Source organism: Podarcis tiliguerta (assembly GCF_965153285.1).
Source record: "Podarcis tiliguerta genome assembly, chromosome: 7".
In the NCBI taxonomy this organism is placed as follows: domain Eukaryota; kingdom Metazoa; phylum Chordata; class Lepidosauria; order Squamata; family Lacertidae; genus Podarcis; species Podarcis tiliguerta.
The window spans coordinates 63823863-63968041 of NC_139540.1; the positions used below are offsets into that span (position 1 = coordinate 63823863).

Consider the following 144179-nt stretch of genomic DNA (forward strand, 5'->3'; position numbering starts at 1 on the left):
AAAGTCAAACCAATAAGAACAGTGAGGATAACAGCAGCATTTTTTAAAAAATTTAAAAACCCACTTCTGTAACGAAACTGATGTTTATCTATACCTTGCCATCAACAGCTTGTCACTTTGTTTTAGAAGGCAAAGATGAGAACTTAAAATAACTTAATTATAGCGGCTATCACCATGTGGAAGGCATTATTCCTTAAGTGTTTTCCCATTTCCAGTGTAAACTCTCAGGAACCAGGTTTAAATTCCTCCTCCTCCTTGCATCAGTTTATGTTTCTCCTTTTCATGCTTTGTTGAGAACTTGATCATGGGTCACAATTCCCCCCACCCACTGAAAGTCCTGTGGATTTGAAAGAAACCTAAAAATCACAGTATGCAGTATGTCTAACTGTAACACAGATTATACAAGTGTGGGAACAGAAGTGAAATTATGATGATAGGATCCAGTTCTACCGGGGTGTGTGTGCAAAATAATTTGTAAGCAGTTCCTACAGAGCTGCTAGGAATGTGGGTGGCACTGTGGTCTAAACCAAAGCCTCTTGGGCTTGCCAATCAGAAGGTTGGCGGTTTGAATCCTGTGACGGGGTGAGCTTCTGTTGTTCGGTCCCAGCTCCTGCCAACCTAGCAGTTCAAAAGCACGTCAAAGTGCAAGTAGATAAATAGGTAATGCTCCAGCAGGAAGGTAAACTGCGTTTCCGTGCGCTGCTCTGTTTCGCCTGAAGCAGCTGGCCACATGACCCGTAAGCTGTACGCCAGCTCCCTTGGCCTATAGAGCGAGATGAGCACCGCAACCCCAGAGTCATCCATGACTGGACCTAATGGTCAGGGGCACCTTTACCTTTACAGAGCTGCTAAATAATTTGCAGAGTGAATGGAATAGTTGCCTTGATCTTCCTTTGAGCTCACAATGAAGGCAGTTCGCCCAATCCAAAGCATAACGTATGCTCTTTTATCAACTAGAGAGAAAGTCTTACTGGTTTGGCTTTCACAAGTTTCAACAAGAGGAAGGCTGAAAGATCATATCCCCGATTCCCCACCCACAAACATGGGCATCTACAGAGGGTTTTTCCCCAAGGGAGGAGGCAAAGCAGATACTCCAGACGAACAAACAAACATAACACCAGAGAGAGAGATTCCTGATAGGTCCAATGACCTAAGCATTTTCTTAAAAACACCAACCACAAAACAAACAGTGTTAGTTTCTTTCCTAAAAAAATAGGTGCCAGTACTCACCATGAAGTTGTTACAGTAAATGCCACACTTTTTAACAGCAACAAAAAGATGTGCCGGTACTATGCACCCTTGCGTACCCCCTGGGAAAAAGCACTGCATATGTAGACTAAGGGGGCATTCCTATGGCAAGATCTGCTGGTTTGAGCAGTTTAGGATTCCTGGCTCAATCCCAGCTCAGCTGAAGACACTCTGGTGTAACTTGCTCATTCCATACTTCACCCTTACCAGACAGTCCCAAGCAGGATTATAGCAATAATAACATACAGCATTAAAAACAATTGATAACAAATGAGAAACACAGCTGGCGCGCATATATATATATATATATATATATATATATATATATATATATATATATATAATTAGTGTCAAAGGCCAGGTAAAGAAGTGAATCTTCAGCACATGAGGAAAGCTTACATATAATTAAGGTGCCAGACACATTTTAATCATGTTGAGGTGCATTTTCTGTGGATTTCTTATTTTCACATCAAAACCTCCATAGATAGTTTGTCTTTTAAAGCAGAAGTGGGGGGGGGTTACAGTCAAGGAAAACCCTCTTGTCAGTTCATTTTCATTTGGTGGCACCTTTCCCCTCGGATAGCTTTTGCTGTCTCTCAGATATAATGTTTCTGTTGCAATCAAGTCTTTTTCTTCCCTCTGCAAACGAAACTTCCATCGATACCCAAGCATCGAGATTAAGGCATCAAGACGAAATGAAAATGAAAACAAACGAAGAGAGTGACATTTGAGTGACAGGAGTGGCCTTGTCCTGTCTCTCTGCCTGAGAGGGTTGGCCAGTGGCTTCTGGTAAGATCCTGCAAGAGCCCCACAACAACGTCTTGTGGACACGCCCAGAGGCTTCGCACGAGCTTCCTGAGACCCCAGTGAGCGAGGTAGAACGCCTCACTTACCGGGGCCTTGGGAAGGACGTGAGAGGCCTCTAAGAGATCTCTCAGGGCTCTTGGGGAACCCAGAAGCAACCGCCACTACTTCCCTTGGATTCTGTTTCCCGGGGAGTGGTGTAGCATGGGTTGCTGGCTTCCGGGACGGAGCAAGTGTTGCTCCCCTCTGGTGGACTGGGCAGTGGTCAGTCCTTTCACGGGCCCACATCTAATCAAGGGAGTCTCTCCTTGAAAACTAGCCCTGACCTGGAAGCAGAGATAAGCCAGAGAAATGTGAAGCCAGGTGTGCCACAGTGTCGCCTTGCCCTCCTGTCCTTCCGGCAAGGTGCTTCAGGCAATGCACATAGCTCCGGCAGTGTTTTTCCACCTTCTTCCTCCTTCCTCCATCCTTGGTGGGTGCTGCTGCTGCCCTCCCACTCCCTTCCTCTCAGTGTGCAGGCTTCCCTTCACTGGCCATGAGGAGAAGGAAGTGCCACTGCTGCCCCAGTCCCTAAGGCCTGGGCCAGATACAGCTTGCCTCCCTGCAGCTCCAGCTTCAGTGTGGGAGCCTATCCTGGGAGTGCCTAGTTACACTCTCTTGGAAATTTGCGCCCAGGATCATGCCTCCCTGGCCCTCCACACTATGCCTCTGCTCCTGAGGCGGCTGCCTCAGTCCGCTTCATGTACAGAATGGCCCCGTTGAGAAATTACCCCACCCCATGCATCAAAATAACTTGTGAGGCCCCCTTTAAGTGTTTATTTATCGGTATTAGCCCCAATCCACAGGCAAGGGAAACATGCATTGGAGAAGAAGCATCTGTCAGGAAGAATAGCCATCCCTATGTACAAGGTATGGAAGCCAAGTTACTACATTGTTTGCAAGTACTCCTAACTACTTAGCCTTTCGGATGCCATTTTGAATTTTGAGAATATTAGAAATGCCTCTCCATTTCGGTAGTTGCGGCTGCCCTGTGGAACACCCTCCCATCAGGTTTCCAGGAAATAAACAACTATCTGAGTTTTAGAAGACATCTGAAGGCAACCCTACTTAGGGAAGTTTTTAATGTTTGATGTTTTATTGTATTTTTAATATTTTGTTGGAAGCCGCCCAGGGTAGCTGGGGAAACGTGGCCAGATGGGCGGGGTATAAATATCATTATCATTATTATCATTATTACCTGAAGGCATCCCTTTTTTGGGAAGTTTTTAATGTTTGGTGTTTTTAAGATTCTGTTGGGAGTCGCCCAAAGGGGCTGGGGCAACCCAGTCAGATGGCCGGCACAAAAATAATAAATTATTATTATTTTAGCAGATTATTTTATTTTTGCTCACCAGATGTACTTAAACTATTGAACTCAGTGCTTTGGCAGTGATGTCACCAGGATTCTCTGTAATAAATGAGCAAATGAATTACGTCACTTCCAGAGAACCTATACATGTCTAATGCGACATAAAATGATACGAAAGTCTGATAGCATCTTATCTCTGAATAGTATTATTCATGCTATTATAAAGAAAGCGAGGACCAGAGATGTCATGTTCTTTATTAGCTACCCTCCACTCTGTCTTTTTCTCTGTTACTCCTAATCTCTTACTCCTATTCAGTTCAATGGAGCTTAAAGGTAAAGGTAAAGGGACCCCGGACCGTTAGGTCCAGTCATGACCGACTCTGGGGTTGCGGCGCTCATCTCGCTTTATTGGCTGAGGGAGCCGGCGTACAGCTTCCGGGTCATGGGGCCAGCATGACGTAGCCGCTTCTGGCGAACCAGAGCAGTGAACGGAAACGCCGTTTACCTTCCCACTGGAGCGGTACCTATTTATCTACTTGCAATTTGATATGCTTTCAAACTGCTAGGTGGGCAGGAGCAGGGACCTCACCCCATCGCAGGGATTCAAACTGCCAACCTTGTGATCAGCAAGCCCTAGGCTTTGTGGTTTAACCCACAGCACCACCCGCGTCCCTCAATGGAGCTTACTCCCATGTAAATGGGTACAGGATTTCAACCTCAATATATGAATAGATATTTGTTTGTGGAATAGATTGCCAGCTATGGTGATTTTGGTGACAGACTTTGCAGTGGTGTTTCTCACAGCGAAAGCCCTGGTGGCTTCTGGGGGGTATTCCCACGATAATTTTGCTGCAGACAACATTTCATGGCATGCAAAAGGAAGTCAAAAGCAAAAAGAAAAAGGGGGGAGGAAAAGAGGGGGCAAATGTCAGGATAATGTTCTCTTACAAGGTAATTAGATAGCACAGACTACATTCTCTCTACAGGAACCTGCCCATTATGCTCCCCTGCTTTTTTTAAGGTCAGGTGGGTAACTACTGGAGAGAGGACTGTTTCTGTGGTGGAATCTGAATTATTGACTTCTTAAATAAAAGCATTAATAAACCACTTCATATATTTTAAAAATTCCTAAGCAATTTATGGGGCTCTCTATTCAGTCATAGGGACGTGGGTGGCACTGTGGTCTAAACCACAGAGCCTCTTGGGCTTGCTGATCGGAAGGTCGTCAGTTCGAATCCCCATGATGGGGTGAGCTCCTGTTGCTCTGTCCCAGCTCCTGCCAACCTAGCAGTTTGAAAGCATGCCAGTGCAAGTAGATAAATAGGTACTGCTGAGGCAGGAAGGTAAACGGCGTTTCGGTGCGCTGCTCTGGTTTCCTTCACAGTTGTGCCAGAAGTGGTTTAGTCATGCTGGCCACAAGACCCAGAAACCTGTCTGTGGACAAACGCCAGCTCCCTCAGCCTGACAGTGAGATGAGTGCTGCAACCCCATAGTTGCCTTTGACTGGACTTAACTGCCCAGGGATCCTTTACCCTTTTTTATATATATAAAAAACCAGTCATATTTGCTTGCTGCCATCTTTGTTACCTTTGGGGTGGTAGGTGACACCTTTCCTGTCATCCCCCCCTTGCAATTTTTTAGATCCTTCTGATGTAGCTTCAGTTTTGTCATTTAAGCTGTTTTGGCTGTTTTTGTTTTTAATCTGGCTGGTGGTTGTTTACAATTGCCTTTTATTATTGTAAAATGCCTCGAGGGCAAGAGATGGGATGCAATTTCTATCAACAGCTAAATTAATTGCTGATGAAGAATCTAGAGTACCTGTAAGAGTACAATTAATTCTCAGTGAACTGAGTAGCAAAGCTCAGACCACAGGCCTGCCTAGTCCACCATCCAGTCATCTTGGGAAGCCTGCAATGAGGACACAAGGCCAAAAGCAGTCTCCTGCTGTTGGCCAGCAACTGGCATCCTCCGGCATGCTGCCTCTGTTTCTCGGGCAAGCATATAGTCAACAAGATTATCATAGAGTTAAAAATCACAGAATTGTAGAGTAGGAAGGGATCATGAGTCCAACTCCCTGCAATTCAGGAATCTTTTGCCCAAAATGGGGCTCAAACCCACAACTCTGCAATGAAGGGTCTCTTGCTCCACCCACCGCAGTATCCCAGGTCCATCCCAGTAGCCACTGAGAGCTTTATCCTCCATGAATTTGGCTAAGCCTCATTGTTGTTTTATTTATTTCATTTATATCCCACACACCTGATTTCCCCCCTTTTATTCTCCCGGCAAACCTGTGAGGTAGAATAGGCTGAGAGACAGTGAGTGGCCCCAGCTAACTCAGGGAGCTTCATGGTTGGGTGGGGACTAGATCCTCCCAGATCTTAGCCCAACTCTCATCTTTTGAAAATTCAGTCCTGCAAAAGGATCAAAAAACATGAACCCATTTCAGGGCTTTAAAAGAAAATAAATTCCCAAGCTGTGTCTCTTTCTTTCTCAGTTTGATCCTTTTACATGGTTTTGTGTGTATTTTGGTATTTTATGCATTGTGACTTGCAGTCATTCTTATTGATCATAGTTTAGTAGATATTGACTGTAAGTGTTAAGAGTGAGTTTAATTATTTCTTGCTGATGTTTTGAGTGTTAATTTCATTGTGTACTATTATATACCAATAGATTATTGAATATTACTTTGTTGGATATAAGTCATTCATTCTAAAGTTACATTTTGTGTGTGGGTCCTTTGTTGTGTATTTTGTTGCTGTAAACTGACTTGTGTAAAGCAATATAGAAAGGCGGTACACAAATCACAAGTGAAATGAATGAAATACTTTTGCTCAGTGCCTATTTTTATTTCTTCTTGCTCCAGAGTATGGCTTGGCTCTCTTGCTTTAGTCATCTGCTGCACAGGAATCTCCTACAAAAACTTGCTCTCTGTCTGTGGTCTGAATTGTCTGTGTAGGCAGCCACTATGTGGATAGTCCTGGCCTTTCCCCCAGAGAGCTGTACTACCTGGTCATTAGGATGCCACGAAACTACAGGGAAAGGGGTGACATTTCAAAATGTGACATTTTAGGTGAGCATGTAACAAAGGTTGACTCCCCTCGCAAGTCTAGCTGAGCTCACCATGTTCTCTACACCCAGTTTCATAGGCTAATAGAGAGGAAAGACTGCAGGAGATGATTTCTTCTCACAGTCTTAGGACATGGGAGTTTGCCCGTCTAGGACTGAACTGATGCTCTCAGTTTCTAGACTCAGGGAAAAGCAAGCATCATGATACGACTGATAAATGAAACCAACGTATTGTCTCCTGGAAATCGGCGCCAACAGGAGGTGAAATAAAATATCAAATGCAGCTTGCAAGTCACCGGCTGAAGCAGCAGCTTAAACCAACAATGTATTAGATGACACAGGTCTGACTACCCCATTACTCAAGTTCTGTGGTCCTTGCCTGAGGATGTTAATTCTTCCACTGTAGATAAAAGGTCATTCATTTGCTAGGTTTGTCTGAGTTTCGTTATTCCTCATGTCTCTGTACCCAGACACCCAACTTTGCACAGATTGTCACAACAGATTCTTGAGTCCAGGCCCACCTGAACTCCCCACCTAAATGCGGAAACTCCTGGGAGATCCTCCAGGAAGCACCCTAAACTGGGCTGTATTGGTCCTGTGGTGTTATAGCTGCCAATGTGGGGCTCAAACCCACAACCTTGAGTTGCTCTACTGACTGATGACAACAAGGAATTGAGCCTTTAGTGTCACTGGCCAAGTCCTGTGGAATACTCTGCTAACAGATCCAGCAGGTGCCTTCTGTTTTGACTTTTTTAATGCCCGCTGAATATGTTTTGTTTTGTTTTTTTAATGCAGGCAATTAAGAATACATCTTTCCACAATAGTTAATTGATGTCAGTTTTTAACTTGTTTTTACAGTATGGTTTTATGTATTTCTGTTGTTTTTAATGAAATAGTTGTCAATAAATTAAAATAAATAAATAAATAAATAAAGTACCTGCAGTCAGAAATTATATAGTCTAGGGCAGGTATTACTACTGCCTTCTGCTGATTGCACAAGCTAGCTATAAACCAACCATGCAATAGAGGGAGAATCTGTTGACGTACAATGGTTATTTGCACCCAAATTATGCAACGATACCATTACTGCTACAAGAACAGCATCTGTTCACTGGTCAAAATTAAGAGACTTGGTTCATGAAAACAGTACATTCATGGGAGAAGGGTTTCCCTTTTATAAGAGAGCAGAGATCAAAAGTTAATCATCCACCAAACCACTGAAATATCTCTTCTCACCAAATCCTCTTCTCTTCCCCCTTGGGAGAACCCACAGCCACTTTCCCTTCCCTTATTTCAGCAACAGGTTTTTAAGTCTCAAAACTAGTTTTATTTTTCTCCAGGAGGTACTCAAGGATATGCCGTACTGGCACCTCTTTTTTTCAGTTGCTAAAAAGTGTGGCACTTCCTGTAATAACTTTATGGTGAGTACCAGCACCTATTTTTCTAGGAAAAAAGCACTGCTCAAAACCAAGATCCAGATTTCCTCAAAGCTTTGGTACACAATTGTAGTGAAGACTTTATAGTAGCAAACCTGAGTGATAAGCAGCAAGCAGCTTAGTTAGATAGACCATACTGCCATGTTACTGTGAGTCTGCAGTGGGAAGTCTGGTTATCAGAGGAAGACTGTGGTCTTTCAAGAAGCCAAAGAAAACTAGACTTCTGCAAGAATCTTCGTTATGTGTATACCTTGGGATATGGGGCTTAGAACAAGGTTAGCCCTCACAGTGCAACACACCAGGAATGAGGAACCTCCAGTCTAGGGGCAAATGTGGCATTTGAAGCCTTTCTACCTGGCCTCCAGGCCTCTCCTTAAGCCACACCCCTCAGTGGGGCTTCTCCATACCCTCCTTGAGTGCTTTTGCCTGACTGGCTTGCATCCTTGAACTCTGAAGAAGCCTGTTGGTTGCCTGGATGTAGGTCAGACGAATGTGTGGGAGTCAGGAGTGGGCCTGCAATAAATCACACTGAGTAAATAAAGTTAACTCTTTATTAGAAGAAACAAGGTCTGCTCAGGGGTGCAGGCCCAAGGAGCCAACATCTTTTCTTGGTAAGTCTTGCCCCTATGAGGCAGTTGTGGAGACTAAAGGCCCCCGCCTTCCCACGGCTGCCTAAGCCTCCTCTCCTGGATCCTTCCCAAGCAACCAGAGACTGTGCTGATGCACTTGTCTCTGCTCCTCCCTCTTCATACCTCTTCAGGTCTTGGGAGATCAGGCAGGAGGGGAGCTTGTCGCAGTAGGAGGGGAGACACCCTGGCTTCTTCACCAACTGTGCTGGTCTCGGGGGGTTACCGAGTGGTGTGGTCCGAGTCCAGTCCAAGGTCAGGGGTGTGGCATGGAGGCTGTCTATCAAGGCTGAAGTGGGGTCCAAGGCAAGGAGCCAGGTGAGGTCAGGAACTCTGGCAGAAGAGCAGAACATGGTGCCAGCATGAACAGGTTACCAACAATGTTGCTCCCGCAACCTGGGACTGGGCTGGCTGGCCTTTATCTGCCCCGAGGCATAGGGTGGGCCCTGGTCCACAGGTGACTCGCCTCTCCTGGCCTGGAGGCGAGCTCTCCTCCTGCGGGAACTTAGTTCCCTCCGCCTCTCTGCCCTGAGCCTCTGCAGCTCAGGAGAGGCTGGAGGGTTACCGGACCCAGAGGCAACCTCCTCTTCCCCTGACGGGGCTGACAGTGGAGCACCTGCAGGCAATGGGTCCTTGATCACCTCCGGAGCCAGAGCCGATTCAGCTGGTGTCTGCTCCTGAGGATCCGGCACAGGTGAGGGCCCTTCAGCTTCACGCCCCAGCCCCGGCTCAGCTGGTCCTGGAGGCGGGGACTCCTGCGCAGGCTGGGATTCCTCAGGTTCAGCCTCTGAATCCAATTCCCAGGCCATCACACCAGCCTGATTCATCTCTGCCTCCCCTCCTGCTTCTGGACATCTGCCACAGACTCTCCCTACTCACTAAATCCTGTTACCTCCTCAGCTTCCGACACCTCCTCCTCCCAGGCTTCTCCCTCTGACCATTCATCCCACCACCAATACCTGGGTTCAGAGCTTTCTTCCCTTAGGTGTTCCCCAACTGGTTGCTCCCACCATTCCTCTGCGTCCAACCAGTCCATGACAGTGGCATGTAGAAACCACTGGCTTTTGTGAACCTGAAATGTACTCTATCATACGACTGGAGACACATCTGCCATGAGTCTGTTGGAAGTTCCCCCATGAGGTGGTGTGGCCCTCAGAGCTGTAAAATGTTCCCCACCCATCATACTTCACATGTGTAGAGTCTACTTGCTTTATGTGATTTGCCGCCTAGATCTCTTGGCCATCAAGTGCTGGAAAAGGGGCACGTAGCTTTTGGGTTTCCTTCACGTGTGAAGGGCTCGGCTGATGGACATGTCAATCATCAGGCACACCAGTTAACAAGGAAATAACATTCACTCTCAGTGTTTCAGCACTGTGCGGCTTCAATCATCTTGTCAAATGGGACATGAACTTTCCTTCTTTAAATATGTCTGTCAAATGTACTGGAAGTGTGTGTGACTTTAAAAATAAATTTAAAAACCCAGTTTCCTGGAATGACTCCTTTTAATTCTGATCTAGGTTTCATAGAAATGCTCTGAGAATGCTTCTTATCTGCAAACTCTTGAGGGACAATCCACTTAATCATCTAATGGCTAAAGGTTACAAGAGTTTACAAATCACACAGCAAGGATCTTTCACGCAGTTGAGGAGCATTTTATTAGGTTTTGGACTCCATAACCTTTCTCGCATTACATATTGATACTGCAACGCACAGAAACTGATGCAAAGTCTCACCATCAATATTGCTCCAGATGTGCCTGAAGAAGACACTTCCTGCTATGTTATTAATTTTTTTTAACCCCATGTGCTCTTGCATAGATTGCCAGATCAAGAATGACATTTTTCTAAATATCCCCTTATGCAATGTGTCACGTGGTTTGCTTTAATGTAAAAGCCCACACTGAAAACACACAGCAAAATATGATTATTATTCCTATAAACCAGCTGTTTGAGAGCCAGAGAAATACAGAGTTCATGTCTCTAGCTGCCTACAATCCAGCCTCTTTGTGGTCACTCCCCGTTATTATTGGCCTAAACTAGGATTCTTTTGTTCACAATTGGCTGCTGAACAACACACCTTCCCCACAAAGGGGAAGAACACTAAGGAGTCATTCTGCAACTCTTGCTCGTTTTTGTAGGAGTTCAGGTAAAAGGCAAGTGACCTCCTTGACCTTTTTAAAAATATGCTTCAGGTAAACTCCAAAAGGGTTCTAAACTTAGTTTATGATCAAGGACTAGGCCACGTTATCACAAATATTCCAGTTTAGAAAAAGTGCTGAGGTACCAGAAAATGATAATTCCCAGAATTCAATGCAGTAGAAATAGAAGATGAAAATAGAATGGAAGATGAAAATTAGAGGGCTATTCAAACCAGCACTGTGTTTTCTATAGTGGCCAACCAGATGCCTAACAAGCAAAAATTATAAAGACCACAAATCCTCTCCCATTTTATTACGCAGTAACTAGAAGTAGAATATAGTCATCAGAACCAGTAGGCATTGATAGCCACATCTCCTATGAATCAAATTTCTCGGCCTGCCTAAGAACTACCATGATGGATCAGTCCAAAGGCCACAAGACCAAAGGTGTACCATGATAGCTAAAGCAGGATAATTACAGAGAACAGATGTTCGTATGCTCACAAAAAATTGATGTTTATTATGAAACTGGATCTGTTATAGGACTCCCTTCTTGTTGAACAAAGTATACTGTATTTTTCGCTCCATAAGACACACTTTTCCCCTCCTAAAAAGTAAGGGGAAATGTGTGTGCGTCTTATGGAGTGAATGCAGGGGGGAGGCAGGCGGGAAAAGCCCCCAAGAGCCGCACACACACTCCACGCGGCTCGTGAAAGGGAGCGCTGAGCAGAGCCTGGGATGCATACAGGCTCTGCTCAGCGCTCCCTTTAAAGAATATTTTTTTTCTTGAATTCCCCCTCTAAAAACTAGGTGCTCCTTATGGTCAGGTGCGCCTTATGGAGCAAAAATATACGGTAATTAAAGAACTGACTACATTCTTGCTGATAAGTGTACTGCATGTATTTTGTGAATTAATTACATTCTTCTGAACCAATTAAAATGTTTGTAGTATTTTATTATTTGTGTTGGTGCACATCTTGACATATACCAGGGATGGGGAACCTGTGGCCCTCCAGATGTTGTTGAACTCCAGCTCCTATCAGCCTCAACCAGCATGGTCAATGGTCAAGAATTATAGGAGCTGTTAGGCCAACATCTGGAGGGCTACAGGTTCCCCACCCTTGACCAGCGCATGGAATGACTGAGTTCAGTTTAACAAGGTTCACAGGATCCATTGAAAAACTTCAAAACTCCCCCTGAAAGTAGGTTCCACAATTGCCAGGTGAACAGAACTTGAATTAAAATCACTTGGGGGCAGAACGATTTCTAATTCATCTTCAACTTCATTCTCCTACGGGTGTTTGTTATGCTTTTGACTTGTATTTGGGCCTTGAAGCTAAAATATAACAATTGTGAGGAAAAATAAACTCACCTTTCCTTGTGTGTTTTGGTGTTTTCTTTGTCTCAAGTATATTTTATACTCCTACAAGACTGCTTGTTGTATTTGGGACGCTGAAAATCTTTTGCCAAAAGGTTGACCTTGAACTGAACAAACTTGTTTGTTTTGTAAATGGACAAAAATGAACTGGAACTAGTTCTTCTTTGGATGCACTGAACTTGAACAAGTTCCTTTTAAAAATGAACTTTTCAAGCTCTGCCCTGACATACAAGTTTGTCAGCAACAAATCCATTATTAGCCCTTTTTAAAAAAATGGCAGACTCTAAAGTACTCCAGAAACTAACACACACACTCTCTCATAACTTGCTTTTGAAATTTGGGAATAGAGGAGGAATTAGATAGCTACATTTTAGGACTGGGATAAGAAAAGACTAATAGAGGCAGCTCTATTTCTGGCCTTACTGTTAAAAGCACGTAAAAGGAATGTGTGAACTATTTATAGTTTTGTTCGCAGGACACGAACAAATCCACAGAAAAGGATTGAATGATTCTGTCACTTTTTAGTACTTAACATTCAGGACTTCACTTACAGTATGAATCTGACCTAACATGTGTTTAATCATCTCTAACGTTAATAAAACTAGGAGAAAATCCATGTTGTGAGACGGCAGGATGAGAGCAATCATGCTTAATACAGGAGTTGTGTGTGCAGGATCCTGTTTTAGGGCAGAAGATGGACTTAAAGATCTCAAGGACCTTTTCCAGGACTGTGAATCATAGCATTCAAAAAGATGAGTAAAATTAGAGCTCTTTTCAGTCTTTCGGGTGCACTGTTATGTTATTTCCCATCAACAAGGCTGCCAGTAACCGACAGGCTTTTGTTGTTGTGAATCTGCATGTAGGGCACCCTTATCCTACAATATAACTGTTGCCATCAGACTATCATTGTGGGGAAGAGGTGTTGGGGATTTTCTTGGCTTCAAGCTATGAGCCTCCCCAACCCAGGCAGCCAGCGGAAGCACTTCAGGAAGTAGTGCAAGTGCTGCTGTTCTTATGCCAGAGAGGGAGCTCTGCTTGTGGGATGACACTTACCTTTCTGGAGAGGACTGTTGGCGTAGATGTTCTGGGGCCGGGGAGGGGAGGACTGGATGTGTTAGGGACACGATCCGCCAGATCCAAAGCCCTTTGTTCCCCTCTCACACCTGCAGAACTCTATGCCAGGGGTGGTGTAGGTAATGAGAGGAAGCAGCTGCCTTCTCCATTTCTCATTCTGGATGGTGGGCAGAAATGCAAGGTACAGTCATGGGGAAAAGAAAGTACACCTGTGATGGTAACATAGGAGAGTGCTGGAGGTGAAATAGTTAAACAGGTTACCCAATCAGAACTCAGGGGGTGGAGTCAGAGGGACTATAAAACCAGCTCTGGGCAGGGCGAAGGGAGGAGTTCGTTGGGAGTTGGGTGGTTGGTTGGAGTTGGAGTGAATTGGGATAGAGTCTGTGGGTAGGTTGAGTTCGTGTAGCGAAATAAGGTGAGTCAGGAACAGTTAAGGGCTAGGAAGACAAGTAAATATCTGAGAGGTGGTTGAGTGAGTGAGAGCAGGTAGCAGAAGTTATAGGTCTGGATAGGCACCCCGTGATTGTAATTGACAGATACCGTTTATGAAACCACACACTTGTTAAACTGCAAGAAATAAATGGAAGTTTATGTTCCAATTTAACCCTGACTGGGCTCAGTATTGTACCAGGGCCTGGGTGGTGGCAGCGAGAAATAAAGTGGTGGCACAGGGATCAATAGACGGTGAAACGTCCGGGGACCCTGTGTGATTGCCACAATTTCATGAAATTCTTTGAATCTCATGATTTTACATACCGTATTGGCCTGAAAATAAGCTGTACTCCCCTATCCATTCCTACTGTGAAAAGTTAAAGTGCAGCTTATATGTGTGACCTTAAAACATGAGGGCCGTTGGGTTTATGGGACAATGGCGCCCGACCTGACTGCGGTTCACAAACCTCCGAGCCACTGGCTTATTTGCGGGTGCGGCTTCTATTCGGGCCAATACGGTAATAATCACCTACTGCTTAGAATCAGGCATAGGCAAACTCAGTCCTCCAGCTGTTTTGAGACTACAATTCCCATCATCCCTGACCACTGGTCCTGTTAGCTAGGGATGATGGGAGTTGTAGTCCCAAAATATCTGGAGGGCCAAGTTTGCCTATGCCTGGCTTAGAAGGTCTTGAAATTCGGTAAATACAATCTCAGATGAACAGCAACACGACATATTACACTGTGTTGTGGCTTATTTAACAAAAAAGTGAGAGCCAAAAATGGAGAAGCCATGTGTGAAAAACTAGGTACACCCTTACTGCTTGGCTCTCCTATCCAGTTACAGCTCCACAGTCTCCTCTGCCTGGTGAGCCTGACTCATGCAAAATGGTGCCTAACTCTCCAGAATGGGTTTAGTAACTGAATGGGGAAACCAAGCAAAGGCCCAGCGCCCTAACCCATTATAGAGCCACCACTGCTCATGAATTAAGTGTGAGGGAGAGGCTAGCAGCTGCCCCAACCCGGTGGGTTCTGGCAAATGGTTCGGTATCATCCAGGCCTGAAAGCAACGCTGTAGTTTGTGGAAGATGTGTAACCTCCATACTGAGCCTCTGGAGTTTCGTCCATATTTTTAACTTCGGAAAAATAAGTGTCTATGCGAGTGTGCGTGTGTTTTACTCCCACCATCTAACTTTAACACACATTCAGTCACGAGTACACGCTTATATTTATTAGACAGTAACATTTCAGTACATTCTTGGTCCTCCAACTCCTGGGTAATAAAGCCGTTTGATCATTTGCTGACATAAAAGTCGCAGCATGTTCTCTGGTTGAAACAGATCATTACAAAGCTGGCAAATGGGGTAAGTAAAACCGAGAGGACTGTTGGTGAATACAGATGACAACCACAATCTGCATGTCGTCACCTGGTAAGTCAATAAACTGGAGAATTTTACCACATTTCTGTAGTTAATTAGAAACACGGGGAAGCTGGAAAATTCTCATTGTTTGATAGGATAATTGGCTGGCCAAACACATGTGCTGTGGTAAATTACCATATAGAAAATTGCAATTGGCATATTTTCAAGACAAACCCCCAACTACAAAAGCTTCTGTTAGACATTCTTTCTGGCAATGAAAGGCTGGCAAATCTTTTTAACCTCTGGAGTTCGGATTCAAGAGACACAAATGGACCAACATAGTTACTTGTCGGCAACTAAAATACAGTAGCACATAGAGAAGAAAAAGCAGTTATCGGGACTGATACTGTTTCCTTTTCCTAACGCGATTACATTTCAGAGTCGCCTTATGTCTTCACCATTGTGGAAGAAGAAGCTTGAAAGCAGGTGAGCTGCAGCTGCATGCTACTCTTGAATATATTCAGTAGCTCTTCTAGCAACCTGTTCAAAAGGAAAATGCGCTTAAGGTTTTAACTGGCTTGCACAGTATTTTGGTCATGAACAGAACCAACAAACTTCATACACAGGGGGAATTAAGGCAGAAACAGAAATACATTGTGCCACAAATTGCTGCCCATGGGCTCCTTTGGAGTATGAGGTATAAATTTAATAGGAAAGAACGCATACATTGCATACACACATATAAGATTATGTCTACTCTGCCATGTATGCTTACTAGGAGTGCTAGTTTAGTTTCATGGGACACACACACAGTTTTCTGGGTGGGAGAAGACGCATAGCAAGGTTCAATGACCTGTTTTCTGATGTGTTCACAATAAAATGGAACCCCCTGCCCCATAGCACAGTATAACCATAGTATAACCCATGGTTTGAAACTTGGGCAAAATGGCCGCTTCTTCCGGGTTCTTAAATAGTGTCCTTGATTCTTACACTAAAGTGAATCACAATGAGTGGTGCAGACCCTGTGTCCTCCAGATATTGATGGACTCCAACTCCTATCAGCCCTAAGCTGATAGGTCAGGGATGATGGGAACTGTGGTCCATTTGGAATGCCACATATTCCCCATAGAATATATGTCTTGTTTTGCAGGATCACAGATCTTTTTAGCATGTGTGTGTGTTTGAAGTTGCAACAGCTTGAGGAAATTCAGACAGACAATGGGATTAGCCTGCATAACCTCACTGTGTGGCACAACCAGAAACTGAAACCCTGTTGTTTGGGCTCCTTTCTCTTTGATTGCAATGTTTACTCATTAGTTAAATCAAAGATTCAATAAACATTCTCAGATTGCCAGATACCTATGATAAAGCCAAGCCTTTAGGTGGTAAGCATAATTTGTGTGTGTGTGTGTGTGTGTGTGTGCATTTTTTAAAGGATCAGTAAAACCCTCAAAACTCTAGGAAAGAAAAGGGAAGAAACCACATAATTTTGTATTTAAAAAAAGGTTGAGCTGGTCGTTAGGCAGCCACCACCAATTTCCTTTTGAAAAAAACGCAGCATTTAATAGCGGCAGTAAATTCCACAGCTGTATAATCTGTGCCAGGGCCAGCAAGGAAAAGACATAAACATGTCAGTATCTACTTCCTCAATAACACCCTGCAGGAAAAGGTACTAGCAGGGCAGCCACACACAGGCTAATACTTAATAAGTCAATATTAAATATAATATGTCACTGGCAACACGAACAGGTCTAAATCATTCCATAAATGTGAATTCATTACAAGAAGTGTACAGCGAGCTTGCAGATGCAACAGCAGTGTATGAGGGCAAATAATAAGGAAGAGGGAATATAACCCTTAAGTTTGCCAGCTGCGTTCTGGAAGAAACTCAAGCAATTTTGTATGCCAATTGCTGCTCGAAGTTCAGCACTGAAGCTGCTGGAGGCAAACCAAATCCCAAAGTTACATCTGGAAATGTAAGTGTGTTGACCTCCCAGCATCTAAAAGGAAACTTCCCTCTTGGCATCACTTAGGAGCAACGGGAAAATTAAAAAAGATACGGGCTTTTTGGTGGCAGTTTGGTTAAGTGGACGGGGTGTCGTGTTTGGATGTGGGAAGGACAAGATCATATTCCTGAAACTGCTTGTGTGGTGCTGAACTAAATTAGCAGGTCAGGAGTGGCGGATGTTAAGCCTGAGGCCCAAATGTAGCTCTCCAGGCCTCCAGTTTTCCCACTCTGCCTTCGACTAAGTTGCCCCACAGAGTGCATTCAAAGACGAACGGCATCACGATGATATTGAACGTGTGTGCAGAAAAGGGTCGTAAGAGAGACATCACCACTTTAACCACCAGAAAGGGGGTTACTTCTTGGACTAACCTTATGAAATATCAATTATCATCATGGAACATTTTAACCATCCTACTGCTCATAGAACACATTTTCTAACTGATGAACTTACTTTTTATCTCCACCACTTGACAGCTGTGGCAAGGCTTCCAAAGCTTGCTTAAAGCTTGAGCTGTAACATTAAAAGACACACTGATTGTATCTCAGATCTACAATGACCTTTTTATTCCCAACCTATATCCATGCTTTAAGCATAGACTCGTGTTTTCGATTATGCAGGTTGTATAGTTATGCATTTCTAAAATACAAGCATTTACACTCTAAAATTAACATCACAATAAAATGCCTCAATTTACAACACTTTCCAGCATGTAGATAGCATTCAGTGCACATGTACATATGCAGATGTGTGCATGCATGAGACTGCATTTCGCTTAAAACTTTAGCCCTTTCCCGCTCCCTGTTTCATTTGTTATTTTGATTATGAAGCCTTTTCTCTATTTGCTTTGAAAACTAGCTGCTCTCTATTGAATTCCTCCACATCTAATCCTTTTAATAAATGAGATTATTATTATTTTAATAACATGAAGGTCCTTCACAGAAAAAACCAGGAAGGCGCTATGTTAAGGCTCCCGCTTTCATGGGAGAGAAGAGTTCATAACAGTTGCACCCAAGTGGTCAAAACAAATGAACGCACAGGCTCTCTCGTTCCTGTTCTTGATGGATGTGTGGGAAAGGGAGCCTAATAGGAACCATACTGCCGACTGTTTCAGCTAATGCCAAGTAATTTTTAATCTCTGCTAGACATTTGTAGAGCAGGGTAAAAGGTAACACACTTTCAGAATTATACAAAACTCAGCTACGAACAGTCTATGTGCGTTGCTTGAAACTATAGCCCTTAGCACAGTGTAATTTGTGGTTCTGCTGCAGAAGAGGAGCAGCTGCCTGGAGAAGAAACTTCAATTCCAAGAACTCTACCTAACCAACAAGACCTCACAATTGGTTCAAAATTGCAGTTCCCATTGCTTTGCTAATGTGTGGTAGCAATCAACGAAAAAGAAAAGGAATGATAGAGCCCAGCTAGAGCCTAACTCCTCTACCGAGAGCATCTGTGTAATCTCTAAATGAAGCGGATGACTGATTGGGGATCCCTTGGTTGGGAGTTCTCAAAAATCTTGCCTAGTGAGAGTGGCTCATGTGGCCAGGGGGAACCTCTTCCCAAGGGTGATGTCATTGCTTCAAGAAGCCTGTCTGCTACCCAGGAAGAGGCTCAACCCTTGTTGTTAGTGTGTAGTGTGGTGTAGTGGTTAAGAGCAGTAGACTTGTAATCTGGTGAACTGGGTTCGCGTCTCTGCTCCTCCACGTGCAGCTGCTGGGTGACCTTGAGCTAGTCACACTTCTTTGAAGTCTCTCAGCCTCACTCACCTCACAGAGTGTTTGTTGTGAGGGAGGAAGGGAAAGGAGAATGTTAGCTGCTTTGAGACTCCTTAAGGTAAAGGGTAAAGGGACCCCTGACCATTAGGTCCAGTTGTGACCGACTCTGGGGTTGCGGCGCTCATCTCGCTTTATTGGCCGAGGGAGCCGGTGTGCATCTGCCAGCATGACTAAGTCACTTCTGGCGAACCAGAGCAGCACACAGAAACGCTGTTTACCTTTCCGCCAGTAGTGATAAAGCGGGATACAGTGGTGCCTCGCAAGATGAAAAGAATCCGTTCCGTGAGTCTTTTCGTCTTGCGAAGCAAGCCCATTAGCGGATTAGCGCTATTAGTGCTATTGACAGTTTAAGGGCTATTAACGGCTATTAAAGGCTTAAGGGATTAGCGGTTTAGCTGCTAAAAGGCTTTTAGCACCTTAGCGCTTCAGAAAAAGGGGTTGGGGAGCGGAAAAAAACCTCAAAAATTTTCGTCAATTTTCGTCTTGCGAAGCAAGCCCATAGGGAAATTCGTCTTGCGAAGCGCCTCTGAAAACGGAAAACCCTTTCGTCTTGAGGGTTTTCCGTCTTGCGAGGCATTCGTCTTGCGGGGCACCACTGTATCAAATCCAAACTCTTCTTCTATGCTACTCCGGAGGTGAGAATACAACAGCATAGGCTCCTGTTACCTTTGCGCACATTTGCTGAACCTCCAACTTTTGCACTTACTTGCTTTCAGATGTGAGGAACACAGCCACTGCATCTCTCAGGGCACAGATTTCAAGCCGGGCCTAAAGGACATAAATGTTCAAACGTAAAGCCAGTGTATTTATAGCTTCAGAATCTGATTTCACAAGGTTTGGCTGCATAAGCAAAACAATGTTGTTGCTGGTGCAGCAGGAGGAGGCAAAAAGTTAAGAGCACTTCACCAAAAATTCGTTTCCTGTGCTGGAAACATCAGTCCCGAGACAGCTGTAAAGCCAATAGGAGATCTGGGATGTTCTGGAAACGAATTAAACCAAATCTGACTATCAGGGAAAGTTCGCAAATATCGTTTCTTAAAGTCCCCCACCCCCACCCTGTAAATGTAAAGTAAAAGTCCTGGAAAGTGCTAGCATTTATTCTTACCAGGGAGGTTCTGGTCTCTTAATATACAGTGCCACCAAAGAGGAAGGAAGTGCAAAAGGGTGAAGTCTGTCAATATGCATCTTGTTCTCTCCCTCCCCCCCTACTTTCTGGCTGCTGAACAGTAGCAACAACAAAAGGCTCCCCTCCACCCCTTCATGTGCTTTACATTCAGTGGTTTTAAGAAGTTCATTTATGTCAGCCTTCTTCACCCTCTATATGTTTTTGGACTACAACTCCCATCATCCCTGACCATCACTGGCTGGGACTAATGAATGTTGTAGTCCAGCATATCAGAAGAGCACTAGCTTGGGGAAGGATGAAGGGATAAATGGCCTTATATACCTATAGTAGGTACATGCCAGTGGTGGGCGGGGCCAGAGTCAAAAGTGGGTGGGATCTTGCATGGTCCTCTTTCATATCCAAACCATGTGTAATGTAATTACAAAAGGTGACAAACTGTGGTGCGCTTAAGTGCTTACTGTTAAACTAAAAGTATCAGCAAATACCTCACTGCTATATTCTTCCAGCTAGATATTCTAGTTCTATTGGAGCCCATGAAGTGAGGAGGAGGTTGGCTTCTCTATTTCCTCCGCAACTTGTGATACGCTATTAAAAATATGTAAATTCCTAACTTCCTTGGGATGTGAGCGAATCAAGAAAACTGAGTAAACTGAGCTCTGGCTAAATGAATCCAAATTGTTTTTCTCTCTCTAATTTTTTAAATTGATTTTCAACATTTATCACAAAAGTAACATAACAAAGCACACAACGAAGAAAAACACACCACACTACAACAAACTAAATACACACAAAAAAGAATATCTCTTCAAATATCCAACTCTCATCACATTGATAACTGACTTCCTCGAGTCCCTGTAACTGAATTTCATTATATCTCCTGTATAACAGGAGTTCATATTTCTTCACGTTCATATTTTTAATAAAATTACCGTATTTTTCGCTCTATAACACGCACCAGACCATAACACGCACATAGTTTTTAGAGGAGGAAAACAAGAAAAAAAAAATTCTAAACGAAATAGTGGATATATGATTTTTGTGGTTCATGCTGTGGCCACAGACATGTGATCTGACAGTGAGTTTGGAGTAGCCCAATGCAAAAATCCTGAGGATCCATGCTTTGTAACCACGGAGGAGGGAAGGAAGGGGAACCATGGATCCTCTGCTCACGACTGCAGCAGATCCCCCCGCCACCCGCAGGCATTCGCTCCATAACACGCACAGACATTTCCCCTTACTTTCTAGGAGGAAAAAAGTGAGTGTTATGGTGCAAAAAATACAGTAACTCCTTTCATTTACTAACCTCTTCTCCTTTATTGATAGTCTAATCCTTAATATTTACTATCACATATTCTTATTCTACCCCTAGGCCTATTTGTTACTTCCAAGAATTTTCTATTTATATCACAATATTTAGCTAAATATTCTTTGAATTTCACAAATGAATCCAAATTGTTAGAGAGCAAAATTTGATCATAGAAAGAGTTCAATCTCCCCAGGCAGTCTGACATGGTTTGGTACACTTAGAAAAACAATAATTTGCACGTCACAATGCAGTAACTGTGTGTGGGTGTCAGACACACCAATACTTCTTCAGAAATGAATCTACAGCACCCTTCCATCCTGGAGACTACACTTGATCATTTTTGCATTGATGTGCTCGTTGCAGGCTTCTAAGACATGTCTATTTACATGTACTGCAAATGTGCATTCATTTCATAGCAGTTTAACTGTCATGGCTACCCCGAAATATTTTTTGGAATTCCCAACTGGAGGGGAAGTGAAGATGTCTAGGTAAGATCCCTGTATCTGTGCAGGGGTTGGAGGCTGCCCACACCTCCTCAAACTTTTGACCTTTCCACGTAGCAAGAAAAGGTCTTAAAGGAGTGGTGTGTGTTCAGCTGCACAGTTAGCCTGTGGTTAATCTGTGGTTGCAAATCAAGCAGGGTTTCAGATTGTGAAAAGGACTGTAACCATGTTCAGCTAAACGCACTTATAATAGGGTTGCCGTATTTCAAGAAGTAAAAATCCGAACACAAAAATCCTGACATTTTGCCAATTTCCCGAAATTCCCCCAGACGCTAATTCCTTCACTGGAATCCCAGACATGTCCGGGAAAATCTGGACGTAGGGCAACCCCAACTTACAACCTCCTTCTGAACTTCTTGCTCAATGCAGGTTGGTTGGGGGTAGAGGGAGTGCCCCCTCCATGGATACAATATACAAACATCTGAACAGGACTTAACTGTGTTAAAAAAGCTACATTTGCCCGCCACTCATAGAATTCAGTTACCTGCAAAGCACCATTTCTGCTGAAGGATGAAACACATTGCATTAGCCTGCTGAGTTCTTCAGCGACTGCTTCGACAATCCTTGACAGCACTCTGGGTACGAGCTCTTTAGAGATGGCAAATACCTGCAGATTTTAAATTAAAATAATACAACCGAAAGCTCAAAAGCTGGGATTGCTTTTTCCCTCTGAAAGCCTTGTCATCATTAAGACCTTTTCTCCTGTCTAGAGGTGTTTGGATGGGACTCAATCGCCTAGCGGCAAATTTGTGTTGCATGATTATAGCTGCTTGGGAGGTCTTTTGCAACAAATCAACTTCCCCAAAAGACTTTTTTTTTTGCTGTAAGGAAAGTGATGGAGAAATGCCCTGGAAAGTGTGGGATTAACCCTTGCTTTGACACGGCACCATCCAACCTCCGCACAATAAGAAGGAATGCTTGTTAAATTGTCATCGGCATCTGGTCTCCCTGCAAACAAGTTGGGATAAACACTCAATGAACAGGTCGTGTAGAAGCAGCCTAATACCTGCCGACCATAAGTGATCCAAAATAGGTATTTAAAAAAGGAAAGTGAGCACTTGCAATGTCCAGTGTCATGCCAGTCTCAAAAAGGAGTGCTCCTATTCTATCCAATCAGGTCTTCTTCTTCTGCCTCTCTCTAAAATATGGTTGAAGTGCTATTGTCAAAGTCCACCAAAGGCCAGGGCCTGCTCACAAGTCACAAACTGAATACCAACAGAGCAAAGTCCAGGCTAATATTTATTTGGAATGATTTTCTGGCACTGAAAAAGGCCTGCTTTTCTTGAACTTCTAATTCCACTGATATGTTTTGGTTTAAACACATCGACATTCATCATAGATAGTCTGAAAGAGCCTTACCTCGGCATGCACAGCAATGATGTGAACTAAGGCTTCCTTCAGATAGTTCCTGACACCTGTAATTAAAAAAATATATACAACAAAATAGTTGGTGATTTTCATTCTGTTATGCTGAAATATCACTTGACATGCCATGCAGGCCTTTTTATCCTGTAACAGGTACAACGTTGACTACAATACCAGCATACAGAAAATGAAAACTTCTCCCAACCACACCACTAAAATCTATTTCCTTTTTGAAAGTGAAATGGAGAAAGGCACATTTCCTTACACAAAAGGTTAAAGAAGCCAGAAGTTCCTAGTCTCGTCTGACATCCCTTGTTCCCCCCTCTTCAAAATAGCATCAAGGGGTGGTTATTGCTTTTTTGGTCATTCTTTCAAATACTATTCAATAAAAGGCAGCTTTCATCTGCGATTGTCTTATTAAATAGATCTTGCCATTATTAAAGAGAAATATGAGCTTGGAAAACAGGATTGCAGAAATCGCTGGCAATAACAACCATCTCATTTCTGTGCTGGTGGCTTCAAATGTAACTCATGACAAAGGCTGAGCAGACAACTGCGATCAAACAGCCCAAAAATCTTGTGGCACTAAGTACAGTGAAATCAAGCTAAAAAGAAAGGCCATGAAATTTTCAGCATTTATTTCAACAGAACCAATATTTTACTTGTTACCAATAAATATAAAGAAAAAGCTTATAAACCACTTTGAGCTTTCTAAAGACAGGCAATCCGTTTTATAAGTAAATAAAATATTGAAACAAACAGGATGTGTGTGTGTTAACATAGTAAATATATTTATTCACATTTGCTTATACTGTACATATATTTCTGTAGCTCTGTTGTGAATATTTTAAACTGAGTTTGGTGAAATGCATAGAGCGCGCATGGGTTTGTTTAGCATTCAAATGGTTCTTTACAATGGAGGGAGATAAGCCAAGTTTAGAATGAGAAAAATAAAACGTGCTACAATAACGTCAGTGATGGCTTATAAATAGAACGGAAAGATATAATTCTGGGGAAAGCAGAAACTAAGATGAACTGTGAATCAGTTAGTCTTTAATTACAGTCATATGACCTGTTCAAATGCAGAGCACAATTGACAAGGAAGAGAAGCAAGAATATTGTACTATTTGTTCCATTTAGGTAACACAGTCAACTAGCTGATCTAGACATGCACTTAGTAATATATAGGACCTTGTCTGATAAACATCTCATAACCGGTCTTTCATCTGGTTGTCCGAGTAAACTAAATCAAAATTTAAAAAGCTGAATTATATTTTTAAAAGCCAAAATCACTGGTGCAACAATGGTCGGAGCCACACCCTGAGGGACCCCTAAGTCGTCTTCTTCTTTGGTGATCACTCGTAGCTGAGTAAGATTGTCTTCCATAAACACGGTTTTAACAATGAGTCCATAAGTGACTGTGGAGGCCAATTCTGGACCCACACATCCTTCCACAGTGGGGACATTGGTTCCCGGGCGGGAGTTGATCATGGTGTGGATTTGCCAAGTGTGCCTTCCTCTTAGCACGTTTCTCCCTTGCATTCTGAGTTCGAGTGTCTTCAAAGTCCATGACACCTTTGGTAAAGGCTGTTCTCCAACTGGAGCGCTCACAGGCAAGTGTTTCCCAGTTGTCGGTGTTTTTAGATTTGCTTTGAGACAGTCTTTAAACTTATTTTGCTGACCACCAGCATTACGCTTTCCGTTTTTAAGTTTGGAATAGAGTAGTTGCTTTGGAAGACGATAATCAGGCACCCGCACAACATGACCAGTCCAATGAAGCTGATGTTGAAGAATCATCACTTCAACACTGGTGATCTTTGCTTCATCCAGTACACTGATATTAGTTGGCCTATCTTCCCAAGTGATGTGTAAGATTTTTCAGAGACACCATTGATGACAGCATCCTTTCTGCCTTCTTATTTTAAAAAGCATTTTATATGCTGGAGGCTCCTGACTGCGCAAACACATAGTTACAGGTGCTCATTATATTATCTTTAACTGCAACAAAACCTATTGTTTAACCATGGTAAAGAAACCCCAATGTATTCCCGTAGGCACAATGGTACAGTACTATGATTTAAGCTAAGCCTGGAAGACCATTTTGTACTGATAGAACTAAGAAATGAGTAAAAATCTGAAGTAGGCTCCACAGAATAGTTGTAGGAACAAAATCACATTGCATAAAAGGCTGGAAGTTTTATTATTTGAAGTGAGTGCCTGGTTAGGGCACAGAGAAGGAATGCTCTCTCAAGCTTTGTGTTCTTCGCTGTGCTCTGAGGTATCAGAAATGGGTTATTGGGTGAGACGGATTTATGTTAGAAGGTTAATTAAAGTTTCTCTTGCAGCCCCCATCCTAAGCACGGGACTATTGGAGGCAGTCTGGGAGTGTAAGAACTTTTCCTCTAATAATTCCAGCAAATTACCACCTTCAATTGCCAAAACACATCTAACAGAAACCTGGGATGAATTCAAAGAGGGCATGAACTTCAAACGCTATAACCCCCTCCAGAACAAAGAGCTCAAAGAATGGAGTTAAATGCTGCCAAGAGAGCAGGAAAAGCAAGAATTCTTTTTCAACTCAATTTCCCTGTATGTTAAGCTCTTTGAGGTTTGCCCAGTCTGAAGATATGATGAACAACGCTGGCTGAATTAGGAAGTGCAACCTGCACTTCCCTTTGACAAGAGATCCGCAGTTTACCCACACATCCAAGACCAAAACCCCTCAAACCACTTTGAAAAGTGAAATAGCACTGCTTGCCAATTTGCAAAAGACCTATGTTTTATTCAAACGCACTGAGTTATGGGTGCTTCAGGGGCAGAAGAGCCCTTTCTGCCTATCCTAGTCTGGTTGGGAGCTGTGTGCTGGCATGTACAGCTTCTGAAGGGAAAAATAAAAACCTTCTCCAATTCTCTTTCAACTAGCCTCAGGTATAAACTCCTGAAGCCTGGTTCACTTTGTGGCCTTCTGTACCCAGACCATGGCATGAGCGTTACACCATACCCTCCAAGATTTCTATGAGGAAAGTCTATGTCAAATTTGTGTGGTCCAAATCTGTCTCATATATACAGCTCATGAAATGCACATCATACATGTGGCAGGGTGTGATTTTTATTTTTTTTAGCACCACCCATAAAACTGGAATACCACACTGCTGGGAGCACAAAGACCTCATGAGCTGAAAGTCCCAAGCAGAAGTCCCGTCCAGAGCTGAAATGGAGGAGGAAAGTGACATTTTGTGGCATCACAGTACCTCTTGAGGCACTTCCTGTGGTGTATTATTATTGTCACACTACTCTTCACGGCACTAAGAGCTCTAAAGCCACCTTGTCAATTTCATGTGATGGCTTACTTCTTACAGGTGGAGGCCTGCCAAATTTGATAAGATGTGTGAGGAACGCTGCATCAAGTTGCCCCTAGGTATGGCTTTCAGTTGGAGTGCTTCTTTCCTTTCCATTTCCCCAGTTCAGCAAAGATGACCGGTGATCACATTATGCTGTGAAAATGAGTCTTTCCATTCCCCGCCCCCAACAAAAGAAAATAAGAAAATAAACGGAAGTGGAGGCAACACACCTTGAGGTGCAGAAAAGGTGCTATTTCCTCAGAGTAGACCCCATGGAGATGAACGAACATGACTAAGTTAGATCAAATTCAACAGATTTGTTCTGAGTAAAACATAGTTGAATACCACTCATAACTAATGTGCAGGTCAGTGTAAAAACTTGTGACTATTGTGCATTGTGACATGGGTTTTTATCAAGTCTTCCTAACTGCCTTAGAAGAAAAGGAAGCCTTGTAAATCAAGTGGGTTTTTTTGTCAGTCGGTGATGAACAAGGTATTTCTGATGAAGGTGCAAGTTATAAAAACCATAACCTTCTAAATGTAAAGACAGACATAGGCAGCAGATCTGATGTCATGGTATTTGAGAGAACTGTCCCCACCCACAGGCCTTCTGACTCGTTTAGCAGAAGGTAGAAGTCTGACTGGGAAATTCCCCAGGGACACACAAAATAGACTGCTGTATTCGCCTGAGTAGGAAAATGGATGAGATAGAGAGAGAAGGGGGAAAACACACCTGATTCTTCACTAAGATACCACACTACTGGCTGGGCAGGTAGCATAGCATTACATTAGAATCGTCTTGTAGGTTCTGGCTAACATTCAACTATCCAGAACCCTTTTCTCAACCAGCCAGCCTCCTGACCCAGCCACAAGCAAAAATAAACTATTCATATGCAGCTTTTAGCAAAATCAAATTAAATCCCAGCATTTGAAAGAACAGCCCTGCAGGATCAAATCAATGCCCACCTCACCCAGCATCCTGTTCCCACAGTGGCCAAGGAGATGTCTATGGGATGTCTGCAGGCAGGACCTGAGTACAACAGCATTCTCCTCTGCCATGGGCACTGTATGGCTGTGCTGACTTTTTGGGTCTCCCAGTCTCCCAGTCTAAATGTTTAGTCATTTAGTTGAGTCCAACTCTTCGTGACCCTATGGACCAGAGCATGCCAGGCACTCCTGTCTTCCACTGCCTCCCGCAGTTTGGTCAAACTCACATTGGTAGCTTCGAGAACACTGTCCAACCATCTCGTCCTCTTCTCCTTGTGCCCTCTATCTTTCCCAACATCAGGGTCTTTTCCAGAGAGTCTTCTCTTCTCATGAGGTGGCCAAAGTATTGGAGCCTCAGCTTCACGATCTGTCTCCCAGTCTAGCATTTATTATTGTAGACATCAGGGCCATGACCTGGGCTGACCCGGGAAACAACTGACCTGACCCAGATCTGGCCATAAATCAATTTGGGGTGCAGAGCTAATGCTCTGTTTTTTTTTAAAGGGTGTTTTATTTAAAAAATGATTTACTCCTGCTTGGTGCTGGCCTGTAGCCAGCAGGACTGCATGCTCCATGGCTTTGCAAGCATCTTCCTTGCGGAGGAATCCATGCAGTAATTCTACATCGACTATTGAAGAGGAACAGCAGGAGTTCTCTGAAATATATACAAAAACAGAGCAGCAGCTCTTTGTAAACCACACTGGGATGTGGTGGTAAGGGTGCGTGGGCTTCAACAAGGTCACGTTTCCAGGGGCATTCAGTCTTGCCTGGTGGGGACTGAAGGCAGGATCTGCCCCAGGACCGTATCTTTCACTGCAATGCTGAGCAAAGGCAAAAGGGAATAGACTACTCCAAAGAACGCTTGAAGGATGACCCTGATCATGCCAGTGACTGTGCAATCATTCTAGCTCCAGTCAGCTGCTAGAAAACTGCAATGTGCAGGTCTTCCCTGCACAATGGGGGCACAAAATAGCCCTCACTAAACAGTTCCCCATGCCTGGGACACCCTTGCAAATTTGTGGCACTCTTGCCAACCAATGCTGGATCAGCCAAGGATTAAGGAGGAAGTTGGAGAAATGCCTCTAAACACGCATTGAAAGGATGAAAGAATAGTGAATGCTCAAGTGCACTTCAGCATTTAACATATGATTCAGATCCATAGTAATGATTGTGAGAACAGGGGCCAAGCATGTTCCAATCAAGTAAAGAGTAAGAGCATGTGATTTTCTGAAGTGTCAACAATTTCAACTGGTACAGCCTCTGGAAGTCAAAGAGGAAGCACTTTGTCAAATCTGAGGCTGTGATACTAACCTCACTGACGTCTTTGGCTGAAAGACCGCACTATAAAACCTTAAAAGGGTTTCTTTAAATTTCTTGGAAAATGGAACAATCAAAATCGGGATTTTATGAATATGCCAATTATTTGTAAACTGGTGCCACATGAATAAAACTAATAATTGCAATGTAAGGCCACTGCCTTCCATACTTATGCTCACAGACCCTTGATTATAATTTTGTTCCTCTTCCAAGAGAATAAACTTTCCAAGAGCAAAGGAAAAAGCAGATTTAGAGTGGCCATGTTTAGGTTGACCCTGACTGTAATTTAGAACTTGAACAACATGCACAGAAATCCAGAATGAAGAGGTTACAGTTTGCTTAAAATATTTACTGGAAGTGAATGGTGATCATCTGCATGAGGAAGGAAGTATTTTCTTCTATGAGCCATTTCCTGCTTTTAATGGAAACATTCCTCCACTGATCATAGCAGGATCTCAAGATGCTCTGCATCACTTTGCTTTGATATCATAGTAGCTAGAAAAATAAAATGTGAACATGTAGGCCAGCTCTGGAAAGTCTTTGGAGGGACTACCCACCACTTTAATCACATTTCCTGTTTTTAACTCCTTAATTCTAACGTAGTTGTAGCCTGACAAAAATAACTTGAAGAAAACAGTTGCTATAAATACCCTAGGGTTCTTTTCTCTCTCCTTGCTTTGAGCTTTTAAAAAAAGGGGGTTTTCACTGCTCTCCTGCAAGCAGAAAGGCTCCTACTTTGCACAAAAAGGTACTGAGTTCCTGCAGAGATCCCCAACCCCCCAGCACCACCTGTCACAAAGTTCTGGATGGTCCTCCAACAGGAAATGCAGGGAGAGCCTGTAAAAACCAACTTCCCGCTTCGGCCAGCACAAATCCTGCGGGAGGAATGCTACCTGCACACGTAGGCTGGATCTAACACTCTGATTTTGTGAGCACAAGCAACATTTCAATAGCAGGAATTGCTTTCTCAAGTAGACACCCAAGTGCAAACCATATGAGATGCAGGTTGCTGGCTGACGTCTACCAATGGCTAAGCCACTAGCATGGTTTAATCTGGGAATGGGTGCCATGATCTTTTGGGGCAAGAGGAGCTGGAGGACCCATCTCTCTTGATACGCACCTCTATGGAAGATGCAAAGAGCTTAACTATGCCTCTTTCCCCCCAATCTGGTGCCTCTATTCAATTTATTTAATGCTATCAGCAGTCTTCATTGGTTTGAAAGAGACAAACAAAGTTACTGAAATATCTACTTTACAACACCACTCTATAAGCAGAGAGTGCTTATTCATAAACATATCAGTAATAGGTACATCTTAATTTAAACCCACTTTTTTATTTTTAAAAAGGTGCCACCCACCAAAACAAAACAAAAAATAATGCTTTAGTGTTTGGGCATTTAATCCACTATTTCTTTTTATGAACATAAACCATCCACTGGGTGCAAGGTGTTATTTTCTCCAAACCCTCCCATCACTATGATTTTATAAAAAATTATATGAAAATCTTCAATACACAAACTAGCTGAAAAGTGATAGGTGCTTATAAATCCATAAAGCTGTTAGCTGTTGCCATAATAATAACCTGTCATAGCCTTTACAAGATGAAATGACAGCAATTTTGCAAATGAAGAATGGGCTTAGAGATATGCAATGTTTATGAATTTAGTTTGGTTGTCACTCAAACATTATGAATATTACTTTTTAGAAAAATAAGAAAATGAATCCATTGATCTGAAAAAGGACTTCATCTGGGGGAAAATGTCTGGAATGTGATGGAGATTACAGAAGCCTAATTCTCTCTGAAATACTTGTCTTCTCCTTGCATGGCCATAAAAATGCCAAAACCTTTGATGAGAGACAGAGGCTATAGTACATTGGGTTTGGGGCAAAAAAATTGGAAAAATTCAATATAGGCAACCAAGTCAGAATAGCTGGGTAACTGGGCAACCATTCTGTCCCTTTTATTGTGTTACGAGTTGTCTCTGAGAAATGAGAATCCTCAAGCAGCCTAGGCTTTCATTTGTTACATAACAACACCATTATCCACCCTTCAACCTAAGGTCCCAGAACAAGTTACAATTAAAATGGCAACATTAAAAACAGTTTAAAACAAATCACAATTGCAAAAGTAGGGCGGGTCTTAAAAATATACATCTCAAGTGCTAAAGACCAGAGTAAAGAGGTGTGTCTTCATCATTCACCCAAAACAGTATAGTGAAGTTGCCAGACGCACTTCTGTCGGGAGCTCCACAACTTAGGCACTGCCCCAGAGAATGCCCTTTCTGCAGCCAATCACAAGCCACAATTTGGTTTTCGAACGTTTTGGAAGTCGAACAGACTTTCGTAACAGATTCTGTTTGACTTCCAAGGTATGACTGTTCTTGATTCTGACCAAACTAAGCCTCCAAGGAGTATACACTTTGAGGATACACTTTCCGAGTTAATGCTAAATATATTACTTCTGGTAAATGAGCCCCCCAGCTGCTAGATCAGGGGTCAACAAACCTTTTCAGCAGGGGGCCGGTCCATTGTCCCTCAGACCTTGTGGGGGGCCAGACTATGTTTTTTTTTGGGGGGGGGGAATGAACAAATTCCTATGCCCCACAAATAACCCAGAGGTGCATTTTAAATAAAAGCACATATTCTACTCATGTAAAAACACCCAGAGATGCATTTTAAATAAAAGGACACATTCTACTCATGTAAAAACACGCTGATTCCCAGACCGTCTGCGGGCTGGATTGAGAAGGCAATTGGGCCGGATCGGGCCTTAGTTTGCCTGCCCATGCGCTAGAGGATTGTGAAAATTTGTACCTCAGGCTATTTAGACTTGTCTACCCAGGTACTGAAACCAAAGGGACACATTAGTTGCCCAATGTGAAATATATTTGGCATTATTTTCAGCTCTACCACCCCACTAAAAGATATAACTTGGGGTTCAAGGTTACCCGTTTGCCAATAATAATACTAATTTCTGTTACAATCTGCTTCCAGAACTTGTGTACACAGTTACATCTGCCAGTATGTTCCTTGTACCTTACAAGCCTGCTAGCTTAAGGGGGAAATAGCTACTACAATTTGTGGTAGTCAGATCAGGGTTAAAAACCTGTGGTGGACCACTTTCAAATTAATCTCCCTAACATTAGCAGACATAGACTCAAAGGGGCAAATGGACCAAGGAGTTCGAGCTGGCATGCCACACATGGTTCCTCACCTCTCTTCTATTCTCGCAACAACCCAGTGAAGCAGGTTAGGCCAGTCACTATCTCTCAGCCTAATGTCATCCAGTGAGGCTTCTAATTGACTTGAGCCCTGGTCTTCCCAGTACTAGCTCAAACCACACCGCTACACTGGATGCTATGATTCAGAACAGACAGAAGGAAATACTTATTCATATAGGGCATAATTAAACTATGAAATTTCCTACCACACCAGGTAGTGAGGGTCACCCAACTTAGACAGCCTTAAAAGAGTATAGGAGGAATTTGTGGGGGGATAAGATCATCAATGGTTACTAGTCCAGGACAGTGGCATAGCGTGGGGGGGGGCGGGGGGGGGCGGCCGCACCGGGTGCAACATCTGGGGGGTAGGGTTAGGGGGCGCAAATCCATGGGTTAGGGGGCGCAAATTACTTGCCTTGCCCCGGGTGCTGACAACCCACGCTACGCCACTGGTCCAGGATCAGAGGAGGAGGCCTCTGAATGCTAGTTGCTCAGAAGCAATCATTGGTGAGGGCTATTCCTCTCATGCCCTGGGGTTCTCATAGGCATCTTGATGGCCACTGTGAAAAACTGGATGCTTCATTTGTTCCTTTGTAACAAAATCACTAGGACCAAATACATGCTACTGCTGCTGAACACTCAGGACTATTTATCATTGGATGTGGGTGTGTGTTTGAAGACCCAACACAAATGTTAAAAGATCAGTTCCTGGTACAGGACAAGAACTGGATTAATTAAAAACCAGTGGGTTTCTAGGTATTAGGTGAATAGAGATATTTAAAACACAGAATAAAGGCTTAGGACATCCCAAGATCTGAACAAACATGAATTAGGGTTTTTTTTTAAAGGTGGACTTTTGTAAACCACTTCGAATTTCTGCAAACTGCCTACGGATTTGCTCACAATCGCATGGTATATACCTGTTGTGAAACAAAGTAATACAGACGGTGACAAGGATACTGTTTGTGCTGCTGAAATTGTGAATTCCATATGCACAATGTCAAACACTCTGCCACTGCATGCAAACTATACAGTGTAACAGACACATATATGAGTATATGTCAAAACTCTATTTACTCTTCTATTTCAGAAAAGTAATGGGAAGATCATGGGAGCCAGGAATGCATGTAAGCAAATACATGTACATACTTGCTGCATAAGAGGCTGCATCACAAGCACAAGTGGAATATATATGCGCCCAATAGATTGTCCCACACAGGACGTATGTGGTGTGCGGGATCACAACAATTCAAAGGAACTGCAGTGGCTCAATCTCAAGAGTGCACACATGTATTTCCAGTCCAAAGGGGATTGTCTGCATGGAATCACATGCGCAAGGAATCGTGGGAAAGAGAGAACTGGGCCATGGGAGTTTATGTGTTCTGTGTGCATTAATGGGTTCAGTTATTTACAGCACAATCCTAATCAGGTTTACCCAGGTTTACTATTGAATTAAAGGAGGCTTACTCCCAGGTAAGTAGGGTTAGGATTGCAGCCTCAGTTTTTGCAGTCAAATTGTAATACCCATCTTTGTCTCAAGACTGCTGCATGCATTAAAGTCTGTGCAAACATTGGCAGCCTATTAAGATCTCATTATGCATGTTCAGATATTATGCTTCCTGAAAAGAATGTCATCTCTCAATGTGTTTGAAGATTTTAATAGCGAGCCCAATGAGATGCAAACAATTAATTAAATGCCACAAGTTAATAAGACAAAATTGCAGTTTAGAAGGATTGAACTGGCAAACTTGGATAAAAATGGGATACTTTTACACCCTATGTGCTACATGGTTTCTAAGTAGCTTCCTATTTACTCCACTCAGAGGGAAACTACAAAACTTTCCTAGTACACACCTTTAAATGTTTTTAGCAGTTCACGCTTCATTTTCTACTTCCAAAGAATCATCATCAAAATGAACCATAATCTTATATACTTGGGAGAGTGGCAGAATGGAAAGTGATTTGTTTTTTTAGTGTGAGCTATGGCACTCAGCTCAAAATTCAACATTTGGAACTTATCTAACCTTATGAATGAAGTAAAGAACTGGAAAGCTGAAGATTTTTCACAGTTCAAAGTTAGGGGTTTAATAATTCTGAATCACTCCAAGCTACAGAACAAGTCCAGAGCTCTAATCTCATCCAAACATTAATAAAATTGTGAAGTGTTTCATTAAATTGAAATTGCTAAGCAGAGTGTAGAGAAATTTTAAAATAATGAAATGTTTGCTATTACAATGGCCCTGCTATACTGGTTAATGGATCATTCGATCTCCCAATATTACAGCTTGGCTCCAGACTAAGGTTTACATTCAATTCACCAGCCAAGGTTTTTTTAAACCTAAAACTCCACCAAAAAAATTATGGATCGAAAAACATTATGTTGAAAGCTACTAAAGTCACGTGTTGGGGGGAAAAACCCCAAAACAAGCCAAGTTCTTTTCCTGTTGCCCACCAATAAACAGTTTTCATAGTTTAACTTACTGGTGAACCCAACTCTGTAAACTGAAGAGTACCTGAGAATACTCTGATGTAGTAAAGGAGTTCACTGCTATGATTGTGCTTCAATACAAAGATTCAAACAGTTCATTTTATTTCTTTATTTATGGGGGGAAAAGTCAAGCTTAGCAATCTCTTCAAGGTAGCCCATCCAGAAAAAAAAGTAATCGCCTACAGGTAAATTGTTAATTTTATTTATTTGCATCTATATCTCACCTCTGCTTCCCAGAAGGTCAGGGTGCTATTGTCTCTGGTCAACCAGGTTTTGCAGCTGTGCAATACTCCCTGCTCTGCTACAAAATCTTTTTGACTCAACTTGCCTGCAGGTCTTCAGATTCTATGCATCATAATCATCCTACAAGCTAGGAGGTGGGATGGGGAAGAGCTGCATGGACTATTGTATTGGGTAAAAAGGTAAAGGTAAAGGACCCCTGGACGGCTAAGTCTAGTCAAAGGTGACTATGGGGTTGTGGCGCTCATCTCACTTTCAGGCCGAGGGAGCCGACGTTTGTCCACAGACAGCTTTCCTGGTCATGTAGCCAGCACTAAACCGTGTCTGGTGCAATGGAACACTGTGACAAACCAGAGTGCGTGGAAATGCCATTTATCTTCCTGCCACAGTGGTACCTATTTATGTACTCACACTGGCATGCTTTCGGACTGCTAGGTTGGCAGGAGCTGGGACAGAGCAACGGGAGCTAACCTCATCGCGGTGATTCGAACCGCCAACTTTCTGATTGGCAAGCCCATGAGGCTCAGTGGTTTAGACCACAGCACCGCCCGCATCCCTACTATTATTCTATCTGGCAGGGTAGAAAGCAATGAGAAAATATGTGGGCCAAGATCACATAGGGGAAGTCTATGATACTGGACCTGACCTGTACGTTTTATCCTTTTCATCCCATAAAACCCTTTTGAATTATATACCCTACACAAGGAATCTAACAAAGGGACAATATGAATGGACTCTGTGTCCTTCCTATGACAATATGACTGGTATTGATGAACTGAAGATATGTACAAACTCACTACACATGAACAAGTTGAATACAAACACAGACTTGCCATGGACAAATTTAACAATATTTGGAATTCATTTTTATAAATACCATATTAGGTTAAGGTCTGGTTAGCTACAGTAACAATTTCCCCTCTTTTTTTGGTAATGTACACAGTATCTTTTTCTGTTTTGTTTTCTTCATGGGTACTATTTCTTCTTTCTTCTTTTTGTGTCTTTTCTTACCCTGTGCACTTGTAATTTTGTACTTTTTGTTTTTCAATAAAGAATATAAAATAAAATAAAAACCATGGTGAAGTGTTTAGTCAATACCTGGAAGGTAAATATACATCCCTGGGCCCATGCAACTGCCTGCTAATAAAAGCAAGGGTTATATATTTACACAACATTTTAAATCTTAAATAGAAGGGTTTAAACAACCAGTATTATATTAGCATACATAATGAAAGAAGGAACATAAGTTCCAAATAAACATGACCTCAAAATGAAAGAATATTATATTCTGACTTCTTTTCTTACTCATCACCTCTCAAAAATTTCTGAGTTATGGTGGTTAAGCTTAGTATATTTTTTGTGCGCAGGGGATTGCCATATGACCATAATTTCACCATCTTTGCCCACTATTGATCCTGGATATTGAGAAACTGTTGAGATGGCAGTGAGGTGGAGCTTGGTTTGGGAGAAAGCAATGCCCCTTGCACTACAAGTATGTTCATATGATTTGTGAGACTTCATAGTAAAGCATTGTGTTCCTTTCTGTGGGTGCCAGGGTTGCTTGGCCGCATGCCATTAGCAAGCTGCACATGCAATGGTATAGTTATGCCACTGCTCTGTGCATCCCTGAGCCACCAGGACTCATACTGACTGGCTGGCCCTAAGCAGAATCAGTGCCAAATGGATCTGAGCAGAAAGACTTGTTCTTAGGTTCCTCCTCACCTACAACCGTTTCAACCATTTATGGTTCTGTCTCTCTTGTGGATACAGCACCAAACCCATCTGGCCTTGGGCAAGTCACCAGTTATCACATTCTCAGTCTGTAAAATGAAAATTATAATGGCATCCCACATACATAGAGTTGCTGGGATGGCAAAACTCGTGCACATTTTAAGTTGCTTTTAAAGTGTTTTCCTCTTGCTGCGATTTCTGATGCTCGCCCTCGCTTTCTCTGCTGCTACATTCCCTTGCCCCCATCCCAGCCTCTCTCCATTGCATGGCTTTTTCAGTACTTTGCCTCCTGCCTCCTGTCTGGATCACCCCCTCCTCCTCCTCTGGACCCTCTTCCTTTCCTTCCCTCTTCCCCTCTGCCAGGATCCATCTCCTTCTTCCATTCTCTGCCTTTCTCTGCTTTCCAGACTCCTCCCTACCTCAGAGGGCTTCCATAGAGCTTTGGAAAAGCAGTGCCAGGGCTGCGGAAGCATCCAAGAGCCCTTACACTGCCTTCTCAAAATCAGGCAAGCTATGAGAAGGTGGCAGGGTCTACCCCCCCCCCCTCAAAAATGCAAAAAAAAAGAAACCCTCAACAACTCTGTCCAGATTTTCACTTTCAGAAATATGGCAACCCTACACAATTCTATATTTACGGGATTAAATCCCCCTCTCCTGTCCACAGAAATCTTATCAGTGGAAAGGTGCAAGGGGTACCCTTTTAAGGATGAGATTTGGTGGCAATGAAAGCTCAAATGCCCAGTAAACCCAATTTAAATGACAGGTACAGGAGTTGTAAAGTTCAGGGTACCCTGTTGTGTCAAGTTTCTAAAACAAAGTGTTGGCTCAGTGACAGGCACTAAACCATCCATCTTGCCATCCCTTGCCTAGCACCTCTGGGTATGTTGTCTGTCAGAGCAAAACCACATATTATTCAAGAACGACTGCAACGCGTTCTACATGGGGCTACCTTGTAGAAGGTAACTTGGAAACTACAATTAATCCAGAATGCAGCTGCTAGACTGATGACTAGGAGTGGCCGCCGGGACCACATAACACTGGTCCTAAAAGATCTACATTGGCTTGCAGTATGTTTCCAAGCACAATTCAAAATGTTGGTGTTGGGTTTTTTTCTGTATTTTTGTTGGAAGCTGCCCAGAGTGGCTGGGGCGACCCACTCAGAAGGGTGGGGTATACAAACCAACCAACCAACCAACATTATTATTTCTGATTCTAAATCTCTTGGTAACAGTTAGAGCAACAGTGGCATGTCACTGGAAGTCGATGGCCATACCAATGTGTGCATAAGGGACTCTGGGACAAACATCACTATGGAGAACAAACTTGCACATCAAATTTCTTATGAAAAAGGAGACACAAATCAGATCCTACTGGATTAACTAGGTAACTGATCAGCTGCCATTTGGCTCCTTCTCTCTCTCAACTGCATCCATCCTCGCCTTTCTGAACCTTTTGCAATCAAGCTGGTCATTCCTAAACAACTTAAAGGATTGATGCCACAGTTTCCAAGTTTCTCTCTTTTGTCTCCATTACTTTTTCCTTTGGGGGTCTTCACTTTTAGACTGAAAACCAGAGGGCAGGGACAGTCTTGTTCTTAATCTGTTCACAGTGCTTAGTAATTATAGGCAAGTGAGAAATAACAACTCCTTATCACAGATCACAAATTTACTATTGGAATGAACTCATCTTACAACTTACTGAAATAGTCACATAAGTCTGTCCAAGAACTCCTGCTAACCGTATGACAACTTTTACCCCTATTCTTCTGTCCTCCCTTTTGCTTTCCAGTATGTTGATTCCCTCGATACCTGATTGCATCAGATTTTGTATACCGATCTGAAAACTGTCTATAAGTAAAAGGGGGGAAATAGCTATGTGGTATTTTAAAACACTAACACATTTCTGACATAAAATTTCATAGGTAAAAGCTACTTCAGCAGGGGTAATATCCTAAAGAGAGAAAAAAGGTTTCCCCGAAGACGTCTCAAGTAATAAATACTTTTACTTTAAGTCTTTCAGACTTTGGTGTCTATAAGGACTTCATTTGTTTTTACAATTAACATTAATTTGTATTTGAAAAACAGTTCTGTTAATATCCTGTAACACTAGCGGGGATCATTGTACTGGCTTTCACTAGCACAATGGTTTCACTGAATACAACCCTAAGGGTCATAGCTGAGAAGGGATCTGATTTTCTGTTTCCTTGGTCTATTCCCAATGCTCAGCCCATGGTACCATCTGTGGCAACAGCTCCTAAGCCCTACTTAGCCAGGCAACAGTTTGCTATGGATTTAAGTATGCCATCTAATCTAGGTCAAACACTGAAGCTCTACTGCAGAAAGCGAAATACAGATGTACCACGCTTCATTTGATCAAGGACAGCAGCGGCACGTCCGAAAGTACTGAGTAATCAAGCGGTTCATATGCATACACAAACCTTCACACATCTTGACTCTTGCCACCACTTTCAGCAAAGCACGACTTAAATGCCTGTAGACCTGGACTTATGTTATATGGGATATGCTTGAAAATTAGTGTGGACAATGGATGTAGAAAGGAGGTAAAAAGTGATAGGTTATTTCAAGAGTCCTGTGTACATGTGCCTCAATGCACATATGTAGATTTTGGAGGAAAAATCTACTTCCAGTAGCAAGCTTCCTGTGCAATGCCAGATAGCACTCAATAGGCTCCTGTGACTGAGGCAGGAAGTCAATGTGTACTCAGCAAGCCTTAAAATCAATGTCGGCCCAAGTATCTTGACCAAAGAGATGCTTATTGGACACTCTGGAACACTCAGTTTCATAACACATGCAGCCTCACCCCATCCCTGTTTCCTTGGGAGAAACTATTGCTCTGCTGAATGGGGCTTACTCCTAAGTAAGTGGGGACACAACTGAAGCCTAAAAAATATCGCTGCAAACTGAGAATGGCATTAGCTAACATTGTGAGAGGAGGAACCGCACTGAGAGATCCACCAATGTAGCAACTTTCAGGATTCCTGAAGTTCATGGCAATAGCAGGATCAGCACGATGGGCAAAACTGCACATAAGTTGCAGGCTGGTTCTGGCACATTACACTGTTCCTGCTTCACGGTCTCCTGCTCCCTGCTGCCACAAAGTGGTAGCTGCAGGAACTTCAGGCATGCCTCAGCATGCGCCCAGACTGGGCAGAGATGCTGTCACTAGACTACAATGTACCAAACTTTAAATAACTTTTAAGATCCTTGAGTGTTTATATTTTTAAACGAAACTCAATTCTAAGTAGGCGGAGATAATTTGCTTGTTAAATATATGCTTTGATGAATAGCGATCTTTTAAAAAAATAATACTGAAAATAACACCCATTACATATTTTATACTTAAACACGTTTATACCAGTTTCTTTTATCATCTGAGGGAGTGGGTCAGGTCAAGCTTCCCTTAAAAGTGCTATTCTCACACATTTTCTTACACAATGGCATTCTGGTATCATACACAAGTGACCAGATTTTACATAATGGATTTGTAAAAAAACAACAGCAAAGTTGTTTTTCATAACTATTCAAAAATGTATGAAAAATGAAGGTGGATGATAGCAAAAACAACAATTCAGAGAGATTAGCACTGATAGAAGATGCTCTAATTATATGGGTTATTTGAAAAGCATTCTAAGAATTATATACAATGGATCCACTGAAGGAAAAATGCTTTAAGTAGTGATACATAATTTTTTTAAAAAATCATATCTCTTTCTACTACAGTTTCAGAGGCTTAAAGATTCCTACCTGTTGGAGGAAGACAGTCTTTCCAATCGAAATAACCTGCATAAATGCCAGGTTCCAATGAGCCTACTATCGGATCAGCCTTTAGTTCAATGTACATTTCAAACAGTCGTTGATCAAGTTCTTTTAGTGAGTCCATGCTAACCTAAAACAAAAAGGTACAAATATGATTATTTACAATAGTATTACTGTGTGTAAATCTCCTCTCATTTACTAAAAAAAGCCAGGCATCTAATACTTTTATAATGTTATACAATGTATATTTTGGAAGTCAATATTTCTGTTTAAAAAAATGAACAAAGAGCCAAGAAGCTTCATAAGAAGCTGGCAGATTCCTCAAAGTCAGATGGATGGTATATTTTGCCAGCCAGAATAGTATTATCATTCACTTGGACTGAGATGTTGTCCTGTCTGCTAGGATATGCGGAAAAGCTTCTACCTATTGATTTCTCTTCTTTTTATAGAAACCTGACTGAGTGAAGACCCAGGAATTTGGTAGTAAGATGATGAGCAGCCAAGAAATCCCTTTACAGGGAGGCTCGCAAAATGCACAACAGAGGACAGTGGCGCCAATACTTCCCCAGCTTGAAGGCACCGGGAATAAATTTGTGACAACCAAAGGGCAAAATTAAAAGTATGTTGGACTGGGCAGTTATGGATGATATGCATCAAAGCCTTATTATATTCAATTCAGGTGAAGCTGTACTGAAACAAGAATGGGAATAATAAGTAATGACAAAATTGTAACATCACAGATATCTATATAGTATGATTTTGAGTCCTAAAGACTAGCCATCAGACTTTGTAAGTGTGAAAGGAGCAAAGATTAAATGATTCTATCAAAAAGGACACTGCAGGTTAGCTCTATTTAGGTTTTAACCAACATTAGTCAAACCAGTGGACAAGTAAGACTAGGTCAATATAGCTAAAAATCATGCAGCAGTATCAAATTACGAGTAGTAAAATACAATAGAGATCTGGTAAATATAAATACTGATGGGATGGTTGCATTTTGCCTCTCATGCCAGCACATTCCCTGTCTTTCTTCCTTAGCACAGAGAACTAGGGCTCAAAGAAAAGGAGAGAATTCTGAATGCAGGTGCCATAGTGCTGCACTATGTTATTTTTCTGGCACATCTAATTTCCAAAGGGCTGGAACAGGCTCCAAGAATAGAGCTGTGATAGTACATGTAAGCAGGGTGGAGCAAAAGGATGGGTGGTAGGTATGTTTTGCTACTTGGCTGCATGTTGGAGGCAACTTCCACTTACCCTACGTGAGGGGCAAATGTTAAGGTTGAAAAAAAGGAATGGCTGAACGTAATTTACAAAAATATAGCCACCATAAGTACAGCTGTTTAGAGATACAGTGGTACCTCGGGTTACATACGCTTCAAGTTACATATGCTTCAGGTTACAGACTCCGCTACCCCAGAAATAGTGCTTCAGGTTAATAATTTTGCTTCAGGATGAGAACAGAAATCATGCTCCGGCGGCACAGCGGCAGGAGGCCCCATTAGCTAAAGTGGTGCTTCAGGTTAAGAACAGTTTCAGGTTAAGAACGAACCTCCAAAACGAATTAAGTACTTAACCCGAAGTACCACTGTACCTTTATTGTGTCCTAGGAAATGGCAACAGTAACAGGCTTACTATGAAAAGCATGCACACTTCTGTGAAAGAAACTAACTGTATAGTCCTAATAAGTCAAAATATTACAGATTAAAGAGTAAGTTATCAATTTACAAAAAGTCAGGACAATGAGACATCATCTCCCGCCCACTTTTGACATTTCTCTTCTTTGTTAAGAAGCAAAACCCCAGCACTTGGCTGTGGAGTTTACCTTAAATATTTTTTTAAAAAATGTTTTATATACCTTTGGGGTTTTTTAATGCCACAAAAAACTATTACAACTATGTACCACTGACTAAAATTGCTCATAGAAATTTGATAAATGAATGAACATGAATGCAGACACCTTCCCTATCATAGAGTTCAAAAAGCTGAGCCTTTTTCAATTCAATTAGAGCAAAAAGGGGGAAAGGGGGGGGGGAGAAATTAAAGAGGTTTCTCCAATTAGTAACAAAAAACAAGTATTATCCTTCTCAAAGCATCCACTTAACCTACATTTCCAGCAGGTTCAGAACAAGCAAAAGAAAATGTAGGCGAGATTTCTCTGACCCCATTTTTTTCTATTGCATTAGCCTGATCTGTTGCTTATCAACCGATAAGCAACAGTTGGACCCCAATAGGCTGGTAGGCTTTGCATCCTAAGTCCAACCTGCTTCTGCAGTAGGGTTGCTAGTTTAGGTCTCCAGGCTGGTTGCTGTCCTGCTGTCATCTGCAGAAACAACACAGATTTTCCTGACCAGCTTCTCTGTCTTTTTATCAGTCCTGTAGTTTCAGATCGGTTTACAACAGAGCATTTTGGCTTCATTCTGCAGGGATGTGGTTAGAGACATGTGCATTTGCTTGAAACTCATCTAACTTTACCTTTTCACACAGCATGCAATACATTTAAGGAATTAATTGCTACAATGATGCAACACTAGTCATTGATTCAATTTTTTTTTACAAAGAAGTGGACAAATTTGCAGATAGCAAATCTTACAAGAACTTCCAGCTATAATTGAGGACAATGTAGTCTCCAAGTGCAGAAGATGTATACTTCTGATTCCCAGATGCTGAGGCCACACAGTAAATGGCTGTGCTCAGCATACACTACTTGTGAGTTTCCCAAGGTATTGTGACTGCTGTCACTGAATACCGGACTAGATTAAATTTTGGTCTGATTTAGCAAGGCAGTTCTTATGTCAATCTACATATTTCTTTATGAATGTGGAATATGCCGAACTATGGATGTAGTGCATTTATTCTACTTTAAAAAAAAATCTAAAGTTTTAAGTCCCAGATATGAAATCTGACTGAGTACTTCAAAAAACAACTTGGTAACAATGTAAACAATCTGTTTAGGGAAGCTTTTCATGTTTGATGTATTATAGTATTTTAATATTTTTTTGGAAGCCGCCCAGATTGGCTGGGGAATAAATAAATAAATTATATTATTATTATTATTATTATTACTATTACTATTATTATTGTTAAAAACAACAACAAAACCAAATTCTCTAGATTTAAAAATAAATAAATAGAGCTTAGGAACAAGATGTAGAAACTACAGCATATATGCTTCTGAGCAACTGCAGATTAAATTTCTATTCAGTGGTGCTAATCTTATTTATAATTTATTTTGGAAGCCTACTGAAAACTGAGACTGAAAGAATTGAGATAAAATACTTACCTGAGTGATTTTTTCAGCTCCTTGGAAGCCATATTTCTCAAAGTGTTCCGCTAGGTTTAGGAAAGTGTGACGTTCTAGATAGCAGCAGTTGCTAAGCACAATTAAAAGTCTCCGCTCCTAAATCAAGGAGGATTTCAACAAGAAAAATGAATTAACGGTACAAGAGAGGCACACAGGTAAACAATTTTGCTAAGAAGAAAGCAATTGTTGTTTAAGACAGAAATCAGGTTACAAATTATGACCATGGGGCAATACTGAGACTTTAAAATAGAATATTCTGAAAGACAAGTGTAACCTTAACATGGGCACAAAAAACAGTATTCAGATGAATTGCCAACCTATTTGCATAGGTTATACAGCACTGTCCCCAACCATGAGATTTTTGCTGCAACACTGCCTACCTGTCCTTGTGTGGGCAGTGGAGTTTTTGTATCATTGCTATTTGGCTACCACTTCCATAAGGTAGAGGCCATTTTTAACTCCTCAAAATGTACTGCTAATCTCTCTTTGCCATAACTGAAGCTGTTTACCAGAGGTCTAAATAGGGGAGTTCGGAACACGAATAGAATTTTCGATAGTGCTTTCATCTTAATTGCAACTAATCTGTCCATAATAGCAACATTTAGCTTCCACCTGGACAAAGCCTTATATATTTGATCCCACACAAGGCCATACTTAATGATGAAAAAAATACATACAGTGGTACCTCGGGTTACATACGCTTCAGGTTACAGACTCCGCTAACCCAGAAATAGTACCTCGGGTTAAGAACTTTGCTTCAGGATGAGAACAGAAATCACATGGCGGCGGCACAGCGGCAGCGGGAGGCCCCATTAGCTAAAGTTGTGCTTCAGGTTAAGAATGGACCTCCAGAACGAATTAACTTAACCCGAGGTACCACTGTATTTAGATTTTAGTTCTATGTATGCCCAAATACCTGACTGAGAAATAATGCACCTGAAAATTTAATAACATGGAGAACTCCTTTTGGATCTTGGGAGCGATATGAAAAGACATGGGATTCTAATTTTTTTTTTTTTTTAAAAAATCTACCTTCAGGCCAGTAACCAATTCAGACTCAACACCAACTTTTAAGTAGATGAATCAAGGGCTCAGAAAAGGTAAGAGCGATACCACTCACGTCGATTCCTAGTAAGTATTCCTTTGCTTTAATTTTAACAACTTTGATTTCTGGATTGTGATGCAGCTTTTTGTTACACCGGCATAATTTACACTGGCACATATGATGCTAGCTTCCTATCATTTGGATTACTCTGCCCGTATGTGTACGTAAAGGTAAGTCATACTTACCAAAGACAAACTGGAGTCTTCATGGATGCTTCCAAATAAATCTGAAGATGAAACATCAGCTGAAAGACTGAAAGATTTTGTAAAAAGTTACTGGTGAAGTACTTGTTCTAAACACTTAAGAATGTTACTAACATTCTACGTTACTAACTCAAATTGGGTTTACACCACTTAAACCCAAAGAAAAACAGATTGCCTATTTGTAACTGCGGTTGTTGCAAGTGGTCATCTGTGAAGTCATGGACTGGAAAGTCATGGACTGGAAACATGTGGCCCTCCAGATGTCAGATTTAAATTGCCATTTTCTCCAGCAGGCATAGCCAACAGCCATGAATGATGGAAGTTGTCATACAATAACAATCCGGAGGACTACAGGTTTGCCATCTCTGGCCTAAGCCATCATTTTAAAGTCTTTTGTTCAGAAACATAATATCTAAATTAAAAAAACACCATAGAAACAACTCCAAAAACAAGAACCAGAACACTGGAAGAATACCAATAAACTAAGACTAGCTAAAGATGCTGCTGGATAGATATGCTTTAGTGTTGGCAGTTGAGAGACAATGAGGGAATGAGCAGGAACTCTGCCTCAGATGATTTCCCTTAATGAAAAGCATGGCACCCTTCTCCATGGGGAAATGGTATTCTACTCTTTGCATGCACATCAGCCAGTAATGCAGGCTTCCTCCACCTCGGCCCTCCAGATGTTTTGAGACTACAATTCCCATCTTCCCTGACCACTGGTCCTGCTAGCTAGGGATCATGGGAGTTGTAGGCCAAAACATCTGGAGGGCAGAGGTTGAGGAAGCCTGCAGTAACGCAACCAGAAACCACTTGTTGAACTTTGGAATAAGTAGCACACGGATTACTGCCAAAAAGACCGCGACCAGATTATTTTACTTACTGTGTATTATCTACATCACTATCAGGCTTGGTACTTAGCTGTTCCAGGCAGTCAATGAATACCTGTGAAGAATGAACGGAGGGGGGGATCACTATTTAACATCACTACTTTGACTATTAGGAACATCATTAGCCAATGGTAAACTCTCAAACCGCATATTCATAGCATTTTCCCCCTTCACTCTCACAACCTGCAATTTAACCAAATTTTAATGGCCTGTGTCATCACAGTTTTTGTATTTTATTACGCAGACCTCTCCACTTGAGAGATGAAATTAAACTAATAGAATGTATAATCTACGACAACAAACCCACACTTTTATAATAAGTGGATGCCTGTACCAATGGTTGCAGTTCTTCATGTTTCAGTTGTGCCTGTTGCTAAAAGAAGGAACTACACATTATGAGGAAAACACACCCCAGCTCTGTCTTTTCTTCAAAGGGCAAATGCAGATGGAGGATAGACTTGCAGGAAGAAATCGGTGGAAGAAGTTGTTTAATCCTGAAGCAGGCTTTAAATAGCACACACTGTTCTTGGTTGCACAAAGCAGTTGTGTATTTGTGTATCTGAAATGTGAACTGTTCCCTCTCTCAAATCTGCAGGCCTCAGTTCAGACCCCTCTGTTCAGCTACATGGCTTGGTCATTTGCAGCCAGGCCTCCCTCTTACTCATGATCTCCAGTTGTGCATGGAAGAGGCAGGGTGCATGCAATTCTGAGTCAGGACTAGCTCTAAGGGAGCTTTGCACAACACAAACTCATATTTGAGAGGGAAGAGTTCACATTCTGAGCTACCTACTCGTGAACCCTCTAACCCACCCCTAACAGAATTAGACTATATGCTAACTGTATGAAAAGCGAATGCTCGCCTCGATTTCTCAAGTATGTAGAATTCAACAGGCACACATTTACTGCTTAGAGAACTGCCTTAAGCCACACATTTAGATTACCTGCATAATATCAGTGCTCAGCCGGCACACCTCTTCCTGTATTTTTGGATGCTGAAAAACCTAAAGAAACAGAAAATGGTAACTGAAAAAAAGCAAGCAGGTAAAAAAAACCTTTTAAATTAATAAGACAAAAACATGAGGACAGCATATTATGGTGATTAAGAGTAGAACAGTAAAATCTTAAGGCCAGACTTAGAACTTCCTCTTCACTCTATCTCATGCCATTCTTGGTTATTACGTTAGAATGAAGAAAATGCAAAGACAGGGTGGAAGTTATATGGGAAGAGCAATGCTAATGTCATTTTTCCAGCATTACCATTGTTTATATGATGCAGTGGCACTACAAATAGTATCTGAATAGCATTATTAGGCGTTCCTTATAATCCCTTCCATTTATCCTGAGGAGTGTGTAAGGAACAGATTATTGTTCTATATACGTAAAAGGTTGAGATGATTTCAGTGTCCATCATGCTATTCATACCCTTGAATTTCCCCAAACACGACCTGGCATGACTTACGCTGGTCTCTCCAGGTTTGCAGTCCAGGACACCTTTAAGCGACTGCAGAGAATGCACAATACACTGCTCAAACTGGGATGGCTAAAAGGAAGAGAATAAACAAGAAATTACTTCTGAAACCTAGAAATCATGACTGCAGTGGAACAGTCCTGGTTTCCAATCAACCATCTATTTAAAGCTCCCGCTCTCAATGTCCAGTCAGACCGTACAGGGATTTATATGCTTGTTATATTGTCTAACAGCTATAGTGCCATGTTAATTGGAAGTCAATGTTGCAATCTCATTATTAAAAATACCTTATCTATTCAGTTAACAATACAGGGCTCTCTTCTCCCCTTAACGAATTGCAGGCTGAGAAATAGTAACACAGCAAGCTTCAAGACTGAGTGGGAACTTGATCCTAGTCTGATGTGCCACTATATTTTACTAGCTCTCCATATACTGATATATGTATAAATTCAAATAAACGTAATTGCATTTGCTAACATTGATCCTGGCTTATCAGGACAAGATGACTAGGGCATGTATCAGAGTTTTCACTGATATGAGGGGATAGAAAAGGGTGGGATTTTCACAGAAGAGTGAGAAGAAATGAGGCTACTTTTCACCAGCAACTCATGAATGGGGTTAAGCTACTATATTCTCATAACTCATCCACTGAAGTATATTAGGCTGAAACGAAGACTGGGCCCAAGGACCCCCCCCCCCCCAGCCAGTTTCATAGTGAGCAGGGAGTTGGACTTAGATACAGAATCCATTATTCAATACGGATGCCTAAAGACATAGCAGCATACCCACCAAACTGGTTAAGCCTTCATTGTCCACCACCCAGTCTTCTTTTTCAGCTAATCTCTTTACATCTGCAAAAGGAGACAAGTTTTTAGATGGTTATTTTTCTATTAAAAAAAAATTAAAAATGAGGAAAGCCCTCTGTGTATCACTGTAGTGATTTGTCATCCAAATACATTGCCGCTGGTACCTTAAAAAGACGGCAGCAGCTTTATTACGCACCAAACATGCTTACAGCAAGGCAAGTCAGCTAATTATAGGCATGTAACAGGTTGCATATAAAGCATGCTGTGTCACAGAGATTATGTGTGAAATAGTTGTTTTATGATAAAACACTAATGCAGCATATTGAATCCACAAGTGTGAAAATGACTGTTGCGAAGACCGATACTTGTAATCCTTTGCTGAATTGTCATTTCTACTTGTTATATGATGACACAGCCATACACCCAGTTTACTAAAACACTTGAAAATAAGAGCATTGAATGGTACGCTTGACATATATGAAGGTAAAAATCACAAAGAGGATAACAACATTTAGGGGGGAAATCCAACCAGAAGGACACTCGTGTTATACACCCAACAAGACAGATAAATAAAATGTATTTTACTACCTTCAGCTGTATGCTGTAATGTGATCATTATACAGCGAACTCTGAGATCCAAAATAAGATCCTGGATGATCTGAAGCATATCATTTGGTATTTCAAGCGCAGCCAGAGATTCATAACTAAGCCTGGAAAATGGGGGAAATAATGTGATGTTATAGTTTTTGATGTAGTTCAGATGCTAAGGGGAGTCATAATTTCTTGAGACCCCTAAGATTTGAAGAGAAGTAGGCATAAAAAAAAATAACAAAATCACAGCACCTCCCTCTTTTCTGTGAGAGCCACTATGCAATCATTATTCATCTGTACTGGGTACTGAATTCCATTCTCAAACTCAATACAATCTGCACTACCAACTGCTGACAAAGGGAGGCCACTTCAATCTCGGACAGTGTGTGATCCAGCTGCTAAGCTCCCCTTCCTTGCCTTAGAAGACCTAAGCAGCTGCTGTTGCCTGGGAGCAATGGAAGATTTGCCTCCATCACAGAGCTGAGCAACTTCTAGCTGCTCAACTCCTTTCCTTTGGATTAGAGGATCTCAGTGGGAGCAGTTACCTGGATGACACCAGGGAAGAACAAGGATCATTCAGGAAATGCTGTCTGAATAATCCTGGGACTCAGCTATACAGCTGCAAATAGGAAGCTTTAAGTGTGTTATACCTGTACAAGCTTTAAGTGCAATATACAAATGTGACACTAGATGGCGATACAGAGCTATGTAAAATTCAATGTATTTTTCAAAACCTTTTTTTTAAAAAGCATTTTCACAGCGTTTTTATATGTGTGTAGATTCCACCCTGCCTTCATATGCACGTAACAATTTCCATTCCTGTTTGGGTAGAATCACTTGAAGAACTTTTAAGAGCTGTTTTGATTGTGTTCCAGAGCTATAAACTAATATTTAAGCGTTCTAAATAAATAAATATTTTCTCCTTATTTGTGTGTGTGTCACTACATGGTCCCAAGAAGCCTAGAGGTGACAATACTGATGCTTTGATAACACACTCTGGTTTTGTTTTGTTTTTTTGTCATGGTTGCTTGGCAATGCTATAAATCCATCTTCTCCCCAACCCCCAGCTAACAAGCTGATGCCTGATTCCATCTTTTGAGTGCTTCCCATTTGCCATAATTTCTATAAATACTATTTGTCAGCAATCTACTCCAGTAAAGGTACTAAGCGGACACCTGGATAGTTGCACTGCTTAAATACTGTTTACACCTTCTTGCCTTTGCTCTCTGTGTCTCAGCCATTCATTTCCCTGGGTTGTTGATCTGGATCAGGGCCAAGCTGTCGTAACACCATGACTCCCAATTGTTTGGCTTCACACAGGACCCACGACTGTGTCAGAGAACAGAGCTTACCAAAGCTTAAACCCTAGCCACTTATCCCAATGCACACAGGTGTTCTACTGAGTTACCATAGTACTTACCTAACTGTCTGGATGACATGAGGTAACCATTGGCCAGAAAGCTCAGATTTCATCTCCCAGCCACCATATTCTCTCAGTTCACTTTCTCCAAGGCTGAATGGAAGCAAAGCACCACGGATCAGTTTGACCAGGGACTTCATCACTTGCTGAATCATCATCTACAACAGGAAAAGGAAACATTTCGTGGATAAACACCGGAACATGTGTAACAAGTTGTGTTTTGTGTAACCAGTTAATTCATAAGACCAGGGCTTTTTTCAGGCGGAACTCACTGGAACTCAGTTCCAGCACTCTCAGATCAGTACCACTGCCATTAAAAGAGAACAAGGGAGACATTTATGGTGAGCTAACTGCTAAATTATTCTACTTATTTCTAATTCAATGCTTATATCAACTAAAACAACAACAGACCATAACTGGGGTATCTCCTGCTCATTCCATCCTCTCCTCCAATTTTATTTAACTTATACCTAATGTGCAATAAATAGACAATGGAAAGGCTATTATGTGTATAATATGTGAATGTCCAGAGAATCTACTGCAGATCTGCCATGTCAGAGAGAGCCAATTCCTGCCCTGCCTAATTGCACCAGCTATCTGAAGGGCAAACAAATGGTTGAAGCATGGAGCTAGGCCCAGTAAGGATGGAGAGCTCATAGAGCTTTAAAGCCAGTATCTTCTTGATTGGGTGGTAGCAGCTTGAGTGCACTGAGGACTGTATGTCTTATTAGGCCATCCCATTACAAAATATTATTAAAAATAAACCTCTGCTGGTCTTCAAAGGTTTTACACCCTTCCACTTTGGGTGGCTGCAGACCTACTTACCTTGAAATCATTCTGTCTTTGTCTAGCGTTCTTCTTTGATCTTTCCATTTGGCCTGATTTTTCGGCAGTCTTGGGAAACAGAAAAACAACAACAGAGATACTACGGCTGATGGCCATTGCAAATATTCGCCTGGAACAAATCAGCAGGTCTATGAATTCTATCTTAGTAATGTTATATGTTCAGGTTAATTCTTAATAGACAAAGTCTGATTAGTTTAAGAAACAGTAGAAATTCATGCTTAGATCAAACATATCAACATGCCAGAAAACTTTGGCAAATTAATAAATCAAAGAAGACTAATGTAGTAGTGTAGTAGTAGTAATAGTAGTAGCAGTAGGTTTCCATAGCCACTCCGGGCGGCTTACAGCATATCTAAAAACAAAATAAAAACATCAAGCATTTAAAACCTCCCAATACAGGACTGCCTTCAGATGTCTCCTAGAAGTTGTGTAATTCTTTATCTCCTTGATAAAGGAGTGCCTTCCACAGGGAGGGTGCCACTACTGAGAAGGCCCTCTGCCTGGTTCTCTGTAACTTTGCTTCTCACAGTGAGGGAACCACCATAAGGACCTCAGTGCTGGGCTGAATGATGGGGGTGGAGACACTCCTTCAGGTATACTGGGCTGAGGCTCTTTAGGGCAGGCACCCCCAAACTCGGCCCACCAGATGTTTTGGGACCATAGCTGTCAACATTTTCCTTTTTTAAAGGGAAATTCCCTTATTCTGAATAGGATTCCTCGCAAGAAAAGGGAGAAGTTGACAGCTATGTTTGGGACTACAATTCCCATCTTCCCTGACCACTGGTCCTGTTAGCTAGGGATGATGGGAGTTGTAGTCCCAAAACATCTGGAGGGCCGAGTTTGAGGGTGCCTGGCTTAGGGCTTTAAAGGTCAGCACCAACACTTTGAAGTGTGCTCGGAAACGTACTGGGAGCCAGTGAAGATCCTTTAGGACTGGTGTTATATGGTCCCCGTGGCTACTCCCAGTCAGCAGTCTAGCTGTTGCATTCTGGATTAGTTGTAGTTTCTGAGGCTCCTTCAAAGGTAGCCCCACATAGAGCAGTAGTCCAAGCGGGAGACAACCAGGGCTTCTGCTGGAGAGGAGCACCCCAATGCAGAAGTCAATGGGGTGTCTCAGATCTGCTGGAACTTGTGCAGACCCTGCTGCCACCATGTGACGGCAACAGGTCCAATCTAGGACTCTTCACTGTACTAGCTTGGAAGCTGCCACAGTGAAGGGGTATTTTCCCTGGCTCCTCCACCACCACCTTGTGCCCTGGGCCTGCACAAGAACTAGAGCGGTGGATGCACTTTATCCAGTCTTGCTGCTGCTGTCCAGGGGTCAGCATTACAGCCTTCACATATTGTTACAAGTGAATGACATCTCATGGACAGTAGTGATGATTGCAAAACTGGAGTTTGGAAAAATGCCTCTTTATTATTTTAAACGATAAAACTTGTATTTCTTTTTTATTTTTAAAAAGTGATTCTAATCTGGGTGAAACTAAAACGGCAGTAATGGAGTTCACATTTCCTATATTACATTCAGGTATACAGAGACAAGTCTGTCAGCTACAAAAAACCCTTTTTTTTATACTTTCCGCTTTCTAAAGTAATATGCAGACACTGCCGACTAAGAATGAGCCCAAGTATGTACTGCCCCATTTAAATATTTGCTAAACATAGGAAGCTGATTCAACTCGGCCTGTCTGTATACCTTGCAAATTTTCAATATTCATTAAACCTGTTTTGCTTACTTCCTGTGCTGTTCAGTCTAGATAGGCTGATCAGAGGGAGAACGAGACAGGGCAATGGATGACGCCATCTTTGTGCAAGGAGTTAAAATTAGATGTCCTCTGCTCCCTCTTTACCCTATAGATTCTAGAAACATGTAAAGGTGCACCAAAGCTACTGATTCCCTTCCACCCACCACTGATTTTGCTGAACAGTTAAGCACCTTCCTATACTGACCTCTGTGTTAAGTACCAACGGTTAGTTCTGCGTACAGATTCAATCTGTAGACAGAAATGGGTCTCCGTTTAGCTACAAGCCTTCTGTTGAAAAAAACTGAAAACCCTAACCAAAACGTGTGCGTTTTTAAAGAAATACAGATCACCCTTATAACTTCGAGAAAATAAATCACAGTTCCTTTTATTACTGGTCGTTTCCTTTCAATCATTGCTCATCACATTCATGACTACATGAGGCCCCTGCAGGGTTTTTTTGTGGTTTTTTTTGCTTCTTTGTGCCTCAGTGTCTATGCGCAACTGTCCTTTTAGCTGTAAATTGTCAGAACAACCATAAAAATTATGGGTTAAGTGGAATGAAACCCCAAACTGTTTCTCTCCCTGCCTGCTTAAGTGTGGACTTCATTTTAAGGCACCCAGAAGTGTCCTGGATGTTGAACTCTGGGTGCATATGAAAGTCCAGACGTCAAAGGTATTAGAGGAAAATAATGGAGGACTCTTCCCTCGTCCTCTCAGAAGATGGGGGGCTCCAGGTTTGGGGGGCACAATGTTTAATGCCCCTCTAATAGGTATGAGAACTCCTCCTTTTCAGCCCTCTCATCTGCCATACAGAAATCCAGGGTCAGTGGCAGTTGTGGCTGATCTTTGGTGTGGTAGTGGAAATAAGGTAATGGAGGGGAGCTGTTGTCAGGACTGCCATGCAGGGGGACAGAGGGACCCAATCCCCTCCGCCATGCCCACCATCAAGAGAGGGAAGGCATGCCAGAGTAGCAGGGGCCCTCCCTGTACCTTTGGCAGATGATCAGTGTTGCTAATCACTGATGCTGGTCTGCAGCAGAACCAGACACAAAAGGCATTATTATTATGTATTGGGTTTATATTCTGCTTTTCTCCCCAAGCGCTCAACGCAGTATACTTGGATCTGCTCCCCCCTCCTCTCCTCCACCAAATCTTTCCTCAGAAGAGCCCTGAGACATAGGCTAGGCTTAGAAATAGTGCTTTGTTTGAGGTCATTCAGTGAGGTTGGGGAGATATGAACCTCAATATCCCCAGACTAATTTGATACTCTAACCACTAGACATATTGGATCTCAAGGAGTGTAAGGAAGCAGTTTCAATCCGGTTGCATTGACAAGTCTCAGACCGGCTGTTCCAAAGCTCTTCACGGAATGGATCATCTGTTTTGGCTAGCAAGAGGGAACTGAGAGAGCACAAAGCATGACTGATACATAAACAAAAGAAACCTGGAGAAATATGTCATGTTCCTCAAAGAACTGTATACAGCTGAAAGTATGGGAAAGACTGAATGCCATACCTCACTAAAGAGGCTCCCATTCACATAAGAAATCCAGAGTTTCCAGAAGTTGGGGAGCTGGCTTACGACAAGCTTTGTTAGCTTTTCGACAAATGCCACCTGCTGAGGAGCTTTAAATCGCCAAGCTGGAAAAGGGGCAACAAAATCAGCCGTTAACTACTGAAGGATCATTGGTAAGGAATTGTTTTCAATTGTAGATGTGTCATCGGAATTCGTCTGCTTTACAAGTTTAACTTTAGGCAATTACAGAAGAGCTCACATCAAGAAGGAATTTTAACTGATTAACAACCATCTGAGAAACATGCTGCTATGAGGGGCCGGCACATGAGTCCATCATGGTAGAAAAAATAATCTGATTAGTTTCTCATAGGTTTCAAGTTCTGGTGACAGCACACTGTAAGGATGCTGTGAGGATGCAGAGAGAAAAAAAATCATCATCATCAATCTACATAGCTCTATAGAATATTCAAACCACTTCACAAAATTAGTCTACTGTAATCCTTACAACTGAAGTCTGAGGATGAAATTGCAGGAAATGGCATAAATGGCTGCTTAAAGACACCTAGTGAATTTATGGAAGAGGTGAGAAATAAGCCAGGAAAACCTCCTGATTCATGGATTTATTTAACATAATGTATGTATACTTGATTGTAAGAAAACCTCTAAGCTGTTTACAAAAGGACAAAAAGGATAAAAAACAAGGGCACTGAGAAAGTAGGCATCTGCTTACGCAACCAAACTTTCTCCCCACAACCCAATAATCTGCTTCAGAGGGTTGGAGCATCCCCCCCAGAGCAGATTCTGGGGGCACACGGGTGGGGGTGGGTGGGGAAGATGAGAAACCAGAATTGCTGTTGCACAAAAAGATTCCCATTGTGCAAGCAGGCAGACATGATCAGGGCATCACACCAGCATCAAAGTGAAACACCGGTTTCTCAAAAAGCAGCAGAAGAAATAAAATCTCAGCACCTACTTTCATCACGACTGGACTGATTGCTGCTGCCTCTTTTCAGCGAAGCACTCCGACTGAGATGGCCAAGTGAGGAGGAGCGTACTTCACTGTCCAGATCCAACATTGGACTGTGCAGTAATGGATTGCCTGGGAAGTGGAGGGAGGAGAGAATTATACAACTATTGGCATTAGCAATCTGTTGATCTGAACACACAAAATAAATATAGCATAGTGCTGAGGTTTATACAGACAGACGGGTGCATGAAGAAAATGATGTATACTTTTCTGTTCGTTATGAGATACACTTTTTACAAAGGGCACACCCATGCTTCAGAACCCACATGGAATTTACCTTTCTGATATAAACAACAGTAGCTCATTTCCACTATTCTTTGGTAGGCTTTATGGCTTTTTGCTGCTCCTGCAACATTGGAGGTAGACTCCAGAGCATGAGCTGATGCACATAAGGGTAATTTCCATGATACAAGTATAGAGGTAAGCAACATAGAATTGGGTTAGAGGCAGCATAGGAAATCTACTGCTCCTCCCTAAATTATGGAAGAACGTAAATACATTTAAGCAAAAAATGGAGAGTTTGAATGCTGGGGTTCTAGAGCATCCAATAATACAGTCTTTGATTAAATGTTGATGTTATGTTAGCCAGACATGGCCAAACCTGGACCTCCAGCTGTTTTGGGACTACAGTTCCCATCATCCCTGACCACTAGTCCTGTTAGCTAGGGATGATGGGAGTTGTAGTCCCAAAACAGTTGGAGGTCCAGGTTTGGCCATGTCTGCATTAGACAGTTGGCAAGGTGGAGCAGGGGAATTCACAACCTCAGAATAACTTTCAAAACATGTACACATAGTGCTGCATATCTGAGCAATTAACAAAATGTGGTTGAGCAGGGAAGAAAAGCTATGTCACAAGTGACACCCACAAAGCACCAGTAACACCCGGGAACCCACAATCCACACTGCAGATACAAATGTTATGACTTATCTGGGAAATGGCTTTTTGCCTACTGCAAAATGCAACACTGGCTACTTGGAAAATGAAACCCGCTTTTGGTTCCATTTCTCTTGGCACTAAACACATGAGCTCACTATTAAGCCGGAGTGATTCACAGACCCTTAACAAATAAACCTAATTGAATTCAAAGAGGGATATGCAAACATTACTATTGGAATCTTAATGCAACCTGTGTCTCCTTCCCTTATCCACAGAATCCCATTACAGTGGTACCTCGGGTTACATACGCTTCGGGTTACATGCGCTTCAGGTTACAGACTCCGCTAACCCAGAAATAGTGCTTCAGGTTAAGAACTCTGCTTCAGGATGAGAACAGAAATTGTGCAGCGGCGGCGCAGCAGCCCCAATAGTGGTGCTTCAGGTTAAGGACAGTTTCAGGTTAAGAACGGACCTCCGGAACGAATTAAGTACTTAACCTGAGATACCACAGTACTGCTACAGTTTCTCAACATCTTTGAGAATCATCTATTCGCTTCTGCAAAATCTTCAAGATCCACCCTGCCCTTCCTTCAGCCTCTCTTCTTTAATCAGTTTAGTTTCAGAATGCCATTGCTGGAATAATCTCTCTTTTGTTCCATCAGTGGGCTCATGTCTGACTTCCCAGTAATGCTAATTTGAAAACATAGGGTTGCGAGTTTAGGGGGCAAGGGTGAAGACAACAAATGGTGAGCTGGCTGGAGCTGAGAAGCTGCTTTCAATTGATTTTTCCATTCCCTGGGAGCCTGCTGTGGAAGAGGGGGTGCAGGAAAAAAAGAAAAGAAGAGCAAACTGCAAAATGGAGGTGAGGAGCTGCTGCTTATAGATCTCTTCATCCCACAGCATAGGAGGTTGCAGAACTGGGACTGGGAGTGTGCATCACAGATGTTTGACTATCTGTTTTTGATGCCGTGTACACTAATACCTCTATTAATTTGTCTGTTATTTTTCTGCAGGGAATTCTGTATTCTGCCGTTTGCTTGTACATCTGGGGACAGATGTCTTGTTCCTGGAAGGAGGTAGTATTGTGACTTTGGGGGAAGGCTAGGCTGTATGCCTAAGTCCACTTCCAATTCCAGGACCCAGCACGGATTCAATTCCTGGAAGAGCCAGGCTAGCTTCCTGGTGAGGTAATGGGCTAAGCATACGTTGTTAAGGAAGTGGCTCAGTGCCAGAGGGCAAATGGGTGCTGTCAATGGGGAAGGAAGCCTCTCCGGCACCCGGAGCGGCGTGCATGCGGCACCCATACCCTCGGCCGCTCTACAGCTGGTTGGGGGGGGGAGGCAGCAGGCCATCTTGTCACCGCCCCCCCGGTGGCACCTGGGGTGAACTGCCTCCCGCCCCCCCCTTCATACACCCCTGGGTGCTGTCCATCTTCCAACCACAACTGTCTGGTAGTCAGAAAGACAAAAGACCAGAGGTGAAGCTGGCAGAAGCCAGAGAGATAGAACCATGTCTGATTTCTGCTAGGATCCAAGGCTGTGGCCATGGAGGAAGCAATGCCACGAGCCCCTCTGTCGCAGGCTCAGGTTGTATATATGTGTGAATAAACCATATACAGTGGTACCTCAGGTTAAGTACTTAATTCGTTCCGGAGGTCCGTACTTAACCTGGAACTGTTCTTAACCTGAAGCACCACTTTAGCTAATGGGGCTTCCGGCTGCCGCCGGAGCACAATTTCTGTTCTCATCCTGAAGCAAAGTTCTTAACTCGAGGTACTATTTCTGGGTTAGCGGAGTCTGTAACCTGAAGCGTATGTAACCTGAGGTACCACTGTATCCTAAAGATACCACAGTCTCCACTGTCCCTTATTCCAAGAAAACCGAACCTTCGAACCCCTGGAATCTTACACCGTTCAGAGATTGGTGGCATGCAAGCAATATTGAAGATCAGATCTCCTGGCTTTCCTGCAAAGAAGATTGTGATTGGTTGTTGCACCACTGTCTTTTTAAGGCTGCAAAAGTAGAATGTGTCAAGTCTCTTTGCAAATCTGCTTCGACTTCTTTTTAAAGAAGCAGGCGTAGAAAGGATTATGCTGTAAAATACAGATCTGTTCAGTCTAGTTCTGCCCTGTTCAGGCATTGACTGGGCCTAGCTGCCACTGCAACCAGGAAAAGCTTGTGCAGAGGACCCTAAGTGCCAAATGATGTGATGTGCTTATTCTGGTATACGCAGCCTTAGACTGGTAAAAGGTAAAGATAAAGGTACGCCTGCACGTACGGGCCAGTAGTGACCGACTCTGGGGTTGCACGCCCATCTCGCTTAAGAGGCCGGGGGCCAGCGCTGTCCGGAGACACTTCTGGGTCACGTGGCCAGCGTGAAGAAGCTGCTCTGGTGAGCCTGCACCGGCGCAGCACACGGAAACGGAAACTGGTACAAAGCATTATGATTCTGATAGGTCAATCAGCTGTTTTGGGACACCAGCTCAGTCAATCACAAAAGAAAGTTACAAATGTAACCTTTATGGAAATTTACCACAACCTTAGTAAATCTATATCACTCCTGACTGAAAAAGTATACTGTAAACAATTTAATACAAATATTCATGAATTTTCTCAAATACTGTCAATATATTCTTATTAAACAGCACCCACCTACTTTCAAACAAAAAAATAAACAATTTGGCAGCCTGGCCATTCAGTCCTTTATTTCATGGGGCGACTGATTTAAGCAATGGGTCTACACGAACTAAAGGAACTGTTATTTAGGTTAGCTGCAAAACAATATTTAAGAGTAAAGCTCAGGCACCAACACTGTGAAGGAGAAAAAAAAATAGTACAGGGAATTTACAAAAGTACTTGAAAAACACATCTACTCATGCAGATGTATATACTGAGTGTGGGCATTTGACCGATATTTGCAGAATGGCTTTTAAACGAATTAAATTAGCATTAGCGTAACCTCTCTTAAACAGGAAAACCAAACAAAAACAAACAAAAAGGAAAGCATGCTAATTATGATTTTTTTTCTTTCCCAACCCAAAATTCACAAGGGTATTCTAGAAACCCTGTTGAAATTCTAAATGCTTTGAATCACTCATTTTACATACATATGGTTTTCGCTCTGTTGTTTAAAACTAAGTCAAATAATCTGTAAATTTCCTGAAAATCACTGGAAAAATATAGTAAGACAAAACAAAATTGAAACATTATTATTCTGTTTGGCATGGCTTTTTCCAGGTCAAACGCTCTTCTTCATACATTAAAACTATACATTATCCCTCTCTTTGCATATTCACATCAAAAACATTTTTCTGGCCTTTTAGTATTAGTTGATTAAAAAAAATAGTTTTCAGAACTTGCATTGCAAAAGGAAAGAGTAAAAATTACGGGTTCTCCCCTCCTATGTGCTTTTGATATTTCAAAACACATTTCTTATTTATGCATTGTACCCTATTTCAAGTTCAAAGGATTTCTAGTAATTGGGATTTTTAAAAAAGATAAAAATAAAAAGACAGCTTAGTATACTGGTATGGTTATTTCAAAAAAAAAAACACCAGCTCAAAAAGTTAGCCTTTTGTAGTATTGGTCAAAACAGCTTGTCTGTTACTAGATGGATATGATGAGAGCATGACTACACCAAATTGCCACTCCTGCACTAAAAACAAAAAACAAAAAAACCCACCAATGGTTTGTTTATTCACCAATAATAGAAAGCAGAGCAAAGAATACGCTCTTGTTCCACTAGAAACCACATCATCAGTTTGCAGTGGTACCAGGAAAAGAAAGTTTAACATGAAACTAATTTCTTAATTGGTTGTCTAGCATTACAAGAAAGTACAACACAGGAGCAGGGAATGGCAACAGCACATATACCCTCAGGACTAATGAACATCTGGAGCGCATTAGCAAAGCTGACTTTTTTCCAAGTTGTCCAGGAGATAGCGCTTCAGGACTACACATTGCAGCCAGGGGAGAAAAAGAGCTCTTGTACAAATCAGCATTCAAACACCACTCACTCAGAACAAAAAGTTAAAGCGTGGCCATTTAAAACCATGCACCGCTATTTTAAGCACTGGATGTAGATGTTATTATCTAGCTGGCTGTGTTTTCTCCAAATTCAGGAGAAGTTATTGTAGCTTTCAAACTTCAGACATGCATTGAGGGGAAATTTTGGGGCTCACGATAAGCTGGAAGAAGGTGTGTTGTGTGTGAAACACTCCTAAATTGCTATGATTATTTTTTAAAAGAGTAACAAAGAAAACACAAGACGCGTTCAAAATAACATAAAGCGTCTATGAACAATGGATAAAGCAACTGACCTTAAATAGAGCAAGTGCCTACCTTTTAAAAGGAATCTTTTTAAACATTTCACTATACTACTTAAAATGGCGTTTATAGAGACTGCAATTTATAATCTGTACAAAGCTGCAACTGTGTTGGGAAAATTTACATTTACACAATCTATGTACAGGTTTCAATACAGGTCCCTGAAAAATTAATGTGAATCAGTTATTAAGAGTGTGGCTATAGATAAATCTGCTAGAAGTCTAGGTTTAGCAAGAATAATAATTTTGAACTAGGAAGCTTTGATTTTTTAAGAAGCAAGGCACAAATGTTTGGTGGCAATTTCATTTCCCCCAGAACATTTTATTTTTTCCACAACTTCATCTGCACAATTCATGTTAAGCGAGACACGCGGTTTAACGTGGTTGATAAGAGCTAATGTAGAGTTTAGTTCTATCTGTTTTTGATTTTTTAGCAAAAACATTCCAATGAAATTGTTTGTGATCTTGCTTTAAGCACATGGTTTAGCCAATGGATCTTTGTTTATATAAAGGAAAATCCATCAAATAACAGAAAAATCAACTGTTACACATAGAGTCTGTACACAAGTTTATGAAGGTTCTACAGATATGTCACAACATGATGAAATTGCAGTATTTTCTCTTTGCACACCATATCGTGGTCTCTCTTAACGGCTACAATAGTGAGAAGAAACACTGATCTATAGCTGTTGGATTCTCTGAAGGGCAGCAGACTTCCTTACCGCCCTTAAACACCTTTGAACATTTTTTCCTGCGCACAGCAGGCCCTTGTCCTGAGCTACAGTCCGACCACCCACCGTTGCTTGTTGACCAAACAGGCAGCGCCTAAAGCCTGCACCGACACAAGTAGGATAGGATTCCTTTCAAACACGCCACACAGAAGACTTTCAATTTGCCGAAGCAAGAAATTAAGGAAGTTCCTTTAAAATTAACTTGAATCAACAATGTATTTTTAAATGTCCTGTTTGTTCCCCGTATCTGTCTATATTTGGAAACTAAGACGAGCCATTTATGAAGCGCGTATTAAAAAGATATTGCTAATAAAAAAAATATGCCTTTCGTTTACAAAGCTTTTTGCTATCATAACTGCCAGCTAGTTCAGTTCACTTTAGAAACTTTTTTTTACATTTAAAACAAATACACATTTTGGTATTGAACAAAGTGGTTTTAATATCTATCAATTGATTGATAAATGATTTTTTAAAAAAAAACAACCAAAAACCTGGGTTACCAGATTTTGCAGTGTATTGAAGTAAAACCTGCCGTTAATATTTAGAATGCTTCTGAGTTCCTTCTTTCAGTGTATTGCCGAACGGTAAAATCCTGAATGTGCCCTCCTAAGAATTTTATGCATTTAAAATGTGGGGAAGCTCAGAATTAAGGGTCAGAGTCTAATCCACAAGAAAACTAAAGTCTTGCAGCAAATGTCTAACATTAGTTATACACAGAATAGACTTACTAAAATCAATGGGCTCAAGTTACTTAAAATTTATTTTCATAGGTGTACGCTGAATATGCCTTAGTTGGATATCCCACCCCCATGGTCAAGAATTGAAAATTATGGATCAGTTTTGAAAATGAAGATAAAACAAACTACATATAAAAAGAAAAAATAGGGGGGAAACCCTCCATGTTACTTTAATATTTGGACTAAGCTCTAAATGCCAGTGCAAGTGAGCAAGAACTGTACCAATACTATAGCCCAGGGTTTCCCAAACCAGGGTCTCTAGCTGTTTTTGCAATACAGTTCCCATCATCCCTGACCACTGGTACTGCTAGCTAGGGATGATGGGAGTTGAAGTCCAAAACAACTAGAGACCCAAGTTTGGGTAACCATGTTATAGCCAATACATGCCCATCCTCTGGGTCTCTGAGAAAGAAACTGCAGAGGAGAAGGCATAACTGTACATTGCCCTTGAACTTCATCATGATGTCATTTTTGAATGAGCAGTCCACTCATTTGTTCCTGATGGATGTATGTCTAGGTTAGGAAAACTCTACAGTGAATGCAATTTAGAGCTTTGTTTGTTTTAAACAAGGCAACCTACACCTTCTGCCTCATATGCCCAGGGAAGGTTGCCATTTCACAGGCCGTGTCAGAAGCCTCCTCTTTGGTTGCACCTGCTAAAAGTTGGAGGGAAAGGGAAGAAATAGGATCCAGCTGCTCAACTACTGCTGTACTTGCTGCTGCCTTCTGTTCAGCATGGAGGAGGTCAGCAATTTCTCTGAACCCAATTCAAATTGCTGTAGAGCGAATTTACCTATACAGACTTAGTAAGACTCTGTGGTCGGCTTTGTGACAGTGTGGAGCCTATGTATGGCCTATTTTAAGATGCCTTGACATAGTATAGATTATACGATGAACCTCTCTTATGTAAAGAGTTGCACAATACCAAATCTATTTAATACAGCATGTGCCTCTGAGTGCTGGTCTTGATTAAACTGCATAAAATTCAGAGGAACTGGAACTGGTTTAATTTGAACTGGGTTTATATAGACATTTCTTTGCAGATTTCAAGAACCCAGTTGACCAATACTGACCTTCGCTGAGCTTTATTATACTTTTTAAGATCTGCAATATTTTGGTAGAAATGCATTTGTTCATCCTATTTTAAGATGCGGCCGACGGAAGTAGGTAAGCTACTTCAAAAGTTGTGAAACGTCTGCTAAGCTGGCAAGAGCTGAAGAAGCAAATGCCAAGCTGCATAATGATTATTAGTTTAATTTCATAACTGATACTACATTAAAGCTTTGTCTGAACATTCACTGTTAAAAGAATATTTCTATTAGGAACAGGGGATGTGAGTTAGGGATGAAATAACTCCCAGCTGCAAGAGGCCTTCTTCCAGATGTACAGTATGCAAAGGCAACAGAGGAGAACCAGCTGCTAGGATAACAAATTGAAAAGGCTCCTTTGACACAGGCCCTGTTGGCCTGTCTGTCTGATCAAACAAAGATAGATCATTCATTGCAAGGTGAATAGAAGTCTGGTTGGAGGCACGAAAGGGCAAAGATCTGTCTGATTTCCTAGCACTTAGGTAAAGCTACTGGTAGGTTAGCACTAAAAGCAAACACATATCTTTACTCCAGGAACAGAAACAAGTTTCACAATTTGCTTGATATTCATACTTTTCTATCATTTTGCAAAAGTGCTCAGAGATTCTGTAGAAGCTAGCATGATGTCAAGCATACCTAGGAATAAATTAAGGCTTTTCTACAGATATGTTTAAAAGACTTCATTTCTTAACTGCATAGCACTCCCTCCCTGATTTTCTTGTTTGTTGTGCTATACAACTTGCGTTGGGAAGTCCGTTTGAAACCCTCTTTCCTCACACAATGCCAACAGACAAAAAGAGAAGCAGTAATCAGGCACAGCATATTACTGTATTTCCCCAGCAGCAGAAATCAGCACTAAGCACTAAGATTTCTGCCACTCTGGGGAGTCTTCAGCGCAACTCAGACATAATGATCTCAGGCTGATAAACCATGCTTTATTGGCCCCCAAACAAACAGAGAGCCTGCGTATTCCACTTTTATGTATTGCCCTTGCATGCCCAGCTGCAGTACTAACATTGTGACTTATTTAAACCACAGTTTCCCCTTACTTGAACTGTGGTTTAATACTAACCAGGATCTAAAACCAGATCAAACTCGGCATGCCTTAATCATGCACTTGGTCCTAGCAAAGACAGCAATGCACTATAAACTGTTTAAACCCACTCACATCTTTCCCCAGACACAGTTACTTATTTCTTTCCAGTCCCTCAAATGCAAGCTACCTTCTTCCATTAAAAAAAAAGGTTTTGCAGCTTTTGGGTCCCTGGAAGAAGAGGCCAGGGTTCTTTCCTAGCACATCAGCAGGAATGCTCTCATGGGAGCTCCAGCTGTCACTGCTTCTCTTGATCACCAGAAAAAGTGGATGGCAAGAAAAGGAGTGGCTGGGTATCATTCCTACCAGGAAGGGAGTTGTGTTTTTGTATCTTCCTCCCTGTCAGTTTCAAGAATCGTAAGAATTCATATGAAAACATGGTAATAACTTGTAAAATAAGATGGATCAAAACTGAATAGCTGAAAAGGTTTACGTATGTGAAATCTATACAAAGAGAGAGAGAGGCGGCGGCAGGGAAACCTATACTGCAGTCTTCAGGTTCAATAGAGGACACTTTTCCAAACAAAAAATTAATTACCTTTTTGTTCTTTGATATAGCTCTCTTTACAGTTGTGCATAAGCTGCAGAATCCACTTATGTTGGGCAGCGATACATTGCCATGCTGGGTCCCCTTCTGCATGGAGATCAGAAAGATACCTGCAAAATTATGATGCTGAATAAATGAGGATTCAAAACCAATCCATGCTGCTTCTGTGTTTCATGGATCACTCCCCTTTCTTCCCACCCACCCCAATCCTGGGCAAAAGGGAGCAAAACCAGAGTTCTGAAACAGAACTGATGACTTGAAAATTAACAGTGCAATCCCAGTCAAGAGTAAGTCCCAGTGAGTCAGTGGGGCTTACCCCCAGGTGAGTGGGATATGGCTTTAGCCTATTACAATCAACAGAAAGACAGCCACAGAGCTTGTGTTAAATGTGCATCTTTTTGCAATATTCCAAGGCAGCTGTTTCCAGTTAACAGTGCAATCCTAGACATGGACATTTTAGAACCACCGAGTGCAATCGAGCATACTTCCAGGTAAAACAGTATGTATAGGATTGCAACTTAAGTACAACTAATCCTGACTTCTGAGTAAGACAGGCCCAGTTCCCAAGCAAAATGGAAAGGTAGCCAATCGCAGGTAATTGGAGATTAAGGCTTGTTACACATGCAAACATTCGAAGTCGTTTTAAAAAGTGGCCTATTCACCTAGCTTTAAGTTTCCAAATACAAAAAAATACCTTCACTAGTAAATGCCTAGAGGCAGACACACTAATCCAGAAACAAAGCATGTGCACCTAGTTATTAATACTGATTTTTATTTTTAAAAGAGAGATTTTTGTAAATTCACTGTGAATCTGGAAATGGAGGCACTGTGGTATTATGCTTTCAGTCTGCTGTTTTGTTTTGCCAGATTGTGCTACTATAGGCAGTTATTTCTAGATAACACCATGACATTTTTATATGGGATTGCATTCATACCGCAACACTATTTTCCAAGGCTATAGGAGTCTGTAGACTCTGCAAATGATAACTTATTTACTACACTTATATCAGGTAGTACAGGCAATGACAAGACCTGCTCAGCTTCAGCCAGGTTGCTGTGTTAGATGCAGACTACAAGACATAAACTAAAGGCAGCCCCTTATTTACAAACGCATAGTAATGTTAAAAGGGGGGGGCACCTATATCACTCATATCCTAGTAATACACCAAAGCAAGCTGAGAAGTTTTAAGCCTTTTTAAATCCCCACTCAGTATATGTGTGTTGCGGGGTTTGACATAATATAAATAAAGGGATATAGTTAAGCCAGAGCACTTTTATTCTTTCTTTCTTTTCCCCACTGGCAAGTATTCAAGATTTCTGTCCTAAAAAAATTAAAATCAAAAAATTGAATAGAGGGTAAAAAAAAGAAGCAGTTAATTATGAAATATGTCTCTAGCTAGTACACCGAGTCTTGGGGTGCAGCTCCTCCCACTGTCTACTCTACCTCACTGCATCTTTCCGTATTACTCAGCTGTGATACCACTTCCCCTACATTTCTTGGGGAGCGAAGGGGAAGTCACTGAAAAATTATTCTAAGTTCTTGCATCAGCTCCAGGTGCTTAAGCAAGCTGAGCAGTTAGAGTATTTGGCAAGAGGATTCATTATCCATCCTCGCAGGTTGAGGAGATACACAGGACCCTAATTCAGATGCTTACCTGAGCCAAATCCTGTTCTGTGGGACAGAAGCAGGAATATTCCCCTCCATCATGCTCATAATGCAACACAGTAAGGGAAGCAGGAATATTCTCCCTCATAGGGGAGGGCCAAATTGTGTGATCTTCTGTCTCTTCATTGAGAAGAAAGAACTGCACAGACATAGGTGCATTCAGCTGACTGCAAGGAGCACTGGTATTATGACATACAGTGGTACCTCGGGTTAAGTACTTAATTCATTCTGGAGGTCCGTTCTTAACCTGAAACTGTTCTTAACCTGAAGCACCACTTTAGCTAATGGGGCCTCCTGCTGCTGCTGCGCTGCCGGAGCACGATTTCTGTTCTCATCCTGAAGCAAAGTTCTTAACCTGAGATATTATTTCTGGGTTAGCGGAGTCTGTAACCTGAAGCGTATGTAACCTGAAGCGATGTAACCCGAGGTACCACTGTACATAGTACAGTGACGGTGATGGGATGTACAGAATTGTACAGAATTGTCTGCTCCTCCACAACTGGAATGGGATTTTGACCCAATTAAGTGCTGCTTAAGCTTCAAGTGTCTCTTCCCCATTCTCACTGCCTTGCGCATGGCTACTGTGAATGAGAGGCTGACACACTGTGGTCTCTGGGGACTAGCGGTGACAATCTATGCTGCTGTCTGCACCTGGCAGACATTATAAATGAAGTTAGGCATATGCTACTAGCCTTCTTTTTTAAAAAAAAACCCAAACCCTAGATGTTCCTAAAACAGCATTTCAGTTCTTCAAGGTTCTTTCCAGTCAGTCATATATAACGTATGCAATATTTCCAACCATTGCAACAGGAGCCTTATTAAGAAACTTGTGGATATTTAGGCTTCAGGACACCCAAAATTAACTTTAGGTTTGCCTCATAATTAAACCTGTGCAATTTTGTCTAGAAATGTGTCCCGACACACACTGCTGATCAGCAGTGCCTGAAAACCTTGCTGAAGTTGGCAGCACTGGGGAGTTCCCTTGCTTCAGCAGCGATCAGAGGCACTCAGGATTTTCAGTCGCAGCAAATCCTAGTGGGGCTTGCAGGCACACATTGCCTGAAAACCTCACTTTTTGAACCAATCCTAGTGGGGCTTAAATTAGGTGCCAAATTTAAAATGCCCTGAATACAAGCCCCACCGAGCCATTTCAAGCTCTTGCCAAATGTTCTGGGTCTCAGAGTTTAGGATGCAAAATATGAAAAAGAAACCATGACGAAAATGGGCCCTCTGTTGCTGCAGGGATGCATATAGCACACTGCTTCTAAGCAGGAAACAAGATGGATTAAGGCCAACAGATGAAACAGCAAATCTCTGTTTGCCCCATTCAACTCCATCACTTGTGCAGAAGCATCTAGCGGTCAATGTGGGTACAAAACATCATCACTATTTTGTCTCCTCTTTAAAAGAAAATGACATAAACTAAAATAATTTGCTTTAATATCCATCTCTAAAACCATTAAATTTGTATTTAGTTATCCAAGTTAAATATAGCCAACTGAATAAACTGGACAACAAGAAAAACCAAAACTTCCTGCCCCCAGAGTGATATATAGCTCCTTTAAGATGCCTTGTATACTGTACAAATTTCCAGATACTCTGCATTGCAGGAAAAATGCTGATTAGCTGCATAAGTGTTTTCAAAGCTCTGTATGTGTCTTCCAAAAGAAAGGGTGAAATTAAATGAGTATTAAAGGACACAGCAATACAAAGGTTGCAAAGTGTTTCTATAATTAACTTCTCCTAATTTCAGTATTGTCCATTTCAAAGGTATTGTTAATACGCACTTTCAGATGAAAGCTACTTTACACCTCTTACATTGCACAAAATCAATCATGAAACCAGTATGCCTGGTATTAGAATAATGCATTCTATAATGAAACAACATAGGATCTAAGCGTTGAATATTTGTTGTGTTTCCAGTTAAACACAACGTCAGAAACACTTTGGAAAAAATGACTCAGGAAGGAGACTTTTTCAAACTCATCTAAACTATTAAATGTAATCTGATGGTAATGTTTCACACAAAACACTGGAGTAGAAAAACATTATAGAGATTTTGCCATTATTTTATGGTAACACATTGCTACATTAAGAAAAAGGTATTATCCAAGAAATATTCCCATCTATACAATGAACATATATAAAAGACAAAAATGTGAAAAGGTCACCTTATATAGCGTTTCTGATCATGTAATGTTGATGGAGTCTCGAGCAACTTATCCAAAAGCAGTTTCCTTAATGCATCAACTCGTGTTTCAACTTCAGCATAATCTATGGTTGTAAAGAGGATAAATTTGGTTTTCCTTAGCATAAAATGTTATGTATATGTAAAGCTAAATCTTTTAAACAGAACCTTTATTAGTTCAAGCTTTTTAAGCAAAACTTTTAGTAGTCAAAAAATGCAAGAGGTGACTCTCAACTTACACAGGGGGTATATTCTGGTGATAGAGCGAAAAGCCAAAACTGTGTATAATCAAAACACATTGGGTTCAATGGCGGATGGGATTGCTAAAGTTTTTCCCCATATTTTTTTTTTAATTGCCAAGCATATACAGCTGAATACGGGAAAGTTAGATGTGCATAATTTGTGAGTTATCTGCACTACTATCACCTTCATATAATTTTCCTCCTCATTCATTACATTTGTTAGTTCTCTGCTTTTCATGCCTAACTACAAGTAGAAAGAGAAACTGGAATTTCTGTTACTTCAGTCAAATCCTTGATTTGTTTTATTACTAATTTCATCCAATTTCATTTCACTCTGAAATGATAGTTTACTTACAGATCTAGAAATATGTACCTTGCAGAATATCAAAACCACATGTAATATGCAACAATGTATTTTTAGAGAATCGGGAAAGAACTCGTACTAGGATTCAGAATCTTTTTCCGCACTCAGGTAAATACACGAGCAACTTATATCTTAATTTTAGCATGGAAAGATTTGCTAGAAAATTATTTTTAAAAACTGCAGGCTGCAACTCCATAGCTTTTCAAAAGATGCAAATATACCAAAAGAAGACACCCCAAATCTCAACCAGTTTCGTGCTACATAATGCCAAAAGGACTGACAAACTCCTGCTGTACGTGGTACAGAATAATGTACTTCTCAGGTGGAATCTGCACTGTTGTTTCAAGTAATTATTCCACACATTGCAAAATGCCTCGCAGAAACAGAAATTAAATGCCACAGAGGGCTTCTTAGCTTGTGCTGTTACACTTTCCTAACTGACTTTCTTAAAGTTCAAAACTCACATTTTTTGAACACTTGAACCTCAGTCTTCCCAAACAATGACTTCGCTTTTTCATAGTCATTAATGACTACATCATAATCACCCTTGAAAAATACAAAAAGGAAAGAAAAAAGATTTGCCACCAGAAATATATAGTGTTCATTCGGGTAAAAATCATATCTGTACTGTATCTTAAAATAACAAGTACCTTTTGAATGTTTCTTTCAATATTCAATGGAAGATTAAAAAGAAATTTGAAGCGTTGGAGGACGTTGAGTGCATTTCTTGTTGAATCTGCCTTGTCTTTGCGACCCAAAACTTCCTGGAACAAGGTATCTGCAGTGTTACTTGCTCCTTTTTAAAAATAAACATAAAAATTGGAACATACATGTAAATAAGTTGTTTACAATGGAAAGTAGAGTAGCTTGTAATGAGTTTTAACTATGTATCTGTCAAGCTAATTGTAGTGATTAATTACAGCTACATTAACACACACAAACATTCATATTAAACCTGTAAGAGAATAATAAAAAAAAACCTAAGGTACTGAATCAATATTTTATAAGTGTTGATTACTTAAGACTTTTAATGTGGCAGAAACCACACTACAATTAAGGCAACCCTAGTTCTTAGACCAAATTCTTTGACTTCATTGTGGTGAATTTAGAGTTTGCTTTGGCTACAGAGCTGAATTTTGCAGTTCTACCTAAGCCTTGTAGGCAATTTGATCATCACACAATACATTCCTTTCATTACAGAAGGATACATTGAAGCAAACATGATTTTTAATGCCATTGTTATGAACAACAGATTTTGTTCTTTGGTGGGAAGAGAAATAATAAACAGATAATTGGACTTTTTAGGAAAATGTGATTAGCAGGGTGCCCTTATTATTTTCCATTCAATGATTCCGTTTAAGAAATTTATCAAATTACAAGCTCTGACTTTTCCTCGGATCCAGAGTTTTGAGCAACACAGACTGGTTTCAGTGGATCCTGAACCAGGAACCTAAGGACCTGAGTGGATGAGAATTTCTGTGTTAAATGTTTAAATTATGAGAGATCAAGCTGTTAATTGTGTTTAATCTTCATGGCCTAACATGGTATATCCCATACTAAAGCATGTTTCAGTTTGACAAAAATATGCCCCTGCCTCTTTCACTCACAATGAGATGTATTAGACATTTTACTCCCCCCCCCCTTCCTTCAAACCTGTGACTTATTTTTAATTTACCAGAAAAAGGTGAATGTTTTTAGCTCTTTTGATGGCTGCCTGTAAAAAAAAAAAAAAGTTTCTACATTATCTGGTCTAGTGACTATAATTTAAGCAAAGATGAAAAAATTACATCAGTCTCACTGGGTGGCTTGCATGCCATTTTCTCTCGTCAACACTGTGGGTGGGCTGCTCATGTTAGAAGTAGCCTTTGTAAAATAATTGTTATATCTAAATAATGTTTAAACACTGATGGAGTTTCAAGCCCTCGATGCAAGAAACTTTGTTTTGCCAGGAGAATTGGTCCTACTACATTTCATGGTTGTTAGGGAGGGAAAAACAACATACCACAATCACCTGATGTTTCAAACCTAGTGGGGTATTTTTTGCTAAATCCTATTCTTTGGATTATGTTTTACATTTTTTGTTTTTTAAAAAATGGTTCTGGAAAACGAGTATCTAGAAGAAAATAATGTTCCAATAATGAAATAAGGTGATATTGATCCAAATCAAATGTGGTCTTCTGATAAACAAGTGTCGCAAAATTCATTTTGATTAAAAACCACATGGCATTATTCATTTAAAGTCTGAAACAGATTCAGAAACATTTATAGTCAGCTCAGAACAATTTACTGATATTTTAGTGATTTTAAATTTCCAGTTTTGAAACATAGATCAGCATAGTCAAGGAACTCCAAGACAGCATATTCAAAAACAGCCTTCTTCAAGTTGGTAGAAACAGTGAAAAGCTATTTTTATTCAAAATTTGTTTTTCTTTAATAGTCTGCAACAATTAATGTTATACCATTTCCTATTACAGCAAATGGCACCTATTCTGGCCAAGATGGCCAGGAATTTGGCAAGAAATTATAATTTTTTAGAGATCTGTATACAGTATGCAACATCTTATTTATACAAAACAAATATTGTCAGCCAAACTTTTTTATTTTTTTAAAAAACTGACCTTATTCAAACAGGGTTGTTTTATACAACTGAGGTTAACTGGATCTTGTCTTGAAACCCTCAGAACTGCTACATTTGTCATATTGTAAAAGTTGGTAAAATTGCATTTTTAATCACTTTGGTTTTAAATAAAGTTCTTTTCCCAGATGTCCTAAGACTGAAAGAACTGGGATGTGAGAAACTGTGCCTGAAATTCTGGCTCACACTTGCTTCCCTCCAGCTTTGCCTGTAGGGAAATGAGAGTCCCAACAGACAAGCAAACTATAAATATGAGATTCTGTATAGCATACCGCTGTTCAAAGCTTACTACTTCCAATTGCAGTGGTGAGACTTTAATCATACGCAAACAAAACATCCTGACATGAAAAGGGAGAAGAAAATGCCTTCATGTCACTTTTCTGATTTCATTCAATATCCTCATATCCTCAAAAAGTGAGTCAGTTATCAGGATGCAGTTCTGTGCTTACTGATACAGTTTAAGGGAAGTATTGCTTCCACTGAGGAAGGTAAAAGAACTTACATCACAATGAAACAAAATAAGAGTCTTTTGCAAAATACTATTCTTTTCTTTTTAACCAAATACCCTGATTAGCCACGTGCTGGAATTTATCCAGTATAATATCCACTGCAATTTACCACCATAAAAAAAAACACTTTCTTCATATTTTACTGGTTAGTCTGAAAGACTCTTGAACAAAACGCCAAATAAAAATGTTTCCTAGTTTGGAAGTCAAGTTATTTCAACTAAACTCTGGTTAACATGGAGAAAAGCAACACCTAGTCACATATTTAGAAACCAGCCTTCAAATCATGAACCTCTATCTAACAGCACTATTTAAGTTTGGTTTAGAATGCTGGGATGAATATTTTTTTATATCACCTAAGATTTCAGCATTAACTTGTCTTCTTGCTTCAAAATGTAGTTTATTACAATCCCATTATTTATTAAATTGTGATATGTGTTTCAAAGCAAGACAGGCAAAGGTTAAATCTTCTGCTAAAATTGTTTGAGCGGAAGAGTAGGGTGTGGCAGTCCTGGATATAACATACCCTTATGAAGTGGATCAGTTACTCTAATGCCGTGGCTTCATCCAGAGAAGGCAAAATCTCTGTATTCACCAGGCAGGGTTTGAAATGAAACCCCTATAAAAGCTTCAAGCTGGTATGCTAAGAGAACATGAATATCTCTCCCCCTTAGTGCTAGGAAACCAAAGATCCCATTCTGCAAAAAGAAGCCACTTCTGGTCATGCAGAGGTGGGAAGTTTTCACAACTTTCCAGCCCTTTCTGCAGTCCCCCCCCCCCCCCGCAAAACAGGTGGTCCACAGGGTCCTTTGACTTTCTGGAATCAACATTCTGGGGGTACAAGGGCCTACAGGGATACCAGGGTTGAACTGGTGAACCCTCTCATGTAGCAGGATCCAGCAATCTAAGCCTCTGGCTGAGTAGAAAGCTAGGAAAGAAGTCTGATAGTACATAATATAATTGTTTCTGTAGAATATAACTTGAGACAAAAACTCCCAGTGTCTCTGCAAATCTCCCAAGTATTTTCAGAAATGCCATCAAGTGACAAAGGTTTCGTGTTAGAAATCACATTCTGTAATTTGAAGGCTTTTTATATTTAGGACAGGGGTTGTTCACATTTAAATATATATATAGAGAGAGAGAGTTCAACAGAATTTTTTTTAAATAAATAAAGTGGCATCACCAGACTGAGGCACAGAGCATTCCTGGAAACCTAAAGAGGCTAAGGAATTTCTCAGATATAGCAGAAATGGAAATGTTAGTGTCTTCAGTGCACATCAAAGACTCAGGGAGCCATCCTATACACAAAGCAAGCCAGTGTAAGTTAAGCTGATGTAAAACTACACCAGATCCAAACCCCGGTCGGCTGTGAGGCTACTGCTGGCTGAGCTGGAATAAGCATGGCAGAGGAGAAACAAGCCTTTAAAATAGAGTTTGAGCTTTTTGCTGCCTTAACTTTGCTGAGTTGCCAGGTCATGTGACTGAGGTGACCATTTTTCCTGTCTCGTCCCACACCCAGAACAGCCCTTTCCCGGGGTTTGCACCAGCTTAAGGTTTAGCAGGGACACGGGTGGCGCTGTGGGTTAAACCACAGAGCCTAGCACTTGCCGATCAGAAGGTTGGTGGTTCGAATCCCCGCGACGGGGTGAGCTCCCGTTGCTCGGTCCCTGCTTCTGCCAACCTAGCAGTTCGAAAGCACGTCAAAGTGCAAGTAGATAAATAGGTACCGCTCCGGTGGGAAGGTAAACGGCATTTCCGTGCGCTGCTCTGGTTCACCAGAAGTGGCTTAGTCATTCTGGCCACATGACCCAGAAGCTGTACACCGGCTCCCTTGGCCAATAAAGCGAGATGAGTGCTGCAACCTCGGTCACTACTGGACCTAACGGTCGGGGGTCCCTTTAAGGTTTAGCAAGCTTGGCTCAGCTGGCTGGGTCCCAGATGGGTCAGGATGAAGGAGAAATGCCAGTGTATGTCCAGGTGAGCGGAGGAAGAGGGAGTTCAGCCAGAGTAAGCTGGCTATGCTGGAAACCTCAGTGCTCCAACAGAGATCCTAAACTGCTCATGTTAGAGGATGTTGCTATAGGATTGCTCCCCAAATGGCTACCATTTATCCAATATTTTGACAAATGGCATCCAATGTAGAGAAACAAGACCATGTACAGTGGTGCCTCGCAAGACGAAAAGAATCCATTCCGCAAGTCTCTTCGTCTAGCGGTTTTTTCGTCTTGCGAAGCAACCCTATTAGCGGATTAGCGCTATTAGCGGCTATTAAAGGTTTAAGGGATTAGTGGATTAGCTGCTAAAAGGCTATTAGCAGCTTAGTGCCTTAGAAAAACGGGGTGGGGAGCGAAAAAAAAATCGCAAGAATCGCAAGACATTTTCGTCTTGCAAAGCAAGCCCATAGAGAAATTCGTCCTGCGAAGCGCATTGAAAAACGGAAAACCCTTTCGTTTAGCGGGTTTTCCGTCTTGCGAGGCATTCGTCTTGCGGGGCACCACTGTACTTGCAAAATTATTCCATGTCTCGATTGATAGTCAAAACTCCTTCTGAAGAATATGAAATGTTAAATGATATAATAAAAGCTATTAAACTACGCTCCGTAAACCTGCCTCATATCCAAATGAATTGCCCTTTGTAATTAAATCCTATGCAGTGCTATCATTTGTTAAACTCTTAGGCTCCATATATTCTCATGATTTGGAAATAAGAATCTGGAAAAAAATCTGTTTCCCCCAAAATTTCAAAGTCCAAGAAATATGCCTCAACTTGTTATAAAACACAAAGTCTATAAATAGCTGTTACTGGGTGTTCAAAACTCACTGTTCAGAACATTCTCTAGTTTTTGCGTCATGGATCCTTCCACTTTTTCTGTTCCATCCGCTTCCAGTTTTTGATGGATTGCTGAAATAAAACATCTTGTTAAATGCCAACCATTTTAATGGGTGAGACAACATGTCTGAGCAGTACACTTGTTAGATCTGAGCGGTACGTGTTTGTTACAAAAGAATTAGGGATCTAGGGAAGCGGGCACTGTTGATAAGAGCCAGATACTTCAGACTTCTAAACTCTCCTATTCTGCAAGCTTACAGTATGATCTTTGGCAGTATGGCTGAAGTCATCAACCCGTGGGGGCCAGGTTTCCTTATTTAGTCCTCTAAATTAACATTAAAATTCTGTATTATATATTGGGCTTTATTGTAATGTAGTATAAAATAGTTCTGCTTCGTATACTTTATTTTGCTTCATTGACTATAATTTCTTGCTTTATCCGACTCTCAAGAAGCAAATTTATTTTATACTACTTTGTAGGTCTACTGTGCTTTAATTTGGAAAGGTCAATGCGGCACTGCGGAATATGATAAACTAAATATAATTGTTATCTCACCAACTTTTCACGCCTTCCTCAAACCACTGGTCTTCACTAACAGTACCTGGGCACACTGCCACGACTTTCCTAAACTCTAGAGCTTTTCCATGCCTGAGTTCTTCATTTATTTATTTAGGGTATCTTACCAGAAGATTCCCATGCTAGCTTCCAAATTAAAATACTCCCACCCCCCTTTGATTCCTTCACTCCTGATGTCCAGTAACCTTATTCTTGTCCTATTATTCTCTACTACTGCTTGTTCTGTAGCTTATTTCAGGGGCTATTGTGACTCGGAATCCCTGTTACAATAGGTAGTTTATGAAGAAAACACACACAGGATTTCTGAATAACGCTTGGACTGAAAACATAACATTTGAATATTTCCAGTTTAGGCAATGGGACCTCTTGCTTGAGAACGGTGGTGGGAGAATATTTGCTGAATTCATTCCCACCAAAGTCCTTCATTTATCAATTTACACCAAGGGTGGGAAGCTTGTTCTGCAGGCCTATGCTTTGAAACTGACTTTCATGTGAAAATAAGAAATGAAAAACCTATAGGGCAAGCCAAAAATATGCCAAAGTAGATGTTAAGACTTCTTGTGCCGTGTCACACATCACATGCCTAACTAAATAACGCTGAATTAAAAGCCATTATCCATACCAATTTGGAATGTGTAATGTCTACAAAACTATTGTTTTAGATGTAAAAAGGGAAAGGGAAAGAAGGGCTGATCTTACACAGTTTTGCCAAACAACAAAATGTTCACTGGAAGGAAGTTCAGTAGTGCTTGCTTTGGCATTCCCAAAGGATTTACAAATCAGGTAAAATGATATATTTTACTGGATCCGTTTAATGTAAAAATATGAAATCTTCTTGATCACTTTGCATGTTTGTATACCCACATAAGTTCACTCAGTTACATAGATGCCATTTCTACCTGCATCTCACAAATGATCACGCTCCAATGCTGGCATCATCTAAATGCAACCACTTTACAATTAAAGTACACTGGGGAGTATAGACAAGATCTGACAAGAGAGATGTATTAATTTTTCTAGGCAAATTAAGATGATCTGCATAGGTAACTAGCAGCAGAAAATTTTCAGTTTGCATAGGAAAATGTTCTGATGCCCCAGAGAGTGATGTAATTTAGTATGTTTATATTACTTCCATTTGGTAAACAAAGCTAAACTCTTTGAACCTGCCAAGCTTGCCTAGTTTCATATCTGCAAATGGCATCGATTCACTAACAAACTTACAAAATAAGATGATCTTGCCATGGAAAAATAAAGTGCCGAAAAATGTTCTGCCCTACATGATTAAAATCTGATATGACCACCAAGAACCAGATAAAATATATTCAAGGGCTGGATTTGGACCACCATGCCTGTCCAACAGCAACGAAGGCAACTGGTAACGCTACAACTCTTTAGATTATGAAGGATCAGTTACATGGCATCCCTACTTTCCCAATTTTTATTCCCTGCTTATACCAGCAAACACTAGAAATATATTTCTTTTTGTATGCTGCCAAATGGGAAGAAGACCCAGATTATGTGGCTTTCACACAGACTGGCAATTAGTTAAAAAGCAGAGAACTGTCATGCTTAAGCCAATATCCATTTTACAACACTAATTACGAACAAGAGTTTGTTTTTCCAGGAGATGTGCCTGATCAAAACAATACAATAGATAAACTAAGAAAACATTTATTATTATATTAGTGCCACAATATTGATTTTATCTGTGTGGACTTAAGAGCTTAGGGCATTTCTGCTTTGCACTATCAAAAAGCTGGAAAAGCCCCAAAAAGCTTTTAAATACTGAAAAGCACCTTCTATGAGATACTGCAGCACACTTACTCTCCAGTTCTACATCTACACAAACTAAACAATAAAGGCAGTTAAGAAAGCCTATAAAAGTGCAGAACACATTGTAAATGTTCCATGACCAGAATCTCACATTTCTGAAATGTAATTCTTCCCACGAGGGGAAAAAACAAAACACTCTCAACAAATGGGTAATGACAAATGTTCACGTAAAGGACTTCTTTTCTGATCCCAGATAGCAGCTTCCCTCAGATTCTTCTGTGCTGATAGAACTAAAGAGAGCTTTTCCTTCTATGAACTACAGATTGTTTTAAGATGAGACGTAAGCATCAGTTTATGCAAGGATCCAGGTTACGCAAATCTCTGAATTCAGGGGCCTGCTACAAACTGTGCTGAAAGAGAACATCTATGTATTTAATTTCCAGAAAACAAATGTATTTTATGCCAATTCTTACCTCAGAAATATAGAGAAGCCTGTTAACTCAGTCACCAGAGTAAAATAATGTAAGCATCTATTCACGTGAGTTAATGCTATTCAAAAGTAAGAATTAGCATTTTTGGAGAGGGAAGTTACAAAATCTTTTGGAAATACCTAACAGGTACTTTTCTCTATCGATTTACAGCTTTTCAGAACTTCCTGCCTCCACTAGTGACCTTAGTCATCTATAATGTTCATATTTGTCCGATCCATGTCCATCCACATATTCTTCTAGAAATCAGGGCAAAAATAAAGGCAATTAATACAGAATAGTTTTCTGCATACTGCATCTGACACTTACCTGATAAGGCATCTTGTGCTTCAAAGAAAGTACTGAGACCTCCTTTGACATACTGTAGACTTCCCTCATTTTTCTTGTTGGCTTGTTTCTTCAAATTCATAACTGCCATTTTAAGTTGCTCAAAACTGAAACCAAGAGGCAAGAAAACAAATTGAATTCATTCATATAATAAAAACGAGATGAGATACTTAAATTATGAAGAGACTGAAAACCCCAGCTACACACTTAAGAGACACCAGAATGCCTAGCAGACAATTTCCTAATTTCTCCAGTGGCAGGAGCTGGCTAGGCATGTTGCAGTGTTGTGCTTGCTAATACTTGATGGAAGTTGTAAATTACCAGGTTAGAATATGAGAATCAACCATGAAAAAGCCATGGTTATGTGACTGCACCACCAAAAAGATATGGAACAGGTAAGGAGAAGGAAGAGAACAGAACAAAAAAAGTAGGATGATTTACAGAAGAGGTGAGACCAGCTAGGTCCCAATATCTATTAGAAACAATATTGTTAACTGAAACACAAAGTATTGTATGGATCCTTTACATTTTCTTTTTTAAAAAACAACCACTAGATTTTGGGGAGGGGGCGGGAAGAGAAAGAAAAGGAAAAAAGAATAGAAATAGACAAATTAACAAAATTGTCTACAGCTGCATGATATAGCAAACCAAAATGTCATTCATACAAATCTTTCATCTCCTAGTTGCTGTTACTAGTCTAAAACAATAATTGGATCTTGGCCTTTTAAAATTTCGGTTTTCTATCCTTGTACTTTTGTTTATTCTTGTCATAATGACAAATGTACTTGGTTCAGCAAACATGCCAAGAGGAGGAATATTCAATTTAAATAAGTAAATACGTTAACAATGAACTCCAGCTATGAATTATGGCTACCGTCTAGAGGGCTACATTCCAAGAAATGAAAGCGTTTGGTATTTCAAATAGATGGAGGTATGAAATAATGCATTCTACACACTAAAATGGTGAAATGAGAAGCGCAATTTTTCATACATATCAGAGGCAAAGTACTGGGGTGGTTTACTTTTTTAAAAACACGGTAAAATCAAATTATTGGGTTTTTCAAGCAAAGTTTCTCAGCTATGTTCATAATAAAAATAAGAGGAGCTCCGCTGGATCAGACAAAAACCCAGGAAGTTCATCATTCTGTTTTCGCAGTAGCCAGCCAGATGTCTATGGGAAGCCCAGTAGCAGTCCTCTTCCACTTATGAGCCCTACTGTGATAATAGCAACAGATAGCCATCATGACTAGTATCAGCTGATAGTCTTATCCTCCATGGATTTGTCTAATTCTCTTTTAAAGCCATTCAAGCTGGTGAACGTTTTCTCGCATTCTTCATTCATCTCTTGCATTCAATTAACATGATAGTAAATCTTATGAATAGGAAAATGGTTCCCAGAGTTATTAATTTATGGCTAACATTAATACATTTGCCCCAAATCTCAGAGTTAAGATGCAATCCACAACCTTTGCAATTACTATTATTCATTATTTATTCGCCTTCCGCATGAATGTCTCGAGGTGATGTGCACGGCGTAATAAAAACTGCTAAAAACAATTAAAGACATAATAGAAAATAACAGCAGATGAGTTGAAAAAGGAGAGGGAAGGAAAAACCCATGGTAGAGATCTGTTCATCCAGCTGGGAACGCTTGTCAGAACAAAAATGTCTTCAACTGTTTCCGGAAAGTGCAGGGAGTGGGCGCCTGTCATATCTCGACGGGAATACTGTTCCACAAAACAGAGGCAGCCATACTAAAAAGCCTTGCTCCAAGTTACTGTGGGCTTTTGATATCTTTGAAACTTGCAGGAGAAGCTCTCCCATGCTCTGCGGTGACTACTAGGCATTTAAGGGTTAAGGAGATTTCTCAAGTAACCTTATCCTGAAGTCCCACAATTAGGGCATTATATGCTGCCGATAATTTGCCTGCAGAAGCAATCTAGCTTGTCACGTTCTGCACAAGATGAAGCCTCTGGACCAACCTGAAGGTTGCCTCACATAGTCAGTAAAAGATGTCACTGACACAAATCTTTATGAGCTACTGATCTGCAACCATCAACCGCCAATTCACACCCAGTATTACTGATACTTCCTGGATAGCATTAAAGCATCCACACAAATTTTGTATTTACGAACCTTGTAGTTGAATGGTTCTCTATCAAATACCAGGCCGCAGAAAAGTTTTCACTGGTGAAGTCAGCACTCATCCCAGGAAACAGAGCTTCCAGCTCCTTTTGTGGAAACTTTCCTCTGAAAAGGAAATAAAAAATATGTACTGAAACAAGGCCAGGAGGAAGAATGCTCTCTTACATATACAAACACAATGGATTGTCATTCAAATGAAGGTATCAAGCATTAACATGACAATCCCACATACAAGCTGCATGTGTCACGGGCATCGACGGATTTCATGGCACTTTTCATGCAAATGTCTGCAGGTCTGTTTTAATGCCGCTGGGGATTTTTTAAAGCTCTGAGCATGTAAGTCATTGGCATGGCAGAGGGGAGGCATCACATCCAGAATGGTATTCTCCCATATAACTAATGGCAGGGGCACCCAGAGAAGCACTTCAAAAGGCAAACTTAACATTTAGGTGGGCTCGTGTAGGGGAAGGCAGTCTATTGGGTACAGATTGAAGAGTTAAAACCAGCACTTTGAATTGTGCTGTGAAATGGGACTGGAAGCTAGTGTGGTTGTAACTGGCAAGGTTCCATTCAACCAGCCCCAGTCAACAATCTAGCAGAAGTATTCTGAAGCAATTGGAGTTTTCAACTGTCTCTCCTTCACCCCCTTCCGAAAGAAAGAAAGAAGAGCCCTACATACAACACACTGCATTAAACCGATCTGAATGTCATTTAAGCAAGCTCTATCATATTACACGGCTCCTTGATTCGTGTGAAACTTAACAACTACATTATGTTCCATGATGGATGAAACCTGTGACTAATTTGTTTTCCTGTATTAATCACCCCTGCACGTCTACTTATAGTAGTTAGCCATGGATCACCTGTTTAGAAAATTCACCAAGAGACCACAAACCAAACCTCTTGTTTCTTAACTACTCCAGCGAACTCTGCCATAAAAGTGAACACTCTAAGGTGCATGACACATTTAGAATAAAACAGAACCCCCTTTGAGTGAACATCCTGTTCTTAGACCTGAGTCATATGTTACCACTGAGGCATGGGAAGCAACAATGTCTGCTAAACCCAAGCCCACGAATTTTGTGTACAGACATTACCATTGCAGGGTGGACCACATGGAAATGGATCCCAAGCTTTTACAGTAATAAATAAATTTGCTTTCTTACAGAATAATAATATTAAATTTTATTATTTATATTCCACCCATCTGAGTGGGTTGCCCCTTATTCCCTTATATTTATCTTCTTCCTGTTCATAAAATGGGAAGAGAAACAGAAAACAAAATAACTTGGTATGAGTTTAAGGCTCTGTGTTATAACATCAGGTCAGAAATGGACCTGGTTCAATGAAAATTAGAGCCCTTTGCAGGCGGTTCTGTTTAGAGCCTATATAGCAATGTTAGAAACTCAGATACATAAGCTAGGCTCCTAATGGCCCCTTAAACCAGGGTTACAGTCACCAAAACGGAACGCCTAGTTGCCATTTTGGGGCCAGATGACTCGAAAGTCCTATTTTTCAATACGGCTTTTTGGTTCCTGAAATTCATTTTGTTTGTGAAGATAAAAATATAATGGATAGAATTCTAACCAACAGCCAGGTGTGAAATGTGCCTGGAACCTGGTGAATTCCGAGCGCTAGCCTATAGACATGATGGAGATCTGGAACTACTTTTTCCTGCCCTACTCCACTACATCTTTTATTATGGGTCAATGTGGTTATAAGCAACACATGCAGATCGGATCCACACCCTTTAAATTGGGAAGGGACAATGATGCACTAAGGGTAGGGGCAATGCTGTCTTTACCACACTGATACTATGGGTCACAATAACACAGGAGCCTAGCAAGTTACCTTATACTGATTTCAAACAAGGGTCCCTCCCAACGCTACCTGGAGATGCAGAGAATTGACCCTCGGACCTTCTGCATACACTGAGCTAGGTCCTTCCCTAACCTTTATTGCTCCCAATGCCAAGTTACCTACTCATATAGAAACACATTGTTTTGAGGACAGGTATTGCTTACTCCTCCATATGTGTGCCTCAACTGTCGGAGGGTTGGGAAACCCAGATCTAATGCATCTAGCTATGGATAACATCTTGAAAGCTGAATAGTGGAGCTTAGATCACCAGAAACCACATGAGCGCTATTCTTCACTGTTCACAAGATTCTACTGGCTCAAATGAACTGAAGAACAGATATATCTAAATCCCTTAGGAATTGTCAGCAATAAGGATGCCTTCCTTCCTCCATTCCCTGTCTTTCTGTCTTGCTATGGGTCCAAAGGCTATAATGTTACAGTTATGTTGCAAAAAATAGACAGCAGAGCTGCATCTTACTACGTATAAAGGCAAGACTGTTTGTATTTTGCAAACTTTCTTTACTTGCTTACTAGATGTATTAGTTAGTCTCCTGATAGCAAACACTATGCAAACAATAACTATTTCAGTACATATTTAAAATATAAAAAATAAAATAAAAAGCAAAATCACAAAAGTCCAATGACAATATAAAAACAGCAATTCAACAATTAAAAAGGGAGCTAAAACATTAACAAGAGGTAGACAGTCTTAAATGCTAAGAAAGGAAATGGGATTTTTTAAATTTAAAAAAAAAAGGCTGTCAAAGTGGGCAGTAAAAAAAGAACAAAGATTCCACTTGGCTCTGAATGTTGTTTTTTGTTTTTTTAACTGATATTGAAACTTTCAGCTGTGTTCTTTTTAGTTTTGGTTTTTTTTAGTTTTTTTTTAAAAAAATTAAGGGTAACGGGATTAAATCAACCACATTGGAGGCCACTGTTAGGGCTGAAAGGTGGCATAAAAATGTTTGAATAAATAAGTAAGTAGAAGTCCCTTTAAAAATGAAATAACATTTCAGGATGTTGACTACAGCACCTAGTATCAATTTCTATGCTTCTGGAAGCTAATCACAAAATACACACAGGCTTAAGAAAGCATGCCAAAAAGAAATCAAGTGAGACTGTGATAGGATGAGGACCATTGGGCAACGTCCATTAATAAAAACAGAATTGTATTCTGGTAAGTGGTTTGATTATCATAGCTCAGTTTGTCAAATGGACTGGATGACAGTATATGAGACAGTTGGCTCCACTCAAAGTGTGTTATGTTTTCATTGCATTCCACTGTCAAATTAATTTCTAGGACTTGCTTACTGGCTCAAGTACCATAGTCAGCCTGCAACAGTAACAATGGTGAGTCTATGATATCTGTCTTACTTGAGAGGTGAGAGTCAAAATACGGGGTGGCAAACGTCAGCTTGTAACCAAAGAGAGACCATGCTGAGCTGCCTGGAAAATGTAAAATGGCATTATGTATCTAATTTATCTTAAAAACAAAATAAAAGTGTCACATCAAGAAGAATGCAACTTCAAATGCTTTTGCTTTGGCTGGCTCCCCTGGAGGTATGTCGAGAAGCAACACCATCTTTAGAATTTTGGGACGTTTCCCCATAAATAGCCTTTTAAAGGGGAATTCACACATGCATGTTCACCACTTGATTTCTTATCACATGACCACTCAACAAAGCTCTGTGGTGGAGATGCTATGGCATGATTATCTATGGTAATGAGGATTCCTTATGGCTCATTCACATATGGAAGTCGTTCACTCATTACGCCATCATTAAGCGATGATACTGATGTTATGAATGAGTTGCCCATGATTTGCAATGCTGATTTATAAACTTTCAACTGAAAAGTTCCTAAAATTAAATTGAAATTAAAAGCATTGTGCTTGGGGTCATATTGGGAGATCTTTAGTGATTAATCTATTTCACAAATATAAGTCACTCCTCAGTTCTGCAGTCACTGAGCAGTAAGCACACCTTACACTAGAGCTTTTCAAACTTTTCATGTTGGTGACACACTTTTTAGACATGCATCATTTCACAACACAGTAATTCAGTTTTACTAGCAAACTGGAGGTTAAACTAACCCATTTCCAACCCCGGAGGAGCGCAGGGAGTGTTTACACAACACACCTACACACTGTAACTGACACACTAATGTGCCGCGACACACAATTTGGTAAGCTCTGCCTTACACAATCAGTTTTTCTGAGATAAATCCAAGTGAAACAAATTAAGGGAGTGTTGTTTACACTATTGATAAAACTAATCAGATTGATGTACTTTAGACTGCAGTTCCACCATTTGGGTTTAGCTTGCAGATGCTCCTGGATCCATTACTTTTCCTGGATAGTCAAGTGGTGACTATGGATAGATTTCTTTATTTTTAACGAGATTCGGCTGTTTTGGAAGTTATGGCCTCTTCTGGAGAAGACAGATACAGCAGAGGCTATTCATGTCTTAATTACATGCAAATTTAACAACTGTGATCAGACCAAAAGCCTATCTAGTCCAAAAAGCTGAAAAGTAGGACATGAGGGTAATGGCATTCTCTCAGCGTTCTTTCCTAGCAACTGGTATTCAAAATCATGGGATGATAGCCAATGATGGTCATACTCAGAGCAAACCTACTGCAGTCCATCAACATAAGAAACTTAAGTCCATTAATTTAAATGGATCTACTATCAGTAGAGCATAGCTGAATATCAGCCATGGTACCTCTAATCCTCATGACTAGTAATCCTCATGACTAGTAACTATTGATAGCCAGATCCTCCATGAATTTTTAAAGGCCCTCTAAGTTGGTGGCCATCAGCACATTTCATGGTAAATAATTCCAAAGTTCAACTATGAAACATGTACAGATCCATTTCAATTTGGTTCTTATTACTGTCATTCCGCTCGATGTGCTCTTAAGAGATCACTGAAAATTTGAGTTATCCACAAAACTGAGTATACAATCATTTGCTTTTTAACTTGGCTTATTGAGTCATAGACAAGTCGGTAACAGGACTATGGAGAGCTGTAAAGAGGATACTAACGATTGGTGGATCCATAGTGTTTGGCCAGTTCATCCTACTCATGAAGAACAAGAATTTGCTATAGCTGTGGTTAGTTGTTTTTTTGGGGGTAGCATATCTACTTGGAGACCCCTGGCAGGACAGTCCTGGTAGGGAAACCCTAAAGGGGCCAACACCAACGAAATGACTGCTTAGGGGGGCATTATTTCACTGTCTGATAAGGCTGAGGCCATTCCCCCTAGGCTACTGTTGTGAATGAACTTGATTAGAAACGAGAGACTGGAAAAGGTGGGGGGAGTGTGAGTTATCCCAGTGTCCAAAAGGAATGCTGGAAATTACATCTGCGCCGAAAGCTGCCCGTGAAAGTGAATGGTGGGAATTTGGATATTTGCTATATTGTTCTGGCTGACTGTACTGCCTTTTTTTCTTTTGTATTAATATTTACTTTGTATTACTGTTATATTTTATATTGGTATTTTGTATTAATATTACGTTCAGCCCCAAAAGTGGTTAAAATATAATCTGTAACATATAAACTGTTGCATAACGTTTAATTCTTCTTTGATTTTTGATGCATATGTATATTTCATTATTACTGTTTTATAGCTTTTAAAGAGCATCCATCTTCTTTCCACCTCTTATCATCTTCCTTTTGTCACGATGATTTCCTCTTTCAAATTCATTATCAGTATGTTGATAATCTGCAGTGCTTCTTTTATTCTTCTAATCGCTCTTCTCTTTTTATACCTGTCATTGCTATTCTTCCTGGATGCCTCTGCTTGGCTCATCTAAAACTAACTGTGGAGAAGGAACTGCTGGACTTGCCTTTCAGTAGTCTGACCAGTAATTGGCTAGGATGGGATGCCAAAATGCAGGGGGGGGGGGGGCTGACAAGACTCGGAAAGCCTTCAGACTCCTCCTGATGTCTCATAAGCCTCAGAAGTAATTGTAGAAATGGGGTAAGAAGAGGAGAGGTTTGAAGAAGACAGAGGCTGCCTCTTGAGGAAAGGATAAAGTAGGTGGTAGCCTGGGTTACTTACTTCCCCCTAAGGATGAGCAGGGCTCTCGAGGTTGGATGGGAAGACAGAAAAGGAATGCAATTTTTCCTTCTTCCCTGAGTCATGGGTTGGGAACCTCTGGCCCTCCAGGGGCTGCCAGGCTACAATTCCAACCCTAGTTTGGAAACTGGGTGCGAGAATACTCCATTTAAGCAAATGCTTCAGAAGAAACAGTTTAACACTATTGCGCCCTTTGAGAGAATTTAGTTATATGGAGGGATCTGACAGGTTTATATAAGAAGAAATGTAAATCTGTGCCTCACAAATAAAGCTTTTAAAAAGTTATCAACCACCCAGGGGTAATGATTCTGTGCACAAAGCCATGTAAAATCTATTTAAAAACTAAAACCAGGCAGTTCTACTGGACACTGTCAGTGAAAAGTCCCGTGAACTGGATTCCATAGGATTTTATAGGTCAAGAAGAGCCATTTTAAGTAAATAAAGACTGAATGGCAACCACCATAAACAAACTAAGTAACCATTCACATTCCCCCCCGCCAGACTCATAGGAGCAAACGTTTGTACCAGCTGTATTCTGTTACTCATGCATGCAGAAGACCAGCAGAAAGGACGCTGGAGTAGACTAAACAGGACAAACCCAAAGGTGTTAACAAGGACTTTCTCCAATGGTAGGACAGAGGACAAGGATGGCCTTTGGAAACAGTCCAAAGGACAGCTAATGGCAAATCTGGACCCAGCCTAAGGGCAACACTGATGCGGCAGAACCTCACTTCACTATTGCTGACTGCGTCCATATAAGACAGTGGGAGACAACAGAAGGACCTTCAACTGATGGCGAATACAGGGCAAAATATGATCAAAGCTGAGCACTTGTATACCATTCAACTGAAGAGCCAAGAGCACAATTAAATCATTGGAAATGTTTTAACACTGGCCAAATTAGGCCTATGAAGGCATCACCTTGCCTAGATTGCTATGAAGAGTTTTCTTTCCTTGTACGATTTTGACTTCTGATGCTGACAATCAAAATATTTAACTGAGCCTGCAGCTAGCTTCCCAGCTGAGCTGCTGAATGACAGCCTTCTTGTATTTACATATAAACAAAAAAATAAACTACCTCTGATAAAATTGTCAACTTTGCCTACACAAAAGAGGATTCACATACTCCATTAGGTGGCAGTGTATGCTCAGCAAGCTAGACTTTGCAGATGGAAACCATTTTTAAATTTACTAATAAAACAACATGTAGTGCTACTGCAAATATTTCAAGAAATGCCTAGGAATGACATAGTAACTGAACACAAAGCACACACAGGCTTTGTACTATTATTCCTAGCCTGTCCTAGGCAGATGAAGTATATGTAGGATTGCTCATTACTGTCATATTTTAGGGAATGTGTATTCATCTCAGAAAAGAAATATGCTACAATACATAGTAACTACTGTCTGCTACATTTAGCAGAAACACTATACCCAGATTAGAAACATTTTTGTTAAAATTGCTATTGTAGCATTGAGGTCACATGCTAGCCAAAACTACTATGTTGTTGTATGTTGTATGTCAATATCCCTAAAGTTAGTTTTTTGTTTTTTTGTTTTTAACAAAGATGAGCACTATTTGCTGTGCTGGTTTGTCTGAAAGCCTGTCCCTTCTCCGTCTACTGTGCAAGTATCGAGGTTCAGCCTTGCTCAGACCTGGAGCTGGTTGTCTCCTCAATGGAAGAGGAGGACAAGGAGCCATCAGCAAACCCCTGTACCACCACTGACCCTAAGGAGCTCCTGAACACAGCCATGTCTACCACATGGCCAGAGATCTCTATACCCATTGTTCTCATTCCTGGCTGGTTCCTTCACCACTAGGACTGCAGAAGTAGACAGGACAGTACACCAGACAGGAACCTCAGGGCTGCTGGCAAAGTGCCCAGCTATCTGCATCTACTTCTTCATGGTATGTTCATCTGCAATATTAGAGTAGAATTGCAGCACTTAACTTGCTATGACAGCAAGTGTTTTAAATATATATAAACTGTTTTTTATATGAATGCAACTACTGGAACCTTTGCATAAATGTGGCATTTGTGTGTAAAAACACTAAGATTTGTGGTTAGGAAACAAATTAGTATTTCAATAAAAACTAAAAGAAAAAAGGCAGATGGATGGAAAATATCTTTTTACTCTGCAACTCCTCCTGCAAATCCCAATCTAAACAGAATCACATAAAACTAGCTAGTGCTTTTAACAGCTAATCTTAGGTCATTTGCCACCTCATCCTGTCATCCCCCACAGCTATTAAAATTGTTCACACTGTATGAAGTCTTAACTAGATTTGTTATGTTTTATTACTGTGAACCACTTTCATATTCCTCTCTGTAAATAAAAAGTGGTGTGGAAATATTTTCATAAATAAAAATATGAACCACAGTAATATTCACTATGTTATGAAAACTAAGGGTTGTATCCAATGTCAGCCCCACTCAAGAGTTCACACACTGAAATTAATGAACATGACTAACAGTTCAATTAATTTCAATGAGCCTACTCTGGGTAGGATTTAGTTGGCTAAAACTTGATCTGTTCTGGGGGATTCCGCTTAACTGTCAAGAACAGATTTGGGGAGGGACTGGCACACATGCAGGGGGGAAAGACCTGTTGCACATGCAGAAATTCTTGAGTTGATAGGGCATAACCTCAGGCAGAAATATAATTATTCTTCCCATTTCCAGAATAAGAAACTGAAGAAACACTATCTTTCCATGGCAAAGTGAAATCAGATTATAGTCTTGCTTTCTTCAAATCTCACATTCTGAAATATTTTTGAATTCTTACAGAGAAGTCAGGTAAGAATGTAAATTGACACTACTTGGTACTCACTTGTCTATCTCAATACCAAGAGGATTAGCTGGGCGCAGAGACAAAGGGGGCATCCCTTTGTTCCTGTCAGTGCGCATGTCGTAATAGTTAATTTCATCAACCCAGACTGCAGACTGATCCAAGATACCTTGAGAAAACAAAAGAGATATCCTTAGAAAAACAAGCTCTGTCGAGCATCATGAAGTTCTCATGCACTAAGTCCTACAAGTATAAAATGCATACTTAGATAACTGTCTGGGGGAAAATAGGGTAAAAGCAACCTCAAAACCCTGCTCCTAATCTGCCTCTGCAGCCAAAGAGTTACAGAGCGATATGGTTCTCAGAGGATTTTATTTGGATTTCTCACCTACGACACAAAATATGGTGGGTTGTAGTTTTTGTTTGCTTTCCTGTATCTATGCTGCAAAGGGAAAACTTCAACTGGCAAAAAAAAAAAAATACATTTAATTTTGGCTCTACATTCCATCCTGCTTTAAAATGCACACGTGCCCAAATAGCATCAGAAAGATTCAAATATATTTTATGCTACCAAGTGCCGGTATATCATGTATATAATCATATAATCAAAGCAGTTTTATTAGAAACTCAGTGGAATGCCCATTGGATACAACAGAATATACCGCTATACATGAGCTTGAGGTGCTAGTATGAGAATAGCCTAATTTAAAAACTGATCAGCAACCAAGAGAAGCTCAAGTATTTTGAATTCATAAGATTTTACATAGAACAGCTGGCGTTCAAGGTCAGAATAAATACTCTACATGGCCCTAGGTTCAATACCAACTTCAAGGAGCAGGCATGGATAAAACCTATGCCTGAGACAGGCTGGGGAACTGTTGCCAGTCAGAGTTGACAGAACTGGACTAGATGGGCCAATAGTATAAATCTGTATAAATACAGTCTTACGATTTGTTCAAGAAACCCACTTGCACATCCTGTGAAGATTTTCTTTTTTACAAAACTTTTTTATTACAGAACAATACTTACAGGAAGAGAAATAAGTGGATAATACAACCATACCTATTTTATCAGGTTTCAGGAGTTTAAAAGAAACAGTGGAAGTTCCTTTGCCCCCTGACTTTGTAGTGACGATAATGTCCCCTTTGTCATTCTTAGCTTGACCTACTCGACACACAATTTTGCTGGCAGACATCCATTCAGCAGTCAGAAGACAGTTGTGTCCACAAATTGTCAAGCCTGAGAGAGTCACACAAAGCAGAGGAACAAATGTTGCTTAACAGTGAATATTTTTTATTTCATCATTATCGGGGGAACCTGAAGTGCTTTCAGCCCACAATCGCATCTCAAGTGTCTTATGGATTCACTCCAGAAATTTTTTTTAAGTGTTGCTCTAAATACATAACCATTAGTAGCCAGTACTGAAATATTCAGTCTTGACTACCGGGTGAAAGTGACGATACAGATACAACACAGCAAGCTTGCTCAAAGAGAACAAGTGGCATGTTACTGTAGTGATTCTAAAAACTGGGGGCATGAGACACTTGAAGGGGCAAATTAAATTTCCCCTGGCAGAAAACCTTTCACTGCATCCCTACTGACCCATCATTTCAACATGATCTGAGAAAAAGGAAGCTCAGGAAGAAATACCACAACAACACTTCCCCTGGGCTGCACTCAACTAAGCAGTTCTGCAACAGGGCTCCCCCCTCTTCCCCACCCCTCAAATTGGCTCCAGAGGTGTTGGGCGAACCCCCAGAAAAGCGCATGGGGTGAGAGGGGTTGTTCTGTCACGCAAGCGGAAATACTCAAGCTAACTGAACGTTTGTTTTAGCACAACACTGAATTCCTCCCCCGGTATTTAGGAAAGGATCTCTTCAACTTCATGAAGAAAAACCAACAACTTTTTATTGTCTATCAGGTGTTTTCATAATACCACTACCGTAAATTATCAGCAACTGCACATTTCCAAATAAACTCTGCTGGATGCATACTACTGCCATCAAAATGGAAACAGCTTTCTTGACTTTACCTATTAGATCTGTTGGGCCCATTCCCAAGTTCTCTCCTCGAATTGTGACCTTTGTCCATGAGATGCCTTCATTGGGAGAAATGCCCGTCACAAGAGGGGGCTTGCGAGCGTGAGACATTATAGCTTTCTTCTTTGATGAAAGACTGATATATTCAGCAGTCTAAATCAGGAAAAAAAGGGAAATGTTTACATTGCACCAATTACGATAAAACCTAGAAACACTCAATTGTGTGATTTAAAATGGCTTGCTAAGGTGTGTTTAATTCTTAAGTGCTGATGGTTCCTAAGGAATATCGAGATGAAATTTCTCAACTTTCGAATTAGGGCTGGATCAGATGCATGGGGGCGCCCATCTGAAAACCCTGGGAGTTCCAGGAGCACTGCCAGGCTCCCAGCCAACACTGTCTGCGTGAACTACTAGCTCCACGTGGGTGGCCTGTACATGAATGCCCTGATTCCTGCTATACCAGTTGGACATTTAGATCCACACCCATGATGAGAATTAGGAATTAAAGTTCTATTTACTTGTGTCAGCAACTCCAATGGAACTACTTTTAGGGGAACATTACCGTATTGGGCATTAAGTTTGTTGTCAGAGATATCTGAACGGAACCAAGAGCCAAAATGATTCACCTCAAAAGGAAGCATGAAATTACCTGCCACAGTGCCCTTCTTTCTACAGGATATATCTGGGTTGGGCAAACTTCAGGTGTGCACTATTGCAGTGTGCGAGATGGGGCACTACAACTGCACCATTGTTCCGCATGTGGCAGTGCCACTGTTACTTGGGAGTACGGCAGCAAAGTATGCAGGAAGCAGTGGAATGGTAGTCACAGGTGAAAGCATGCATGTATCAATGCCTGTGCCAGCCAACCCAATGCTTCCCCTGTCCTTGTCACTGCATACAGCAAGTGGCAACACCATCACCGCCTGGAGGGTGGCATAGCAGCGGTGGTCCATCTTATGTACTGGGCTTGGGGTCTTTTACTAGAAAGACAGATACACACACTAAAAAGAGCCTGGTTCAAAAGACTTGCACTTGGAATTAAATCAATTTGAGTACTAAATTTATTTAATTCTGTAGTATAACTTAGGGAATGGGGGGCATTATTTCATTCCTGCTATTTTTAGCTTAAGTTTGGAATCAGAAATTTTGCAGATCTACTGCAAATCACCCAAGCCTTCTGCACTAGGCAAACTGAACGGCCAGACATTGGCTTGAAAAGGTGAAAGGAGCGACCCATGGGCATGACCTCCATGCTCAAAGCAATGGCAGCAACAATAAACTGATTCAAGGCTCAAATCCTTCACTAGCTTACTCCAGGGTAAAACCTCGCTGAGCATGGTGAAATGGTACTTTCGAGTAAAGCAAGGTTTGGATTAGGCATTGCAAGTGATGGATCAAGGACAGCCGTACCTTGGAAGTTGAACGCCTTGTGAGACGAACGTTTTGGCTCCCAAACACTGCAAACCTGGAAGAGATTGTTCCGGTTTGCGAACGTTCTTTGGAACCCGAACGTCTGACACGGTTTCCGATTGGCTGCAGGAGCTTCCTGTAGATAACTGAAAGCCACACCTTGGTTCCCGAATGTTTTGGAAGTTGAATGGACTTCCAGAATGGATTCTGTTTGGCTTCCAAGGTACGACTGTACAAGGATGCTGAACCAGAGCATGTTTCATGCGCGCTGTCTGAGTTGTGACACTAGGCTGGCCATGACCCATGACAGAGCCTGGTGGCCCAGAAAGCCCAAAGCGCACGGTGGCATCCCATGGCTCACCCACGAGCCGGCCAGTGGGGTATGCATGTGTGGTGTTTGTACAGTGGTACCTTGGGATGCGAACGGATCCGTTCCGGAGCCCCGTTCACATCCAGAAGCAAACATAACTAGTGACGGCACGTCTGCACATGTGCACATTGCTTTTAGCCGCTTCTGCACATGACATCGTTTTGAGCGTCTGCGCATGCGCAAGCGGCGAAACCTGGAAGTAACGCGCTCCGTTACTTCCGGGTTGCCGCAGAGCGCAACTTGAACGCACTCAACATGAAGCATATTTAACCTGAGGTATGACTGTACTTGTATTATTATTATTTCATAATATGAATAATATTTTCATATTAATTAAAATTCATATTATTATTATTGCATGTTTGTATTATTATTTCATATGTGTGTGTGCTTGTATTATATGTAGTGTGTGTTTGTGCATATACATATATATATATATTTTCAGTATATGACAGTATATGTATATGTGTGTGTGTGTGTATGTATATATATACATATACATACATATATATATATATATATATATATGCTTGCATACCGCCCTTCATCTGAAGATCTCAGGGCAGTTCATAGCATAAAAACACAAGATAAAAACAGAAAATGCATAATACAAACAACAAACCCCTCCCAGTTAACTCCCTTCCCCCACTCTCTTCCTTGGCAAAATAAAATAATATAAAAATAAAAGCCCCACCCAACCCGTCAGCCGGGCTTTCCCTCAGCGCCCTCAGCTGAGCTGGAAACGGAGGTGGCGGAGAAGGACCCTCTCCCAACCGTCAAACGCCACCTGAGGCAGGAAGCCTGCAACCGCCGCCGCCGCCCCGCTCCCTAAAACGCCACTCAAGCAGAGACCTACCTCCCGCCGGAAGCGCAGCTGGCGGAAAAGGGGCGGAAGGAGCGCTACGCAGGGGGGATTTGACGCCGCCACGCACGTGACGCATCGGAGCGGAGGCCGACGCACGTGACGTGACCGGGGCGAGCGCCGGCTGGCTGGCTAAGCCGGCGCTGCCACTCAACCGTCCGCAGCCAATGGCTCGCGAGAGGAGGGAGCGGCAGAGTTCTTTGCCCCGCCCCTCCTCCTCCTCGCTCCTTTCCATGTTCCTCGCCAGGGTCGAGCGCGCGCTTTGGGTCCGTGCAAATTGAGTTGTTGCTGCTGCTCCTTCATCTACCTTGTGGCAGGATGATACATTTCCTTTTTTTAAATTATTCGTTCAGTAGCAAAGCATTCAGAAAACATTTATCCTTATGCTGTTGGTTCAGGTATGCTACCCCAGATTCCAATATGTTATTTCACTGTTAGCGTGTTTTATCTCAGCTTGCCAAGGCAAATAACTTCCTCCCCGCGCCCGGAGACATGCATGCGCGCTATTTGCAGTGCTCCCTACACGAAAGGCTCTGGACGGAAAGTTCACTGTGCAATGTGGTTGTGGTTGTTCCAGACAAGGCGAGGAGACAGGTCGTTGAAGCTAGGAGGGCGGCAAGTGCTGCAATTTGCAAAACCCTGGTGACCTGCAGAGTTGCCAACCTTCTTCCTAGATTGCTGCAATTTAGGGGCGGGGTGGAGTGCAGGGATAGAATTCCTCTATCAGTGAAAGTTACAGGTAGGTAGCCGTGTTGGTCTGCCGTAGTCGAAACAAATTTTTTTTAAAAAAAATCCTTCCGGTAGTACCTTAGAGACCAACTAAGTTTGTTATTGGTATGAGCTTTCGTGTGCATGCACGCTTCTTCAGATACACTGAAACAGAAGTCAGTACAACATGACCCCATCGAATTTGCTCAGCGTGGCTTGTTTCCCTACTGGTTAATATTTACTTAGAACACCCAACAATGTGCAAGGAGCTTCCTGGAACTATAGTCCAGACTCAGAGCGTTTACACACAAGTGGGATGTTAAAACTGATCCAAAAAATAAATAAACTAATGTTGTTGAACTGATACTTTCAGGGGGGGGGGTGCGTGTGGAGATTGCAACTTTCTAACCTATTGAAAGTTTGAAACTCTGGCAACAGGCCAAAGTGTAAGGACATGAATACTGTGCAAGGAGCATAAATTCACTGAATTACCCGAGTAAAAGACATCCTTATGCATAATAAGACATGTTGGGAGAACAATAATCCTAGGGTCAAAAATAAAGGCCCAAACTATTATGTGTGTGTTTTTTAAAAACAATATTAATATGAAGGAAATTATATGCTGAAGATTTATTTTCTCCATATTTTTTCTTTCCCTCCCAGTTCCACTTTCCCCTTAGTCTATAATGCCAAGGCATTCAGGTGATGCACTGGAATTAAGACTATACTAGACAGTAATATTAGAAAATATTGCAGCACGCTTTATTGGATTTCAGAAGCTGGCACACTCTAGCTCTTTCCATTACAGTATGAATTCATGTAATAAAAATGCTGAGCCTCCCAAAATCTAATATTTTTACTCAGGTATTTCCGTGCTTATTGCAGAACACTTTAAAAAAAAACTGCACTGGAATGGTGAGCATGAAGAAAAGACTCAAGAGCATTATAGTGCTTTGAGTTTGACCAGTGTCCATTATTAGCAAAATAAGTAAATTTAAAAGAAGCAAAGCTTGGGCAATGAAAACATTGTGTTTACATTAGGACTGTTACACAATAATTACACCGTTGAGTGCTTAATATATTTATCAATTGATTAAATTTGCATATGAGAAAGCAGTACCTCTACAAAAAAGTACTGTTTTTAAGAAGATGTTGGGACTCGGGTGGCGCTGTGGGTTAAACCACAGAGCCTAGGACTTGTCGATCAGAAGGTTGGCAGTTCGAATCCCCGTGACAGGGTGAGATTCCGTTGCTCGGTCCCTGCTCCTGCCAACTTAGCAGTTCGAAAGCACATGAAAGTGCAAGTAGATAAATAGTTACCGCTCCGGTAGGAAGGTAAACAGCGTTTCCGTGTGCTGCTCTGGTTCGCCAGAAGCGGCTTAGTTATTCTGGCCACATGACCTGGAAGCTGTACGCCGGCTCCCTCAGCCAATAAAGTGAGATGAGCATCGCAACCCCAGAGTCGGTCACGACTGGACATAATGGTTAGGGGTCCCTTTACCTTATGCATGAGGGGAGAATTGACTCCATCACAGGCTGAGCAATTTCTGACTGCTTAACCCCTCTCCCTGGTTTTAGAGGCCATCCATGGGAACCAGTAAAGAAAGACTGTCTTCACCGTGGACTGAGCAAAGTTCAACTGCTCAGTGTCTTGCTGCAAGTGCTGACTTCCACAGCAACAAAGCAAAGCTGATTTGTGCAGTGTTCATCCTCAGTGTGACAGGAGAACAGTGCTTGGGTGTTGCTTCAGCACCAGTCAGCCTTAGAGCAATCCCCATGTAGGAGCAGCAGTTTTGTCCCAGTTGCAAGTAAAGAAGACTGGTTGTACTGCGGCTTCTGCGATAGAGTCCTCTGAGTCAGAAGATGGCAATACAACATCCTTAGGCTGGTGGGGTACTGGCACCAAGGTATAGTCTTGTGGCAGTGCTTCTGTCTGCAATTTCTCCTTCGACCCCACATCCTTGAACTCATCTGCTGAAGAGGGGGAGTTTGACTCCAAGGCTGTGATACTCAACTAATTTCAAAGAAACTCAGTGGGCCTCCTGTCCCACTGGCAACACCAGGGAGGACCAAGAATGAGTGAGAAATGTTTGGGTCTGAATTTAAATTCTTTCTTTCTTGGTATTTTTTTAGTTGTTAAATGTATGAAATCACATTTTGGTCATTACGGAGGTCTTAAATGTATTCTGTCTTCTGTTGATATTGTAGTGATATGGAAAGCACTTTGGGGTCTTCTTAAACATAAACGTGTATAAACACTGCTAATAAATGTTATTTCTGAGTATGGGTCAAAAAGTTTTTGAACGTGATTGAATTGTGCAAATATTTTGTAAGCTGCTTTAAGAACCACATAAGGATAAAAGTATTCTGAATGAGTGAGTCTTAGAAAGCATTGTCTTAAAAAATACGGTCACTCTGCTGTCTCATGTTTTAAAAGTGTAACACCTATATGGCATTATTATTGTTTTACTTCTTATGTAACTGGTTTGCTGAACAACACGACATCCATTCCAACTGGTCATTATAAGAACAAAGCAAGCTGCTTTAGACTGACTGAAGATGATCTGCCCATCTAGTTCAATATTGTCTACACTGACCACTGAGCTATGACCCTTCCCCCAAGAACTTCTATTTAACTTTGGTAAATTAAGATTTGATGACTGTTTACATTTTTTCTCTCCTCTTCCCCCCACCCCTGTGTGTCATGTCACTTGCATTGTAACCTGCAGGCAGGGACTGAAACGGTGAACCATTTCACTTCTTCCAAGCTGTGATCTGAGATCACTGCAGATAGTACAAAAACAAATTAAGGAAAATTAGAATTCAGCATAAATGCAGAAATATAGTAGACACAAGTTAAAACAGTAAGGCACTCCTCCCTCCACCTCAATACATTTTTTAAAAAAATGTTGGTGATATTCCTTAATCCCTTTGGAGAGCTTTAGCCCACAGATTTGCAAGAGCCTTCACCACTGCTATGAATATTACAGCCTTCAACGCTGCATCAATAATACTAAGTTCATTCCTGCAAGTCTGCCAGAAAAGACTAGGAATGAATAAGCTAAACAATGCTGGAATTCCAAGTCATATTAAGAGTGAATGCATGTTTATTTGAATAATGAAAGGAGACTTGTCATTTTAAACAAGTATTGGTCATGAATGTTACATTTGGTTCAAAAAAAAATTTCTCAAATATCTCTAAGCTACTTAAAATGAAAAGATAAGCACATATAAAGAAACAGTCTAAATAACTAAAGGTTAATTTGCCTTATCTTGTCGTAACCGGCGTTCACATCAAGCAAATATTAGCAAATGACAAGTCAATTTTGAATAGGGTTTTTTTGTTTTGTTTTTCAGTACAATCCTCTATGTCTCTACTCAGAAGTAAGTCCTATTGAACATATTTCCAGGTAAGCAAGTATATAGGGTTGCAGCTTTATTTTAGCATTCCTAATGTGCTTTACTATCCCAATAAACATGTATTTGAAGCAGTTTATGGTATAATATCAATACATACAATAAATAAGAAAATAAAAGCAGATTTCTGGCATTTCTCCAATTTTAAAGCAGTGAGCAAAATAAAATGTAAATTAATGGGAAAGGGTCAAAATATGAATATGAGATTGCACAACTTGAGGTTCATTGCCTGACCCAAATAGATCTGGAATCTAGATTACAATTTTGTATGTCATAGCTAAACACACACACACACACGTCTTTAAAAAGACCTGCTGTATCAGACTTCATAGCTACACTACAAATTACCAATATCTTAAAATTCCTGCATGAAATAACCCACAAAAAGTACATCTTCCAGGATTCAGAGACAGAGAGAGAAAGAGAGAGAGGCAGATCCTATCTTGACATAGTAAAACCAAAATAATCACAGCACTCAGCAATGCCATTAACATTTCTGAGTCACAGGGGATTAGCAGGCTGGACTTGAAGCAGATGCTGCAAAGGCACTTGGTCGAGGAGTTCAGCACATATTTCAGACTGCGCCGCAGCTGTGAGGGATTGCTGCCACTAACTGTGGAATCAAGCTCAGGAGAAACTCTGGGCACAGTTCCGGCATCCGAAATAAATTAAAGTAAACAGAGTTGCTCTCTCTCATCCACCCTGTTAGCAGCCTCTCGGCCAAGCTGGAGACCACACACCCAGACCACACAGCACCAGCTGAACTCACTCGCACGCAACATCAAGAGGCTGTCACTCAGCTGAGGTACCGGGAGGGTGGGGGGTGGGAAAGTGTGTGTGTATTTAAGAAAGCTGCTTGTCGCCTCCTCCTTCTCCTATCTGTACAGCTGGCTTGAGGGCTGTGTGGTTTGGCGAGGAGGGATGTGGGGATCTTCGGGCCTAGCCGAGAGCACAGACCGACGGTCATGGCCTTTTGTTGTGATACCTTGGGCACCTCCTGGCAGCAAACTCACAAGAGCTTCCGCTTAATGACTGCCCCATCACAGGTTCTTACAAGAATTGATGATGTCCATTTTAATGGATGTGGGTTCTTCCTCAGATATTACAGAAATGACCATTAGAGAGAGCTAGCGCAGCACATGAGGAAAGGGACTTTGGCATGAGCTAGGAAGTCCTGGTTCAGACTTTGCTTCTAGTTGGTCACTAATCTGGAAATGAAAAGCGGGGCGCTGCAACAGAATATTGCAGTATGTTGTGTTTGTGATCAGGATTCCAGACCATTCATTCCATTTCCCTTCTTGGCCTGCACTGTTTTGGTCTTGCCCTCCCCACCCTTCAGTGGTCAGTGAGCATTCCATATCCACCGCTCAGTCTTTGGGCTATTTGTCTGTTTCCATTTTGAGGGTTTTCTCTCCATTGCTGAGCAAATTTTGGTGATGGGCTGTTACACATGACCAGTTGTAGCTAGATTCGAATCCTGGATTTCTCCGTTGATTCTTATGGGCATTTCTCCCTTATATGCTCAGGACATTAAAAAATATATTATCAGTGTGAACTAGGAAATGACTTACCCAGACAATTGGCTGATCAACTCTACGCTTTATACAGCGATGCATCTTTTCCTCCTGCTGTTTGGAAGTCCTTCTGTGGACTCTATGCTAGCTGGGGTAGACTAGTAGCCAGGAACAGTGGCGTAGCGTGGGTTGTCAGCACCCGGGGCAAGGCAAGTAATTTGCGCCCCCTAACCTGGGGCAAGGCAAGTAATTTGCGCCCCCTCCCCGCTGCACTGTCCCTCCCCCAGATAGTCCCTCGCTCTCTCCCCGCACCGCACCGCACCGCACGCCTGGCACCCTCCCCTCCACAGTGGGCGGCGACCCGGCGGCTCGGCTCGGATTCGCACAGCCAGCACTGCAGTGAGAGAGAGTGAGTGAGCCAGGTAGGGGCAGAGAGCTGCGAGTGCGAGCGCCCCCCCCCAGATGTTGCACCCGGTGCGGCCGGCCCCCCCTGCACCCCCCACGCTACGCCACTGGTCAGGCCTAGCCACAGTGACTCATCTTCTAGTCACTATTAGGCTTGGCTAGTTGTATGTGAGGGCATCTTTGAAGATGGCTCGGAAACTTCCGCTGGTTCACAGGTTCGCAATGCAGCAGTCAGAAAGTTCTGTCAGTGGGGCAGTTGAATCCTATAGGACCATTATTATACCACCTTCTCTGGCTTTTGGAGCATTTCTGAACCCAATTTGGTTCTGGAACTTTCCGTATTTTTTGCTCTGTAAGAAGCACTAGACCATAAGACGCACCTAGTTTTTGGAGGAGGAAAACAAGAAAAAAAATATTCTGAATCCCAGAAGCCAGAACAGCAAGAGGGATCGCTGCACAGCCTGCATTTGCTCCATAATACGCACACACATTTCCCCTTACTTTTTAGGAGGGAAAATGTGCATCTTATAGAGCGAAAAATACAGTAATCCATTCCGGGAGTCTGTTTCACTCCTGAAACCGTTCGAAAACCAAGATGCGGCTTCTGATTGGCTGCAGGAGCTTCCTGCGCTCAAGCAGAAGCCATGGAAGCCACGTCGGACATTCGGCTTCCGAAAAACATTCGCAAACCAGAATACTTACTTCTGGGTTTGTGGTGTCTGGGAGCAGATTTGTTTGACAACTAAGCCGTTCGACATCCAAGGTACCACTGTATATTTATTTATACCCCTCTTTTCCCCCTGGTGGGACTCAAGGCAGCTTACAGATAAAAAATAATCACTAAAAACATAGAAATGACAATAGTTGAAAAGCAATTAAACATTGATAGAATTAAAACTACATACACATATAAAATGTTTTAAATACACAAATGATTACAATAAAAACAGCATGGCACGAGCCCTTTCAGTAAAACCAGTCAGTTCCCAATCTTTACCTGTTGGTGAAAGGACAGCAAAGAGGGAGCCAGTTTAGCTTCTCCAGGGAGCACGTTCCAGAGTCTGGGAGCAGCCACTGAGAAGGCCCTTTAGAGGTTTTAACCTTTAAAGTCTTAAATTATTTGAACTGGAGCTATTTGAAGGGCTGCCTGCATATACTGTATATATCAACCCATCAGCCCATAATATCTACAACAGAGTCCTTTCTCATCTGTCTGCCCCTCAGATCAATGAAGTTTTCAGGGATGAGGGGAGGACCTTTTCTGTGGTGGCCCCAGTGCTCTACAACTCTACCAGTAACCCCCAGAGAAGGCCACCTAGCTTAGTCATTCCAAAAGGCCTTGAAGACTTACCTATTTCAAATGGCGCGCACAAGAGCTATATTTTCTTTTTGATGTGATCTTCTGTATTCCCCGAACAGCTGGTTTTGTAGAAATCATGTTTTACATTATGGGCTGGGTCTTTTTATTACTGCCAAGGAGTTTTGTAGTAATGCTATTTGCTTTTATGCTTTGTTCTATTTTTATTATTATTGTGTAAGCCTCACTGAAAGATTTGTATTCATGAAAGTGGCCTATAAATATTTTAAAATAAATGAATAATAAACGTACAAAGCCATGATGTGTCAGCATGCTTTCAGGAGAAAGATCTGGAGCTCATATTTACAATGCATGGTGGACATTGTCAGACATGCTGTTTATTGTAGAAAGGGTACCCCCCCTTAATGGTTACAGATTGGAATTGCAACTTTATATGATAACTTGTATGTTAAAGCACTGGTGGAGTGCTAAAGCAACAATAAATTCAACTGAAACATGCATATTTTGAAGTTTAATAAAGAGATTTGTGCAACACAATTCTATGCAGGTTTATCCAGAAGTAAGGCCCCTGACATTCAGTGAAGTGTATTCAAATATGCATAATACAGCAGCCTTACAGAAGCTGTCACACAATTTTTATACATGGACTGTGTACAAATGAAACTTAAGGTGTTGCTTTTGCAACAAACCAGCACTTGCCTACCTGAATGTTTTGATTGGAGGTGAATGGGATGGTGAAAGCAAACTGTTCTTAAGCCATGTAAAAACCTTTTTGCTTGAGCTTTGGTTTATTTTTAAGAAAAGGATTTGTTTTTATTGTGATTAAAATCAGTTTCAGTTGCCTTGCTGTAAATCAACCCATCCTGTTACACATAAAAGGAAAGATCATATTAAATGCAATATTAAAGGCATATCCCAGTGAAAATATACATGACCTTGGGTAGAGCTCAGAAAGCAGGATGGTCATAGATAGGGACTGAAAAACAGGCTTATCAATCCATGGGAAAAAGGACTAATTTCTAGCAAACTGTTTGTTAGAAGCTCGAAGTGACAAGCGGATCCTGAACATCTTTTGGGTGGCTTTCCTATAGTAAAATGTTTTGGCTACATGTTTTAATAAAGAATGGATAAAAACGTTGCAAACCAGCTTCATGTCACAAGCCCCCACAGATATTCAGCCTGAAGACTAGACTAGGGCATCACTGCCATCAACAGTACCATTGTTTTCTATAACCTAGGTTTTACTTAGTGGTTTTAAGAGCTTTTTAGAAACTGCCTTGTTTATTTCCGGGACTGTCTAGCCAACTCTATTTAAAACCATGTCCATATCACCCTTCCCAGTTAATACAACATGTCAGGATGCTGTAAGAGTTATGGATAAAATTCTTCTTTTCATCTCCAAGTAAGAGCAGCATGGACATAAGAGGAGTCCTACTGGATCAGGGCAAAAGCCTCTCTAGTCCAGCACTCTGTTCCCACCATGGGAAGTTTGCTAACAGAACTTAAGCACAACAGCGCTGCCTCTGTGTCAAGACTCTGTCAAGGCTTCGAGAAAGCCATTCCTCCCCCGGTTGCAGCAAGGGCAGAGAAAACAAGGTATAGTCCTTTTTAACTGAGTTTTATTCAATCTTAATAGCGAGAGGCAAAAGAAGGCAACAATCCTTAACAATGGCGTTGCTCCAAACTGGGGTCCTCCTCCCATCTTCCTAGCAACAGCATCTCCCTTTACGGTGGCCGCTTATGGCCCAAAGTCTCTGATTCCGTTGTTATTGCACACTTAATGAACACCAAGTTCTGGTAGAAGGAGGGTAAGAAATACTCTCCAGTGACAACGTGTCAACTGGCTGCCCTCTCACAATCCCCCCCCTTCTTCTAACACTTCCTAACTCTTTTGTTCATCTATCTCTGAGCTGTGACCTTTCTCAACCCCCCTCAAACCCCTGCTGTAAATCAGTACTTCATTCCTCTTCTCCTGCAGTGTCAGGAAGAAGAGTTTGGATTTGATATCCTGCTTTATCACTACCTGAAGGAGTCTCAAAGCGGCTAACATTCTCCTTTCCCTTCCTCCTCCACAACAAACACTCTGAGGTGGGACTGAGAGACTTCAGAGAAGTGTGACTGGCCCAAGATCACCCAGCAGCTGCATGTGGAGGAGCGGGGAACCAAACGCAGTTCACCAGATTACAAGTCCACCGCTCTTAACCACTACACCACTCTGGAGAAAGGGCCTCGCCCTCTTTTGTCCTATCCCTAACAATCTGTCCGTGATTTCTAGCCATTTGTATTCAGAGGTGTACTGACTCCAACAGTGGAAGGTAGAAAACACTGTAGCCACCATTATTCCCCATGAATTTATCTAATCCTTTTTTCAAAAGCCGTTCAAGTTGGTGGCTATCACTGCCTCTTGTGACAGAAAAGTTTAACTATGTGCTGCGTGAGGAAGAATTTTCCTTTATCTGTCCTGAATCTTCTAACATCCGGGTGCCCACAAGTTCTAGTGGGAGAAAAATATTTCTCTATCCACTTTCCCCACACTTGGCATAATCTTATAAATCACTATTGTATCCCCTCAGCTCAGTCGTTTTAAAAACACTTTAAACGTGGCTTTCCCCAAATAGTTTTGCGAGCTGTAGTTTATAAGAGTGTAAAGAGTTATTGGGGGCTACAATTCCCAGAGTTCCATGAGAACAGAGGTTGAATGTTAAACCTCTCTGAGAATTGGAGCCAACAAGATGCCAATAGAAAGCAGGACATGAACTCGACAACAATAATAATATAATAATAATTTATTATTTATACCCCGTCCATCTGGCTGAGTTTCCCCAGCCACTCTGGGCGGCTCCCAATCAAGTGTTAAAAACAGTACAGCATTAAATATTAAAAATTTCGTGGAACAGGGCTGCCTTCAGATGTCTTTTAAAGATACAATAGCTGCTTATTTCCTTCACATCTGAAGGGAGGGCGTTCCACAGGGCGGGCACCACTATCGAGAAGGCCCTCTGTCTGGTTCCCTGTAACCTCACTTCTCGCAATGAGGGAACTGCCGGAAGGCCATTGGCGCTGGATCTCAGTGTCCGGGCTGAACAACGGGGGGTGGAGACAATCTTCTCACTTGAGATTCCCAGTATCTGGTACCTGTACTCAGAGCCATGCTTCCTCCAACACTGGTGGTAGTACATAGCTTCTGTTTATGGACTGTTCAGTGTAGGCAACCAGGGGAAATAAAGGATATCTACTTAGTGCCAGTGGTGCTGTTAAAACAGAAGGGCTGATTTTGCTGCCTTCCTTCTTATAGTGCAGGCTACAGCCTGTGCAGTGACTTGTTCTATTTTTTTTTAAAAAAATTACCTTTTGAAACCCATTTATACCTTTTGCAGTCTTTCTTTGGTAAAACACAAGACTTATCCCGTATTTTGGACACCGCAGCCCCCATCAAAACATCTAGCAATCAATACCCATTGAGAAAGCATCTTAAATGACGGTAGAAACAAAGGAATGGAAACCTAGAGAAAAGTTATCTCCTCACTTAGCATGGCCAGAACAATATGGTCTAACAGTCCATTTATCCACAGCGCCAGAGAAAAAGGCCTTTTGTAGCCTGTCTAGAACCCACAGTTCTCACACTGCTTTATCTTGCTGGCTTGCAGTCCAGTCATTTCCACCTCCTCTCTTCTCTTCAGTGCCTTATCTGTGAATCCATGCACTGTTGACCCTGAGGCATTGTTTTTGGAAGCCAAACAAATCCCCCAAAATTGTTCACAAAACCCGTACAGCTAAAAAATACTAAATATTGTATTCCGCAGATCAGGCAAAAATGTTTTTCCACAGATCAGGAAAGAATGTTGTTCATTTTTTTGCTGCTATTTTTCTGGCTCGGTACAAACATTGCTTCTGAAAAATACCTTCCATGTACTATTTGCAATTCTAAATTAAAGAGAAAATGCACAAGAGTATTTGAGTCTAATGGAAACAATACTCCTGCTGGTGAAGGGTGGGTGATTAATAATAATAATAATAATACTAATAATAATAATAATCCTGATGTATTATGCTGAAAACGGAGAAGGAAAACTCTGATCTTAAACCTCTGCTGCCTTGTGGCTGTACTCATTTGTGAGAAAGGCTTTGGGAATAAACCCTGAAGAAAAATCCATCCTTGCTGCCTTTGGTATGTCTTCAAGAGAAGAAAAGGCTAGGCAGTAAACTCTACACAAATCCGGAGTGGAGTCCCTAAGGCGGTTGGATGATGCCTTGTACGCCTTCATCTGCCAAGTCCTGCAGCTAAGATGGTGCCAAATGTTTTGCTCTGCTTTCCGTTGGCCCAAATCAGTGGGGCCAAGAGGAGGGTCTCATCGTCTAGGTAACCCAGGACCTCCATACACACTGCCTCGACTTGCACCCCAGAGAGGTCACTTGGGTGCTGCTAACATAGCAAAAACTACACAGGGGGAAGCAGTTATGAGTTTCTGGTCTCTACAGCCACAGCAGGCGCTGTGATTCTCCATTGTTTTGACTTCACCCCAGGAAGTGCACCCCATTGTCTCTCAAGACATACAGATGCCAACAATGCTGAAAATCAGTGTGCTTTCATATACATTTAGCATTGTTCCTCTAGAAAGTGAGGAACCTCTCCATTTGTAGAGGTTAGGACCATTTTTCCATTCAAAGCTCTGTGTATTCCGGGATGGAAGGGGTCCCTGAGCTTTCCCCAAGTCTGGTACAAGAGAGATGGTTGACATTTTAATATTGTCTAGCTTGGCAATCCTAAATGTAATAATGTCCACCGCATGGGCACATTAATAAATCTGGGATCCACAGGTGGATTGTTATTCAGATAAGCTGAAAGTTACCCAAAGGAGGTGGTAGCTGCTTACAGACAGAACCCAGACAAAGGGACTAGATGGCCCTTGGTTTGATCCAGCAACACATAAGAACATAAGCCTGCTGGATCAAGCCTGAAGATTGGAAATATGTAAAGATATAGAAGGAATATCAAACCTAGACAGCATCTTGCCAACAAAGGTCCGTATAGTTAAAGCTATGGTTTCCCCAGTAATGATGTATGGAAGTGAGAGCTGGACCATAAAGAAAGCTGATCGCTGAAGAATTGATGTTTTTGAATTATGGAGCTGGAGGAGACTCTTGAGAGTCCCATGGACTGCAAGAAGATCAAACTTATCCATTCTGAAGGAAATCAGCCCTGGGTGTTCATTGGAAGGACAGATCCTGAAGCTGAGGCTCCAATACTTTGGCCACCTCATGAGAAGAGAAGACTCCCTGGAAAAGACCCTGATGTTGGGAAAGATGGAGGGCACAAGGAGAAGGGGATGACAGAGGACAAGATGGTTGGACAGTGTTCTCGAAGCTACCAGCATGAGTTTGACCAAACTGCGGGAGGCAGTGGAAGACAGGAGTGCCTGGCGTGCTCTGGTCCATGGGGTCACGAAGAGTCGGACACGACTAAACGACTAAACAACAACATAGAAAGAATATATAATAGCAAAAGAAACGAAAGAGTCCATAGAACTGTAGCGTTGGAAGGGACTCTTGAAATTGAGTTCAACCCTTGAAATTGAGGAATCCCAACTAGATCATACATGACAGATGGCCATCTAACCTCTGCCTAAAAACTTCCAAGGGAGTAGAGCCCCCCACCTCTTGTGGGAGCCTGTTCCACTGTCAAACAGCCCTTACAGCCAGAAAGTTCTTCCTGAAATTTAGTCAGAACCTCCTTCCTTGTAACTTGAAGCTATTGGTTTGGGCCCTACCCTCCAGAGCAGTTGAAAACAAGCTTGCTCCATCCTCCGTGTGGCAGCCCTTTAGATATTTGAAGATGGCTCTTTTTCATTTTTTGCCGCATCTTGAAGAGATCCACCATCGAAGAAAATGGACTCTTCTCAGCACATCCAAGTCGATTTGCTCCAATGAAACCACACTTTTCAAATATTGCTAATGATCAAATCATTATTATTTAAATGCCAAAGTTTTGATAGATAAATGTATTCTGTGCTGTCAATGGCATTCAGTTGCATCTCGTGTGGGTAAGAGTGGGTGTCTACGCCCTTCTATGCCAGCAATGTCAGCAACAGCTTACTGCCCCAGCTTAAGGTGTGTAGATTTGCATGAACATGCCTCACTCTGACAAGCACAACATAGGAGAGTTTTTTCAAATATTAATATAAAACAAAAGAAGTATTTCATAGGTTGGAAAAACACATAGGATTAAAGAGAATGGTGCTAAGGGAGGAGGAACCCACAAGAAGCTGTATAGAAGTTATTTTTTAATGATGCACTTGAAAGCCAGATTCCTAAATATACTGTCCCAAATGGTTTCGCACCAAAATTTTGTGGAATCACATTTTTGAAAAAATCAACCATGCCTAGTCCAGACTACTAGGATTTGCTAAAACTTAGAGGAGGAGGGATCAAAAGACTGGGTATATATATATATATATATATATATATATATATATATATATATATTGGGGGGGGGGGAGGAATGTATACCCATTGAAACTTGCAGAGGATCCCTATTGCCTTATCCTGAAAGCTAGAAACATATTTTTTTCTTAGAGAGCTGAAAAGTGGTATGGTAGAGGCAATGTTAATCTGGGTATAAAGTAATACACATGGACACACAGTTTGTTTATTCCACTGTCATCTCTTTTGAAACAATACAAAAACCACCCCAAAGTACCCTGCTTAAACCAGATAGCGGGTTAAAACTTTATAAGACCTATCATCTGGCTCCAGCTGTAATAATACGCTTCGCATCAGAGCTTTCAAAATTGAGATTCACGTTAACGCTTAAAAAGGAGCATTTGTGCCTCTGGTTCTGCAAGAGAAAAGCAATGCCGATTCCTTATTTTCCTCCGTTATTTTCTAATGGTTTAATCAAAGTTCCATGCCTCATCCTTTTGTCTGTGCTCGCGCACGCCTGGGAGCGCACTTCTCCTCGTGCTGCAGCAATTTTGAAACTGAAACGTTGCACTGCTGAGAAAGTGCCATGAAAATATAACCTACTGCATTCCATGAAAATAAATAAGCAAGGCCACCCAAATTTTCAATTAGTGCTCGGGCAGAATGCAGGAAATGGCTAGAGAGCCGTCAAAGGCTGCCTTAGGCTAGGTCGTGGACACGGAACAGTGACAGGAAGGTTTGCAGCTAGGAATACAGGCTCAGTGTGAAAATGGCTCTTCTCCAAGGAAAACGGCATGCTAATAGGTTGATACCGATTTCCTGAAACATACAGCCCGGGTATTACAAGCTGGAATTTACATTCTGACAAAGGCCGAGCCTCAAAGACTTTGCCTTTCTGTTGATAGAATAACACTAAAAAGTTCAAGCTGCATTATGCGTTTTACGGCTTTAAGCTTCTTAAACATTCAAAGTACAAACCAGGCACATACTTTTTAGCCACCTGAAACAGCAACGGCCGGTCAAGGCTTGTGAAAAATAAAGAACAATGTTAGATCCCAGGGTTGAGCGCAGGTCTGCCGCTAGCGACCACGTATTTGAGTCCTAACGGGAAAATGACATCTCTAAGGTGGCTTCCTTCTGCTACATAGGGCAGATGAACGAAACAAGACCCACAAGGGGCTGGAATCTGAGGGCAGCTTGTATCATGCAGAGAAAGTTCCAGAACCTTCTTGAAACAATAGGAAAGGAAATAGAATAGGAAAGATCTCTACACATTAAATCAATACATTCTGTACAAAAAGATGGCAAACCATGTCAGTATTTGAGTCCTCACAGGAGAAGGGGCAGGAATCTGAGGGCAGGGGGGTGGAATGCCTTGCATACCTTTCTGCATCAAGGTCTGTCTGTGGATCTTCCAGAGCTGAAAGCCCAACAGGTCTGAATACATCTCCCAGCCATGTTTTCCAGGTCATCCAAATATATTGCCCTATGCACTACATTTCGGCTTCACCACCACTATGTCCCTTTCCAAATTTCTAATTCTGAAACATATAATCCAGAATTTTCATTTGTGGTCCAAAGCACAATTAATAGATTTGTGCATTTTTATGTAAGCTCGTACCCTCAAACATTTCTCTGATGAAAATAGGGACGTCCTATTTAACAACAACAACAACAATTTTATTTATATGCTCTCCACCTGACTCGGTTGCACCAGCGACTCTGGGCAGCTTCCAACATATATAAAAACATAATAAAACATTAAACATTGAAAAACTTCCCTATACAGGACTGCCTTCAGATGTCTTCTAAAAGTCTGGTAGTTGTTCTTCTCTTTGACATCTGATGGGAGGGCGTTCCACAGGGTGGGTGCCACTACCGAGAAGGCCCTCTGCCTGGTTCCCTGTAGCTTTACTTCTCGCAGTGAGGGAACCGCCAGAGGGCCCTCAGCGCTGGACCTCCGTGTCCAGGCTGAATGATGGGGATGGAGATACTCCTTCAGGTATACTGGACCGAGGCCGTTTAGGGCTTTAAAGGTCAGCACCAACACTTGGAAACTATTGCATAGTTACTTATCTCCTTGGCACAGGGGTCATGTAATTCCATACCCTCTAACATTTCTTCAAGGAAAAAAGGGATATCCTAAGGGAAAGCGGGACATTCCAGGTTCAAATCAGAAACTGGGATGGCTTCTGTAAATCTGGGACTGTCCCTTGAAAATAGGGACACTTGGAGGTTGTGTAAGCTCCTTGGTTTGCAGAATTTCAGGTGTTCAGGCTGCAATCTTTCAGGTATACATTTAAGTGAGGCCTACTTCTGAACAGTGGACTTTGAGGAAGAGGTCTGGTGCCCTTCTCAGCAAAATGAGCCGGAGGAAACCCCCCACCAAAGCAGCAGGCCTGGCTTGCCACATTAAAGTGAAGTCATAAACATCCTCTAAAGAGACCCACCCACCCTTTTGAGACTATTAAGTTCAGATTTTAAAATTACTTGAGTGTACCACTGTTTCTGAACGCGCACACCTAGAATTACATCATCATCTGCAAAATTGGGAGCATTTTGGTGAGGGATCCTTCGCTTTTTTAAGCAAGGTCCACCTGGGGTAGCAAATTTGGGGGTGCCTTTACTGTGTGGCAAATTGCCAGTTAGGTAATATATAAAATATACATATTTTACCTGGGAAGGGTGTGTGTGACTTTTCGGCTCCAGGCACTCTCATTTATTAGTATGTGTTCATATTTCATTCATTTCATTAACAAGGCTCAGGTACCCCCTGCTCAAATATTCTGGAGTGTCATTTGAAACAGAATCTCAGCAAGTGATAAAAGATGGAAAATCATCAGAGGTGTTGACGGATGTCTAAAACAATGTATAAGATAAGAAGTTATGTTATGTGATTGTTGGAAATGATATGTTACATATATATATATATATATATATATATATATATATATACACACACACACAAAATGAAACAGAATCACAGTACTTAATGAAAAAGCTCGCATCTTAAAGATTGCAAATGAGATCAAAGCACATTATTTATAACAATGATTAAAGTTCTATAAAGAGCCCTTCTGCGAGGACTCGCCATGCAGCCACATCACTACAAGAATGCATTTCAAGAATCATCAGATACAAGCAATATAAAAGCAAAACAGAATATCCAAAAGTCAAAAGTGACATTTGTTTATACTGCATTAGTGTAGCATCCCCCTCTGTGGCTTTTAGAAGGAGAAATAGAAATAAAGCTAGCGGAAAATATTTTGATGAAGAGAGGGGAGGTGGGAGAAACCTAGACCTTTTTGCCTGTTTGAAAGTGATGTGTGGTACAGTGTGGTGTCTATTATCTTTGTCCTTTGTTTTGAAAACAATACTTTAAATACCACTGGCCTAATTCTTACCATATTTCTATAATGCTGTGCAAGCTTATGTGGTCTCAGAAGGACAGAACTCGTGGAAGCCTCTTCTTGGGGTGCTTATTAGCTCAGCCTTTCCAGGTGTGGAGTACATTGGTTCTGCATCTACAGGTCATGGGCTGCCGGGCCAATTCAAAACCCAATTAAGATGAAGACCTCCTTGGATTTGTGATCTGCTTTTAGGCAGCTCTGCAAGGCAACCAAGGAAATCACGCAGCAAAAATGACAAAGGGTTTCTCTCTCTATATCTTTCTCTCTCCCTTTTGCTATTCCAGAGCAACAGTGGCAATCAGTCTCAAGTACTGTATACTTTGACAAAGGATAAACGGGTGTGCCAGTTTTGTTTTTCTCAGTTTTTCATTTTTCCAATCTTTAATTCAGTTCTCCACATTTCTGCAGCAGTTTGCAATTTTTTTAAAAAAACAACAACCAACAACCTTCAGGAAAATTTATGAGTATTTTAGTGTATATTTTAACTAAAGTATATATTTTTGGAAGCAATTCCCCCTAATGTAATGCATTTTGTATGCTGTTTTCACTAATATCTTCATTTCAGGAACACTTTTCACTAACCTATGCATTTGGTGTGGGGGTGTTTGAGAATTACATTGCAAAATTCAGATAAGGGCGAATTCAAGAGGATAGCTGCGTCTCAGTTAGAGTCTTGTTTTGGAAACTGAGAATTTGGCAGGTTTGCCTTTCAACTGAATCAGATTTCTCCCCCCCCCCCCATATCCCTTAGTTGGCATGGTAGGGAATTATTGTAGCTGGATGGACCAGTTTGCCCATGAGACCTGTACGGCTGAACAAAGCACAACTTTCTTCAAGGAACAGCTATACATGCTCATTCTAAAAATTACCAGAGTGGTTTGACAGTTCATCCCTCTTCCCAGGCAACTCTGGGAATGATAGCTCTGTGAAGGGAATAAGGGTCACTAAGAACCCTTAATAAGCAAAAATTCTCCGGATTCTTGGGGGAAAGCCATAGTTGTTTAAAGTTGTTGGCTACTGCTTTGGGTGTATAGTGTAGATGGGGCCTTAGGGTTGTAAACACAATTGCTTGGATATGTCCCCACTGCTTCCAGTAGGATTTAAGGCCAAGTAAAGAAACTGAGCAAAACACAATGCTGAAATTTCAGACTCTCTCACCTTAATGACAAAGTAACTCTAAGCCAGAGGCGGCAAACCCTCCATTTCAGAGCCTTAATCCCCCACAAGCAATTTTTTTTCTAGCCTCCGAATGCCCCACCAATTTGGGAGGTGCCAGTAAAATAAAATAAAAATAGTCACAGTTCTGGTTATGTGGAGCCCAGTGCTGTGATGGGCATGTCTCATTTTCCTACTCATATTGAAATACTGCCCCTCAATGAGGCCAAATTTAGATTCACAAAATGCTTAGGAGTATGCATACCCCTGCGTCCCCCCCCCCCGAAAAAAAAAACATTGCATAATTCTCTTCAGCCCTAGATTTGCCAGTGGACAAATTAGCAAATCCAATATGGCTTTATTTGCAGTTAATATACAATTAGAGCAGATTGATGCAAGAGTCATAGGTACAATTCACCTGGTATGAAGAAACACATTGGAAACATCAGTCTTTGCAATTGACCCTTAACGTGGGTTTATGTTTTTTGACAGCTGTTTTTGATTCTCTTTTCTTGTTTGCTCTGTCCACGATACCCGGAACAGATTGGAAATTTCAACCAAAAATACTAACACAAAAATAAAATGGCTGCTTGATACAATTTGCTTTGTGCTCTTATTCCCCATTATCCTTTCCCTGCTTTATAGGAATTTGACAGTGCCCCAAATCTGTCCCATGGCCTGAGGTTCCCATAATTTGTGCTTTTTTTCTACTGTTTGGAAGACAGAGGACAATATTTTTCAAACGCTCTAAAACTTCAGTGCAATTCTATAGATGTCAATTCAGGAGTAAGCCTTGTTGAACTCGGTAAGATTTATTCAAGGTAAGTGAACATCGGATTGCACTATCTGAAAATTACTTATTAAGTCCTACTGAGCACAGCAGGACTTCATTCCAAATATTTTTTTTTTAAGTATAGAAGTAAGCCGTAATTAAGCTGGAATTAGGGTTTGAGGGTTTGGCTCAGAATCTCAGCCTCTGAAGGCTAAGTCTGGAAGGGGCGGAGAAACCTTTGTTATTCTTCACAAAAGTAAAACTGTTGTCTTTCAACAGTGCATGCTGATTTTCCCCATGTGGCGCAAGACAGAAGTACTTAAATTAAGCACACAAATCACTTTCCTGTTGATAGATGCTCCTTGGATTCCCCGCCCCACAAATTCAAGCATCAGAATAATTTTTTTCGTGACAAAATACGTAATGATTTAGCGCACAACTGAAAATAAGCATGAAGAAAACAGGCTGCATCCATATATTTCCACATGCGCCTTTCTGTTTACAGACCTACATCCTTTGTATATTTTATCGCCTCAGCAATGGCATTTTTGTATGGGCCACCCCTCGCACTTGTGTAACAAGACACTGTGTTGGAAGTAAATCATTCGGAATTCACCACAGCTTACCTTATTTTCCAACCAGGAAAGAGGGATTTAAAAAAAGAAGATCTGATAAAATATTCATTCAGTAGTAATCAAGGAATATATATTCACAGAAATGCCCTCCCCTTCTTTAATACTCCTCTTCTTCTCTTTGGCGATCACTCGTAGCAGAGTAAGTTGTCTTCCATAAACACAGTTTTAACAGAGAGTCCATAAGTGACTGTGGAGGCCAATTCTGGATCCAGCCCAGTGCAAGATTTACGTATAAGCTAAACAAGCTATAGTTTAGGGCCCCACTCTCTTGCAGGGCCCCCAAAAAATTAAATGAAAAAGAAAACCTGGATGTACATTTCCAAAATATAAGATAAAAAAAATAAAACCTACATATAGCAACAGTGTTTTGTGTTGTGTAGACTCCTGTGATGTAAGTAATGCCTGCTAGCATGCTCCCTAAAATATCACTGGTTTGCTCATTTCTATATATAGTGGTAACTTGGTTCTCAAACTTAATCCATTCTTAATTACCATATAGCGTATATTTAACACAAAAACCTAAATCTGGCCCTGATCCAGCCTGTCTTCCCAAGTGATGTTTAATACTATCTCAGGGCTGATTCATATTTCACCACATCTCCCCACCCCGCCCCAAGTAATTCACTAACTTGTGACCATTTGTCCATCACTGCAAGCTCCCTTAGTCATCTTGACCATTCCCTTCATCTTGAGCCCTTGCAGACAATGAATAAATCCAAGGACTTTTACTCTAGAGTAAGGATGGAAGGACCTGTCCGTTTCTGTTATTTTGGTATCCTAATTTGTCTAGTCTTAAGTTCTGTTCTCCACATTTCTGCAGCAATTTGTAATTAAAATAATAATAATTCCGCATGGAAATCCTTCAGCATTTTAGTGCCCATTTCTCCTAATAAGCGTACAGTGGTACCTCGGGTTAAGAACTTAATTCGTTCTGGAGGTCCGTTCTTAACCTGAAACTGTTCTTAACCTGAAGCACCACTTTAGCTAATGGGGCCTCCCGCTGCCGCTGTGCCGCCGGAGCACGATTTCTGTTCTTATCCTGAAGCAAAGTTCTTAACCTGAAGCACTAATTATGGGTTAGCGGAGTCTGTAACCTGAAGTGTATGTAACCTGAAGCGTCTGTAACCCGAGGTACCATTGTACTTCTGTGTGCAGTTTTGACTAATTGCACATTTTTGCAAACCATTTTGTAGACTCATAGAGTTAGATGGGACCCCCAAGGGTCATCTTGCCCAACTCCCTGCAATGCAGGAATCTCACCAAGATTTATTCTAATATAATGCATTTTTGCATGCTCTTTTTATTAATATATTCAAATTTATGCACAACCCCCCCATATATGATTTTTTTTTTTTTTGTAAACAGTATTTGGAGATCTGCACTGTAAATTTTGGATAAGTGCAAATTTCAAAGGAAGATTGTGTTTCACTTCTTGCATTATCTCGTAACATGCAAATTTCATAGATTTGGCTTAAAATGTGAACTGAAGCACATTTCTTCCTCATCCTTACTCTGGAGTAGTTTGTGTGGTGAATCAAGTGATTAGGGAGAGTGGTCCAAGAAGCAGCAGTAAGTTAATCAAGTTATTTTGGCACCTGAGACAGAGAATGCCAGAAGGAATTCCTTCCTGCCTAAGTTAAAATCTATCAAAAATAAAATAAAATAATATAAATAATATAAAATAATAAAATAAAATAAAATAAAATAAACAAAACAGTTTGCTACCCTTTCATAGGACACGGGTGGCGCTGTGGGTTAAACCACAGAGCCTAGGACTTGCCGTTCAGAGGGTCAGCGGTTCAAATCCCTGTGACGGGGTGAGCTCCCGTTGCTTGGTCCCTGCTCCTGCCAACCCAGCAGTTCGAAAGTATGAAGTGCACGTAGATAAATAGGTACCGCTCCGGCAGAAAGATAAACGGCATTTCCGTGCGCTGTTCTGGTTCGCCAGAAGCGGCTTAGTCATGCTGGCCACATGACCCGGAAGCTCTCTGAGGACAAACGCCTGCTCCCTCAGCCAGTAAAGCGAGATGAGCACCACAACCCCAGAGTCGATCGTGACTGGACCTAAGGGTCAGGGGTCGCTTTACCTTTTTACCCTTTCATAACAGCCAGGATTGGTTGCCTCACTTAATTGTAGGGTCAGCTTTCCTAGATGCCTCATCAGGTCACAATCTCTACATTATGGAAAGATGGTAAATCCAAACATGAACTAGGGTTGCAGAACAGCTAAACTGCTAGGAAGCAAGAGCCTATTCACAGATTATGATTCTATACCAATTTGCGTGAATACTATGGCTCATAATAGTGGTCTGCTTCAATAAGGAGCATAATAGGGTGGAAGGGTACTCATGCCAGGTGCAACAGATATCACTCTTTCTGGTGCACCTTGCCCAAGAATGGTGCTACATCTTCTGAGATTTCTACTCGACCTGTTAAGCCTTTGGCGCCAGCTGTCATTGATTCAAATGAGGGTCAGTTCAACATTAGCTCTAGGTTCTAATGAGCTCAACAAGACTTACTTATAATAATGCTTGCAATTCAAGCATCCTTGGATCAATTGATGAAAGGCAGTATATATTGATGAGAGGGAGAGAAGTTTTGAATTGGACTGTACCTCTGCCATTAAAGAGAACATAGTGCAGGCCATTAATAGAATTTCATTTGTGGATGATGTCTTTGAAGAACAGAGCTGATGGTATATTTTTTCCCCCCAAAAGGAGAGAAGTTATTTCAAGAAAAGAGTTCTGCATATCTTGGTCATGTGCCTCTGTTTATTCTATATAGGGGATCGAGGGCACCTGTGTTAGTTTTAAAGCTACTGCTTCTACACCACTTGATGAATACATTTTTTTGGCAAACTCCAGCTGTTATTTCACATGTGTGAACTATAAAAATAGTGTAAACATTGACTTGGAAGAACCAAAAACATTTACAATAAAAGGTGACTACAGTCCAGACTACGGTCCAGTACGATACTCTGCTTATACAGATCATGTGTCGGAAAATGAAAATATAACCTCCAGTAAAAGCCGCAACATTGAAAAAGGCTAGCTACACTGGTTGCAAAAAACTTTCTAATACCTCAGTGGAAGAAAGGTCTAGAATTGAAAGACGCACTTGATGAAATAGGCTGATACATCTTCAACAGAACAAGCACAGTTCTATCATTAGGATTAGGAGGAGTGGCAGACTGAAGTCCCTTTATGTCTTGAGCCCCAGGGCATTGCTGGGCTCAGGAATGGTGTGGCAGACTGAAATTGACAAGGAGGGAACCGATAAGGGAGGAAGCTGAGACCAGGGAACAGAGGCTGGAGAAGATGGGCATTTTGCTTGAAATGACTGCCTAGGCAATCAGATGTCTGCAGGGTATAATATCAAGGCACGAGGCCCTGCAGCAAACCTTAGGCAGGCATACACTGAACACTGAGAATCTGGCTACTAATCTAAAATGCAGTCTGCAACATCTAACCCATGCATGCAATATTATATATAGTCAATAGGGTCCAGTAGCAGCTCACTGAACTGGATCAGATCATGTGTGTGTGTGTGTGTGTGTGTGTGTGTGTGTGTGTTGGCATTTCTGTACTCTGGACCCAGGGCTTTTTTTTCAGCTGGAACTCTCTGGAACTTAGTTTTGGCACCTCTCAGGTGGGTGCCATTTCCATTCTAAGAGAACAAGGGAGGTGCTCATGGTGAGTTCTGGCACCTCTTTTTCTAGAAAAATAGCAATGTTTGGACAAATCCTTTTTTCCTGGTTTAATTTGGCATAGAGTACAGAAATGCCAGCACATTCATTTTCCTGACCATTTCATCAAAGACCTCAATGCACCTTCTCCCGGATTTTTCCGGTGAGATCAGCCAGCTCCATAAACTCCATCATCTTCATCTGCCGGGAGAATCCGCGACCAGAAAGAAGAGGAACACCAAGAAGACTGGAAGAAATTTAAAGACTATTTGAATAAATATTGTAATATTAAAGATATGTAACCACTTGAAAGAACTTCCGGTAATTAGGCCTAGTATTAAATTAGGATTAAATAAATAAATAAATAAATAAGAAAATAAGAAAATGCACAATAAGAAAAGTTAGGAAATTTGATTATGACTTTAATATGGTTTTATGGAATAATGATATTGGAAACTGCTACATATAATTACTAAGAAATTCAGATGGAAGAGATTAGAGGAAGTCAAGTAATATGTTTATGAAGATGGATTTTAATTAACTAATTAAGTTTTAGTTTATGTGGTGATTTGAAGTATTTTATGTTTCTTATTTTTTCTTTTTTTATTCTTTTTCTTTTATCATTGTTTATTCTTTCTTTTGTTATGTTTTTGTATGAAAAATAATAAATATTTTTTTTGGGGGGGGGAAGACCTCAATGCACCTTCTCTCAAATTAATGAATTCAGGAAGCGTGGAGAATCTGAGGTGCTAGAATAAGCATACTCATGTGGTCCACAGCCTTATCAGGGACGGTGAAGTCCTCCCTCCTTAAAAACCCCAATGCAAGACATTAAGATTTCCTTTTCAAACAGCTGCCTTGTATATTTGCTGTTTCTTCTGTTCAGTTCATGCTCTTAAAAAAGCCTTACTGAAAAGGCTAAAGACTTTGAAACGAATAGCCACAACTAACACTGCTCAACATGACTTTTATCCTTATTTTCACATCTCACTCAAATCCCTGCATATTCAGCTGGAGTACAATACCTACTCAGTGCAGATGTTTTTGAGCCCAAAATCTTTTTGTTTATTAAATTCAGTGACCAATTACTATTCACTTTCATCAGGATCCCAAATTGCTCTCGTTTGCTTGGTAGCAATCCTGGCTTGCTTTCATCAAGTCTGCAGGAAATACACAGAGACCAATAATTACAGGTCTCCACAGAAGAAACCAGAATAATTTGGACATGTAAAATGTCAAAACATCAAGAAGTAGGTGTGTGCAGAACTGTGAGAGTAAAGCTGCCTTTCGGCTTTAGAAGAATATCCGCCGGAGGTTTTTTGACAGTGCTGATCCACTGTTTTCACCTTAATCCTAAACATATTTATAGAGATCCCGTGGATGTCAACAAGAGCTAATTCCACATAACAGCCCTGATGGTCCAAAGATGTGTGCACACACTGTGCAGCAAAAGCCTGCTGACGTGTGTGTGCATGCCATATATCTAAGTACCCAGCTGCCCAACTTGTGGTTTGTGCTGTTACCTTTGACAGCACCTGTTACCTCCTCGGAGGTAACCCAGAATTCAAGCCACCCACCTGACTAACAGGTGTTTAATACGATCATCACAACACCAAGAACCTGGTTCCTGATCTAGAAGGAAATAGTAAGAATAATAGTATTGACTTTTTTTTTTCCAGCTGGAACATCCCTTGGAAGAAGAAGAAGAAGAAGAAGAAGAAGAAGAAGAAGAAGAAGAGGAGTTTGGATTTGATATCCTGCTTTATCACTCCCCTTCAGGAGTCTCAAAGCGGCTAACAATCTCCTTTCCCTTCCTCCCCCACAACAAACACTCTGTGAGGTGAGTGGGGCTGAGAGACTTCAGAGAAGTGTGACTGGCCCAAGGTCACCCAGCAGCTGCATGTGGAGGAGTGGAAACGCGAACCCGGTTCCCCAGATTACGTGACTACCGCTCTTAACCACTACACCACACTGGCTCTCAGTATGAAAAAGTATGAAAAAGGTCAAGAGGTAGGGATCCTTCTCAAATATTCTGGGCCAGATGGCCTAGCAAATGTTTGCACCACTATCATAGTTTGCCACAGTAGCTAAAAAGTTTGCCACAGTAGCTAAAAAAGTTATTAAACTTTTTAAAAAGAAGCTTTTAAAAAAATCTAAATTCTAGATCATCACACTGAGGATCTCTGAAGGTTCCAAACCTCTTCCTCAGAAGATGTCTTCCCGGGATCCTGGCTGGGTGTTGAAGCAACGATTCTTCAACATCAGCTTCGTTGGACTGGTCATGTTCTGCAGATGCCTGCTTATCGTCTTCCAAAGCAACTCCTCTATTCCGAACTTAAAAATTGAAAGCGTAATGCTGGTGGTCAACAAAAAGGTTAAAGACTGTCTCAAGGCAAATATTAAAAAATGTAGTATAAACACCAACAATTGGGAAACACTTGCCTGCGAACACTCCCATTGGAGAACAGCCTTTACCAAAGGTGTCATGGACTTTGAAGACACTCAAACTTAGGATGCAAGGGAGAAACGTGCTAAGAAGAAGGCACACTTGGCAAATCCACACCATGATAAACTCCCACCAATGTCCCCACTGTGGAAGGGCATGTGGATCCATAATTGGCCTTCACAGTCACTTAAAGGTAGAGGTAAAGGTACCCCTGCCCGTACGGGCCAGTCTTGACAGACTCTAGGGTTGTGCGCCCATCTCACTCAAGAGGCCGGGGGCCAGCGCTGTCTGGAGACACTTCCGGGTCACGTGGCCAGCGTGACATCGCTGCTCTGGCAAGCCAGAGCCGCACACGGAAACGCCGTTTACCTTCCCGCTAGTAAGCGGTCCCTATTTATCTACTTGCCCCTGGGGGTGCTTTCGAACTGCTAGGTTGGCAGGCGCTGGGACCGAGCAACGGGAGCGCACCCCGCCGCGGGGATTCAAACCGCCGACCATATGATCGGCAAGTCCTAGGCGCTGAGGCTTTTACCCACGGCGCCACCCGCGTCCCCACAGTCACTTACAGACTCATTATTATATAAAACCGTGTCTATCTGACTCGGCTACAAGTGATTGCCAAAGAAGACATCAAAACAGAGGCTTAGCTGAGGACTTCAGTTCCCTATCCTGCTCCATTGTTTGGTTCCAAATACCTCAGGTGAGCCACCAGCTCTCTACCTGAGCCACTGTTAGCAGCTCTACATTGCTTCTTAATAGCAGTGAGGTGGAGCTAACTGTGGGAGAAGCACACTCTCTCTCTCCTAGTAAGGGAAATAGCTTAAAGTCAGCATTTGTGTGAGCAGAGCCAGCTGCTCACATGGAGATCAGACATGTTTGCTAAATGGAACATGTATGGTCACCTCAGGACCTTTTTTTTTATTGTGCATTCAAGATTATTTGCGTTTGTAACAACACCAAGGTGTTACATACTCCACCATTCAAGTTTGTTTGTTTCTCTACCGCTATTCACTAAACCCCACCCCAGCGCAGCTTACAATTATACACAAAATCAAGTTGATATGCACCCTCAATGCTTTCAGGAAAGGCACATGACATAACTAACAATCCATGAATGTGGCTGTCCAGAAATTATACTTGACAGAGGAGTTCAAAAATAGTGAAAGCACTGGACTTAGAAGTGTCCACCAAGGGATTCTTATCATAGTTTATTATTTTAGCCAAACTTGTATTAGGCAATAGTATTAATGAAACAATACAGAACACACACCCATAATATGAAAATCCATGATATAAAAAAGACGTTGCCAATTTTCTGAGTGTTAAAACCCTTGTGTACCTCTGACAGCTCCTTATTATTTTGCCTTTTTAAAATCCAGTTTGATGTAAGAGGGAAGTTACCAGAGACACCAACAAACTCAAATCCAGCTTGATTTCAGATTAAATATCTGAATCTAATTGGTTTTTTCCTGACCCCCCCCCCCCAGCCAGTGCATAGGGGGCCAGTCTCTGTGCTACAAAGCTGTTATTTTCACTCAAAAGAAACTAGTGTGTACCTGTTTGCTTCTGTGAACAAAGGTTTCTGAAAACGATCTCTTGGTTCTCTATACTAGGGGCAGGCTAACAGATAATGAGTGATGTCTTCCACCCGAAGTTGACCACAAATACAAAGTCTGTCTGCATATGTGACCATGTTGTAGCAGACGTCCAAGACTTGGAAACACAGCTCAATAAAGGCATTTGTTAAGGAATAGGTATGGGGAAAACCAAAGATCTTGTAGTTTGTTTGCCTGTCTTCATTTTCCCGTGGTTTTCCCCGCCTCCTTCAGTTCTGCTCCTTAGCATGGATCAGAATAGCCTTGCTGGCTGGGACTGACGGAAGCTGTCGTCCAAAACATCTGGAAGGCACCAGATTACCAAAGGTTGGATCCTAGCATGCTCTTGCCCCCTCAAGTTAAATTACATTCTCCAAGCTCAATGTATATGTTAATGTATGCTATAAAAAACTTCAGTGTAAACAGGTTAACTTTATGACTTGCCTTTAAGTGAGCATAGGAAAGCATTCATTTGATACTAGATGAATCATTGTTAAAGCTGCTGTTTCTGCTAGGACATTTGAGACAATGAGTGTAAGATTTTTTGGTATTGCCAACTCCTCTTTACCAAGCACAATCCCTATGTCCAGGTCCCTGTTGCTGATAGATCACTACCCCCATTTGCCTTTGAGGATGCCTTGTATTATTTTGTTAGTGCTAGGATGGTTATTCTGATCGCTAGCTATCAACAGGGCAGTCATATCATGTTTTCTCAGAAATAAACTCCACTGTGTTCAATGGATCTTATGCATATTATGTTCAGGATTTCAGCTTTTAAAGCTCTCTGTAGGCAAAAGATACATCTTTTCTCGTGGAGAATTTGATCTTTGCAAATTCCTTTAGGAAATGATCCAATATTCACCTCTCAGGCTAATGTGCAGGTCAGAATCTAGCCATTCCCCAGATTTACCGCTCTTCTCTGAATGCTCTCAGCATTTTAAATGTAACAAAATGTGCATTTGAATATCTGTATTTTGAGAGAAAATGTTCTTTAATGTGTTAAGCTCTCAGAGGTATTTTGAGAGAAAGAACACATTTTAATATGTATTGAAGAAATTATTTGGATAGGAATTAGGGTTTTTTTTGCGGAGGGGGAACAGATTAATGCTGATGTGAAAGTGATATGGACCAGAAACAGACAAATTTGTTCACCCCATAATAGGCAAGGATACATCTTTTTTCAAATGCACATGCATCAAAAGACTTACAGTTGTACCTTGGTTGTCAATGCCTTGGTACTCATCCGTTTTGGCACCCGAATGCTGCAAACCCAGAAGTGAGTGTTCTGCTTTGCAGATGTTATTTGGAAGCCCAATGTCCAACGTGTCTTCTGCGGCTTCTGATGGAGTGCAGGAATCTCCTGCAGCCTATCAGAACCCACACCTTGGTTGTTGAACATTTTCGGAAGTTGAACGGACTTCTGGAACGGATTCCGTTCGACAACCAAGGTACGACTGTACAGTGGTACCTCGGGTTAAGTACTTAATTTGTTCTGGAGGTCTGTTCTTAACCTGAAACTGTTCTTAACCTGAAGCACCACTTTAGCTAATGGGGCCTCCTGCTGCTGCCGCGCCGCCGGAGCAGGATTTCTGTTCTCATCCTGAAGCAAAGTTCTTAACCTGAAGCACTATTTCTGGGTTAGCAGAGTCTGTAACCTGAAGCGTGTGTAACCTGAGGTACCACTGTATAGGGATGGCACAATTCTTTAACCACATTAATGCAGTAAGCATTAAGACCTGTTGGTCTCTTCATTTCAGTCTAGCTGTAGACGTTTGAATCGAAGTGCAACAATCTTGGGTTAGCCAGCCCTTTGTAAATAATTCCCCCCCCCCCTTTAAAAATGACAAAGAGACCTGTGACATTTAGAAAACTTATGCATTTATTTATACGGCATAAGCTTTCTTCATATTTAAATCAATGTAAGGTGTCAGAGAGCTTTTGTTGTTTTTGCTGTAAAAGACTAACCATTGCTGCTACCTATCCTTGTTGCAGTTGTTCTCGCTCACTTCTCCATCCTCACTCAGCCCCAGGTCAGAGAGGGTGGCTCAGCAAGCACAGGGCAAATAAAGGCCTGGCTGTGTGGACCCCTCAAAGGGGATGGTCTTTGAAGATGTCTGACCATGGTTCTGGTTACACAGTTTTTGCTGCAATGGGCCTAACATTAATTCTGGACATTTTTATGCACATTTTTATTCTGTTTTCAAATACTGCTAGAACGGGAAGCCCGTAGCCCAGACAAAAATGCACAAACCATAACTAAATTGGCTGTAAACTGAGAGCCATGTTTCAGTATTATTGGCGAGAGAGGAGAAAACCCTTATTTTTTCATATTTGATTTTGTTTCCAGTTCTAGATTTCAGAGAGTTTTTACATTATAGAAATGAAACACAAGCCTTTGAACAAAGTATTATTTTAAACTCTTATACCTCAAGCCCTGCATCTTAAAATACATATTTCAAAACTGAGTATTAAAATTTGCCTTTGGTCAAGTGAACAAAAGTTCAGCCTGGAGCACATTTTTTGCAGCTAACTAATGAAGCTAAGAAGAGCCTATGAGGATAAGAATTCACTGCCATAAAGCTATTTAATTTCCCGTCCTACATCTAGAATATTGGAGCAAATGTTCACATTTCTTGGTGTGGTTTTGAATGAACACCCGGCGTTGAAATTTAAAGAGAAGGTCAGGACGAGGGTGCAGTCAAAATATCTTACTTCACTGTTGTTAAAGCTAGCCTGAAGCCACCTGCGCACCTGCTGGTAGCCACAACACAAAGAAAAGGACCCCACAAGGAATTCTAAATAATGCACATAAACCAGGGTTAGTCAATTGGGTTCCATCCAGATGTTGTTGAATTCCAGCTCCCATCATCTTCCACCACTGGCTATGCTGGAAGCCACCATGTTGACTATCCTGACATAAGCCCATGCATAGATTGGTAGTGGCATTAAGAAGTAAATATGGGATTTCTGAGCAAGGGTTTGGGAGCCCTGGTTATAGAGGTCATGTAAAGGTAAAGGTACCACCTGACTGTTAGGTCCTGTCGCGAACGGCTCTGGGGTTGCGCGCTCATCTCGCTCTATAGGCCAAGGGAGCTGGCGTTTGTCCGCAGACAGCTTCCGGGTGATGTGGCCAGCATGACTAAGCCACTTCTGGTGAACCAGAGCAGCGCACGGAAATACCATTTACCTTCCCACCAGATTGGTACCTATTTATCTACTTGCACTTTGACGTGCTTTTGAACTGCTAGGTGGCAGGAGCTGGGACTGAACAACGGGGGCTCACCCCCATTGTGGGGATTTGAACCGCCGACCTTCCGATCGGCAAGCCCTAGGCTCTGTGGTTTAGACCACAGTGCCACCTGCATCCCTTAGAGGTCATGTACACGTTGCCAAAAAAGTGGACAAGAAAATATTGTGTGCATATAATTTCTATGTTATATGTATACATAAATATGTATACTGTACATACATATGTACACACATATGTGTGTCAGGGAATGGTCTGAAGCAGAGGATTGGGGAATGCATTCTCAGGAGCTGAAAGGGGAAGATTTACCCCCATTGTCTATGGCTGTCTCAGAAGCTGTGTGAGACACAGACACAGAGCAGCTTAGACAGGAGTTGCCTAGCTATGAGATAATGGCAAGAGAAACAGAAGAGAGGGAACAGATAGCAGAGACGTCATTAGAGAATGTGGGGGACACTCCCTCCCCACGAACTAGGAGGTCCGACTGTATTGGAGAACAAAGGATGCTGCGGGGAGGAGGAACTTCCCGTTGGCACCTAGTATGTTGCGGAAGACGGAAGGGGGATGATTTAGAGTAGCTGACTGCTCTCCTTGTGGATTTTTGCTTGCAATCTGATGCCTGAATAAAAAGAACTATAAAATATAAACTGCTCGTTAATTCTTATCTGCGAAGCTACTGAAGGTAGAGACGTACTCTCCACGCATGGCAATATGCAAATGTGTGGATAAATGGGTTTACGGGGTGTTCGGGGAGGGGTAGTTCCTCTGGTGAGGGACACGGAGTGCTCCTTCTGGGGTAGTTTGTCCACCTTTGGTCCCCACCCTACACTCAGCTCTCACCTGCGGCTCATAGAAGCTGTCAGCATGTGACAGCAGCCACACCCTGGGAACCGCTTTGACTGGTTGGCTAAACCAGGTGAGGGTAGCTGATGGGTCTCAAACCCTTGGTGAGTTAGGGACTTCCCCTGCATGTGAAGACAGGCTCCAGCAGATTGAGTGGACAAGACCAATAGTGGGTCCAACAGTCAAGAAGGCGGTTTCTGTACGTACTGCAGAGGGAAGTGAGATGGAGTTTGTCAACCTGGGAAGGTAGCCCATCTAGGAGTTAGCTAATGAAGTGTTGGACTACAGATCCCATCAAGGACAAGGAGTGATCATGGATGATGGGAGCCATGGCCCCAAAACATCTGGGGAGCACCATACGGACTAGGTAAAGGTAAAGGGACCCCTGACCATTAGGTCCAGTCGTGGCCGACTCTGGGGTTGCGGCGCTCATCTTGCTTTATTGGCCGAGGGAGCCGGCGTACAGCTTCCAGGTCATGTGGCCAGCATGACTAAGCCGCTTCTGGCAAACGCTGTTTACCTTCCTGCCAGAGCGGTACCTATTTATCTACTTGCACTTTGACGTGCTTTCGAACTGCTAGGTTGGCAGGAGCAGGGACTGAGCAACGGGAGCTCACCCCGTCGTGGGGATTCGAATCGCCGACCTTCTGATCGGCAAGTCCTAGGCTCTGTGGTTTAACCCACAGCGCCACCCGCGTGCCAACACCATACGGACTACCCCTGATCAAATGAAAGCAGGAGAATAATATGAGGAAGAAGAGGATCGTGTATGCCATCTTGAACTCCTTAGAGGAAAGTTGAGGTATAACTGCAATGCAATATAATATGGCAGCTTCTTATGTTCCTAGAACATATCAAGGGTTGGGGAAGGCTGATTTAGAAGAATACAGTGTTTGGTGGCTTAGATCATTGATTCTCAATAGAGGACTGGAATTTGAACCTTGGAGTGAAGGGAGCATGAAGGCAAGTTGTTCCTGTGCAAAGCCAATAGGTTAGATCTAAAATTCCACAATCCTACTTAAGGCATCAAGTTCCCCTAAAACATTGATGGGGTGGGGAAGATTCTCCACTATCCAACAGCTCACCCAATTCCACCTTTACAAGAGAAGCTGCGAGGAATATGGAGAAGCACTTATAGCCAACAAAATACTATAGCAATGGAACGGTGCACCAAAGAGAAGAGTGAAGAATGATCCATGTTCTGCTGCTGGCTATCCCTTTTTAGCCACCATTTACAAAGGCACTGATTCTGATAAACACGGAACACCCGTTATTCCTATTACGCTCCTTGTGGTGGGGATGGGATTGCCATTTCTTCCAGCCTCTGCTGCCAGAGGCTGTCCTGGGTGAGCTAGCTTTCTATTTTTAATAACATGATTAATATAATGCTAGGAAGGTCTCTCCCATGCCAAACAGCTGGGCTATTGCTTCAGAAGCAGCTGTTTCATAGCTAGCTGAACCTAACTTCACTAGCCACCTTGTTGAGGGTTTATTGGCGACTTGTCTTTAAACATTACCCTGATAGCAAGAAGGTCTTGTACTTAATCATACTCAGTGCTACAAAAGCTATATGCTGCTTAAAAAAAAAAAATACACTCAAAGGAAACACTGCCAAAAGTGCTATTTGTTTCAATGCCACACATAAGGTTCCTACCAGATGTTCATATTTTATCCTGACTCGGTTTTAAAAAGGGTAAAGGGAGGCGGGTGAAATGTACCAACCCCCTTTTTTTATTCAAAAATGTCAATATCATTTAACAGTAAATGTAATACCATTACAGTATTCAATAAACATTTAACAAGACATAGAGATTTTCGGCAGGAAAATATTATAACAATGAACCTTTTAGCAGTTAAATTAGTATTTTTTTTCCCTCGCACATGCACACACACAAAAAACCATCTGGTGAGCAGTTTCTAATTTCTAAAAGGCTTTGGAGTGAAAACAAAAGCTATTGGGCACATTTTGAATAATGAATCATTTGCCAGTTGTTTACCCTTGTGCCAATCTTACCACGCCCTTTTCTTTCTGGGCATAAATGTAATCAAGTCCATTGCAAATATATTTTCTATTAAAGAGAGGGGGGGGGGGGAGAAAAAGAAAAAGTTAGTTGTGGGAAGTTAACTGAAAATTCCTTGCCACTGAAGTCAATTCCCTTTGCTTTTTTTGAGTTCAGAGCTTTTCTTCCAAAGTGGCAACTTTACAGTGGGTGTTTCATAAGACTTACTCCTTGGTGAGTTTATATAGAATTGCAGTCGTCATTAGGTAAAACCCTAGCATTTGGGTTTTTTTTTAAATCAGAGGTTTTGTCATACCTGACATTGCTCAGTAATTCTAAGGAACCAAATAAACCAGGGCAGTTTTGAAATTAGTGGTTAAAATCAGTGTGGTTTTGAGAGCACCAGTCTGCCATCTTGATTCAAAATGGCATCCAATTGTACCAAAAGAAAGATGACAGCCTGCTCCTTGATCTCAGGAACTGTCATGCAAAATTTGGATACAGTATCTTAAGAGGTCTCCAAATGCATAGCAAATAGGCAAACAACTTTCCACAATATGTAGCTGATTTAGATCCTCCTTTTCTTAAAAAAATATTCAAAGCCGTTGACATTGGAATACAATGCAGTAGCAAGTAGTCAGTGTATGCCAATGGGCCATGGGTAGAAGCATAGAAGCATGGAATTGTAGAGTTAGAAGGGACCCTGAGGATCATCTAGTCTAACCCCCTGCAATGCAAGAATAGGCAGCTGTTCCATATGAGAATCAAACCTTGGAGTGATCAGCTAACCAGCTAACCAGCTGAGCTAGTGTTTGAGCTTTAGGCTATCAGACCACTCTTTTGTTTTTTAGCCATCCTAGGTTTTCAGCAATATGGCTGACCCTTCTCCTGTGTCTTTAAGAGCAGGCTAACATACAGAAACTATGTGAGTGAAACCTATCTCTGTGGCAGGAAAAGCTGAAGCCATTCCCAAGGAAAGTCAGCCCTGGCTATGGTAACACACGCTTTAGCTACATCCAGGTTTGGCTATTACAATGTACTCTAGACTTTGGAAAAATCTCTGGAAACTTCAGACCATCTTCAGTGCTGCTGCAAGGATGTTGGTGTGGCCCATGCAAAAATGTTAAATCAATTCCATAATGTCTGCACTGATTACCAGTCTGTTGCTCTGTTTCCAAATTAGACGTAATTAAAATTATTTATCTAAGCATTTTAAGGTGCTTAATACTTACAAATGTCTTAAGTGGTGTACAAAAACACAATGTAAAAACAACAAAACAGTAACATAAAAACAGAGATGCAACATGTTGTTGTTGTTTAGTCGTTTAGACGTGTCCGACTCTTCGTGGCCCCATGGACCAGAGCATGCCAGACACTCCTGTCTTCCACTACCTCCCGCAGTTTGGTCAAACTCATGCTGGTAGCTTCGAGAACACTGTCCAACCATCTCGTCCTCTGTTGTTCCCTTTCTTCTTGTGCCCTCAATCTTTCCCAACATCAGGTTCTTTTCCAATGGCGGAAAATAGCCAGTGTTCAGAGATAATGGAAGTGGCTTTCCAACAACAGCATGCAGCGAGGGGAGGACCAGAGGCTTCCCACTCCCTATTGTACAGATTTGGGTGGGTGTAGAATCTCCCTTGTTTCTTTGTTTTTTACTAGAACCTCAAAACCCACCAACTGAAGCTAGCTGCAAAAGACATATACTTCCGCATCCCAGACATAGAGTTGCAACAATTACACACACACACACACACACACACAGAGAGAGAGAGAGAGAGAGAGAGAGAGAGAGTTGCTTGCTTGCTTGCTTGCTTTTCCGGCAACTTCATGAAATAAAACAAACTGGCCCCAAAGCAAAAAACCAAAAACTAAACCTAGCCATGGTTGGTTGTACCTATAGGTTATACTTGGGCTTGGTGGATCAGTCATTGTGGAACCCTGATCCATAGCCTTCAGGCTCATGTTTTGAAGCTAGTCAATCATATTACATGGAAATAATCTGTTCCTTCTGGCCTTTTGCAGTACCAATTGCAGTGCCACCCTCCCCCAGCCAGTAAGTACCAAGATAGAACAAACAAACTCAAAGAGTTAATGGTCTGGGTTTAAAACTGCCAGAGCTTTATTGATTACAAGTGTAGGTGGAATTTTTGCTCAGGCATTGGGTGTGTATCCATTTCAGCCTCCCGCTGGAGGGCTGAAACCACATCAGGGTCGTGCCAATGAATATAGGCCTCCCCCGAGACATCGACCTACTGAAGTGGCCATCCTAAGACCACCACTGGAAGATCTATGGCCTATCTGCCCCACGCTTGGCTTTTGGACAGAGATTCTACCAAGACCCCTCTCACGAGGGATACACCACTGGTTCAAGACAGGGTGATGCACCACTTCACTCAAAAACTGAAAGACAAGGATTCCACCCAATGCTTTAACTGCCACATGAGGTGAATGAAAACAAACTGCCCCCAAGTAAAAAAATAAAATAAAAAATACCCCACAACCCTCCAAAACTAAACCTAGCCATGGATTACACTTGGCTTGGTGGATCAAAAGTTGTGGAGTCCTGTTCTACACCCTTCAGGCTTATGCTCTGAAGCTAGTCAGTCATAGTACATGGAAATAATCTCTGGCCTCTGTCCTTTTTTCCGGCCCACTTCAGAAAATGGAGCATACTAGGATGTAAATCGTTGCGGTCTTAAGTGCTCCATCCAGCTGCTTTGTAAATAGAGCCGTGAGCTGCACAGTCTGAAGCCGCTGCATTAAGGAGTATAATGGATGACGATGTTTGATATCTTTCTGTAAACCATGAATTTTATTACAGTGAATTAACATGTTAATTTATGAAGAGTAAACAGAACCTTAGGCAAACCCGGCCCAGTGTATAAGTTAACGTTTCTCATGCCTAATGAGGTGAGAGTGATGAAATCAAAACAAATACCTTTGGGCTTCATTAATGTAGGAAAAATACCCCTGTGTTTAATCACAGCATGAGACATTGACAAGGCTGGTACCCCCGATGCTGCCATGCCTCATGTTAATGTAACTATCCTTTTCCCAGCAGCCTGGGTCTTACATCCTAGCAGACCACCATGGTTTGCATTATAATAATTCAGGCAAGCATTCAAATATATGAATAAGGGCTTGTATGGTCCCACAAATCTAAGGGGCTTCACTTTTTCATAAGGCAGACATGGCAATTTGTCTGTGGCATGTACGCCAGGCACCATATCAGACATAAAGGATTCACTAGACTGAATGGTTTGATCCACTGGGCTCCATAGTAGAAATTACCAGACAACACACTATCCGGTTGTGATATTCTGAAATGGTGTTCTAATGGCATTGGCTGCAAAAAGATATTTGTCGATCGCTTAGTAATCCAATCACACCCTCAAAATTGATCAGTGAATGGAAGGAATATCAACTCTAGCACTCAAGGGGAGCAAGTTGTTTTCAAAAAGAACTGGCTTTTTTAATGGGGGGGGGGGGATTGGAGGGATGCTCTGTTAAGAGACATCTTCCCTACTATGAACTCTGTGGACAGGTGAAAGAGTATTATTCCCTTTAATAGCAAATTCAAGTGAATGAGGGCCAACAAAGATGGAACTATACAGAGCTACTGAAGAACAAGAGGGAGATACCAGCAGGATGAGGGAGCCTGAGGTCTAAAGAAAGTATTTCTTTTAAGTACCAATGGGCTAAAAAACTTTGTTAGGATCTGTAGTGAGCTCTATCAAAAACCTATGCCCAATAGTTTAATTTTATAATTTCTTCACTATTAGGCAGGCCCATAACAACTTTCCACGGTCAATTCCTATGCCACATAAAAAATGTCTGCATACAGGAAGTACATCGATCGAGCTGCCTGCAAACAGGAAATGCATATGATGGACAGATGACATAGCTGCTTCCCATGCTTGAAGCAGGTGGTGCTGGCATAGGAAGTAACTGTGCAAATCTGCCCATCTCAAGTGGTTTGTATCTATGGAAGTTACCAGCCTAGCATGGGACCTGATAAACAGGAAGTGGTTTCCACACCATGGCAACATACCAGCTGGCTTAAATGGACATTGATCAGGAATGAAGTGTCCTTCAACACCTTTTTCCTTTGAAAACAACATCATGGGGATAACACTGATCAAAGGTTGCTTCTGGGCACTCTCCCCCCTACTCCCAATCACATAGATTTGCAGAGGAGGAAATGGAGACCAGTCACACTTCCAATGCTCAATTGATGCCTATTAGTGGGAAAGGGTGGTTGGTCAGTGGTAGGGCATTGGCTTTCCATACAGAAGGTCCCAGGTACCATCTCCTGATAGGGCTGGGAGAGAACCCTGTTTGAAATGTTGGTGAACCACTGCCAGTTACTGTAGACAATATGGATGGACCAATGGTCTGAGTTGGTAGAAGGCAGCTTCCTTTCTTCCTAGTGCGGACTATAGGAACCAGTCACATTTCAGCACACAGTGTGTGTCCAGTGTGCAGCTGGTCCCTGGTGATGTGGAACCAATACCGGCGCTGGTGCAATGTCTTAGTCTTATGTATTTGAAGACTTGTGGTTTTATTTCTTTTTCTTCCCCCAGCCATGATCGGTTTAATACTATGTGATACAGCCTCCACATGATTTAATAGGCTTCCTGCTTGAGAAAATATTTATAAGTAAAATGGAAACCTATTATTTTCATCTTTCATTACTGAATAACCTTATTACTGAATAAGGTTCATACACACACACACAAGCAGATATTTGGATATAGAGAACACTACTTTGAAAACTACTGCTTCTACAGTCAATATTTTATTAAAATTTTCCTTGTAAATCTCACTTGGTCTTTATTGTATTCAGGCAATAACAAGAACATTTTCTTGTGGCTAATTTTACACTTTTTGTGCGTTCCCATCCATGCAGACCAAAGGCTATGGTCTAATGGACAGTCTGCTCACTATTTTATTACAATATGGCTAAGTATCAAAATGACTGTGTTCTCTTTTATTAAAGTGTCTTTGCTTTGCTTGCTGTCTGATTATTGCCTTCTGCTCTTTTAATTCAAAAATATAATTTCTTGTTGAATGAGTACCGTACTTTCTACACCATAAAGCCTTTGTCTGATGGAAGTTGGCCTAGAGACAAATCAAGAAGCTATGCTCATTCTTCCAAAAGGAGAATGCTGCCCTGTTCCAAAATTCCACTTTCTACAATAAACCTCCTTTATACTCTATAGTCCCCTCTCCAAAATATGGCAATTTTAAAAATCCTAATGGAATCCTAAAAAACATTCTTATTGTTGACAGGAATAAGCCAATCAAACAGCAATAGATTGCTACAGATGTCCACAGGACATTTAAGATTAAACACATCTCTCATACTTTAATAGCCAGTCTGACCCAGGGGATCATTATTTATGTGGGAATTCAGTCTACAAAAGAACATCACAGCTTACTTCAGTGGTGGAGGCAGCAATATGCGTATATTCCATTGAAATGAATGGGGGCCATGAACAAGGGGGTTTCTGCCCCCACCCAGTTTTCAGTATTGCAGGCCTTAAGTGTCAATCGATGTCTGTCTGTCTGCCTGTCTGTTAGGGAAATCTGCACCAACAAAGTGTTATTTGGTGCCATGACATGTTGATAATGTTTTGTTTATATTCTTGCAAGCCGCTGGGATAAATCTTTATGATACAGTGGTATATGAACATGCTTATCAATAAAATAAAAAATAATACCCATATGCTTAACAGTCACCCAGTAAGCTTCATTGCTGAGTGGGAATTTTAACCCTCATCTCCCAGGTTCTAGACTAACACTTTAATTAGGATTGTAGCTTAATCCAGAAACTCTTCTCCTTGTGAGACTTTTGTGGGTGAGCTGAGAGTTTGTTTGGAATCCGGGCATAGGCAAACTCGGCCCTCCAGATGTTTTGGAACTACAACTCCCATCATCCCTAGCTAACAGGACCAGTGGTCAGGGATGATGGGAATTGTAGTCTCAAAAACATCTGGAGGGCCGAGTTTGCCTATGTCTGGTTTGGACCCTGGGTGAGAACCCAGACTCTGAGAAGGAGAGTGTGTCAGAAGGAAAAGAAATTAATATTGATTCATATACGTATATTAGTAACTTCAGTGTTATTTTTCTAGAAAAAGAGGTGCTGGAACTCACCATGAATGCCTCCCTCATTCTCTTAGAATGGCAATGGCGCCCACCTGAGAGGTGCCAGAACTGAGTTCTGGCGAGTTCCAGCTGAAAAAAAGCCCTGAGTAACTTTGTATTAATGTAACATTTTTATACAGTGGTGCCCCGCAAGACGAATGCCTCGGAAGACGAAAAACTCGCAAGACAAAAGAGTTTTTCGTTTTCTGAGTTGCTTCGCAAGACAGATTTCCCTATGGGCTTGCTTCGCAAGACGAAACGTCTTGCGCCTTTTTTTTTAAAACCGCCAATGCATTGCTATGGGAAACCGTCAATACACATTGGTGCTTCGCAAGACGAAAAAACTCGTAGAACGAAAAAACTCGCAGAACGAATTAATTTCGTCTTGCGAGGCACCACTGTATTGAAATGTGTATTTTTGTAACATTTTGTTTAAGTTGTCTGTCGTTGCTTCAGTTTTTTGTCCACTGCTTAGATATATTTTAAATATATTAAGCGGTTTAGAAATTAAATAATCAATAATAAAACCAAAGCTGCTTTGAAATAATGTAACCATAACTTTGCTAATTCAAACTGAGCTGTGCTGTCCCCTAATGCACATTACTTCAAATGGCCAATCTGAAGCCATTTCCCCTGGAACTGAGATGTCTACCTTTTAACCCTCTAGATATGGTGGGAAAAGTTCAGGAAGGTCTCTTGACAAATACACAACACATTGACTTTGTAAAAGACTTGGAACACATTGAAAGGAGCATGTGGAATGGAACTGACTACAAAACTTTGATCATAATCCCAGTAGGAATGTTAATGAACTGTACATTCGGGGAGAGAATGTGGGATTGCCTCACGAGTCGGCCATTTTCAAGTTCTCTGGAAATGATCACAATGCGAAAAATGCTGAATCTCTCTTCTGATGTAGGAAACTTTGTGTACTTGTAAAAGACATCCATTGACGTTTTGCACCATATGGATGTTTTGTTTTAAGACATTTCCCTCTTTTATTTCATAGGTCTTGATCTAATAACATCAATGTGTGCTTCTGCTAACTTTTTGTTCACTTTTAGAGTTTACATTTATGGAGGGGATTTGATCCAAGATTGCTACAAAACACATATAACTCAGCCTGCATCTACACAATACCCTTCAAGCACACTTGCAGCACATTTCCCTGCTCAAGGAATTCTGGGCACTGTAGTTTATCCCTACAGAGATGCCATTCCCAAAAACCCTTAACCACAGTGTCCCGAATTCTTCAAATGTGCTTCATATGTGCTTAGGCATATGCAGCCTGATTGTGAAGTCTGCAATTCACTTCTAACTTAAGTTAAAGGTAAAGATAAAGGTAAAGGATCCCTGACAGTTAAGTCCATTCGCAGACGACTCTGCGGTTGTGGTGCTGATCTCGCTTTACAGGCCAAGGGAGCCAGCATTTGTCTGCAGGCAGTTTTTCTTCATCATGTGGCCAGCATGACTAAGCCGCTTCTGGCACAGCAGAACACCGAAACCAGAGCAGTGCACGGAGACACTGTTTACCTTCCCGCTGGAGTGGTACCTATTTATCTACTTGCACTTTTGGTGTGCTTTTGAACTGCTAGGTTGGCAGGAGCTGGGACAGAGCAATGGGAGTTCACCCCATTGTGGGGATTTGAACCGCCAGCCTTCTGATCAGCAAGCTCAAGAGGCTCAGTGGTTTAGACCACAGCCCCATCCGCTGCCTATAAGCTACCGGCTCATTAAAAGAGAGGATGTACCAGTGGTCTGATTCCTTGTAAAGCAGCTTTATTGCCATGTGAACAAAGAATGATACAGATCTAGCAAACTCTTCTCTCCTGGGGACACAGGTTGCGCTGTGGTCTAAACCACTGAGGCTGTTGGGCTTGCCAATCAGAAGGTCGGCAGTTTGAATCCCTGCGACGGTGTGAGTGCCCATTGCTCTGTCCCAGCTCCTGCCAACCTAGCAGTTCGAAAGCATGCCAGTGCAAGTAGATAAATAGGTACTGCTGTGGCAGGAAGATAAATGGTGCTTCTGTGCGCTCTGGTTTCTGTCACGTTGTGCCAGAAGCAGTTTAGTCATGCTGGCCACATGACCCAGAAGGCTGTCTGTGGACAAACACCGGCTCCCTCGACCTGAAAGCTGCAACCCCATAGTTGCCTTTGACCGGACTTAACCGTCCAGGAGTCCTTTACCTTCTCTGCCTTCCACTCCACCGCCCACCTCAGCCAAATGTAAATACCAAAATTCATGTTGGCTTGGGAAACACAGTGTTTTTCAAAGTCCCACTGGTGACCCAGACTATTTTCTTCCAGCCTCTGCCACCCATTTGTAAAAGTGCAATTCTGTGAAAACAAGAAGCCTAAGGGTTGTAATGCACTTTCTTTGCTGAAAATCCCAACAAACAAGTCCTAGGAAACCGTTCTATTTAATTTTTTTTTTACTTATAGTAGCGTAAGAGAGAAAGAAAGCGATCACAAATGATAACATGCACCAAAGAGATATCCAGTTCTTCGTACGGCTATGGAATTTCCTAAGGAGGTTGCTAAAAATGGACCAAGTGTCAGCTGTTTCACGGAGTGTTAGTTTGCCTTTCCTGCCATGGAAGTGGAGAGGTCAGAAGTGGCAGGCTCTGGGCCTTCAGCAACACCTGGCGAGTTGGGCGGATGATGACACTTGCAGAGATGCGTGACTAGAGCTTCCTTCAGCTCCCAAGCAGTTGTCTCTTGGTGGCCCGGCAGCAGCTCCCTCATTAATGCAGGATCAGGTTCCCCCACATTGTTTGCCAATTAGCCGGTGTTTATACACACAACTCCCATTCCTGTGTTCTGTGGGACCTAACCCCAGATGGTAACAATCAGGAACGTGACCTGCTTCGACTGCTGCCGCGCTTCTGTTTCATTTTCCGTTTATTTTCGGCTCTTCGACGTATACGTCAGAAGATTACAGGACGGGTCTTGCTATCTGTGGGAGCTGCAGAAGAGGTTACTCCGTCCTTGTGGAAGGCTCCACAGATGGAGCATTTTAAAGCCCATTAGCTTGTCCACAGCTCTTTACTGAGGGTTTGAAAGTCCCTGCATTTCAGCTTGCAGGAGTTTCTGTTTAAGTTAGAGATGGTGTTTCTAAACAGAGTTTCATTACCAATCTGTGCCTAAGATTTGTACGGCTTCCTCTCCGTTAAAGTGGACCACAGAAATCCTTGCACAAAGTACACCAACGCCCCCTTTCCCCTTTTTCATTCCACGTTGCTGCTGTCCAAGGTAATAATATATTTTTAACAAGCATACTCTTCCAGCAAATGAACTACTGAGGCAGGCACACAAAGCAATGAAATCATGTAAATACGTTGTAATGGTTCTAGGGGTTGCTCGTGCGCAAATCGGCGCCACACCTGGGTGGGTTGCCTGAGTGAACCCTTTCTGTCTGGACAGCCACTCGCCCGTGGCTGTCTCAATCGCTGGCAGAATCCGTCAGTGGGTGTTTCTTGAACTTCTTCCAGCATAAAAGTTCTTTGACGCCTAGTCGCCGCCTACTCTCCCTGCGAGCAAGCCTTCTGGGCAGGGAGGGTGTGGGCATCGGAGGACCCGTGCTCTCCCCGCTGGTCCCCGGCGAGGAGTCTTGGTACCACCTCGCCAATTCCCCCATCCGCCCCCCTTCTCCACTGGTGCTACGCTGATTTCCTTCCCCAGAAGATGGGTGGCTTCTCTCCCTCCCGGGACGCTCTCCGGCATCCCTCTGGAGCCTTCCCTCTCCCTCTGGCTCCGATGGCAGTTCCCTGACATACGTGACTAGGAGTACAATAGAAAGGGCATGTACATGGGCGTGACTTTTCAAAAATAAATGTGCTTAGCACCAGCATGTAAAACGAATTAAGCATTCTCCGAATAAACTGTAACATCATAAGGAGATGACTTCCACAGAACTAGGAATTAAAACTCCATGAAACAGAGGCAATCCTATGCACACTTACTTGGATGTAAGCCCCATGGAATACAGTGTGACTTGCTTCTGAGTAAACATGCATAGCTTTGCACTGCACATCCGTTTTATTTAGGCAAGGGCTGCTCTAGGAGTAAAAGGATTTGATTCTTCACCGAGACAGCTGAATGAAGTTTTCACATCTTGCATGCGATGCACTAAAATGTAGAGACGGATATGTAATTTTGGTAATTTGAAAATGGGGAAATGGAAGTATTTGCTGCAAATGCTTGACAGTTCACTTTCTTCCAGCTTGCTAAAAAGGAATGGAAATAAGCAAGCGATTTAAGAAGGTTTGCCACCCTTACTCATTTTGAGGACATTATTAGAATTAACCACTAGGGGTCACAAAAGAACGCTCAATCATAGATATTCAGGCCCTCGAAACAGCACATTGAATTACTTGCCAGGCGTTTGTATTCTGTTGGTGCGTTAAAGTAATTTCACCCTCAGCAAGCTATGGTGAGCCAGCCAGCTTCAACTGGTTTATCAAGCAGGTTGGACTTTAAAAATCCAGAGACTACCTGACTGCTTGACTTTTTATAAGTCATACACAGAAAAGTATGCGGGCTACTACTGTTTTTTAAAGCACAAACCACTTTTTTACCTGTGACGGGGAATGAATTCACATGAGGACCTTTTTTTGTAAACACACACACACACACACACACACACACACAAACACACCACACAAATTGATGAGAAACTGAGATTGACAGATTCACCCATAAGCCCCTTTCTTGTGTTATAAACGTGAAAGTGGTCCACATGATTAAAGGGGCAGTCTTGGCCCAACTCCAGATATTATGCACCTTTCCCAGTCTCCAAATGTCTAAGCGTTAGGTGTGAGCATACCCTCCAACATTCCTGCAATGAAAATAGGAATGTCCTATTCCATTATTATTATTATTACCACCACTCTGGTCAGCTTTCAACATATATAAAAACATAATTAAACATTTAAAAAAAAAAAACCTTCCCCATACAGGGCTGCCTTTAGGTGTCTTCTTAAAAGGTTGTGTAGTTACTTATCTCCTTGGCTCGGGGGTTGCATAACTCCATACCCTCCAACATTTCTCCAATGAAAACAGGAGTGTCCTAAGGAAAAGCAGGACATTCTGGGTCAAATCAGAAACTAGGATGGCTTCCGTAAAATCCGGGACTGTCCCTGGGAAACAGGGACACTAGGAGGGTCTGAGCATCAGTAACTGGAAAGGCTATATGCAGAGACTTCTATATGTGTTGGTTTTCCCAGGACTTAGAATCCAGGACCTGTATCTCACAAGGTTCCAGATTCCAGGAAAGGCTTATGCGCATAGCCCATGGAAAAGGCAGCCGTCTCTGAATTTTTCCAAAAGAATGTTGGTAGTGAAACTGAAGCGGTTTTTATTAGCAGCCGACGCAATCCTACAAGCTATGAAACTGGCTTCATTAACTGTGCAACCCGACTTACTCAACGGCATATGTACTATTGAAACATTAATAAAAAGCATTTAACGCTGAAGAAAATATTAAGTAACCACTTCATAATGAAAACCTTGGTTCAACTCAAAGCACGGCGGTGGAAAGAAAATGGTTTGATTAAATTACTTTCATGCCGTGAACTATGGAGTGCTTTTCTCAGAGTTTCAACAGGAAGGCATAGTGCTGCGGCGCAGAGAGGCTTTTAAAGCCTCAAGGATGTGGGCATATTAAACAAACTGCAATTATTCTTAATGCGTTCTAAGCCTTTACAAAGGTGTAATCAAGGGAGGGCTCTGGTGACTGTCGAGAATAATGCAGGGAAATCCAGCCTGTGCCCCAGTTGTGACAAGGGTCAGGCAGTTCCGCACATTCTACTCAAGTAAGCTTTCTGCCACATTGTATTTCTGAAGCACTCTAAGAAGAGGAGAGTTGTGGGGAGAACAAGGCCGAGCGCCAGAGGGTGGGCGAGATGTGAGACAACATCCTCCTCATCAAATCAATACCCACCTGTGCCACTTAGTTCAGGGGTGGGGAATATTTTACAGAGGGCCGCATTCCTTCCTTGGCAACTTTCCAGGGGCCACATGACTGTGGTGGGCAGGGACAGAGGGCAAAGTGGGTGCAGCAATACGAGCGAATTGTATCATTTGCACAGTATTTATACACTCCCCAACATTTCTTCAATGAAAATAGGGATGTCTAATAATAACAATAATAACAATATAATAATAATAATAATAATAATAATAATAATAATAATAATAATATTTATGCCCCAGCCATCTGATTGGGTTGCCCCAGCCACTCTAGGCAGTTCGCAGCATACGTATTTTAAAATAAAAAAGCTTCGCTATACAGGGCTGCCTTCAGATGGTTTGGGGGGGATCGGATAACTCTATCCCTTTCAACATTTCTCTGATGAAAACAGGGGTGGCCTAAGGAAAAGTGTCCCTGGAAAATAGGGACACTTGGAGGGTCCTCACACATGCCCCTCTCTATCCTTAAAAATAAAATAAAATAAGATTTTCAATTTTATTTATTTCAATAATTTTACAATTGTTTTAACATTTCGAAATTCGACTTCCTTCCCCCTCTTTCTGTAGTTCCTTACATTTATTTTTTATATTTTCTGCATATTAACTTAACTTAGTCATGTGTACATCTACTTTAAATGTATACTCTTATAAAACTGCCCCTCTCGATCCTTGATCCAGGCAAGCGGAAAAATCACTATCAATGTTCAGCCACACAGAAACCTTCAGGTAGGACTGGTGGTGGAGAGAGAGGATGTGACTGAGGAGAAGGTGTACCTGGGGATATCCAAGATCAGGTAAATGGTTTCATTTGAACCCTGGGCCTGAGGTTCTCCACCCTTACAATAGGATAGGCAGCCCCAGCATAATTCAGTTATCCTGTTCCTTACACAAGGATGGAGAACCTGTGGCCCTTTGTTGTTGGACTCCAACTCCAACAACAACAATTTATTTATACCCCACCCAGCTGACTGGGTTGCTCCAGCCACTATGAGTGGCTTCCAAAAGACTATAAAAACACAGGGAAACATCAGACATTAAAAACTTCCCGATGTCCACAAAAGGTCATGTCATTGTTTATCTCTTTGACATCTGGCAGGATGACATTCCACAGGGCAGGTGCCACTACTGAGAAGGCCCTCTGCCAGGTTCCCTGTACCTTCACATCTCACAGTGAGGGAACACCCAGAAGGCCCTCAGAACTGGACCTCAGTGTCTGGACTGAATGATGGGATGGATGATTGGAGTGAAGTAGCATGTGGAAGGCCACTAGTTTTCTACTGAACATAAAATATTGCTCACTGTGGAAAATCAGGGCCACCACACGGCAATTCTCCTTACCCTTGCTACGGTGGGGGCTGCAAAGTTTACATAGCACCTAGGCCTCAAAATTGGCCATGAGGTACAATGGTACCTCAGGTTAAGAACTTAATTCGTTCTGGAGGTCCGTTCTTAACCTGAAACTGTTCTTAACCTAAGGTACCACTTTAGCTAATGGGGCCTCCCGCTGCCGCCGCACGATTTCTGTTCTCATCCTGAAGCAAAGTTCTTAACCCAAGGTACTATTTCTGGGTTAGCAGAGTCTGTAACCTGAAGCATCTGTAACCTGACGCATCTGTAACCCGAGGTACTACTGTATATGTCAAAATGCAGGCTAGGAACATCTCTGCATAAATTCAATCAGTTACAACTCTCTCGGCCTCTGTTTCCCATTTGAAAAATAGGAATGAGTGTGAATGGCTCCGCCATAAAGGCCGCATGAATTAGGACACCAAACTGGGAGGGGTGGCTAACACACCAGAGGACAGGATCACACTTCAAAACGACCTTGACAGATTAGAGAACTGGGCAAAAACAAACAAGATGAATTTTAACAGGGAGAAATGTAAAGTATTGCACTTGGGCAAAAAAAATGAGAGGCACAAATACAAGATGGGTGACACCTGGCTTGAAAGCAGTACATGTGAAAAGGATCTAGGAGTCTTGGTTGACCACAAACTTGACATGAGCCAACAGTGTGACGCGGCAGCTAAAAAAGCCAATGCAATTCTGGGCTGCATCAACAGGAGTATAGCATCTAGATCAAGGGAAGTAATAGTGCCACTGTATTCTGCTCTGGTCAGACCTCACCTGGAGTACTGTGTCCAGTTCTGGGCACCACAGTTCAAGAAGGACACTGACAAACTGGAACGTGTCCAGAGGAGGGCAACCAAAATGGTCAAAGGCCTGGAAACGATGCCTTATGAGGAATGGCTAAGGGAGCTGGGCATGTTTAGCCTGGAGAAGAGGAGGTTAAGGGGTGATATGATAGCCATGTTCAAATATATAAAAGGATGTCACATAGAGGAGGGAGAAAGGTTGTTTTCTGCTGCTCCAGAGAAGCGGACACGGAGCAATGGATCCAAACTACAAGAAAGAAGATTCCACCTAAACATTAGGAAGAACTTCCTGACAGTAAGAGCTGTTCGACAGTGGAATTTGCTGCCAAGGAGTGTGGTGGAGTCTCCTTCTTTGGAGGTCTTTAAGCAGAGGCTTGACAACCATATGTCAGGAGTGGTCTGATGGTGTTTCCTGCTTGGCAGGGGGTTGGACTCAATGGCCCTTGTGGTCTCTTCCAACTCTATGATTCTGTGATTCTAGGACCTGAATGCCTGTTACCACATCACCTTGTCTGGGCACTAGGCTCGTCCCACATCCCCTGGCAAGTGACTGGCACAAGGCTTTCTCAGTAATGACATCCCCTGGGTGGAACTTTCTCCCTAGTATGGATTGCAGGATGCAAACTTAACCTTTCATTGCTGGGCATATTCTCCCAGGCTTTTTAAAACCTCTTTAAATAAATGTTAATTAATTTAAATAAATGTTAAATAAATGTTAATTCTATTTTAAGAGCTGATATTCGTATTGTTTTAAGACTGAATTACATCCTCATCGTGTTATTGTTTCGTTTGCATCTGTGAAACCTACCCAGGAAATATCTGTTGCAAGGTCGTGTAAAAATGTAACAAGGTGAGATACTGTTGGATGCAGATTGCCTGTTACTAAAAAACATTTACAAATGTTATCTTTGATTAATCATGAGATAAAATTCAGCAGACGCTGCTTTTGGGCAACTGTTTTTCATTACACCGCAGGTTGTGCATAGCTCAGAAATACAGCCAGATAAAGGATACATAATTTTAATCATGATAAATCAGCAAGATGTTTATATGCCTTAGTTAGTCATTCAGTTACTAATGCCCTCAAAACACTAATGTTAACTGAGCTGATTTATCCTATCCAGTACGATCATTAGTTTGTTTCTACTCGATTTAATAATAATAGTGATGGTGAAGATGAAGAAAACTGTGTTATGCTAAGCCAGACCAGTGGTCCATATAGCACCCTTGTGGAAATTGTCCTTCTGTAACCAGGTTCAATTTGGCTGGTTATCAAACTCTTATCTTATCACAAATCTGCCAGCTTTTTGTGACCAGGTTTAAAAGCTCTATATGACTGTGGTCAGCTGCTTTTAGCTGCTTTGGGAACCATCCTTTATGACCTATAAAGCAGGGAATGGGAACCTTTTTTTCAGGCCAATGGCCATATTATTTATTTATTTATTTATTTATTTATTTATTTATTTATTTATTTCAGCAGTTCATATACCATTGAATGACAGTAGACTCTAAGAAGACTCACTACAATGAGACTAAAAAAACAAGTTAAGACAATAACATCTGGACTCAGTTTAAAATCTGGGTGTTCAGCAAGGAGGTGGCCTGTCTGACCTCAGCTTGCAGGGAGTTCCACAAAATTGGACCCACAATACCAAATACAAGGCTCTTGTGGCTATGCATCTGAGCCATGGGGGACCACTCACAGTGATTCCCTCAAAGACCCCTGGGATCAAGCAGGGATAAAAGGAGGACTTGTGGATATGCCAGATACGATGGGTGGCATCCAGTGAGATGCTGACTTTGTAGCATGGGATTGTGGGTGGTGCAGAAGTCAACTGACTAAGTATCTCCCAGCAGTTAAAGGCCTCATTTAAACTGTTGATCATTTTACAAGTTCTTGTTTGTCTGAATGAATGATTGCTGATCCAATTTCCTCATACAAACAGCTTGGATGGGAAATGCTGGAACTCATATAGTACCCAAGGATAAGACTGTGTGTAAAGGTAAAGGTAAAGGGACCCCTGACCATTAGGTGCAGTCGTGACTGACTCTGGGGTTGCGGCGCTCATCTTGCTTTATTGGCCAAGGGAGCTGGCGTACAGCTTCCAGGTCATGTGGCCAGCATGACTAAGCGGCTTCTGGAGAACCAGAGCAGCGCACGGAAATGCCGTTTACCTTCCCACCAGAGCAGTACCTATTTATCTACTTGCATTCTGACGTGCTTTCGAACTGCTAGGTTGGCAGGAGCAGGGACCAAGCAACGGGAGCTCACCCCATCACGGGGATTCGAACCGCCAACCTTCTGATCAGCAAGTCCTAGGCTCTGTGGTTTAACCCACAGCGCCACCCACGTCCCTTAAGACTGTCTGTACATGCAATCAAATAAATAAATGAACATGTACGTATTGCCCCCAGCTGATATTTTTTATATTACATATTCTTTTTTCTCAAAACAAGTACCTATTTTATTGCATTGAAGTGGATCAGAATGCCCACCGCGTTCAGATCCCTAAAGAGCAGAAAATATTTTACTCACACAGTGGGGACATCAGAGAAGAAACCTAGCATACTCTAGAACTGCTCATCCGTCCGATCTCATCCATTTCCAAGGTTTTATTTTTGTAGATGGTCACGCATGTTACTAATTTCACAAAAATCTTTCATCCCCCTGCAAATTCCCTAGTCAATTCTCTCACACAGAGGATTTTCTCTGTAAGGAAAAAACAAAACAAAAACCCTCTGGTAAACATATGAAAGCGGGTCACTTTTAAAGAAA

At 41.7% G+C, this 144179-nt stretch overlaps 1 protein-coding gene across 8 annotated transcripts; it reads right to left on the reverse strand.

Annotated features, from left to right (window-relative positions):
• Nucleotides 1–14758: 14758 nt before the first annotated feature.
• EXOC2 (exocyst complex component 2) lies at nucleotides 14759–93658 on the reverse strand. 8 transcript variants are annotated; one of them, XM_083449338.1, is made up of 28 exons: nucleotides 93555–93658; nucleotides 90912–91071; nucleotides 89942–90118; nucleotides 88922–89048; nucleotides 80138–80251; nucleotides 77984–78108; nucleotides 74828–74908; nucleotides 69517–69662; nucleotides 69331–69412; nucleotides 68244–68346; nucleotides 64398–64516; nucleotides 54956–55081; nucleotides 53983–54107; nucleotides 50702–50770; nucleotides 49877–50034; nucleotides 48454–48575; nucleotides 47849–47910; nucleotides 47051–47131; nucleotides 46533–46592; nucleotides 45585–45646; nucleotides 44684–44750; nucleotides 43373–43489; nucleotides 40081–40222; nucleotides 22986–23041; nucleotides 22111–22233; nucleotides 19398–19459; nucleotides 17370–17429; nucleotides 14759–15450 (listed from the first exon to the last, which is right to left on the reverse strand). In XM_083449338.1, exons 2-28 carry the CDS (start codon nucleotides 91027–91029, stop codon nucleotides 15357–15359), a joined length of 2778 nt encoding a protein of 925 aa, XP_083305464.1. In that variant the 5' UTR covers nucleotides 91030–91071; nucleotides 93555–93658; the 3' UTR covers nucleotides 14759–15356. The 8 variants fall into 8 exon arrangements, with proteins under 8 accessions (XP_083305464.1, XP_083305466.1, XP_083305465.1 ...); XM_083449340.1 differs by having other exon boundaries at nucleotides 93237–93563; XM_083449339.1 differs by having other exon boundaries at nucleotides 93393–93562.
• Nucleotides 93659–144179: the final 50521 nt, after the last annotated feature.

Coding starts and splice junctions, on each gene's coding strand:
- EXOC2 (XM_083449338.1), bottom strand. CDS start 91,029: ATGTCTCACGCTCGCAAGCCCCCTCTTGTGACGGGCATTTCTCCCAAT. Junction 90,119..90,911: donor GGGCCCAACAGATCTAATAG/GTAAAGTCAAGA, acceptor TGACTCTCTCAG/GCTTGACAATTTGTGGACAC. Junction 45,647..46,532: donor TGAGCACTGATATTATGCAG/GTAATCTAAATG, acceptor CATTCTTCACAG/GTATTCATTGACTGCCTGGA.